Source organism: Colias philodice, chromosome 16 (genome assembly GCF_061535455.1).
Source record: "Colias philodice isolate Cphi_HAF_F1 chromosome 16, ilColPhil1 Martin Lab GWU primary, whole genome shotgun sequence".
NCBI classification, from domain to species: Eukaryota; Metazoa; Arthropoda; class Insecta; order Lepidoptera; family Pieridae; genus Colias; species Colias philodice.
The window spans coordinates 10,030,874-10,175,052 of NC_143101.1; the positions used below are offsets into that span (position 1 = coordinate 10,030,874).

Genomic DNA, 144,179 nt, shown 5'->3' on the forward strand with positions numbered 1-144,179 from the left:
AATCTGTGTGTTTAAATGACTAGTAAAAATAAAGGCTTATTTTCTAACTTCTTCTTTTCTTTTATAGATATATCATCAAACTACATCATATAAAGACTTGTGTGTTTCAGGTACTTATCCCAGTGGTTATTAAAATGAAACATTAGTGCATCGATGTGTCATTTATATAAAACTATGTTGAGTCTGCGGCGTCGCTCGTACGGTAGTTGGATAAAATGCTACTCGTTTAGAATCTATAAGAAGGTATATTAAACAGATAATTAATATAAAGCATATCTTTTGTCATTTCGAAATAAAGGATTCTACTATAATGTAACAACTGTGTTTATTTTCAAAATCGGTTTAGCAGTTTCTAACTTTATCCAGTTTAAATACACAAAATTCAATCTTCGTCTTTAATATAGACTAGTGCAGATTGAAATATAATTAAAATTAAACACATAAAGAAGTGCACTTTGGATTTATGAACTTTATAATTATTAATAATTATTAATTATAGTATTAATAAAGTATTAATAATAAATAATCTAGATCAGATCACAATAAGGCTCAATACTAGTCATTTGTTTACAATTGTATCATATTATGAAAACTGACTCATTCGCTTGTTCAAGGTATATAGGTATTGAGGTATTGAGTTAGGTCACAGATAACTAAATATGAACTACTTTAGGTGCACTATTTATATGAATTAGTAGATAGTACTGTAACTTTTACTTTTTCGGTAAAGGTATATATAGTGGTTAGGTCTAAGGATAATATATACTATAGCGGGCAAAAATGAAATGAATATGATATACTATATTATATATGGTGAATATTTTTTCATAAGAACCATCCTCGTACTACAAGTATTACATTAAAAAGAGAATTATCGAAATCGGTCCACCGTGATGATGCGTGATGCCGTGACCAAGGAAAACGGGTTTCATTTTTATATATAACTAGCAGTCCGCCCCGGCTTCGCCCGTGGTACATATTTACGTTTTCTCTACGTAAGAACCATCCTCGTACTTCAAGGAATATAATAAAAAAAGAATTAACGAAATCGGTTCAGCCGTTCTCAAGTTATGCGCTTACCAACACATTTTGGGATTCATTTTTAGGGTTCCGTAGCCAAAATGGCAAAAACGGAACCCTTATAGTTTCGTCATGTCCGTCTGTCCGTCTGTCCGTCTGTCCGTCTGTCACAGCCGATTTACTCGGAAACTATAAGTACTACAGTGATGAAATTTGATGGGAATATGTGTTGTATGAACCGCTACAAAAATATGACACTAAATAGTAAAAAAAAGAATTGGGGGTGGGGCCCCCCATACATGTAACTGAGGGATGAAATTTTTTTTTTCGATGTACATACCCGTGTGGGGTATCAATGGAAAGGTCTTTTAAAATGATATAAAGTTTTCTAAAAAACATTTTTCTTAAAGTGAACGGTTTTTGAGATATCAGCTCTCAAAGTCGTAAAAAGTATGTCCCCCCCCCTCTATTTTTATAACTACGGGGTATAAAATTCTAAAAAAAATAGAGGTGATGCATGCTAATTAACTCTTTCAACGATTTTTGGTTTGATCAAAGTATCTCTTATAGTTTTTGAGATAGGTTGATTTAACTGTAATTTATTATATTTGCTGCTACGGAACCCTTTGTGCGCGAGCCCGACTCGCACTTGGCCGGTTTTATTATATTATAGAAGATATATAGATGTCAATACGTTTTATTGTTTGTTGTAGTTCGGGCTTTAAATTTGTAATAAATAAAAAAAAAATACTCTATACGTTGTAGTAATAGGGCTAAAATTTTTATTGAGATTTAATTATATACCTACACTTTATGTGAAAGATCACTCAGTACCAAGTTTTATTTTCACTTTGTGTAAACTCAAACTCAAACATATTGTATTTATTCAATTCGACTTCGTCTAGAAGCATAAAACTTTGAATCGTCATAACACAAACACATTAAATACAGCAAGTAATTGGTACAATATATTTTTTATAAACACGACTCTTATCAAAAATAAAGACTTACGTGTGTCTAAATAAACAATTGAAATAACAAAAACAGAATGATGACGAAACAAATAAAACAAACAAAAAATAGAAAAATTCCATATCAGGCACTGCGACCTTGAAAAAAAAGAAAACCAAAACAATGTTTACAGACTGACAAACATATAAACATAATGTCACGTCCTAGACAATTTGAGGTCGTTTGGAAAATATAACGACCAGTGTGACGTCAGAATAAACGGCCCAATCAGCTGCGACCGCCGGTCAATGACATTCTCTCTGACGTCACAGATTAAAATTTATCTCTTTCATTATCAGCTGTAATCGGAGAAATTTTACTTTTTAGATTGTGCACTGTGCAGGAAAATTTACAAGTCATAATTATTGTTTGTCAATACGCAAACATATTTCATATCGAACGGAAATTTTATAATTTTTATATTATATCATTGGGTGAACAGTGAACACAGTATCTATAAACGAAAATAAAAAATAAAAATATTCACTAATATAATATTAGATACTTAAAACAACAGCATACAACATTTACAAATTGAAGATTACATGGGGTTCATTGGATTTTAAGTAAAAGAAGGCTCATATTGTAACAAATAATCTAAACCATTCTTTTTGTAATCATTCTTTTTAACTTTTGCTAAAAATGACGTTTCAGCAACCTAAAAAGTTTCGGCAACTATCTAAATAATAATTATGAAAAGAAAGTGAAAAGATGCACTGCATATTTATATTTTTAAGTAAGAATTTGATTGGGCGTTCTAAAATATTTCTTATACATAGAGTAGCTTTCCGCCCGCGGCTTCGCCCGCTTTGTCTAAAACTTATTTTATTTATTTATTTAATTCTTTATTGCACACACAAAAGAAATAGAGACACATAGAGAACAGATAAGAGGAAAGTATGTACAAACGGTGGCCTTATGGCGATCTCTCCCTGGCCACCGTAAATTTAATAAATTATATACCTACTAAAACCTTCCTTTTGAATCACTCTATCTATTAAAAAACCGCATCAAAATCCGTTGCGTAGTTTTAACGATTTAGGAATACAGGGACAGAGAAAGCGACTTTGTTTTATACTATGTACGTAGAGATGACTAAATAGTAAATAGTCCGATTGCGTCAAAATATAATGTTTAGTTTCCTTGATGATAAATTGCAATGTTAAGAGTTGTTGAAATCGAGTACTAATTGATAAGGTGATTATTATTTATCATTGCGAATGTATCTTGTAAGTAGCCCTGTCGGTATATTTAAGTACTACCCTATAGTGCAGTGGTTAAAGAGCAGGGAGAGGTAATAGGTTCGATGTTAGAGCAAACATTTAATGCGAATTATTAAAGTGAATGTTATGTTTTTTCAATATAAGTATCATGTAACCATATTAGTGTTTAGAAAATTATGTTATACTATCTGCGCTTCGCGGTTTCACCCGCGTGGCTCTGCTCCTGTTAGTCTTAGTGTAATGATATATCCGCCTTCCTCGATAAATGGGCTATCTAACACCGAAAGAATATTTCAAATCGGACCAGTAGTTCCCGAGATTAGCGCGTTTAAACAAACAAACTCTTCAGCTTTATAATATTAAGTATAGATTAATTGATGTGTAAAAGGAAATGAAATTTTGAATAAATTTTAAATGGAAAAAATGTAATTTAATATTTTAATTTTGATTTATTATTCAACTTTACTTCTTAATATTATATCTTGTACTTATGCAATCGATTTTATAAGAATACTAGCGGTCCGCCCCGGCTTCGCCCGTGGTACATGTTTACGTTTTCTCTACATAAGAACCATCCTCGTACTTCAAGGAATATAATAAAAAAAAAGAATTATCGAAATCGGTTCAGCCGTTCTCGAGTTATGCGCTTACCAACACATTTTGCGATTCATTTTTATATATAAGAATCATAATAAGATAATCCCTGTAATAATTTTCCTCAACTGAGAAACGAATTGATGTCAATATTCATTAACACTTACCATTGTTATTCTTTATAAGAGCATCAGGAAAATGTGAAGGAAATAAACTCGACCACCTTTAGTTTCATTTTTGGATCGTCATAATTCATAAAAATGGTTAACATTCGAAAAGCAGTCAAAATCACGTTTTGAATTCCATAAATAATAGATTTAAGGCTATTAAATCTACACAGCCTATAGCACTAAAGGACCACGTACATTGAAAAACGTTGAAAGTATTTTGGAATCTATCTATATTATCGGTCCAGTAGTTCCTGAGGTTAGGGCGTTCAGACAAACAAAAAAGCAAACTCTTCAGCTTTATATTATTTGTGCTACATACTAACAAATAAACGTTAAAATTTATTATTTTAATAACAGAACGAATGTACTTTTACCAACCACACTCAGGAATAATTTTACCTCTCTGCTCGTGAATTCATCAAAATCGATCCAGTACTTTCCCACCATATCTAATACATACAAAAAACACTATAATATAACAATTCAATTTAAAAATAAACCATATCGCCGACAGATTGTCTGGCACGGTCGATTAGTTGAAGTGTCTGATAGCGATAACAGTAAACGTGTCGTATTTAATATCAATATTTTATTATTTTCCTATTAAATATAGTTTTTTAGTTCCTCTTCTATATCATGTATGATCAGGGCTTCGAACCACAAAAGAAAAAAAAGGAACCCTTATAGTATCAATGTGCTGTCTGTCTGTCTGTCAAGACCATTTTTTTCATGAATGCATGGAGGTATGAAGCTGAAATTTATATCAAATACTCAAGTCCACTGTCCCTTGAAGCTGTGAAAAAGATAAACTTCGAAGCAATCGCAATCAAAAGATACAGATATATAGATATAGATAATGAGCTTAAATAAATAAATTAAATAATAATAATAATAAAGGCGTAGGGATGTGACGACCCCATCGCCCCCGGTTGGCATATCTACAATAGATATCCCAACCGTGCAGTCAGTCACCCCGCAGGGCACCTTGTGGCGAGGTGTCGGGGAGTAGCGACCCCGCGGGAACCGAGCGCTCCCGGGGGAGGTCCCTGACCTCACCTCTGGACTGTCCCAGTGGCAGTTCGGAGTGAACAATGACGAGGTTCAGGATCCCCCACCTCTGGCTTGCCTTTGTTGGCCGTCCAGAGTGGAGCCGCCAGAGCTATATGCTCGGGGGTGGAAGTGTCTAATGGCGTAATAGCGGGGAAACCCGCTCCGGGCCTGCGGGCCCGCGATGGTGAAACCGGTGCCGCACCTCTCTACACCCCTAGCCGTTCAGCTGATGTTGCCCCCTTGTTGCCATTCTCGGTAACTTTTTTGGGAGCCCATCGACCGAACTGGCGAGTCACCGTCTGCCATTATTTTCAATTTTTAATATTGAAAAGGCAGACGTCCATAGTCCCCATAGAACCAATATACCAGTCCATCTAACACCCCCTTCCATAACCCAGTTTTGTTCATTTCCATTTTTCTGCAATAGTCCTACATTGGCCGCGGAGTGCCCAGGGCTGTATCTCTATAGTGCAGTCATGGGCAGGCTGCGGCTGGTGTCCCACAACACATTAAATTCTCTAAAGGGCCTCTGCGTGTTGGACCTGTGTCCCCACGTAAGCCTCCCAAAGGACCGGGTATCTTCCTTCTGGTGGTACCCGTGTATTATGGAGAGAGACATAATAATAATAAAACGGCGTAGGGATGTGACGACCCCATCGCCCACGGTTGGAATATCTATTGTCTATGTGACAATAGATATTCCACCCGTGCAATCAGTCAACCCGCAGGACACCTTGTGGCGGGGTGTCGGGGAGTAGCGACCCCGCGGGAACCGAGTGCTCCCGGGGGAGGCCCCTGTCTTCATCTCCGGCCTGCCTTCACCGGCCGGTCGGAGTGAAGCCTGACGAGGACAGGACCCCCCACCTCTGGCTTGCCTTAACCGGCCGGCCAGAGTGGAGTCGCGAGAGCTTTTAGCTCGAAGGGTGGATGCGAAGCGTAAGTGGCGAGTGGGCACGTGATGCTGGACCCTCAGGGAGCGCGTGATCGTAGTTTAAAGTCCAGGGACGCCTCTCCACCCTTAGCTGCTCACAATATGTTGCCCCCTTGTCGCACTATTGCAGCGACTTATTTCGGGGGCCCATACAGTGAGAGGGCGAGTCACCACCTGCCAACAATTTTTTGCTATATCTTAGTAGAAAGGCAGGTGCCATAGTCTTCCATAGTCCTTAATTCCGGTCCATTAACATCCCATTCCATAGCCCAGTTTATTTTGTTTCCTTATCTTGCAATAGTCCTACATCGGCCGCGGACTGCCCAGGGCTGTATCTCTATAGTGCAGTCATGGGCAGGCTGCGGCTGGTGTCCCACAACACAGTAAAGTTCTCGAAAGGGCCTCTGCGTGTTGGATCCGTGTCCCCACGTAAGCCTTCCAAAGGACCGGGTACCTTCCTTATGATGGTACCCGAGTATTATGGAATTGAGATACATAATAATAATTAATAATTAGCATAAATTTTGAGCTTTAACTTTAAACATTTCTCCTTTACTAGCTGCTCCGCGCGGTTTCACCCCCGTGGCTCCACTCCTGTTGGTCGCAGAGTGATGATAACATTCCTCGATAAATGGGCTTTCTAACACCGAAAGAATTTTTCAAATCGGACCAATAGTAGTTCCCGAGATTAGCGCGTTCAAACAAACTCTTCAGCTTTATAATATTAGTATAGATGTTACTGACCAATAACCATTCTATCGTAATATGAGTACATAATAGAAAATAGAATAAAATTATATGGAATAGAGCGTGCCTTATATTTGCGTTTGTTTGTATGTCTGTACTCTGTATATGTATATCCTGTTCAATTGGTTCTGCCGCTTCTTCAAACCCTATTGAAGTTGTAGATAACGTCTCTAATAATAAGCACACAGATAATATAACACGGTTATGTATGTAGTTTAGATATCGTTGCTACGTTCCTCTCAAACCTAACCTAGATTTATTGCGCAGTGGTTAGCGAACGCCAGGTACAGGGTTCGATACCTGGGTAAATTTTAACACAGACGACACCTGACACAGGTTTTTGTAAACTTTCTAGGAGGACCCATCAATTTTCTGTCATTGAAAAATTGTCTGTATGAAATAAACATATTTTTCATTTTCATTTCCATGTTGTATGACAATTTGGTTTGATAAGTACTTACCCGCTTAAATTACCATTTTAATGATATTAATTTTTTATCAGGTGTAGGTAATGTTCGACTCCCGGTGCAGACTAAGTAAAAGCTGACCGAATATTTGCCCGTAAAGAAAATGTGAATTCATTCTTCTTACATCAAAGTATGTCACAGATAAGCAAAATAAATATTCACGAAAGAATACTAATCTCGATGAAACTTTTCATCAATATTTTATAGATTTCGTTACCATGGCAAAAAAGTGTGCAAGCTAGTCAATCGTTTTTAACAAGTAATTCACGTTTTTAACTTATGTTTTATACATACGACGTATTTTAAGATGTTAAATTTAAAGCCAATTCCTGATATTTACTGAAGATAAGAAATCAATGACATGAATAAATATTATTTAACACGATCATTTTTAAAATACTCAATGCCGGTAATCAAAATATTTAGTTTTATGTTTCAGTTTTCAATGACTTAGATGTAGTTTTGTTTTATTTACCAACTACAAAAGAAGTTATGTTTTTCGAGTGTAGGTAAATTTTTTTTGACTTATAATGTGTCGTTGTTAAAAATAATAATCATCAAAGTTGCCTAGATAAATTTGCAGACGGGTTTTATATTTTCATATTAATAATAGTTCACTTACAAAACATAGTTTACAACCTATTCTCGGACCTGTGAAATATAATTGTATTTTCTTATATTCTAAGGTTGCCTAAAAGAAAGCGTTCACTTGACACTATTATATATTCTGTGACTTGACAGTTAATAACACCTTAAAAGTAAGTACCTATTGTATGTGTGCATTTGTTTAATTAATAAAAAAAGTACTAAAAATGTCGTTATACCACGCGGCCATTTCACTCGAACATAATTTTCGCAATTTTTCGTTATTAAATTAAATTCTGAATTCTGGGCAAAATTTGATGGCGTCATCAAAAATGAGTAATGTGTCGACTAATATACGGAAAGGGCATATAAAATTAAGGCGATATATTTGAATAATAGTCAGTAAGGGACGGTACTCGAATCTTATTTGCGAGTTTGCTTAATTAAACGGCCTTTAGGTCATTGTAGCCAGGGCCGGATTTAAGGGACGCCGTTTGACGCCCTTGACTGTAAACATTTATTATGTTGTTGGTGAAATTAATTCCGGAAACAGTTATGTAATCTTGTGAGTGTAATGACGCTGTAGAGGGACGAAGCAATTATTTTTAACATTCAAATAAGTAGTATCTCGCTACCATTTAAAATACGAAAGTTTATGACGATTTATGTAGTTGGGCGATTATTACACTTTCTTATAAATAAGTGTTCAAGAAAAAAAACTTTACAAAATGTAGGTAGTCGGAATGTGTTTTCCAGAGATAGTTAAGATATTTATGTTTTAAATAGCGTATACAATAAAGAGCAAAGTCAAGAGAGCCTAATTAAATAATAATGCGTGTATTATTTGAGTACCTGTAAGATAGTTTAATTTGCTGTTCTGTTAATAAATAATAAATTAATTTTTATTTATTTATTACTGAGTCCGGCCCTGTAGCTAATGGGTCTCACAGACCCTAACAGAAAACTATGAAGGGTGAGTTTAACAATAATAGAGAAAGTTGAAATAGATAAACTCCAATGTAAATTACGAAATCAATGTCCCAACTCGTGTTTGTTAATTGAATTTACAGAATGTTTCTGCTAATGGCATGAAGTATAAAATATATATCAATACTAATATTATAAAGCTAAAGTTTGTTTGTTTGAACGCGCTAATCTCAGGAACTACTGGTCCGATTTGAATATTCTTTCGGTGTTAGATAACCCATATATCGAGGAAGGCCCATATATATCATCACACTAAGACCAACAGGAGCGGAGCACTGCGGATAAAACCGTGGGGCACAGCTAGTGTATTTAAATATACTGTATATATAGGTATTGAAATTTATTTTATTGCTGAAACGTGCAATAAAATTAGCTGGTCAGGGACGTGACTTCGATTCTTGTAATAGTCCAGTTGCATTTTTTATCTTATAAAAATATTCGTTACATTCTCAAATTATTTTTAAATCTTTCTACAAACATACCTAGATACCAATTTCCTTTCCTATAAAACATGCTCTAGTAGAACATAGTATCATTACACATTTTTCCCCAAAATCGAACCTAGATACCTTAAAAAACCAGCACTAACCACTACCCCATTGGTTTACATTACCATAGTAATGTGTTCCTCATTAGCGGATCATTTCCTTGATTACATGCAAAGAAATTACTCGTCGACATTTCGCACTTGACAATTATCTGTTATTAAGTATGTATATAACCTCGGCGCTACATTCCTGCTTCCTTGAGGCCTTCCGTCGAGTGTCTTCGTGGAGGTTGCTTCGAGGGCAAGCGTCGGTGGGCGCGGTCGAGTGGTGGATGGGTCGCCGTGACGTCACAGGAGCTGTTTATTTTGTAGATACGACTATCGGGAGCTATATTGTTTGTAATACAAGTATATTATGGGAATAAAAATGGTAGGACATTTCTTCTTTACAGGTAGGTAATTTCATTAAATAATAACTATTGAATAGGTATTGAATTATATCATAGCGCATAGTGATATTCTTGCATAGTGAATGGTTAATGATCCTGGGTTCGATTCCCAGAAGGAATTATTAATTTATTTACTTTACGTAATACTCATTAGGTAGGTTGTTATTATATTAGTATTCTCTCGTATTATATCGTTGTTTCAGTGTCACAATGCAGTTTTCTCGAATATTTCATTATATTCAGTAGATCGAGTTTTGACCACTAGTCATTCCTAGTTATGCTTATATTTCATAGACAATTACATTGTAGTTAATATTTTATGTAATAAATAACAATCATGGAGTGAAGTTTATTGTGGGAGTAAATCCGTTTTAAACACAGTATGATACTGTGCCATCAATTGCACAATGTTTTATTTAGATCTTTACTAGTTACAGCCCGTGACTGCACTCACAAATTCTTTCAGAAGTTCTGTATACATTGTTCAGTTTATCTATCAGATAAAATGGTATGTTCCTAATTATAGTAACATATCAGTAACTTTAGCAGCAAGTTGATAATGCTATCCGATAATTTGCATTCAAAATTGGTTCAGTAGGTACCTAGTTTTAAAGTGAGAGAACAATAAGCAAGTTCAAATTATGACAGTTCCTTCAATAAATTTCTTGAGAACATAAATTATTTCTATTGTACTTTATATCCATGTAGAAAATGATATTTTTGTTTTTATATAACATCAGAAATATATATATATATGTGCGTACACGCACTCGACCTAGTAATTCATAATTTGATCAATAGGTGGCGCATGTCTATGCATATTGTGTATGAAGTATATATCTAGTTTCATTTTATGTAAGAAACTCCTAAAATCATTTTCTTTAAAGTACTGCAGTAGTTTATCATCTGTATTGATTCATTAAGTTGTTTATTGCCAAGTGTATACCGGGAATCGAACCCAGGAACTGATTCTTTTATTTCAGGAGCATAGAGCATTTTCAGTTATATAAGATACAGGTAGTTATGTCAATGAATATGGATTATGGCTCCATTTATTTACAACTAGACTAGTAAGTAGTTCATCATCTGTATTGATTCATAGTATGCCGGGAATCGAACCCAGGGTCTAATGATTCTTTTACTTTAGGAGCATACAGGATTTTTAGTTGTATATGTTACAGGTACTTATGTCAATGAATATAGCTTCATTTGCTTACAACTTGTAATTTGTGAAATGAAAATTTAAACCACACCATTTTATGTAAGATATAAGACAAAAAAAATTGTTTTCTTTTCTTGTTGTTTGTCTAGTAAATAGTTTATTATCTGTATTGGTTCATTAAGTTTAATGCCAATAGTGAACCGGGAATCGAACCCAGGAATTAATGATTCTTTCACTTTAGGAGCACAGAGGATTTTAAGTTATATGTATAAGTATAGATCAATGAATATAGCTCCATTTGCTTACAACTTGTAACTTGTGAAATTTAAATTTAAGCCTCACCATTATATTTTTCATAAGAAAAAAAAAGAGTCTGTTGTCTTTATTATTAAAAAAGGGTACTAAAATAAAATGCCGGTTTAAAAACTGGATGATTTATTTTTACCATATAATAATATATATTCATTATTGAAACAAAGTACGATACAAAATGTACACGTTTGCCTTACTACTACAGTAATGTTACTTCATACTTAACATTTTAAAACTACGTACATTATATGCAATAATAGTATCTTAAAAATACAAGATAATAATTTATACACCGACAAGGAACCGCGATTCCTCAACTTATCCTTACAAGAACGAATGTCTGCTTGTTCAATGAAAATACCCACTCGGGCTTGAATCGGTTCAAAGCATCTACATCACATCACATTATATACATTTTAGAACCAATGTTATCGAAAACAGAGTTATTTGGTCTGCCGAAAGCCATAGTGCTACTTAATATAGAGATCCATCGGTAACGGTGTCTAACAGCATCAATTATTTTTGGTATCAATTGAAAAACAATCTAATAAAAATCAGGTATCAATCATGGAAAGGCCACCGTAAGTTGATCCGAAGCGACTGCTACAGAACGTCTAAATGAACACAAATATCTGCCCGAATACTTCTAGACTAGAAAACTTCACACGAGCGAGTCTAGTGTGGCCTCACAATAAGCTATTTACAATACAGAACTACAGAAATGACCGTCAAATCAAAACTTCAGTCCAATCATTAAAGCCATGCTTTTTAGCTTCGAAAATAGAAATTCGTTTGGCATTATGCGCTTTACAGTTTAAGCACACACTATTCCAAAAGGTATACGTATGCGGCTAACCAACTACCTTAAAGTTATGTGATAAAGTTTAATGGACCATTTTTTTATAAAATTTTCGTTAAATTAAAATTTATTTACAGTGGAAATGAATGGAATATGTCTAAAATTATAAGCTTTGTTGCTGTGTACTAAAACATACAAACGCTGAAAAGTTAGACGTGTGTATGCGTTTAGTACATTGGGTACAAATAGTTCCATACAAGGGGACACCTAGATACATCAGCAAATATGGAACGAAACACTATCACGCTTACAATGTTTATTTTTACTTTAATATTAATTATTATTATTGTTACACCTACGTTAGTTCCTTGACTTCATTGTGCGAATTTTGTTTTTTATATAATATCATTATCATTATTTATAATACCAATATTTATGACACAGCTACATCAACAAGATCCTTAATACGGTAATACGCAAACGCTACAGTTTGTTGTCTTATTCATTAATATTAATTGGTTAATATTGTTTACGAATTATAGTTATAGACACCAATTATAATTAAGTAAGTGCTAACAGAAAGCTGAAGTTCGTTGTGTCTCAAAGTGGAAAAGATTATAAACCTTATAGAAGACGCTTATCCATAAAATCAACAATACATACATATGATACAAGTAATATAATTGTTCAAATTTCACAAACAACATAACGAGAATAATTTCAACCTTTTTTTTCAGTTCTGTGAATAAATCACTAACATTTTTAAAACGAATTTAAAAGACCTATTAATATACATGATAATAGTACAAGCTTATATTTTTACAATGACCTTATATTTTGATTCTACACTCACGTTTATTTCGTGATTACATTGATACAAGAGGAAAACAAATCTTTCATTCTCTTATCGGTCGATTTATTATTTTGATTTCAGAAAGAAAATATTTATTGTTTTCAGCAAAGTAAAAACAATGTCTCGTTTAAGATTCATAATAAAATAAACCAATGAGAATGAGAGTTGCAGAAAAGTGAAAGAAGTTCTAAGAAAGAGTAAATGAAATATAGAGATAGCTTTTGAAGACCACAACAATTTCTTTCATAAAGATACTTTATTAATTACGAAACTACAACAAATACTACGTCCTCTATGATATTTTATTTCTTTGAGACGCATATATTTATAATCTAATATTTCTCACAGTGTCGCTTTATTTTGACTTTTTTCAATATAAACAATTTTAATACTTATTTACATTTATTACATTTACATATTTGAAAAGACAAAGGCTACTAAGATAAGAAGCCTATATTCAAGCAAAGAAAACACACGTGGGACAACTTACACCGACGACGGCGAACAACGTTTACAATCTAAATTTTTAAACGAAACATCAAACCCTGATAAGTCCAAATATTGAACCTCAACAAGCGCTACATACATTAAATTCGATGATGTTTTAAAAATACTCAGGGGTTCATTAATAATCTTCTCTCGAATCGAAATTACAATCACGCATTGCAAGAACTCGAAAGTGGTAATAAAGTTTAATCCATGTGCTGTAATTTAAACCAGAGAGAAGATTTTACACTAATTTGAGCGTTCTCGTCACTATAAGTTTATTGCTTTGAGTCGTTGAATCCAAATATGCAATGAAAGCAAAATTTAGCATGTAAGAAGCCATAAAAATAAACGACAGTGGTAAAGCTGAGGTGTATTCAGAACGTACTCGCACGAACATTCTCGTAAGTCTGTTCCAAACTTATACAGAAGTAAAATTTTATTGTCCAAGTTTCAAATACTCGTCAAATAAAGCATACAAAACGTGAATGTGAATATATTGAAATAGTGTGCAGTACATACTGAAAAATTGATCAGACGTTTAACATAAAATAGATACAACTGAATGTAGACATTGGTAGAACTCGTTATCGTAACGTTTAAAAGCAAACCATACAAAATGCAAACCTGGCAATTGAAAATCTAAGTGTTAATAATTTCACATCGATATAACAGCAACTACATCTACTCGCTTATAAAGATAAATTTGAGCATCACTAAAATATACATTTGAAATCGAAATTTTTCTTAGGCACGAATTTATTTTTTTATCTTTTATAAAGTATCGATTGTATATATAATATATCATATTGCCCTACAACACACAGTAGATAGTATAAATTACAGATTTGCAATACAAATAATGTATAGATAACACGTTTTATGCATCTTTAAAAATAATTGGATTTCGTAGACACTCACTAAGTACACGAAGTTTTTACAATATGTTTATAAGAATATAATAGTATAAGTAAAGCATTTTGTTTTTTATTAATAGAGCACAACGGATCCCTTATTTTATATGAGGGACACAGATTATCTACAAATATGGATTTCGTTATCTGAAGTAAAGTTTACACCGAGTTTACAAATATCTTAAAACGAGAGAGGCTAGTTTGTAAATAGTACGCAAATAACTGACATGATTTTCAATGAATTGACAGTTTATGAAAATACAAATAGTTTTGTTTAGCGCTTTGCTGTGGTAATCGAGTCGGGCTGGGTTGAAAATGTAGCTATGTTCGTAATTACAAGCCCGATTGCCACAGAGAAGCAAAATATCAAAAATATGTCTTGTTTTACCATTAGAGTTATGCCCAGTTCTAAAAATAAAAAAAGTTCGAGAAGCTAGCGCTGCTAAAACTAATCTATGCGATATCAGTCTCCACTATATATCCTTATAATTTAGAAATTCCGTAAAGTAAATCACAGAGTATGAAACAGCAAAATATTTGAGTGAAAACGAGCTATAGTTTTGTTCGTTTGACCATAACCGTCCCGCGATACAGTACGTTCCCTTCATTGATATGTATCTTTCTATAGACTTTGTGAAGCATGAAGACTAAAGAAATCAAGGAGAAAGTTGAAGTGTCCCTTAGCATCGATCCTGAGGTGCCGTCGTAACTTTACATTATACCTTACCATCGTACGTAGAAACCTTATCTTAAGCAACCTAACGTATATATAGCGAGACATACAGACTCGAACCTACGCTCCCCGTGCCGTGCGTCCAACGAAAGGTTTGGAAGGAGTCACGCGCGCAACGGTAAAAAAGATAACCGACAAAAGTGGTACGCGCGTGGCTCTTTGCAAAATGCGAACACGGCAAGGGCCCTTCCCAAAAATAGCTTACTCGAAATCCCGCACTCCGAAATTCTTACCAATGACATTCCGATCAGCTTCCGCCAGTAAATCATAATCCAACTATCATCTATGTGCATCAAAATATAAGTGAACTTACGTACGAACGCAAGAGAAGATGACTACAAACTAGTTTAATTTTCTATTACGAATTATACATGTTTAGTTAACGTAAATAAAAATTGTCTACAGGGTAAAAGTTATAAAATAAAGTAAGGGAGCGAGGGTTGCAAACTTACTATAAAGAAGCCAACTCGAGTAATGTACACTTATAGAATAAACGGACGCGACAACGCGGTGCGAGCGTGCGGCGATGCAAGCTCCGCGGCTTGCTAACCAGGCGACGGAGAGTAAGACGGATTATTTACTGAGATGCGTCTGAGACGTGCCGTTTGGAAATCACCCCGATAAATTTGAAAAATCAACGAAAGCAACGGTTTAAAAGAACCAACTCACAGCCTATATTAACCAGATCCGACCTCGCCTTTCCAGGACGCCGGCTTAACTTTCTAAACTAAACGATAAACCGAGAGAACCAAGGTGAATCGGCCACGTGGCCGATCGGCGAACTAAACACACTCGAAACCTTATTAAATAACTTTGTACATTGAATCCAAATGTCGACACGTCAATTGGATGTAGGCACTCTCTAGGCGGGGCGGCGAGCGGTCGCCGCGTCGTCGGCCCCCGTGTGGCGGCTCGAAAATGAGATCAGTGGTACCGGCCAGCGGCCGAGGCGACCCTACACCGCTCTAAGACGACGTGAGGTACGACGAGAACGCGGTCTCGTCCCAGGCGCTCGTCACGCCGATCTCGCTCAGCATGTCAGACACGTCCGGCGTGCAGGAGAACTCGAAGTGCGAGCCCGAGGAAGACGACGCCGTCTCGAAGGACTCCATGTCCGTGAGCACGTCCAGGTCGACCTCGCAGTCTGCAGGCAGGCGGAGGAGGTCCGTGATGGAGTACAGGTCCGTTAAGTCAGTTTGCTCGCGACGGGAATTGTCATCGTACAAGCAAGCTGATTCGGGAGAATCTGGCGAGCCAGCAGGAGATGCGGGCAGAGCTGGCGGTGCGGGCGTCTCTATGGGCATCATCGGGACGCTGGGAGGAGTGGGCCGCGATCGCCGTCTGGCCACGCCTCTGTTGTTATTCGTATCGGCACGTTGTTTGCGCTTCTGCTTAGTGACACCGCCGTTCCTCTGCGCCGGTTTCGCAGTCTTCTTGCGAGGCCTGTACTTGTAGTCAGGGTACTCTCGCATATGGAGCTGCCTGAGTCTCTCCGCCTCGTCGATGAAGGGTTGCCTCTCTTCATCGTTCAAAGTTTTCCAAACGCGGCCGAGATTTTTGGATATTTCCGCGTTGTGCATGTCCGGTGTTTGCTCGCATATTTTTCTGCGCTCAATCTGCGACCAGACCATGAATGCGTTCATCGGCCTCTTGATGTGGTTCGGATTGTTCTTTTTCGTCTGCGAACAAAGAAAGAAACTATTAATAACGTAAAAGGTTCCCTAAATTAATGGTCGAAGTGGAATCTATTAAGTCGATTTATGGTTGAAACAGAAAATCGGTGTTATCAGTTAAAATGTAGAGAACGTGATTATTATTTCAGGCATGTCCGATCTGGCGAGCGCTGGCAAAGAGCTGGCTACCGAATTAGTATGCATGACGTGGTACCATTAAGTTTGCGTCCTTACTATTAATGATATTGTTATCATAGGAATTATTACTATTATTACAAACAAGTCTAAACGTAATAAATTGTAATGGACCGCTGGAAAATTTTATATAACACACCAATCGAATGTGTAATTGGATAATTCGATTTCACGAATGGTGCATGTTACGCGTGACCCAATTTTATTTCTATTTCAAATTATCTGGTGCGTAAATGTAATGTGAAGTGCTCTTATTCGCTTCCGCGTCTCAATCGAATGTTATAAAACATTGAATCGAATCGCCTAACGAGGATATTTAAGGACGCAGGAAGTCATTATCAAATCGTATAGGAAGCGTTGAGTACGCTCCGATATGACGATATGAGGGATTATTGTTGATCATTTTTCTCTTACGCCAGGAACGCGTAATTTCAAAGCATATTTCGTGGCATGGAAAACTTTACGATATTATCTTCGCGGAGGAACAAAAACAACACCGCACTTTAAGAACATAAGCGAATATCTGTTTTATTATTCAAATCTTACTTTCGCTAAACTCGGCCTAGTCCCAGTGGAAACGACGAGGGGAAAAAATCTCACTCGACTTTATATTTTTTGCTCGTCTTATTTATATTCAGGACAAAAAAAGGGTTTGTCAGATGGCGACTAAATCAAGTTTGGTACGCCCACTGCGACTTTCAAGGTGAACTAAACTGTTTTTTGGAACCACTCTAACCTATATGTTCGGTTTTGTAGGATCACGATTTCTGTATTTGGTAAGGCGAACCGTCTACAGGTAACAATCCTGTTTCGTTAAACTTTAATTTAGAAGCAATTAATCACTCGCTTAATAAAATGTTAAATCAGTTTGAAATCTGTGAATAAAAATATTTAATTTAACGTTCTATATTCAAGCTTAAAGAAACGCTTTCAAAGAAAATAACTAGGATAAAATAAAAACAATTTTCATTCAAAGCTGAAAGTCATAAAAGGGGATAGCAAAGGGACAGCAGAATAAAAAGAACATAAAAAACTCAGGGCTTATAAAGGTTACAAATGAAGTTATATTTTGTAAAGCGATAAGAAACTATTTGCGAGTAAATTGACAATTTTCTACGACGGGAAAATTACTTGATTTCTAGCGGACATATAATTTGTGAGTGCTTTTAAATTTTTCAATGCTTCAAAGTTGTTTTCGTTTCTTTTATTTTTCTTTACATTTGCTGGTGATTACGGGTTGACTTTGTAATTTAGCTCGCATTTAGCGTTATTATACGATTATGCTGTTATAATAGGCTTTTATCAGGGTTTAATATTACGTTTGCATACACTAAACATAATTATTCGTAATTTTGATACAGGACTGTAATCTTTTCTTCACATTTATATTTATCCTTATGTAGATGACATTATGCATGCTGCAAAAAGATAATATAATTTTTTATTCTAGACGTCTTGTTATAATTTTATCTAGCAATCAATCTGGAACTTTATGAATGTGCAGTGAATGTTAAATAGCATGATCTAGGAAGCAAACGACTGTGTATAAAACTCGAAATACTTCACAATTGTTGATAATTTGAGCAGCGATAAAAATGTTGGTTGCTTAATCACCATGCCTTGAAGCGTACTACTTATAAACTATTTTTGACATTACAAGAAAAATATATGGGATTGGCATGAAATAGAGGTTAAGAGAAACGGTGCTAACCCAAGGCCTTCTAAAATGAACGGCTCAGGTACATTTACATAATTTTAAAATTATATATATTTTACAAGACCTTGTCACGGAGTAGGTTTTGCGTTATAATTGGGAGGTCGTTGTGCTCATTATCTCTTATCAGAGGGAAATTAGACGGAGGCGAGGCTCCAAATACTTGAGGTTAGTCTCGTATTAATCTAGGCTTTCCCTTTCAATGTCATTCGATAGTTAACAATTATATTAATCGTCTTGAGAATCTAAGTGTGTATTGGAGTTCTTTATTGATTTTACATTTATTAATTGTGGTATTCTAGTATTATTTATTTGTTTGCTACCTTAATATTCTTCTCAAAACCAAATATGTATATGTATTTAGCGTTTATGGCATTTATAGCCAATTTTATAAGATTTTAGGTACAATAGCAGTATCGTGACAATCCCATATTCTTCAAGGAAGTGGGAACTAGTTCCTACCATGGGTTTCAAGTTTAACTCAAGGAAAACCTAATATTCTGTTACGGAACCTAATCAAACGCCGATGGCGGTACAACCTTCTATTTTAGGCAACACATGCGCGCACGCACAAGGGCATAACACTTCCTGAACTCTAATGTATTGAAGGCTTTTTAGCTAGATTTGGTTGTATATTATCGATACCGAAAGCTGCATTTAGGAGGGTTCAAAGGGAAATACTTTTTGACATGAACTGACTTTTCGAATGTATTAATTTTAACTAATGATAATGATAATTTTAGCTATGATGAAATATTAGGAGATACATCTAATATTTTTATATTGATCAACATAATATCTTATTTTGAAAATTATACAATGCTGATAGCGAAGTGACTGCCTTTTAAAAAAATTGAAATTAATTGTGAAAGCTCTGTTATTGCTCTGTTACCTTATTAATTTATTATCATTATTTGAATAAATTAACAAATATATTTTCTTCCGATGTAATATGAATGATGATTTTTATTATCTCCTTACCGAAACATCCAATGCAAATCACGACAGATTTAAAAATTCAAAGCATATCCCATGACATTTAATTCAATTACCGAGAATTTCAAAACGCAACACAATAGTATAGATTACGGTTCAATATTAACCTTTTGCTTATTATAAGGCAATATAAAGCTTACGACGTAGGATTCAAGGTCCATTATAATATATGAGCACACGGTCGATTGCGAAATGAGTGTGAATACTCAATCTTCAGTAAATTAAGATTTAATTCACTTGTGTGCCAATTTATTCGAGCCACTGAGTTACTAGGTACTAACTGATCATGTCGCAACGATAAGATGCTGAGAGAATTATAGAAATTTGATACATTAATTGTATTATTGCATATGCATCTATACTAATATTATAAAGCTGAGGAGTTCGTTTATTTGTTTGAACGCGCTAATCTCAGGAACTACTGGTCCGATTTGAAAATTTCTTTCGGTGTTAGATAGCCCATTTATCGAGGACTATAGGCTATCATCATGCTAAGATCAACAGGAGCCGAGCTAGTACATACATAGATTAGTGCTTTGAGTGCCGATTGTTTATGATATGAAGATATAAGAAAGGTCTGTTTTATCGCTTCTGTTATTTTATTTACTAAACATGTAGTAGCTATTACAATATTCAAATATTCACTTCGTTCGAGCTTTAAATTAAGCATGAATAAAAATCAATAGAAAAAGACTTCTTAATTAAACTATAGAAGAAGGTAATCATTTTGTCTAATGATCTAAGACTCATCTAGACCTATATTCTGTTCATAACAGCAGCTCTCGAATTCGATTCCGTGGCAGGATTCGAACCCACGTCTTCTGCCTTACCCGCGCAGACCAGAAATTTTTCTATTCTATAAAATTTATAGCCATCAAAGGAGTTGACTCCCCATTGCCACACCCGTAAATAATTGCTGAGGCGACTCCATCGGTTTCCGTGTTTCGAGCACGTTTATTTTTCAATTCCGGCCGTTTCGCGACTCCGAGGCCGCGATAAGGTTTTTTAAAGATGATTTATAACAACTTCCTAAAACGCTTCGATACGTGTGTGTTTTGAGCTGTGTTCCAGACGTGCTAAAAATTGCTACAGTTTTAAAGTTTTGTAAAATTTTAAGTGGCCTATTGGCATAGTAAAATTTTATTTTTTTACTTTGAGTCTTATAGAACTACCTACTAAACTAATTTATGGGGTTACATATTTAAAGCCATGTTCGTATATTGATAGTCTAAATTAAATTACCTAAAGCATTAGGTACAGTATGGAATATTCTTTGTATTTTCAAATTCAATGTTAACATCAATTACTATAAAATAAATAAGTAACTGTCTAATATACTTAAACTACATATACCTACATTTCATTAAATAGTAACTTTTTCAAAATTAAATTATAATTAACAGAGAAGTACAATTCTAAATTAGGTAAAGGAATATTAAAAAAGGTCAAGTGGGAGTTGCATACATTCTACAAAATTAGCATAAAATATAGCCTAGATTTGCCTAGATCACAGCCGATGTGAAAATCCTTGAAAGTCCTTCCCAAGACACTTACTATCTAATGGCTGTTGCTTTAATATTATTTTATATATTGCGTTAAATATTAACTTGTTCCTAGAGTTTTTAACGGATTTAAAACCTGTCAAAAATATATTGAGTTTATATTAAGACGAATTTACCAATTATAACCTGAAAAATGGAATGTTAACAAATATATCTATTAGTTTTTTTTTAATAAAGTATTCATGCAAAAAATAATGTATAAAACACTTTAATTCGTAGGTAATCGAACCTGCGATATTTAATAACTCATAATCACTAAGCCATTTCGCTATTTTAACGAATTCGACCTTTAATTCTACTCATCAAAATTATTTACTCGATACTAAAAATTCCAAATTTAACAGCTCTTAATTAATAAAATTAATTATTTTAATGTCTGGCTTCATGAATTATTCTTTAATAAACATACGGAAGCTGTTCATATAATTTATATAATATAGATAATTATTAATTACATAAAATAACATAAAAATGTCCACTGTTATTATTTATTAATTTAATTGGGCTAGTCACTGATTTGTTAAACATGACATATGTAAATAAGCATAATATAAATAAATTTAATCGTTTTACTATTTCATAACGATATTTTTAGCGCCCATTTATATTCTTCATTGATTTCTTTCACCATCTAAATCATTATAACAGTAAATAATTATATTTCTCAACACAAATGTTCATAAAACTAATAATCACATTTACGACGCAGATAAAATACAATAACACCGGTCTAGTAATTTATGCGATGTCAAAACAACAATCTACGAATTAGCTTGAAAATACTTCCATTACATCTTCTAAGATTTCACGTCAGTATTATACATTCAGGAATTAAAGTTTTTAGATTAGATTAGCCTGTCTACTAGTGACAAAACTGCAAACAGTTGAAAATACATCACTACATAGTATAAAACAAAGTCGCTTTCTCTGTCCCTATGTATGCTTAAATCTTTAAAACTACGCAATGCATTTTGATGCGGTTTTTTTAATAGATAGAGTGGTTCTCGAGGAAGGTTTTACTATATAATTTATTAGATTTTAGACAAAGCGGGCGAAGCCGCACGCGGAAAGCTAGTAGTAAATAAATCGTATAATACAATATTTGAATTTTATCCTCACTTCCAGAAATAATATAATAAACCAGCCGTCGCCACGGGCGATAAACAGTCAATAATATTAATGTGAATTCTATAATTTCACACAAACAATCCGACTGAAATCCGAGTCAATATTGCAAGATGGCGACTAAATTTCATTCTTTATTTTCAACGGACCGATCAAATTGCTTCAGTAATAAGGTTGAACTTTAATAAAATCTCCGGTCAAGCGGAAACTGGATATTTTTCGAGGGTTCCGTACCCCATATCGAAAACCTTCTCCGTTGCTATGGGAAACGATGAACATTGCCCTATTTATATTTAAATAATAACACAAAAATAATAAACTGGTCAGTGAGATGTTTAGAAAATGGAATTGATAATAGGCAACAATATTCTGTTTGAAAAACCAAATATTTTAAAATGTTGCCGTTTAATAATAATTTGCCTTATAACTAAGTCTTCCTACTTGTACAAAGCTACACGTTACCACGTTAATCCCTTAAAAATTGACATCCACTCGAAATGAAGTCCTCTTTTTGATAATTTCAATAGCCATTGTCAATAAGTCTTGGAAAGGTCCCGAAAAGTTTCATTTGGACTATTGTCATTACCCACGAACAATGGTGCTCATCTGTACCCATACAATGGGTCTAATCGGGTCTTTGTGAAGGAATGGGGATTGTCAACATCTCCATTAATATTTTACTCATTCAAAAGAGGTATTACGCGTTTAACACTAAATTTAAATTGTCTTTGAGATAACGCTGGGTACGGTAGCTTTTGTTTTAGGTGTTTGTACAAATCATGATCGTAGCCTTGATATATATAGGACTAGCTGGTTTCTGCTCGCGATTTCACCCGCGTTTTTAAAAACAACTCGCATAGTTCTCCTTCCTGTGGGATTTCCGGGATAAAAAGTAGCCAATGTCTTATCCTGGGTCTTCAGCTGCCTACATACCAAATTTTATTGTAATCCGTTCAGTCGTATTTGCGTGAAGGAGTAAAAAACATTCATCCTCACAAACTTTCGCATTTATTATATGAATAGGATATAGGGCAGAAGTGACCATTTTAAAGGAAGACCAAGTTACGCTAACAATAAGGTTTATCGTACGTCGCCAGCCTTTGACCATGTCAGTTCAAACTTCGGGCTTTCCAAACTTATAAATCCTAGCCAAATACATTGGAAGACTGTTACATACATTTATTATTAACTACTTTCCGCTCGCGGCTTTGCACGCTTTGTCTAAAACCTAATAAATTATATACTTAAACCTTCCTCGAGAACCACTCTATCTATTAAAATAACCGCATCAAAATACGTTGAATAGTTTTAAAGATTTAAGCATACATAGGGATATAGAGACAGAGAAAACGACTTTGTTTTATAGTATGTAGTGATTGTCAAAGATTAATATTGCAAAAGTTAGAGGATAATAGACTAGGGCAACAAACAATTAGATTCTTAAAACTAACGTAATCTCTTTATAAATAAGTCAATAAATAATACAATGAGATTACGAAACAGACACACAGATGATAAATAAAATCTCATATAATTATAGATTGGAAACGCATTTCAATTCATATTTAATGACTTCCTCCTTTGCACGGGCGTGGTAGGTTTAGGTCACGATTTATATTTTACAAGCCTATATAATTATAATCCTTATGTTTGTTTAATAAATTAAAGACACTTATTAGGTTTAAGTTTTATAAGAAACTAACTCTTGCCCGCAGCTTCGCCTGCGTGGAAAAGATAAATTTTCATGGTACTTTCATCCCCTATTTTATCTCCTTGGGGGTAGAATTGATCGAAATCCTTTTTAAGCGGATGCCTACATCCTAACATCTACCTGCATGCCAAATTTCAGCCCGAACCGTTCAGTGGTTTGGGCTGTGCGTTGATAGATCACTATGTCAGTCAGTCACCTTTGAGTGATACATATTTAGATATTTTTATTATTTTTACTAATCATATATAATTAAGACGAAAAACTGTACGTCCGTTTGTAATTTTAAACAAAAAACCTGGATGGATTTTTATTAAATTTAGTGCATAAAATATTTAAACGAAATAATAATTCATTTTTTATGATACAGTAGTTTTTAGATTACCTTGAATATAACACTACATAAATTCCTAACTTTAACACTATCAATCATAATAATTAAAAACTACGTATAAATAACTAAAGATCACAATAAAAACATAAAAAAAGTACTAATTACATGCTAGATTAATATAATATTTGGTTTTTCTTTTATGTTTATAATCGGCAAATAGACTTGTTATCTAGATTCTAGACCATAAGATGCCTAATTAGTTTTTAAGTGTTAAAATCATAATTAGTAGCTGTAAACACCCTTTTTACGCTCTGTTGGTTAACAACGTTAATGCTGTAATTATATCATACTGGGCGTTCATTGTTCATAGAGCGAGTAAGGTTAAGCGGAGCTACGCGCTGCCGATTTTCGGATGGGATCAGGGGCATTTTGTTTAGCTTTTTTGAATCTAAGGTCTTGATGTATATTTGGATTTCTAATATTGACCACGCCTTATTCTAACGATTTAATGGCTGCATATAAATAATTTTATGCTGTAAAAAATATGTCTGTAAATACTGACTGAGCTGTCAAGTTATTTGATACTAGCTGTAACCCGAAGTTTTACCCGAAGTGCTACTGTTGGTCTTAGTATGATGATACATTATAAATGGGCCATCTTAAACTGAAAGAATTTTCAAATCGGACCAGTAGTTCCTGAGATTAGCGCGTTCAAACTAACTCTTCAGCTAAGTACTATGAAAGAATCTGTAATAGATTCATAGACCCATACCTAAAAAGGTAAAGTGTAAAAATTATTTACAAGCTTGAGAATCGAACCCACACCCCTCTAATAAAACACTAACCACTATACGGTACATAACTATACCTAACTAATGAGATTATCAAACGTAACCACAAACAAAATTGTACACACAAATCATTTCTATTACACCTCAAACCACACGCGAAAATCATTCTTATTACTTGGGTAATAGAGTACATTATTGCGTACATAATATTGATTGTACGAATTTGTGTGTGTACAATATATAGACGTATCAATTAAAACAGATTTTCAATTAATTTCGTAATATAAGTTAGGATTTTAGTTGTTTTAGCAGTAATGTATCACAAAACCTATCAAATATTTTTGCTAAAACATTGTCAATAGTGAACTAAAACCACATTATTTATTATATTGTAGAAAAATTACCGCCTTCTCCATTCTGAACAATATCAGTTACATTTTAAAAATAATAAAAATGTTATATAATATGCCCCGCGGTTTTACCCGCGATCCCAACCACAAACATTTTCTACTATTTTTAATCCAAATTTCAGCCAATTACTAATAACATCATTTTAATATGATTTTTAGTACCTACCAATTAGTATTAATTTAAAACATAATAAATTCAGATCACATAGCCAGTCTATATACAGGGTGTCATCTATAAGCCGTAGGCTCCGAATTCAATGGCTCTCGGTAACAGCTCAAGCCGTATCATGTTTTATTCAAACTGTATATTTGATATGTATTATAATATTATAGAGTTAAAATAATATTGTTTTTAGATAGCTATTAATATTAGTAGTTGTTTGTTTTGTATCTATACTAATATTATAAAGCTGAAGAGTTTGTTTGTTTGTTTGTTTGAACGCGCTAATCTCGGGAACTACTGGTCCGATTTGAAAAATTCTTTCGGTGTTAGATAGCCCATTTATCGAGGAAGGTTATAGGCTATATATCATCACGCTACGACCAACAGGGGTGGAGCCACGGGGGTGAAACCGCGCGGAGCAGCTAGTATATATATACATATATACTTTGACAATCATGTCTGGTAGAGATCGCTTTTTATGAAAAAGGCTGCTTTTTGGTGGATATAAGCAAGCATGCTATTTTGTATTATATTTTATAGTTTTTCTTTGTTTTTCAAACCTCTTTTATTTCTATAGGCATTAGGTAAATCTATCCACATCGAATATATCTATCTAAATATTAAGTAACAGCCAAAATCGTTCAGCAGTTTTGCACGAAAAGAAAACAATAAAAAAAATATTAAAAATAAAAAGGTTTTATCAAGGGTCACAGTTACTTGTACATGTCTATTCTACATGTTAAGAATGTAAATCGTTTTCTTATGTATATATATGTATGTTTTTATGCAAATGCTCTATATTGTTTGTTGATGTCGCTAACTCGTGGTTTGAATAAATAGTGACACGTGTTTTTAATATCGGGAAAGGCTAAATTAATTTATTATAACTAGGCTGAGTAATGCTTACTATAATATTAATTTAATATTATAAAGCTGAAGTTTGTTTGTTTGAACTCACTAATCTCAGGAACTACTGGTCCGATTTGAAAAATTCTGTCGGTGTTAGATAGCCCATTGATCGAGGACGGCTATAGGCTATCATCACGCTAAGACCAACAGGAGCAGAGCCACGCGGTCGAAACCGCGGAGCGCAACTAGTACTTTAATACAATTACTAGATTTTTAATTAATTGTATGTGTAATATAAATATTTAAATAATAAATGGCTTCATTATACAACACCATGTAAACTAAAAATCTTTGATTTTAAAAACTATATATTATGTATGTACTTACCAGTTTCATCTATCTTTACCCAAAAACTCATCAAAATCGGTTCATCAGTTCAAATGTGGAAATTTAACAGACAGAAACATGTTCGCATTCATAAAGTATGGATAATTTTAAAATTACGTAACTCGAAGTTAACTATATAAAGAGATCAGTAAGTCAAATATCTTTGTTACAAGGCCATCGCCTAGAGCACTTTTTTAATAATAGCATATATATTTTATAACTATCATTTTTATAATTTGGGTCGGTATCTTAAAATAGTGTACGGATAGCAAAAAAATATTATGAATTTTATATTTCATTAGGTATTTAAATTATTTTCTCTTCTTTCTTTATGCTTAGTAAATTAAGAAATATGTAATAAAAGTATTTCTTAAAGTTTTTAATAACATCAGAAAGATATGATTTCATATCCCTACGTATATTAAAAAAAAATTATACGACATTTTGAGTTCTATTTATTTCATTCATATATATGGGTGATTATACAAAAATGGGGTAACTTTTGAGGATATTTTGTTTACTACATTTTTTATATCAGATTGTTACAAATTAGGATGTATATGATAGCTAATCTAATGAATATATTGTTCCAAATCGGGCCAGCCACTTTTTTAAATAGATTGTGAGATATTTTAAATTTTCTGGAATTGGCTTCCAGGGGACTGACGAGGCTAACATGGTACTGATAAAAAACACAATATTGTAATATTCTTAAAGAAATTGAATGAAAATTACTACAAATATCTCAGTTTTAATAATGGCACATGTCTTTTAAGTATTATAATCACTAAGTTACGTTTAAAAAGGATAATTAATAATATGTGATACTGGGAAAAAACAATGTCTCAAGTTTCAAAACAGCCTTCTGACATTTAACGCTACGTGAATATTCTTACTCTCTTACTTAACTTTTACTACTTTGACTTAGTTTTACTTGATATTTCAAGTAATTCACAAACAAAAGAAACAAAAAAACGGCCAAGTGCGAGTTGGAGTCCTAACAAGCCTATTTTTTATTATGTTTGTAACTAAAAATTTACACTTTTAGCAATTTTTCCTTTATCTGTGTTATAAGACGTTGCTATTTACCAAGTAGAAGTAAACTATATAGCAGTTTATAGTAGACTGTATACACGGCAAGCATCCTGTGTGTTTTTTTATTCCCTAGCGAATATTGAATTTTGCGGAAATTTGCAGTATTAACGGATGTAGGTATCTTTTGATTGCGTTGCGTTATAAGTTTGATTTTTTTACAGCACCAAGGGTTCTTAATCTTGAGTATCCAATATAAATTTCAGATTGATACCTCCACGCGTTCCAAAAAAAACGTCTTAACAGACAAACGGACAAGGAAGTGATCCTATAAGAGTTCTGTTTTTTCCTTTTGAGGTTCGGAGCATTAAAAATCTACCAATATTTATGTTAAAAGTACTAATTATAGTAAAATTAAAAACCAAAGGCTCGAATGAAAGTCTCACCTGAGTTTTCATAAGAGCCCCTTGACATTTTTATAATGTTATTAAGTATATTAATTAACTTTCATGTTATTTTGAGGTAATTTTACTTCACAGTATTATACGTATACGTATTTATCTGATAAATATAAAAAGCTATGCCCTGAAAGCATCAAAATCAATAATTAAAATAAAATAAGATCTTTTTAATAAAATTATTAGTAGTTTGTTTCAATAGCTCTTTTCTTTGCTACACTTTCTTAAATGTTTCTTCCCTAGTCAAATTCAGTTTCTTTTAGCGTGGCGCATGATGTTTTAAACTGAAATATAAAATAGAAATGCTTATACCAATAGCAATCAAGATAAGAGTTCTTAAAAACGACAGAATCATCAGTACTATGGGGTCGCGTCAATCCTCTGGCACGATATCTGACAAAGGACTGATGCCAGCGGATTGATGAAAAGGGACTTAATATGAGGTTATAATCACAAATTATGTTTTTTTGCCTAATTCCTAATATCAACAAACTATATTTTTACAAATCATAGTTAACCATTTATAAATGAAAATAAAAATCGGATTAACAATAAAATAACGACTCACCACAGGACTGAAATGTTGACTGGCGCAGCAAGATTTTAGAGGACAAACACAACCCTAGCGCTGGTACAGTTATGACGGCCGTCAAAATATGCGGTGCACAAGTAACTTCATTACCAACATTATTATTTAGACAGGGATTTGACCTCGACTTGGTGATATTTAGCGAGAATTTCAAATTTAAAAAACACACAACGGACTGACTAGTGAAAACGATGACAAAGTTTAATTTTATTTTTTAAATAAAATTGAAAACATTGCGTTATGAAAGTTGAAGTATATAATACTATGTACATCAAAGATTGTAGTGAATTAGTAAGTTTTCTTAAATCGATGATAGTGTTTAAACGATAGTCACTTGATTGTTGGTTTTCGGAGTTGTGACATGCCAAAGTACTGACATTTGAAGTATTAATTTATTTTTTTTATTCATTTGTATTTTAAATAAAGAAGTGAAATTGAGTGACCAAATAAAGGACGCTTCATTGTTTTAAAATAGATTGTTATTTGAATAAAATATAATAAGACTTTGTTTAAATTGGCTGATGACATCGAGTTACCCCATTTTTGTATAATCACCCATATTTATATTTGCTTCACAATAAAATTTTGCTTAGGGTTAATACCAATAAGTACTTAACCGATATTCATTACTACATTTTGCGTTCCATTTATTTTATTCATATGTAACATATATTTATATTATTTCATGTTTAGGGTTAATACCAAGAACTACTGAACTGATTCATGGGTTTATTCAATTTAGTCTGTTTAAAAACATGTAACATATTATGTATCACATAACATCAATCAAATTGATCAATATATCCATTCGTCTCAATTTAACAATAAATTCGTTTTTTTGCTGACGGTACGTACCTATTTCGAATCACGTTCTAGTCGGTAATGATACTTGGTTTTTTGTTAAAAACCACAAATAATAGCTCGTTTTGTAGTTTGTGGAGGTGAAATGAAGGTCGAAAGTACATTTTTTGTTTTAAATTGATATACATATTACAACTGTAACGGTCATGTTTGTTATTAGCAATTGTTGTTATAAATTCGAAGTTTTTTTGTGTTCTTTTTTTGGTAAAGAAAAATCCCACAAAGCATTTGTTATAAACAAAATCACTGAGATTTTGTTCTTTTAATCAAGAGCCATGAAAATGTGTGCTTAAGATATTTAAAAAAAAGTTAAAATTCTAAGAAGCCGCCTTAATTATTTCTAAATAAGTTATACAGTTTAAATCATGATCGAGATGTTAATATGTTAAAATGTTAAATGTAAAAAAAATGTTGATGTTAAAATGTAACCTATAAATTGGTTGCATTAGCTTGTAATATGTTACTAAAAAGTTTTTACCTCGCTTATTTACATTTTCCACTATAACATTAAACCGGGAAAGTAAAACTATAATTATAATTCAGATAGATAAATAAATTAGTGCTTAGGTCTGGTTTGCACTAGGTCATGCAACTCGTTTGAAGGGGAGAGTGTGCAACAGCTTTTGATTGTAACATGCGGTGAAATCGCTGTGGGTAATACTATTTTAATAGAATTAGAAACATTTAAGTATATATGAAAAATTTTGTAAAAAAACAGAGATTTTTTTAACAATGAAAGGAGAAAAATTTATCTATGTATCATTTACTAGCTGTGCTACGCGGTTTTACCCGCATTGCTCCGCTCTATAGTTGGACTATAGCGCGTGATGATAAATAATAAAGCCTATTTTCAAATCGGTCACGCGGTTCCTGATATTAGGGCGTATAAGCAAACAAACATTTCTTTAAAACATTAGTAATCTAAAGATACTTAAAAAAACAATCAACTCAAAACAACTGTTTAATGTTTATACGTTTAAAACATGTACTATTATGTTATTAAGTTGAAACTTGTTACAAATTGGATACAGAAAGAAAGCAAGTTAACAGTGCTGCGATGGAAAATTTTAAACAAACAGACAAACTTTATCAACTCCAATATGTGCCATTGGAAACTCGTTAACTTAAAAGTAAAATGTTAGTCTTTTAAATTATTATTATATTGAATTTACTACTGTTTTATTAAAGTGAAACTTTTATTACACCGTCTCAAACTTTTTGGTCTGTGTAGCGCATGTCGCGTGTATCGCGGCTGCCGAGTAGGTATACCTACTCGGCAGCCGACCGTCACGCGACATGCGCTAAACAAAGCAGTGTTCGGAACCGTTCGAACAGTTTCACTTTTACCGTGGTTTCATAAAACCACACAAAATTTTATTATATTGAATTTACTACTGTTTTATTTATAGGTAAGTAGAGTTTTCTTGACGTTATTTTTATACCTATAAAAGTGACGAAAAGAAAAAAAAGACGTGTGGCACTCGGGGACTGCCGCTGTAAAGCTATTGCATGCTATGCCTTCAAGCCACACTTCCGTGCCCGTCGGAGTGGGGAGCGTGAGGTTTTTCGTTACGCAATTTCTGGATTCGGTCCCCGCGCTCAAGGCCCGCGATAGAAGCTATGCAATAGCTTAAAATATTTAGATAGGAACATATTTAATAATATAACACATGACTCATATTAAGATTAACGTTAATTTAAAAATATTCATATATAAAATACATTTTACGTTCAATTAAAATTGAATCTTGGACTTTTTAACCATTGCCAGCGCTTACCAAATACGTTAACTGCCTTGTAGATTTCGCTCGTAACTTTCTTACCACAAAAGTTCTACCGAAAACTGTCTACTGTTTTGATTTATTGAACATATTTAACCAAAAGTAGTAGGTATATTGTTGCGGTAGTTACCTGAAAATAAATAAAAGAATTATTAGTTAGTTTATTTTACATTCATATTGAAGTAAATACTTTTTTCTTATGATTATGAGTATTATGACAATACATTAATGACATTTATATCCATAACTAGTTATGCCCTGCGGTTTTACACGCATTACTCCACTCCTATTGGTCTTTGCTTGATGATTTTATATAGCCTATTGATGGAATTATTCAAGTCAGACCCGTAGTTCCTGAGATTCATTGAACCAAACAAACTCCAGCTTCATAAAATTAGTATAAATAAATTATTTTAAATTTAACTCAATTACATTAAACTAATTTATTATTTATAGAAAATCACACACGTTTCACCAAATAAACACCATACATGTCGGATGCAAAATATCATTACGGTAGAATATATGAATTTAGAAGATAAATCGACTTGTGGACCAGTTCGTGATTTCCTGTATTGTAATGTATGCGAGCGAGTAACGAAGGTTGTCATAGAGTATGTGAAACAGATGTGTTTTATATATAGTAGATTACTTCTTACCATTATTATATTTTTAAGATTTTTTGCAATATATTTTTAAGCTATTGCATAGCTTCTATCGCGGGCCTTAAGCGCGGGGACCGAATTCAGAAATTCCGTAACGAAAAAACCTCACGCTCCCCACTCCGACGGACACGGAGGTGTGGCTTGAAGGCATGGTATGCAATAGCTTTACCGCGGCAGTCCCCGAGTGCCACATGTCTTTTTTTTAGTCTGTGTTATTCAGGAATAATATGATTTTGTATATTTCTAGCTAAGGTATTGCTTTGAAAATGTAAAACAATTGTGAGGTCAGTAACAGTCTATTTCATTGGCGAAGAATTTTGAAAATTGTTGGTACTTTTTGAATATTATCCTATTTTGTTGAGCTTTATTGATATAAATATCAAAGCAAAAAAAGGTAAAATTTGACACATACACAAATACACACAAACACACACATGACATATGTACACAATATTTAATTACTATTCAACTAAATCTCTTTTCCAACCTTAAAACACTAAAGTCTACTCTTTTACCATAGACTAACATACAGACATGCAAACACATCTGTTTTATATTTACTTACAAATCACGTTCGCTTGATAAGCAGTTTTTATTCACAACACAATGCTTATTGAATCCAGTGTATGTATGACCTTAGTGTCGCGAAAGTTCAAGGTTTGCTGTTACGGTTTTGATAGGATTTTTACGGAAAAGATCATATACGGAAATGAATTGTAATAATTATATTCTGGATACGTTTTATTGTGGTAATTTTTATTGATAAAAGTTTTTAATTTAATATAAAAAGATTTATAATGTCTCTTTCTACTAAATTATTAGACGATTGGGGAATAGAGCCCCAATTTTAAAAACAAATAACAAGTAATTCCTTACTTCAAAACTAAAACAAAACACTATATTTCAAAGTTTCAAACATGCTAAAAGCACTTCACATAAAAATCTACTTCCAAACAAAACATTTCAAAAATGAACAATCCAGATTTGAATCTCAAAGCCATTCCCCGATGTATATATTTATTTTCAATTTTATGTACATATAAAAAGGTAATGCAGTCCGTCTGTCTTTTATGAGTGCGTCCACCGTCTCATACCGAGACATAGAGATTTTATTCGTGTCATAAAAGCTTAGTATATTTATTTTATTAAATTTGTTGGTATTTTGTTGTAAATTATTATGTATGGATTAGGAATTAAAATCAATACTTTATATATTATAATTTTCATACGATACTATAGAAAGTTATAGGAAATTTTCAAGTACAGAATAAGTTAATAATGAACGTTTCCAAACGAAATATCTATAACAAAATATAATATACTAAGCAAGCATGTTTAATTTTATTATAAGCTTTGTTTAAATAACTATCGTTTCAATTTTGTCTGTAAAATCACTCTAAAATCCCAAACGAAACCATTTCTATGTAACTCCAGAAGACAATCTACATTATCATTATGCTGAGACATTAAGATTCGTAACTTCAAACTCGCAAAAAGGAGTTTTCCTTTTGAAAACGAGCAGACATTTAACTTTAACGTTTTGAATTTTTAATTGTTCGTATTTACGTAATTTTCTTTTGAATAAAACATACTGTTAGTTTTATATCAAAGTTAAAATTGTTTTGTTACTTGTAAGTAGTTATTTGTTATTTAGTAAACTTAAATGAAGTTTTGTTTCTAAAAATACGTGAAACCAATCCCTTATTTTATAATTAACTAGCGGTCCGCCCCGGCTTCGCCCGTGGTACATATTTACGTTTTCGCTACATAAGAACCATCAATAAAAAAAGAATTATCGAAATCGGTTCAGCCGTTCTCGAGTTATGCGCTTACCAACACATTTTGCGATTCATTTTTATATATAAGATTATATAAGACTAGCGGTCCGCCTCTCAACTCCGGTTGTCTGGGAGAAATCGCTATTTAGCGATAAGACCGCCAATTGTTTTAATTTATAATTAGATTAAGTTCATATTTAAGTTATCTTAGAGCAATTAAGTATAAATAAATCTTATATATAAAAATGAATCGCAAAATGTGTTGGTAAGCGCATAACTCGAGAACGGCTGAACCGATTTCGATAATTCTTTTTTTATTATATTCCTTGAAGTACGAGGATGGTTCTTATCTAGAGAAAACGTAAACATGTACCACGGGCGAAGCCGGGGCGGACCGCTAGTCTTATATATAAAAATGAATCGCAAAATGTGTTGGTAAGCGCATAACTCGAGAACGGCTGAACCGATTTCGATAATTCTTTTTTTATTATATTCCTTGAAGTACGAGGATGGTTTTTATGTAGAGAAAACGTAAATATGTACCACGGGCGAAGCCGGGGCGGACCGCTAGTAATAAATAAAGCTATAAATAAGCCCAGATGAATGATTTCTCGAGTATATTTTGAGTACATAATTAAATCTCATTTAAAGTGCTAGGATATAAATAAGTTAAGTGCGTAGAATTTCCAATAGCAAGCAACTACGGGTCAACATACATGTATGTTATAAATGGCTTTCTGGTAAGACCCATTCAATACTTTGTTGATGGACTTAATGTTAATTTTAACGACTACAGCCTTAATTTTGTGACTTTGTATTTAACGGGTTTTTACGATAGCTTATTTTATAGGTACCTAGTGTGAAAGTTTAAAACTTTTTCATATTATTTGAATCAAGATATTTATAGGTATGAAATTTACACACTTCACTACATAGTATAACACAAAGCCCCTTTCTCTGTCCCTAAGTATGCTTAAATCTTTATAAGTACGCAACGGATTTTGATGTGGTTTTTTAATAGATAAGAGTGATTGAATAGGAAGGTTTTAGTATATAATTTATTAGGATTTAGACAAAGCGGGCGGAAAGCTAGTCATAAATAAAATAATCAAGATTCTAAGTTTAGGTACATTGGTACAATACAATCAAAACCCATGTATTTTAGAGTTTGATTAAGAACGAAACACTCGAAGACTCCATAAATCTAATAGATTTTACAAGAGCTTATGAATTCATTCCACCATAAGATGAAGAAAATTTACCCCAAAAGCATTAATATCTTACATCAAAGCAATTACAAATAAACCTAGTTACCAGACTCGTGTACGCATAACTCCGAAACACATTTAGCGAGTACAGGAGAATTGTAACTATGTTAGCCGGCAGGTGAATACGATTATGGCTTTGTATGACTAAATATTTGCGTACTAAGCCAATTTCTGGAACTTCTAGAGCCGTCTGCGAAAGTACGGGTGTTATTCGAGTGTATATTTCTTATTTTACCCAGAGAAATCAACTTCTTGATTGAAATGTCAAAAATTAATAATTTTTTGCACTTTTAACTAAATGTTTATGATCTCTATAGAAATACAATAAACAATTTCGTTATAATTATATTTTTACTTAAATACAAAGACGTGAAAATTCAATATTCAGTCGGGCATACCACTAAAAGAAACTAATTAAGGAAACGAACCCTAAATAAGATACTCTAGCGTAGGTACTTACTCCCAGAATTTGATAAAAGTATAAATAATAAGAAGCGCCAGAAAAGTCCAAACTTGAACCATGAAGACAGATTGGCTCTTTAAATAATCATGTAACTAAGCTCCTGATAACAAGGTTCCTAGTTTCGGCGTCTGTCTGAAAATTGGTTCATCAAACTCTGCGATTTCATAGCCAGCCACCGTCCGTATAAAATATTAAATTTTCCTTCGCTAAAAATTTTTGCAGCTCATCCTCGTTGAGGTTGAACGTCCGTAAATTCTCGATGAACGTCGCAGCGAAGTTTTTGCTCACAATTTTCCGACATGCAACCCCATTGAATGTCGAGTAGCTATATCAGAATCGTGGAATTTTCGACGTACAAATATCAAAACATAGACGCCGAAACATTTTTTGTATAACGTCGTCTATAGACGCGAATGCTTTGTAACCTTTTTAAATTTTCAAATTAAAGAGACTGAAAGAGATTAATTGAATTCAGACTCATTAAAATTATCAAAACATTTTTAAATGCTCTAAAATGTGCAAAATTACCTAGTGAAGCTGGAATAAAAGGTGTGTTTTCTGACAAAAACGTATTACATGGTACCAAAACATACACCCAATACAATGTTGACTCCGATTTCACACTGTTAATTATAAAATCAAGGCTTTAAAACTGCGATAGCGGTCAGGAAAAAAGGCAAGAATTAATTTGCATAAGGGATCACGCCACGAGCAGATTTAATCTTAATAATTAGGTACAGTACGTAAAGCATTTGATATACTGGTCTGTAATTTACTGTGTATGGTGAAATTGTTGAATATTTTTTTCACCGTCACAATGATTAATGAGAATTTGATGTGAATTACATTGTTGATAATTATAGTGTCATTATTTCTGTTACAGCATATTTTTTATCTGATAGACAATAGGAAGGAGCTATGATTAGAAATACATAGTACAAACAAGCGAAGATTAATTTTTGTCAGTGTTCTATAAAATCAAAATAACAACGTCTAAAAAGAAAACAAATAAAGTATTTTTTTACATTCAATATTGCTGAAGCAATTGAAGTAAATAATAAATTCAGTGATCTCAATTTTAGAATTGATAATTGTAATAATGTACCAGCTTCCTAATATTCATGTAACTATGTTAATTGGTGCAATCTACATGCAAACGCAAACACGTTAACAATTTCAAAGGCAAAACATTTTTCCTTGAACTTAGTACCACAGTATATTAATAAAACCAGTTGATAACGCGTAAAGATAATTCAACCATCTATCTTCATTTGCGAATACTCAAGGGGATTGATTAAAGTCCAAACGTATACGCAAGGGTATACTACGTATACTAATTACGTTACAGTCATCTCAAATGTACCAATTTGAAACTCCAAGTTACAGGGTTTCAATGGAAATTTATTAGTCCAACAACTATTTGTCAAAATTGTCCCCGAGGGTCGGGAATTGCAAATATCAGTGGAACTGCCAATTTGTTGACCCTCTACGGTAGAACTCTCGTACAGTTTTATTAACTCCATATTTAACGTATTTCCTCGTTAAGGCTTGACGAAACGGCAATTACTCATTATTTCGCAAAGGTTTATGGATCCCTTAAGTTTTCATAATTATAAAAGTGGCTCAAATATTTCGGGTAAGCCCGGTTTTGTAATTATTTCTAAGCTCGTATTTCAGGTCGAGAGCTTGCTCGACTGGCCTTGGGAATACCTTATAATTGACGTATAAAATAATCTATTAGTTTCTACAGGATGTGGTCTACCGGTGTGCTGAGTTTTATCGAAATCCGTTAAGATTTTACGTGATGGGCGAACAAATTAACAGACAGACAATCGGCAGACTTCTGTTTTATTACATTTAATTGTATAGTGCCCTAGCATATTGTCTTCCATTCAGCGTAGTCGTTAAAAAGGCTATAAAATGCAGTTGACATTCATTTTATAGACAAGAAAATAACTGTAAAGTAAATTTATTAGTTCTAGCAAACGATAAATAATAAAAAAAAAACATTTCGATGAAATCTTTATTTATCTACCTAATAATGCAAGCACTAGAAAGCAGTACGATAAAAAAGCTCCCAAATATACGACAAACTGTTGCCCAGTTTATTTTACAAATAGACATGTCTTGCCAAGTATTTCAGGCTGTTTCGCGGTCTAGCAAGTCGTATCGATAGTGACTTTAAAACTCACTACTAACTCAAGCACAACTTAATAATATATAGGGAAAACTTGTTTCAATGGAGTCGAGGAGCGCTCCGAGCCAACTCTTTTGTTTGCTTATTCCATTCCTTCTTTCTTTTTAAATACGACACTTTGCATGTCGCCTGCAATCGGGTCTTCAAATCGCCCGGGAATCGTTCGAGCAGATACTTATTGCCACCGAACATAGGATTGTTCTTTTAACTGTCCCGAGAGGATAACTCGACACTATCGTGTGATATAATAAGTCGCAAAGTCGCCCAAAAAGCAATAAGCGTAAACAAAACTCCGGCAAAGTTCGTTTGGAAAGAGGTTCACAATATTCAAAACAAGAGAGGGATGTTTAATGATATTCATGAATGTTAAAGCGGAGCGTTGTTGTGAAATGTCGCTTAGACTTGTAAGTTACAAAACAATGACACTAACTTAAGCCCGGGATGTAGAGCCGGTGCTATCTCCATTTGATAGCGTACATAAACAACAGACAGTCTTTATTACCACTCGGCAATTCCGTATTATAATTCAAAGTTTTGGAAACTCTCGATTCGGGAGCGAGATCCGAAGCACCTTAATACTTTGGCATTAAACAGAGCGTAATTCACTTAAATTCAAAGCAAATGAGACAAGTTTGTTCGCTTATCGCCTCTCTGGACCCGTCCGAAACTTTAAATAACTAACTGTTTAAGAAAGCCAAACAAATTACGGATTAACTTCCAGCAGACCCCGGGCGGCGGGGGTAGTCCAACGAAAATATCTTTTATAGTCCCGGCGGAGGAATAAAAGCATAAACGTGTTGTTTTAACGCAAAATGAAATGACGTCCAGCCGCGGAAAGAGAATAAATTAAAAGTACGGATTCGGTTTATTCTGCGCTGCCTTTTGCGAGTCCTTCTATGATATTACTTGAACGTATTTCGAAGAACCTCCGCCATGTAATGTGAATTTATTAAATCTCCGCTTGCAACAGTTTAATATCATTTACATATACTTGGCTCAGCTTTTTGTCTGTCCACTGCGCTCGGAGCCACGATAAATTCTTCCTAGCCAAAGGACTGACATGGCGATCTCCGATCATAAATCAAAATTTAGTCAGCGCTTGTACTAGCGAGGATATCGTCTCTTTACTCCGTTATCTTTTTAGTGGAATATATTCTGAATAATAATGCGTCGTTCTAATCAAACTTTGGATATTGTTGCCAATGTTAACAGACTGAACTATGAAGGTTTACAATCAATACTCAAGGTCGTCTGTTACTTTATTCTGATGGGATGAAATTTTTCACAAAATGATATTACATCAGAATTTATTTGTGAACATCCCTCAAATTTTTGGGTTTGTCTCGCCTCATATGTATCGTACATATGAGGCGAGACAAACACAAAAATTTCATAAAGGTAACATTAATAACATGTCTAGCCGCAATCGATCGCAATTTTATTTCTATGCAAAATCGTCTGCATAAATACGCTCGCCCGAACCCCATTAATAGATCCCGCAAACGGAATTTTATATCAGGGACTTATTGAAAATAAACGCGATAAAGCAACAAAGTTGTATTTATGAGAGCTCTGACAAAACGTACAGCTGGATACAATTTTCCATTTCAAAATGCTTTACTTGGGCCACTATAATTTAATATTACACGAGCGAGGAGCGTGGGGCTTTGCTTGTATTGTGAAAGTGAATAATTTGACTATAGAGATTTAGTTCGAGCATGCGGCGACTACGGATGCGTCTAAGCAATTTATTTGCGACTAACGAGTGATGGGAATGATGCATTAGCAGAATTTAATTTGTGCTAGAATTGAGTTTGATGTCGGCCATTATTCGTGGCTTCGTGGATAGAATGAGTCGTAATGCCTCGATTACGACGACCCGTTTCGCAATTGTTTTAAAAGGTATGAAACTATTACGGCTACAATTAATCGGTTGTTTTGGTGTGGATTGTTTACGTTTAAGCTTAACGTAAAAATAATAAAGATTTAATGAAATAGACGGAATTTGTTTTGAACAACAACTTAAGGGTTTTGGTCGTATTGAACCGAAGGACTATTAGAACGAAGTAAGGTAATAAAATTATGTGTTAGTTAATGCATGTAAATAACAAAATGCATAATGTAAATAGTTACCGGTGGACTAATTTAAATAGTTTATGCATTTGTTTTGTAATTATAATAGGTTTTTTATTATAAACGATGTTAATTAAGCTGCAGTTTAGAATTGATTATATAATTATTAGAACAAAAATATCTGACCTTTAATGTGTGTTTATTTTGTACCACATGTATGTTTGTTTCTTTATACATATAAGAAGTTATTATATGAAAAATATTCTAAATAAAACGTGTTTTAAATCGGTTATCTGTACATCTGCTGTAAAGCAAACAATCGCAACAAATAATGTTATCAAAACAGCTGATATGACGGTTTATTGATTCCCCCGAGTATCGATTGCTCATATGTAACGGTAATTTGAGTTTTAATACTAATGTATGACGTATATATATAGAAATAGTATATTAACATTATGTATGAGGTTATAGTAATAGTGATAAATTGGAATGTGGAAAGAGTCGAATTTTGAAAAAAGAGTAGTCAACTATTTTGCAGTTAGGTAAAATTTGAATGTATTATATAACTTACAAGTGCAATCGATTGGTTGACACTTTTAAATTAAAAAACTGTTTATAGGAAGATCGAAGAAGTATCTTTTTTTAAATAATAAATAACAATATCAGTCTTAATATATTTCGTATCGAAATCTAAACTATAAAACCCACCAAATACCAAACCAAGGTAAGTCGATTTCAAAGTAAATTGAACGCAATACCCTAAGTATTCGGGCCTAAAATGATTGTGCTTTGGATCATTTTTCAAAGTAACATGCACTTCGTGTAGTACGGTTTATTAAATTTTAACAAGATTGCTCCTAGAGCGTGTGTGGATGCGCTTTTTGATAACATGCGATAGCTTTGCCTTTGTCCAATTTGGGGATATTATTTTGGATAGTGCCTTTATATAAGTCTAGTGTATAGAAAGAGGGCTGTGTAAGTGAATGTTAGCAGATTCTTTAAATCAAATCAAATATGTTTACTTGCTCGTATATGGTAAGTTAATTGATTTGATTTTAGAGTAATATAAGTGTCGTTTGTGTGTGTTTGTGTGATTTTTTTATGTGTATTGTTTCCTATACTGATGTTTGACGTACTTTTTTATTAGCCACTTTTGATAATAATAATATATATATGTATTTTAATACATGTTTTGTTGTATACATTCTAAATAGAAATCCAGTTGCCCATAGTAACGAGTAAGTACAGGATTAGCATCGACGGGTCGTCAAACTAAAATCACCGTGAATTACCAACTTACGTAAAAAAGAGTAATTGATATTTAACTTTGACAATGACAATCAATTTATAGAATTCAATCGTAAATAAAAAGACAACAAAACTGTTATTTTGATATATAGGTATATTTTTCCTAGAATTGATTAGTTAACTTAGAAAGAGATAAACGTATTTATAAATAAGTAATAATATATTTAAAAAAAAACTTTCAAAGCACTCATATATCCCGTTAATGACCAACTTATCTTAAACTTAATAGCGGAAAAGCAATCAGAATGGAAAATATAAAGAAAAATGTTATTTTGTTTAATTTCAACATATTTTGTGCCCAATTTAAGAACATTGGCGTGTTTTTGGGAAAATATGCAAATTCCTTATCTTATTTAAATATATAATTATGAGGATGTGATTTTAATATAATTATGTAAATGTCCATATTATAAAGCTGAAGAGTTTGTTTGAACGCGATAAGCTCAGGAACTACTGGGCTAATTTGAAAAATTCTTTCGGTGTGAGATATCCCCTTTATCGAGAAAAGCTATAGGCTATATAGGTATCATCACGCTAAGACCAACAGGAGCGGAGCAATGCGGGTAAAACCGCGGAGCACAGCTAGTTTTTTATATAAGTCCTGTCTCTAGTGGGGTAGATACATTTATTATCTCTTTGAGTGATCGATTTTCTCTAGATAAGTAGGTCATCTGTTTCATTCCTATCACATCAGGATAGTTTTTCTCTACTGGGAATCGAATCTAGAACTACATGATAACGTATTAACGAGATTTATAAAAAGAGATTTCAACTCGTATTTCAATACTTATTTTTTAAGAGTACCTAAATTGTATTTGTTTATGTTTGTAACGAATAAATTAAAAAAACTTTTGGACCGAGTTTAATTCTTTACCGTTATATGTTTAAATTCTGAGGTTATTATTTATTGAAAATTAAGTTTTTAGGCACTTTCTATTACTAGGTACATAATGCCAAATGAAAGAGGGAACATAATTTGAACGCGTTAGCAACAAAAAATATTTCAAAAATATCTCATTGTATTCACTTACAGAATTAAATTCGGCATTGTTAAACCCCCGAATGGCAGTCATAACACCGCAGTAAAGCAGCACCATCTGGTCTGCATCCAATTTCACAAAACGAAATCAAAATAGTGCGCGTGTTCACACGCGCGAGGCGAAATTCGCGCGAATGTTCGCTTAGAATCTTTTTTGAGTATACATTTTTAGAGAATATTTATTTATTTCATACATAACAGACAATAAATTGTTCAGACCCATTGAATATATATCTACCTTAAAAAATGACATACAAAAAATATTAGAAAAAATTAGATTTCTGCCTTATCGGGGGGAAGCCTCACCACTCGGCCACCCGAAGCGGGATTCTTTCTTTAGGTTAGGTTTCATTGAACGTGATGTTCTGTTTACCCTGTCGGTAAAAATGATAAATAATGAATGCAATTTACGTCATAAAGTGCATAGACTAAACCTCCTTTATTAAAACCCAGTAGTACGTATAACGCTGAACATTCAAAACAACTCTCCTCTCAAACGTAAGTATCCAACGTTAGATTAAGTTGATTTAAACACACAATTATCTACACGCTCTTGAATACACACGTTATTTACCGGTTCAAAAACCTTCTATCAGCAGTTTACACAATCTTCCTTTAACAAAACGAATAAGGAAACGTGTTTATATAAAATCTGATCACGTTCACACAGCACGATCTCAGTTCGAGGCCAGGGCGAGTGTGAAGGTGCCATAACTGAAGGTATATGGAAAATATGAAATGGTCCGTATGAAAATTTTATGGCCTGTACATTCTTAATTATTAGTACACAATACGATCTTAAAGTACCTACTTGAACATTAATGTTGAAATAATACGCAGTCAAGTACTTTTCGATTTTGTTTTGTTTATGTATTATTATTGAACAAGTGTTTTTTAAAATAAATCTACTAAAATAAACCGTGAATATTGGCTGGAAAATTATTAAGCCTTACAACATTCAGAGAAGATATAGGTACGTTAACAGGTAACAAATACCTCATCAGCAAAATGAAAAAGCGACCGAAAATCTCATAATAATTGTAACCCATCAGTTTTGCATAAAATGACTCATGAAAATTCACTTGGAGTAAGCCCGGCTCAGTCGAGACAAGACGTTGTTACTGCCTGTCAAAATGTCCGCCTGGAGTTTTGGTCCGGGAGCCAGCAGCAGATTTTATGACCAAGTTCCTCTCAAGCGGTAATTAGTAAAATGCATCAAAGTATAGTATTATGAAGCCTCGTGAACGTCAGCTGGAGCTCGGTTGGGGGGAAGAGCGGTTGTAGCCTCCCGTATCAGCTGACGGTTTTTCCACCAAGATACAGCCAGCTGACATATATATTTATCCACAGTTACATATAAGCTATCATCAGGTAAATTTTTGTTTGAGAGGAAATAACGGAAAATAAATTTTTCTTTAAATTTAACTTTCATGTTCGAGACACCAGCTGACGTATAATACACCATGTTGTAACCAGCTGACTATTTTTTTTCGTTGAGATATTGGGTTAGCTACAATTTGACAAATTTTTAGCTGAGAGGAAATGAATGAATGAATGTATTTTTTTTTCCTATGTGCGTGGGAGGCTACAACCGCTCACCCCCCCAACCGAGCGCCAGCTGACGTTCACGAGGCTTTATAATACTATACTCTCATGCGTCTGACGAATTATCTCTTGAGAGGAAATAGTTAACCAAATTTGCACCTGGCTCCCTAACCATTGGAGTGAAATACTAGTTCGCTGTTTCTCTTGAGCACAATTTTTTTTATTAAATTGCCTTTCATAATGCTAATGTGGGAGATTAGTTTTGAACGAAATTGTTAGGTTAAGTAGTCTGTAACCTGACATAAGTTTAAGTTCTAGTGGGAATTGATTTAAGGGCTTGGTCTAGTAGTGCAAACAAATGCATCCTGTCATCCTATATGTAAATAATACAAATGTACTAAGGGAAAGTTGCTCCACTTAATTTTTAAAAATTAAATCATTCGTATGTTTAATTTAATATTCGTAATAAGTACCAAAAATGACAATTTGAAACAATTTTCGTGAAAATGACACCGGGTGATTTTTTTTTATCAGTACACAAAATTTGCGAATACTTTCTATTGATATCTTCAACTTCATGTTTATATAACTGATCAACTTTTACAAAGAAATTTGGACGAAATATAAAAAAATAATTTGGAAAATCCAAAAGTGCACGCCTCATAATTTTTTTTTAATAAATATTTATTAATTATTATTTTTGTTTATTTAATAACAATTAAACCACATCGAATCAGACCCTGAAAAATGAAAGGGTTCTATTCCTGAGCATACTCAAGCGTAAGAGAAAAAAAAAGACTCGATTAGTAAAGTATTTCGGTCGCTATCGTGTTAACAAGAAAAAGGATCCGCACATACAGACACACGGACGTCCAAGACAGAACTTTTTTAAACTGTTTTTTAACTAGTTTAAATAACAAAAATGACATCAAAAATATCATGAACGTTAAAAATAGTGTTTTTTCTTAATATGTGTGTGTATGTATTATCTTACAAGTGCAATGTATGATACATAAAGACATTTTAAGTTTGAAAAATCAGATGTTTTGCGCGAAGTGACAGTAGTACCCACCTCAACACTTCGCTTATGAGGCGTGCAATAAGCTTTCCATACAAAATGCATAACTCTATACATTTTTTTCGACCTAAGTTTCTTAGTGAAAGTTGTTCAGTTTAACTAATAAAACGGATAAACAAATTTTGTATATAATAAAAAAAATGTAATGTTTGTGTTAAAAAATTATAAAATAGAAAAATACGCAAATGAAAACAAAAGATATTTATTTCTGACTAGCTTCCGCCCGCGACTCCGTCCGCGCGGATGTCAGTCTTCGCGTCTTCTACAGATTTATTATATTATGTGTGTAATATATAGATTTATATTGATAAACCTAATAAATTTTTTGCTAGCATTCTGATGCTTTATCGGTTGCACTGGATTTATCTCTTTTTTTTCAATCGCTTGAATGATATAGGATAGGTCCTTGATGGGCATCGAATGCTGAAGTCTCGAATCAATCAATTCTGACAGTAGGCAATTTATGTAAAATCTTGATAATGGTCCATCATTTTATTTTGCCTAAACGTTACATACTTTTTTATATATTCTATTTTTAACGAATTATTCACTCCAGTCCAAACAGCAAATAAGCAGACTTCTGCTTCTGCAACGTTTAGTTGTCCCTGAATTTAGAAAAAATAGTCATGATTCTTATCTATGACAAAAGTGTTATTTTTTGCATTGTATTTCAAATATTAAATTTTTTTTTTAACCGCATCTTCCGCATTCATGTCTTTTGCCGGAATTAGACATTTAACTTCTACTAGTCCCATTTTCCCTTTTTGATATGGGAGTGTATAAAGTAAATTTTTTAGATATTTCTCGTTATACTTTTAAAAAGTTATTATTGTCATTTTGCTCATTAGGTAAAGTAATTTCGATATCAGTTTTAAGTTTTTTGATACCTGCAATAATAACGTCATAATCGCCTGCACATACTTATCGATTACACCCTGTATACAATCCACCATCCACATTCATAATGTTTTCCTGTCCTCCTCTCCTTTACGCTGTTCACCGATACATTTGAAATGAGTAAATCTGCTACCACTGAAGGATGTTTCATTGTGATCAGCAAATTTTCACCACTGTTGTCGATTATTTGTTTTTCATTTTTAATCAGCAATTGGGAATCATCAGTTTTGTTTTTTTGCAGATTGGTGATGTACCCTAACAATACGTCGAAAAGCATCAACGAATTATCGTTTTCGTCCTTTTTTTTTATTCTTCGCGTCTCTGTTACTTCTTTTTGTTTAGTTCTCAACACCCACTGAATTTTCTATGTTATTGTGATCTTCCATTACATCTGAGTTTTGATGATGTGATGATAATCCATTCGTTTTAATATTGGTACTTAGAGTTGGTAGACTAAACTAGAAATGGCAGACTAAATTTGTCAGCGCGTCTGTAAGATCAGAATATAAAACCAACATCATGTATTTAAGTTACAAAATTAATAATCAAACAACATGCCGCTACGTTGAAAATGACTAGAAGAAAAAATTAAAACACCTCGGATAAATTTTGGAGTAAACAAATCATTTTCCCCGTATGGGGATTTCCCCGGATGAACTTGGGAAGTTCAAGTTCTCAATACAAGTTTATATTATATTTCGTATTTCTCAAACGAAAAATAAACATTTTTGGAACTTCAAAAAAATTATATTATAAGAAAATTTATGAGCTTACTTTAGTTTTAAAGAAATATACATCCCTTTACTGACACCCCGTAAAATAAAGAAATTGTTGCCAATCACCTTTGCAATCTATTTGGTTTCATTAACTTTATGTTCGAAGATAATTTTTTTTCTAGTAGTTACACGCGTATTTTTTTCGTTTATTTTCCATATCGAAATCAAATGTTTAAAAATACGAATATTTGCACAAAACTAAGATAAAAATAATCAATTAACAAAAATATTAAATTTAATGAAGTAGAGCAACTTTCACTTCGGTATGAAGGAAAATCGAGCGTAGAGCACACGTCAGAACGCTCCGGCCCAAGGAGCGCGACTAAAGAAATTCGCTAGGATTTTTCCTAATTATTTTAAATATTTTTTTAATATTTAAAGAATTATCAAAATTCAAAAAGAAAATTTTTTAAAGGATTAATACTCATTGGTCTTCAACCAACTCGAATAAATTAATGGAAAAAATAACTTTTAGCAGTATTTATCAATAGATTTTGTAAGGCAAAAAATGGGAAATTTAATGAATTTATAACGTTCTAATTAAGAAAATCATAAGTTTTTCGGCAATTGTATTCAGCAGTTTTTAATAACGACTATATAAGGATAATAATGCGCTGATCAGATTGTGTAAATTGTAAGCGGTTGCAACGTAGTGAGTGCACAAACTTAGCTCGAAATGTCTTTGGGGGAAAGAGACTTATCTTGAAGGCCTGATTAAGGTAACATAAAGTAACTTTATAAATGTGAAAAAAATCACGCGCATTGCGTATATAACACTAATTGATAAACAAGAAAAAAAAATTCAGTTTATCATTTCATTAGCCGGGAAAAAATTGTCAAATAACTTGTTGAAAACGCAATTTTGCTAGACTGCAGCCTTAAGGATCTTACAATAGCAATGCTTTAGTTCTTATGATAGTACCGTGAAGTGTGATACTAGATGGTTTAATTAGAGAAAGAATAATCGAAATACGAACAGCATTTCCTGAGTTAACATAGTTTGTACAAAGACATTATTCATCATTGAAATCACGTAAAATTGTAATGTAAATTTATAGTTAGTAAAATTTAATTTCTATAAAAAAAAATATAGCATCTGTAAACAATATTATACCATTTACCAGACTGACCGGTTGGGTTGGTTGGCCACTGCCCTGTCTTCCAAGCCGTAGGTCGTGGATTCGATTCCCACCCGGGGCAAATATTTGTGTGATGAACATAGATGTTTGCTTGTCTGGGTGTTAATTATCTATATAAGTATTTATTTAAAATTATATATGTATGTTTATCAGCCTTTTGGTTTCCGTAACACAAGCGAAAGCTTCGTATGGGATCAGATCGTTCCGTGTGTGAAAATTGTCTTGAAATATTTATTTATTTTAAAAGTAACGTACTTAAATAGGTGATATGAATTCTACTTAAATTTTATCAATATTGTAAAGTAAAATAATATCCCATCAAAAACATCCTGTAAAAAACCCAAGTCTCGCAGCTCAGTCTTTCTACCGTCAAAAGTTGTGAGATCCATGTAATACCAAGTCGGTTAATCTATTTAGTGTCTACTTGAAGGACCTTCTGTCTTAAGTTATTACATAAGTTATTATCATGCCAATATTAAAAATATTTAACGTTTTAAACAAATAGATCGACTTGGACATCGCTTGATTTGATTATTAGTATGTATCACACTACACAGCACGACGGGCCAGCGACCAACAGGAACGAGAGTTTCAATCGCGTGAGGCGCGAGAGACTAAAGAATCTAATATAATATTGTAATATTCATTTTGTTTTCATGCGATGTCCAAGTCGATCTATTTGTTTAAAACGTTAAATATTTTTAATATTGGCATGATAATAACTTATGTAATAACTTAAGACAGAAGGTCCTTCAAGTAGACACTAAATAGATTAACCGACTTGGTATTACATGGATCTCACAACTTTTGACGGTAGAAAGACTGAGCTGCGAGACTTGGGTTTTTTACAGGATGTTTTTGATGGGATCTCATTTCTTTTTGTAGAGCCTTTCTTTTTGATACCACCACCAACCACCAACTGCATAAATAACTTTGTAATCCCATATATTTATATGGGATTACAAAGTTATTGATGCAGTTGGTGTATTTGGAAAACTGGACCGAAATTACAAAATATTTAAGTTTTCCCATGATTAAGACACTAAACTCTATATGTATTCCAAATATGAAGCTTCTAAGTCTGCTAGAAGTGCCTTGGACTTTTGATGATCGGTGAGTCAGTGAGTGACAAAATTTAGAAACTTTAACAAGTTGTCATTCTTAAACTACTGGTTCAAATTGACTGAAATTTTAAATATTCCGTGTTTATACAATGCCGGATTAGTTACTGAAGATTCAGGTTTCTTGCTTTATCCACAACCGAATTATAGGGGGTCGAAAAAGGCCCGAATTGCTTCGAGAAAAGGATGGTACGGCCGTGCCGCTTTTTTTTTGCTCGACTTGGCGGGGGCACTACCGTGCCCCCAGATCAAAATAACTCATTGTCAAAACACATATTTTTAGGCTTTTATGAATGGGGATAATAAATTAAAATGTCGTGACTGTTCGGTCACGAGCCGAGCGTTATTTTTGTCGATACAATAACGGTTAATATTGTATAGGGCTTGCAAGCTAGTGATTTACCACGACTTTGCTTGTAAAACTTAACAAAATAACTTAATGTAATGATGCCTATTTCTGGTTTTTAATAATCTTGTTCATATCGGTTCCATTCACTGGAGAAAATTTTATTTTACAAAAATATAAGACTACAAGGTCCTCTATAAGTGTGTGGATATTCATCAAAATCGGTACAGCCGTTTCGATGTGGAGTGTGTGAGCAGAATGTATTAAATTGCTTTGATTTAATCTGATTTTGAAAACAAAAAATAAAATATGTATCTACCATATTCACACCACCTGTTCGAAGTCGTATAAAAATGGAAATAAAACACGAACACAGAACTGTGCAAAAGTTAATAGTTTATGAACAATATTGCATTAACATTTCCAGAAAGTTCTCTTTTACATCGCCCGGACTTATTTATTTTCCAAACTCGAGAACACAAAAGGAAAAGTTATGAAAAAGCTGCGATGCTCAAAACTTGAGCTATTCATTCGATTTTAAGATTCTTGTAAAACCATAGAGCAAAGGCATCTGTTTATTGATAGATTTTTATATGTTGGTAATAAGTCTTTTGTTACGACTTCTCTTTAAGCCTTCACTTAAAATTACTATTTTGAAAAACTCGCATAGTTCCCGTTCGTGTGGGATTTCCGGGATAAAACCTATCTTATGTGTTAATCCACGTTACCCTCTATATGTGTGCTAAATTTCATTGCAATCTGTTCAGTAGTATTTGCGTGAAAGAGTAACAAACACACACCATACCTACACATCCATCCTCACAAACTTTCGCATTTATAATATTAGTTTAGTAGGATAGGATTGGCTTAAGGACATTTCACACCAAAAGTCAAAATAATCCGGATAAAAATGGCCGCTTCGACATTTTGAGTCCGGCTTAACTGTTGACCGGTCGATAACCGTGGTTAATCTACGGTTCAAAGACACAGTTTATCCGCCAAAATGCGCGACAGCTTTTGATAGAGTTAAGTTATTGATTTATTTATTTTATGAAGTACCTATATAATTTCTCTTATACTCACAACATAAAGCTGTCTCGAAAATAATTGTAAGTTCTATTTTAATTAATTTTTGAAAGTTTCGTACCTACGCATGTTTATTTCCTTTTTTTTCTGTACAAAAATAAAAACGAATGAATATTAATATTTAATTACCCGTGATGAAATTATTTACTTATCTTTAAATTTTACAGTTATTTTTTTTTTAATTTGATAGGATGTTTGTTTTTGAACAAATTTTTCAAAATTTCGTTCTTTATTCAAAATTCCGCTTCTATGATATTCTAATAAAAATTAGAATAATCAAATTATCCGAAGTATGAATAAGTAAATAAATTTTCAACTGAGTAAACTCTTTCTGTAGATATACATATTTGCGATAAGAGTAAAAAAAAATATTACGAAGAATGTCATAAAATTTAAATAATTTTCACAAAAATATTTAAAACGCCGAAGGAAAAATAAATTTAAATAAAATAAATAAGTATTATACGAATGTCTACTAATGTGTAGTTGGGTTGTTGACCCCGATGGCGTGCGATAGGATGCGCGTACGCATGCTTCGCGAATTGCAATAAATAACCGATTTTTTTAAATTTTTTTATTACTTTGTCTCAGTTAAATGCAAAAGAGATTATTATTATGTAATAAAAAATGAACCTCCTGAAATTGATTTTAATTATGTCGAAAATTTGTCGTTATGATTTTTCAGATTATTTACGGAATTAATTTGTAAGTCGTTTATCTCATAAATTTTTACCATTTCAAATATCTTATAATTTGAATGAAAATAAACCTCAAAAATTAACTCAGTATTTTGTTAATTTCCTCATTTGTCTTTGATGAGACATTATAGTAATTATTCTTTACCGTTTTCTTTGCGAAACCGTTATTTCAATAAAAACATTTGACAAAAAGATGGAACGGGTCACATTAGCTTTGTAATTTTGTAATAAATACTTTTTCAAACAGTTTTTGTCGTTTTATAAAATATGAGAAGATTGTGCCTGCGGCTCTCAAAACATAATATCTACATATTATGTATATTTTTTCATTTGTGAATTAATATCCTTATTGAGGAAATTCTCAATTCGACTGTATTTTTTTGGTGTTATTAGCTTAGAACTTTTGACTGGATGAAGCGATCTTTAATAATCTTCTCAAAAATTGTTGCGACAAATGTATTACACTTTTACTTTTACATCTTTTCCCTACTCTATATTCCTATGTGTATGGGAAAATTACCCTAATACATATTATCAACATTTTATCTCGAACCCCATACCTAATTGTAAAACCTCTAACCACTGAACCATATTCAACACCTAGAAACAAACATACGGAAGACAGGTTACAGATAAGGCCCAGGTCGACAGTTATCAAAAGTAGGTCGCACGTACAATAATATTTTAAATAATTATATAAACAATAATTTCTAGATTACTATTCAAGATTATTTGTCAATTTAAAACTAGTTATTAATCTGACAAACATCGGTAGCGTCTAACATCTTATAAATCTATAAGCTGTACAAATTTTAACCCAAATAGTTCAGCATTTTTGACGTTAAAGAGTAACATACACCCAATGATATTCAATTTCGAGTTTTTTTTTATTTTTTACTAAAGACCTTTTTTATGAAATTCTTACGGGACCCTGGACCACTATTTCTATACCAAATTTCATCCGTAACAGACAAATATGCTTTTAAAATATTATCTGTCTTAACTCTACATATTTTTGTAAATAAATTCCAATCTTTGTGTACATTAGTAAATTAAAACCATACAATAAAATACTAAATTGCAATTGTATTAATGAGCGAATACAAAAAACGAGTTAACGAACTCAGTTTTGGTTAATTGACGGTACATTGACATAGGATTATGAATGTATAGACGCGACCAAACATTTTTGATTAAAATAATTTATTTTGTATGAAACTACTGTGTAATTAAAGTGTGTTCATTTCAAATTGATTAAAACAACTTATTTAAATGAGTTTTTCGTTAATTGACTAAAATTTCTCATCTCATACATTTATAAGTAATTATTATCCCTTAATATAATATTTAATCGTATCTATGAATAACACAAACAATTCAACGCGCCAAATTTCTATGTGTATCCTTTAACAGCTTTTTTTTCACTACAAAACGCAAGCAAACCCGCATTATAAGTATTTCATATAAAATTACCGTAAACCAAGGTTGTGCCACCGAACATCGGCCGAGACAGATCCTTAGAGGTTACTTACCCGGTGATTAGCCTCCGTGCACCTTTACAGGTAAACGTAATGAGTTAAACTACGTTTTGATTAATCTGCGTTTAAGGTAACGGCCGTTTAACGTAATTTGACAACTGTTTATTGAGTATTTTATTTCATACATTATAATCATAATTGTCAAATGCTCAAAAAAGCGACACGATGTAATTTTTCTGTAATTTAATAGTAAAAACTCAACCCATCCAGTTTCCGGACTCTCATAGCGTCGCTTAACCCGATTAAAACATCGAACGTATAGCAACAAATTTGAATTCAGTTATGCTAATCTCAGTCCGAATATTATAAATTTAAAAACTAAAGTCAATAGACGTCCTCACTTAGTTCAAAGACCCCACGATGCTCTGAAATCAAATCAAATCAATTATTTGACCTCGACTACAAACTTCAGAAGGGTTTTATTTGGTTGTTTTTATAAGCAATTTAATGGACATGCGTTAATTTGTGTTTTTATCCACGTTTGAAAAAAAAAAGTGTGTGCGTGTAACCTTTACGCGCGATTGAAGTAAAACTTCTTTGTCGTTGACGACATATATCACTGAAATGATTAAATATTAACTTAAATAAATAAATATTATATTATAATTTAATTATATTTATTATTCATGTGCTTTACAAAGATTATTTAAATGTTATATTAATATTATTCATTCGAAACAGGTAATTGAATGTCATCATAATTTCTTACGTACGAAATTATAGGTTTGTGGTAACTATAATGTGAAACATAAATTTTACTCTCTAAATTTGCTACTTTTCTTGAAAATACAGCATCTATCGTTGTACCGAAACGCGTTGTTGAATGAAGTCGAGAAGTATTCATAGATAAATCAAATTTTTCTTCTAAAAAATCAATTAACGGCTGAGATTCCTGAGAGCGAAAATTAACATTAAAATCTCCAGTTAGAATCATCGGTAATTCATGATAATTACTATTTAAAAGTCGAGAACCTTCAATTGTGAAGTGAAGTAATTGCTGATGAATAAATTTTATGATATTTGTCAGGCTAGTATTTGTAGAAATATAAATAACAACGATAATCACAGGTTGGTCATTCGTATTAACACATCGAACCAAGGCGATGTCACCAATTTGTGAAACCTCATCTGAAATTTGTGATAATATAGTTGGTGAAATATTTTGAATTGGTGTTACATTGTTCAGTGTATCTGTAGATGAATGATATACAGCTACTCCACCAGCAGTTGAGTTGGGTCGTTTGTATTGGGTAACGCAAAAAAAATTTTCAATAAGAATTTGTTCGTCATTTTTCATCCAAGTTTCGGAAAATAACAGCAATGTGGACCTTTTTAATACTTTATCATTCAGATCAGAAACATGAGCACGTAAACTTTGGCAGTTGAAGGAAAATAGTGTAATGTTACTCTCATTTACAAGGTTATATAATTCTTCCTGTTGTGTTATTAGGCGAGAATTTGAAAGTCTTTACAATTCACACTGTAAATCAACTATTCCCCCTGGACGCTTTCTTCCATGATAAAATTTGTTGTCATCGGTGTTTGAGTCAATGAACAATCCATTTATATCAGTTACTCGTGATAATGCTACATATAACAGCTGCTGACTGTGACTTTTATTGTATTCATAAACGATTTGATCAAAAGTACCACCTTGAGACTTATGTATTGTAAGCGCACAAGCAGATACTAATGGAAAGTGATTTCTCTTTGCAAATATTGTCTTATTTCTATTCATTGGTACAGATGACGATCTTCGTAAAATTGGGACTGCTGTTCTACTAATGTTTAGAGTTTGAATATGATGGGCAGCTTTTTTCCTAATTTTCTCTCCTATCTTACCAGTAAACTCAAGCCATAAGCGTATGATGTTATCACTGTCATCACGTTCAATATACACTAACTTTCCAACACAACCGTTGGCTAAGCCATCAGATACATCAATATTGGTTGTAATAATGTAAAATTTGTTAAGAACTAATATGATTTAATAAGGCGATCCTCCTGTATCAATAACTGACATTTTATGAAATTGTTGGCGTACATATGCTTCTTGTTCAACTGAATGACAACCTATATACATATCTGTTGCTATGGATACTACTTTGTCTTCAGCAATATTTAAAATAGATTGATTATAATCCGCAACATGTTTATTTTTATTTTTAATTTACTTATTTTAAAAGTAATAAATAAACAAGTATATTTAGAGATTTTCAAAAAATTTTGCAATTTAAAATAATGTTTTTAAAACTGTTGAATTTTTCATTCACTTTGCTATTCACAATTGATCCGTTTGAAAATTTGAAAATAAATAATCCTAATTGATTATGATATTTGCCACTAGCTGGCGTATAAGTCAAGAAGCGTGTAGTATATGACATATACTTACAACCAATCAGAATTATTATTTTTAAATGGCGGAAACTACACAGACTTCAGTAAGCGTTACTTCCGTCAGAAAAAAAATCTGAGTTACTCCCTAGTCGCGCCTAAAGAAGTTTTACTTCAAAAAAAAAATAATAACAAATAGTTTATTGAACTGTCAAAGTGGCATATTTATGTATTTTTTAAAGATATTCAAGAATTTAAATTTAAAGCCTTAAAACTACGAATTTAATAAGTTAACGTCATATGATACTTTTAAATCAAATCTATGTAAATGAAATCAAATTTGATTTATTCCTTTAAAATTTAAATTTGATATGACGAAATGTAATAAGCTTGCAAAATTGTCCTATATATTATCTTCGTTCTGATAATGAGGTTGTTGACCTCGCTAAAGTATCAATAAATGAATAATTTTGTAGACGTTAGGTATTCATTGCTATTCTATTTTTAAACGGACTGTTTTAAATTTTTAAGCTATTGCATAGCTTCTATCGCGGGCCTTGAGCGCGGGGACCGAATCGAGAAATTCCGTAACGAAAAAACCTCACGCTCCCCACTCCGACGGGCTCGGAGGTATATAGCTTTACCGCGGCAGTCCCCGAGTGCCACACGTCTTTTTTTCTCAGTGTATTATTGCATTTATACAAGTAATTTTTTAGTCTGGATTGTACCTTTTTTGCTGATCATACTGTCCAGTGTGCTTTTCCGAATGTAACCTTATCTGTTGACCATACAGGTCGTGGTGTATTCTTTCAAATACACGTAAACTTTTTACCGTTAGGTACCTGTTTTGTTGACTGTACTGTTTTGCTTCATTTTCTTTGGGTCTTACCTGAGAAAAGAAAAGTTTTATTAATATATGTAATTTAAAAATATTATAAACAATATTAATAGATTTTAACTATGTTTAAAATACTACAATCGGCTGGTTATGTTTCTTTGAACAGCTGTTTTAAATTTATCTAGTACAATGATGTGAAAAAGTATTTAAAAACATTTTATTAATTCTAAAAAAAAACAGCTCCGCTTCCTATAATGATTAAAATAAATAGCGTGCTTAAGAAAAAAATCATTTATTTCAATACACAAATTATATATTTTATAATATTTGAAATTATTTTTATACGTAGTTTTATCAATCTACGTTTTATGATTTTAATGTTAAATTAAATTAAAATTGTTTATTTAATAATAATGGTTTAGTTACGGCGTGTTAGTTACGTGTAGTATTTTTCTATAACTTTGATATATAAAATAAAATTATTCATGGTAGAAAATCTACGTTGTTAAGTTAGGATAGGTTAGTATTTCATATAGTAATGTTTTGAAAAAGAAATAAATCTTTGATTTATAAAAATTAAGACATAGTATTGTTTTCTTTCGAGTCTGGACAAAATTGTAGACACTTTAAAAATGATTCTGAAATTTGAAAATTAATAGCATTAATATTCGTATACTGCCCGCTCTATGACAAGTTTGATTAAAACAATTTCTAAAGCATAGATAACATAGCATAAACGTTGGCATACACTATGACTAAATAAATGTAGTTATAGCACATGCAATATTCTAACTATATATACAAATTGTCAAATCAAAATAATTGATTCCAATACACGTATAAAATCGCGCGATATTCGCGTGGTTTCCGGCTTTTTATTCACTTATAAAAAAACGATGAACCCATACATGAATATATAAACGGAGTCCATTCACAAGTCCATATGGTTCTTGGCTATGAATAATGTAAACATATACATAGTATTTACATGTTTTTACATGAAAATATCTGGGCTTCGAGAGATGTGTAAGAATTTGGCCGGTCGTTCAACCGCGCGTCTTACGTCAAGAAGAATGATATCGTTTTGTGACGCGATCTGACGTTTAGAGTAAGAATGGAGAGGTTAGAGCTTCTGACTGCATAGTCCAGGATTCGAGTCTAGAACTAAATATACCACGTTATCAGTCACACCAGTCATCTTAACTACCTATTGGACTGATGATATATCAATATTGTATGAAAAGGGTCTTGAATTAAATATGACTAAATATTTTGGTAATTTCTGCCTTTTTTCAAGTGACTTATATGTACTACTAGCATACCGCCCGCGACTTTGCCCGCTTTGTCTAAAAGCTAATAAATTGTATACCAAAACCTTTGAATCACTCATCTATTAAAAAAACGGCATCAAAATCCGTTGGGTAGTTATAAAAAATTTAAGCATACAATGGCACATAGGGACATAGGGACAGAGAAAGCGACTTTGTTTTATACTATGTAGTGAAGACCACTCTATATACAGAAAAATAGTAAAACTATTTCGCATAATTATATGAATTTAAAATGTCCACCTTGCAAAATGTACACAAGGTATGTAATAGGTTTATTCATTATTGTATTGTACATAAGCAAATATGTTGGAGGCTGAATGGTCAGGCTTTAAAGGGATTATATATGAATAGAATTGTACACGTAAAATGGTTTATTTCATATTGAAAAAAAATAATACAGTTATCTGTCAAGAGAAATAAAACTTGTAAAATGCAAGATTCTACGAAATATTATTTATTTATTCAATTAAAACTCTTCAGTTTTTATTATTAAAATATAGTCTATATCCAGATAGTCCATTTTAATCCATTTACATTACAGAAATTGTAAATAAAAATTTAATTCCATTACAGAAATAGATCTCGTGTATTGTTCAGTTTTGTTTATGAGCGAAGCCGCGGGAAGTGATGAGTATTAGTATTTTATTTTAATTTTTCAGATTTCTATTTGTCAATACATAGAACAACCAACTATACCGTAGCTACTAGCTATCAAGTCTAGTCTATCTAGTCTACTACTATTATAAAGGCGAAAGTTTGTAAGTATGGATGTATGGATGTTTGTAACTCTTTCACGTAAAAACTACTGAACCGATTACAATGAAATTTAGCACATATATAGAAGGTAACTTGGATTAACACATGGGTAGGTTTTATCCCGGAAATCCCACGGGAACGGGAACTATGCGGGTTTTCCTTTGAAAACGCGGGCGGAAATCTAGTACTTTATAAATAACTGATTTTTTACTAATTCTAAACACATTAACAAACAATTTAACATTATAACATACATAATCATTTTCCTACATTCCATCAAAAAGAGCTGCACAAAAAACAATATCCAACAAAATCTTATCCAATGTTATGAACAAAGGAAAACCGACTAACCGTACCCATAACCGTACTATATTACCCCGAATATTACCAAAATATCCCTAAGCTACGGTGTTGCAAGTTAAATACGGTGTCGTTGAATAAAGTTACGTATATTGGGAGAAATTGTTTTTAGCGCGGCAACACTGAACATGTTTATGTTTTGTTTACTCGAGTTTTATGATGCAGTTGCGATTTGATTGAAAAAATACTGAAAAAATGCTTTTATGGGAGGAAACGTGTAATTTACGGAATAAATTGAAAAATAACAGTTGTCAAATGTTTTGGTAATTTCAAACGTGTATTGAATTATTTTAGAAAATAGAATTCTGTTTTTCAATTAGCATGCAAAAATATATTTCCTTATAAAGAGAATTTTTTTTAACCATTTATTTATGGGCTTTTAAATAAAGAGAGATTATAAAAACGAAATGGGATTGTAATTAACTTATTTTAAATACTTTACAGGAAAAACAGAAATGCAAATAAAATTATGTCAATTTGTTCACTTCACAGATTTGGATGTACATACATCTATATAATATATAAAACTCAAAGGTGACTGATATAGTGATCTATCAACGCACAGCCCAAACCACTTCGGACTGAAATTTGGCATGCAGGTAGATGTTAGGACGTAGGCATCCGCTAAGAAAGGATTTCCCGAAATTCTTGCGGGAACGGGGAAAAACGGGGATGCACGTACAAAGCCGTGGGCGGAAGCTAGTATTTTATAATGTAAGTACATATAAATAGAAAACAAATCTGGGATTTATCTATTTGATTATATTATTCATCCCGACGCGGATGACACCACTTTACAGCAAATGCAATTTATTTCACTTACTTACTTACTTACTTAAGTAAGTAAGTAAGTAAGTGAATAATAATAATAATTTATTTCACATAGGTACTTATTTAATAAACATATAAACAACACTTCAAACCGTACGCAAGGTATGTTTTATGAATACAAAACATACCCCCTTAATAAACCCCAGAATTAACCCCTAAAGCTGTAAGATGAAACAAAAAGAAATCGCTAAAATATGACAAAATTTCCTTCAATTTACGACGCTGCATAAAAGGTTCTTATGGGTGAACACGGCTTCCGTGTTTTAAATTACGCTTAATGTAGACTAGCTTTCCGCCGCGGATTCGCTCGCATGCACTTCTTATTAAGTATTACATGTGAAAGGAAAAAAAAGGTACATGGTTATTTATTCATGTTTTTGGGGTTTGGATGTCTTTGTGTTAAGTAAGCAGCTTTTTAGTGATATCTATACTAATATTATAAAGCTGGTGAGTTTTTTTGAACGCGCTAATCTCAGGAACCACGTGTCCGATTTGAAAAATTATTTCACTGTTAGATAGTCCATTTATCGAGGAAGGCTATAGGCTATATAACATCACGCTAAGACCAATAGGAGCGGAGCAATATGGGTAAAGCCGCGGGCACAGCTCGTATCTTATAAAAACAAAGAAATTATAATAAAATATAACTTTAAATTCTTTGTCTTCTATTGGCGTCGCGTCGATTTTTATAGGACTTTCTAATATTATTAAAACAGAGCAATTTATTACAAAAAAACGTTATATCTATAAAATAAAAAACAAAGCGATCTCGTTAGCATTTTCCTATAGTTAATAATTTAATAAAAAGCTATAAAATAAAGCTGTGTAACATGACCCATCCATTTATGGGCCTCGCACGTGGGCGCTGCACGCAATCATGCGCAACGCGATAATGTTAATCTAATCTTGACCTTAATGTGATGGTATTTGAACACATTTTGCTTTAACGATTTGGGATGGGCATTGGGTATTAAATATTAATTATGTCAATTATTTTTTATCTTATACATTTTTAGTAAGTTTTATCAAGTAGGTTAGTAGTTTGCGAACTAGTAGAAAGCTTTGAAATGTAAGCTTAAAAATTATAAATTTCAATAAAATATATAAATTTTAAACTAGGTATTATTTATAATGTTATTTCGAATTAACGAAGTTCCTTTAGACTGCAACAACACAACTTTAACATCTATCAACTTAATAAGATTTTACAAAAATCGATCCATCCATTTCCGAGTACTTGACTAACAAACACACATTGCCACTCAATTGGATTAAGGCCAGATCCTTTAGCGTAACGGATCGGAACAACTAACTATAAGTACATAAAATATAATTACCTACTAAGGTGTAAACGTGATAATTACTCCGGTGATTCACATAATAACATCTTTTTCACGAAACAACAATATTCCCGAGATCTTCATTATAAAAATCACGCAGAGGTAGAGGTTATATTGCATAAGCGGTAGCGGTTTTATATTTTTAGTTTTAATATTTTCATATTAAACCAGTTTCATGTTAAAACTTAAAACTAACTAAAAGTGTGTTACAATTCAAAAATGAAATTTCCGTATTCCAGTTTACATATGCTTAAGTATTTCTATAGGAACTATTTTTATTGAACGACAGTCCGATTTCATGCCAAAGTTTCTTATAAGCTTTTGTATTAATATTAAGTGATAATAAAAACAACTCAATCCAAAAATATTTCACGAGCACTTGAAAAAATCTTATAACTCTTATAAATTGTCTTTCCAGACATTAAGATACCGTACAATTTGTCAAAACAACTCAAAGCTCAAAATCGAGATAAAAACAATTAAAAGTCAACACGACACGTTTATTACACACGAAAATAGTTTGTCAAAATGTACATTTATAAGACGTGGAGATCGTAAAAATGAAAATAAGTTACTTAAAAAGTGACACATTAAAAACGCAATAAAAGTTTAAAATACATTAAATTTTTTGTACAATAAATCCGGGATAAATATTGTCGGCTTTTAAATTTCAACGTACTCGTTAATATAATACATAATGCGTTTTTACTTTGACTTTATACCGAGCTAGCACTCTTGACTCAAAGACGTTTCTCAGTTTCATTGCATTTTCAATATTCTTAAATCTGAAATATTTAAGTAGCGTAATATAAATTGCATTAAAATGATATAACCTCGTAAATTGAACCTGTGATTACGCGATTAATTACCAAGGCAACAAATTGTTTGAAACTAAATTTTTCTTAAATCTTTTACAAGTTCTCCGAAACGATACTTAAGGGGCTTAGAAGAGCTAAACGAGGCAAAACTCGAGTTTTATAATGCTTTAAAGTATATGATTAACTGTAGTAAAAAATCTCAGAAAAATATATGATATTCTTCAGGATATATACTAGTAAGATATCGTGCTGAAAACACAATACAACTTATTTCACTCGATAGAAAAAAATCACAAAGATACCTCTAAAAAAATCTTTTGATGCTTAAAAACCATACTAAACTACATGCAATCATTATGTTTTTACGGCAAATAATTCTACAAGCAACATACTAAAAGAATGTCGTTTTATTTTTTTAGTCCAATCAATAGATTTCGTGTAAATCGCAAATTCTTAATCCCAAACCAAAAACCTTCCAAAAACGTACGCATGTGTGCATTGTATAATTTGACAATTCATCAGTTCAATACTTGAACATTTTTCTGTAAACTCATAGAATTAAGTACAACAAAATTAACCAAATTTAAACTTAAACCGCTTCGCTTATCACGCGTTTCCATCTAAAAACCAAGGCTTAAATCTCATTTCGTAGAACCATTGTTGATAACCATCTTGCGTGTATACCTCAGCATTAAATTTGGGGGAAATTTTAACCAGCCAAATAAAAATGCAGGTCGCCATTACATTATAGTACTATAGCGGTGTTCATTTAATTCGTTCGTGTTATAATAATAGTGATAATTGCAGCGAATTTAGTCGTCACGTCAGGTGGTTATATTAAGATCACTGATACTATTACTTTGGGCTTTAATTATTACAATTAGCTGTTAATTTGGAAATGCAGTGAAAACTATCACGCTTGGGTTGTCTGACAGAGATCGCTCAAGGTGATAAGACGGCCTATGTTCATGTTTTTAGTATAGCTACATGGAGTAATTTGTAATTTTGGATGTACAATTATTTAACTATTCATTCTGATTATATTAATCAGAATTAGAATTTTATATTAAACTCAAACTCAAACATTTATTTATTCAATTAGACTTCTTTTAGAAGCACTTTCAAATCGTCATTACATATTTTAACATTTACCACCGATTCGGAAAGCAGTATCTATGGAGAAGAATCGGCAAAAAAAAACATATTATAGGTACTTACATAGTTTACTTTTCTACGATATTAAAAATAATGAATATTAGATTCACGGGCGTAATTATAAGATATTTTCACATTATAACTATTACAAACATTCCACAAAAATATTATAACGAGAAAAATAATAAGCATCAATTTAATTAGTTTCTCCACGATCTTAAATAATTGTTATTTTAAACAATCCTAATTGTAATAGGTATATTAAAACGGTATTTTTAAAGTTAATGAGCCCATTTTAGAATTTATTCTATCTTTTAAGATACATTATCTTCATTATCTATTTCCTTTTACCTTAAATACTCATATTTTAACAGTACTTTCGTATTATCTATACTTTAGTATTTATTTTTAGGGTTCGTCCCAGATAACAGACTAGGGTATGTGAAATCAGTGCTAATGAGATCAAGGTTTGATTCCTAGAAATAGTCTTACTTGCTAAAATCAAACAAATATTACTAACTAGTTGTGCCCCGCGGTTTTACCCACAATGTTCCGCTCCTGTTGGTGTTAGAGTAATGATATACATATTATAGCCTTTCTCGATAAATGGGCTATCTAACACCGAAATAATTTTTCGAATAGGACCAGTAGTTCTTGAGATTAGCGCAAACAAACAAACAAATTCTTCAGCTATATAATATTAAAGTAATAGTGAAACTTTGTGAGGATGGATGTAGGGATATCAATTATATTGACGCAAAACAGCTGATTGGATCTGTATTTTTTTTCGAGATAAGTATACCTATATTATATGGATTAGCACATAGCTTATTTTTAGCTGAGTACCACGCAAGTGAAGCCGCAGCCTACAGCTAGTTTTTAACATTTTATAAACCCTTCCCGGATGAAAATTCATTAACTAATTTTAGTGGGTAACCTCGAATTTTTTAGACCTTGTTATATTATACATTATTGTTAATATATGCGTAGATATCATTCTATGAATACTACTACTATTGCAAAAGTACGTAAAATAAGTCATAAAGATATTTAAAAAAACAATGCTTAATTACAGTAGGTATATTTTTGTATTACGCTGCAAAAAGTTTATATATTTGTGTTACGACCTTAAACTATATTATATTAATATTAATTATATATAAAATTCTCGTGTCACAATGTTAGTCTGCACACTCCTCCGAAACGGGTGGACCGATTCTCATGAAATTTTCTGTGCATATCGGGTAAGTCTGAGAATCGGCCAACATCTATTTTTCATATGTACCACGGGCGAAGCCGGGGCGGACCGCTAGTTAATTATATATTAATGTATAAAACCTACATTTTATTATAATCTTTTCTTAATTGGTGTATTTAAATATTAATGGTCATTAACAGAAAAAAAGCAATCTCAGCATAAAGGTATGTGCTATTACAATATTTTCTTCCCTGAACGAAAAAATAAACATTATCTAATAGTTTTTTTTTTTTATATTTAAAGTTATATATAAGTTTTTTCTTCATACTGTATACTTCAAAATACTTGTTTAATGGTAACTACTAGGATTTCTTGACTTTGTATATGGATTTGAGAGTTCTGTTATATTAACTCATAATATATACAAATTGTATTTATTTACTTACATATTTTAATGATTCTTGTGTTTGTTTGTACAGTTTATTTGAGAAAACGAATACACATAAAGCCGGGGCGATCAACTAGTATTCATATAAAATAAATAACCTCGAGTTTAGCAAGAGGTATCATTACGTGCTTAGCCGATGTTACGTTATCAAGATTTGACCTTGTTTTTATATTTGAAATTAATTATCCGGATGCATATGGATTGAAATTCAATTTTACGTTCAATTTCTAATTATTTTAAAGAATTATGATATTTTAAGAAAGAATATATGAATTTCTACAATTTTAACATGGATAAATGGAGCTATGATCTTTATAAAATTGAAATTATAGGTATTTTTATAAAAACCTAAATAATATTGCCTCTAGATTATCCTAAATGCATATGCTAAAGAATAATTAGGATACATATATCTTCATAAAAATCAATTCCCAACATTAGCTATAAATAAACAAACATACATACTAACTTCCTCAATACTATGACCATATATTACTTCCCGTAGAAACCAAGAACGTATTAAATTAAAAAAAACAGGTCCTAAATTGGTCATTTCTATAAAGTGATATAGAGTGGCGCCAACGCTTACAAATCAATAAAAAAAACTGGTTTTTCATTTACATTTATTTTTATAGGACGTATGAGATTTGCATCTCCATGGCTTTATTTGTTAAATTTAACAAAAATGTACTCTATTTCAAGGCAATAGAGTTTTATTGAACATTATAGTTTGAATGCGTTGATTTAGGATACGAAAATATAGAGGCTGAACCTATGGATTTATCGATTTGAACTATTCTAAGATAGTTTATAAAAAATCGTATAATAAATATATAAATATCGATAGTAAAACAAAATTGATATCTAGTATAAACTATATATTTTATGTATCTAAAAATATATTTAAGTACCTAGTACCTACCTACTTACTTTAAAATATGCATCATAGAAAAATATCGTATTAAAAATATCTATAACTAGCTGTGCTCCGCGGTTTTACCCGCAGTGCTCAGCTCCTGTTGGTCTTAGCAAGATGATAGGCTATACCTTCCTCGATAAATGGGCTATCTAACACCGAAATAATTTTTCAAATCGGACCAGTAGTTCCCGAGATTAGCGCGTTCAAACAAACAAACTCTTCAGCTTTATAATATTAAGTATAGATTTAATAATTAGTAACTACATAACACATTAAATCTCATCACTAATTTAAATCTATAAACTTTAGTATACAATTTAAAAAGTCTATAATCAGGTAAACTGATAAGTATCAATACTAATAATCATTTAATTAACTGCGGTTTAAGCCTACATGGCTCATTAGTACCTAATGCGCGTCAGGTTACAGATAGACTAGTGTATTCATGCGGTTGCGTCCGTGTTAGATTACTTAATGGTAGAATATGATATCGTATACGATACGATAAAGGTATACCTTTCTATATGAGTTTATTTATATTAATATTATAAAAAGATTGTAAGTTTGTATGATTGTAGGTAATGTTCGGAAGGACTGATCCGATCATGATAATTATTTTAGAAACAGAAAGCTCCTAAACTACTAAGCAGATTTTGTTGAAATCTTGTAGGTTAGGTAGATTAAAACCTGTTATAATATTGGTAAGCCGTGAACAACAAAACATCAAGCTATTATGTCAATTAAACTATTATTTTGTTTTTAAGATACATTTTATTTGCACATTTAAATAGAAAGGTGAAACCTATTTCTAGGAATTTTCAATAGCCCATAAAATAACTGTTATTTTGCTTTTGAACAATACAATAATAATATTATTATTATCAAATATAATATTGCCCACATCGAGGGAATATAATATTGTTGTCGCAAAATCCAAGATTTATTAATCAATCTAATCATTCATGACTAAGCCGTTCCTGGGTTTAGATAACTTGGCCAGTCGTTTTCGAAACCCACCCACGTAATTTCTATTTTCGACTTTATTTTCATAGAAATACACATCAAATTCGTGTGATACGATTTATTGGCCCTTTATCATTTCTGAGGTCATAGGTTTATGGTATATCTATTAATATTATAAAAGTGACAGATTGTATTTCACTCTGTTATGCAAATGCTGAATTGATTGGGATGGTAATTTTGCGTATTGATAGCTTATAAATTGCATTGCCACATAACCCATATTATTAGACACCTATCATGATTTTATTGAGGTAAAGGATAATTTTTTTTTCATATTTTTCGCGCATTTTTTTTTGTATTATGTAGTTTTGATACAAAATAATCTGATGAAAATAAATATACACAAATTTACCAAAAATTGACCAACAAATGAATCGATCCCACGTCCTTAATCAATTGCGGCACCTAGCAGCGTCGCGAAGGCTATATTTCATCATGGGTTCACCTTGGTGGTTGCGATATCCCACGTGCAAATATTAGATATTCTAGATCAATATTGTAATTTACTTGTGTCTATAGAATTAATAAATTTTTAAAATAATATTAAAAAATGACAAAACTTCTAAATCTCTCGAGAATCGGTTTTGATAACGGGTTATTGACTCGAGAATATTTACATCACCTAAAAGCGTATTTCCTTGTAAAAAATATCCCTTAGCTACCTAAAAATTAACTACTTTTTATCTTCATTCGGCTGATTAAGAATTTATATTCTTCTCTATTAAGACGTCTAAAAATAATTACAACAACTCCAGATCAATTCAAAGATCACATTCAAAAACTACATCAAAATCTAACTCAAATAAACGATAAAACCTCACCCTCTTACTGAACTCCCATTTCCTTGAAACTTAATAAAAATTGCTCCCAAATGACTGCATAAAAGTTAAACATTCGATACAAAAAGATCTTGAAAGCAATTTATCAAGAAACTCCTCTTAAATTTGTATCTGATTTAGGTATGATGGATTCGTGATTAATTAATGAACGATTTAATGGTATTTAATTTGCGTTAGGTTAAATGTGAAGACACCATTTGTATTTTAGCAAATGGTTAGATTTTAGGTTCCCATAAATGTGCTTTTTCTGTGAATCTTATGTGCTTTATGGCCTCGGATAAAATCACACTGTAGTTTGTGTTGTCGTTTAGTAGTTTTGCTGTGATAAACAAACATGAGAACAACACTTTGTATATATGAAATAACTTACTAATATTACTACTTTTTCTACTTGTTCAACTAATACTGAGTATACGATAGAAAATATTAAGTATTACAAAGACTTAAAAATAAAACCGAAGTCTTATTTTAGTGTTTCAAGCTTTAATGTCTATTAAAAAGTTTCAACCATTCTCCAATTTTTAGGAAAAGGTTTTCATCTGCATTTTTATAGATCTCTCTGGATTATATCTTTAGTCGGTGAAGGGATTTTACGGCGAATTTTTAAATAAGATCTACTTTATAGGCTCTTAAAGCTCCTTCAGATTTTTACATTTCGATTAATGTTTGCGAATTTATATACGTATTTACTATTTAATAAGCTTTCTACTGAAACGTTCTAATGATCTTCATCTTCTGTATAAATAATATTATCAATGTCTGTTTAAACATCATTATCAATTTCTGTATAAACATCATTAATAAATTCTATATCAATTACATTTTAATTTCTGTCAACAATTACAACATCGTCCACATCAAACGCTTGTTCAATAAAATGTCCAATCAATAAGAATATTCCCCAGGGCACTTCCCCCGATCAAAATATACCCCAGTTTAGCAAAGCTCATTTAGCAAGTTACTTTCCCCATTATCAAATTATGTTTAAATATTTGCACAATATAAAATAAAAACCTTCCCAAGAATCGCAAGTCCCCTCTTGTCAATTACTTTGATTAATGAATCTTGGAATATTGAATCGTTTTCAGTTAAAATATAACTTTCGAGTGGTAGCAGTTGCTAACTTTTAATAAAGTGTTCAAAAATAATACGCCAACTTCGCTTTGAGGCCCACTTTAATTGTAACAAAACGTCCTTTATTTATTTTTTCGCTTGAGTCAACACAAATAAATGTACTACTATTTATGTCGAGTAAATTCCACATGTATTTTATATTTCATAGAGAATACAATTTAACAAGAGAAATTGTATCATTGAATTTTCAAACCATTTGTTAGAAATATGTTTAAAGGAATGCTTTCGAAATATCAATGTTATAACTGTTTCATTGAAGACAGAAGAAAATTTATTTCTATAAAAGTATAAGTTTTTGATTTGACCTAAATGCTGGAATTAAAGTTACCTTACTTTGTAAAGAAAGTCAAACATACCATCTTGAACAAGGCCTAAAACGATAGTAAATAGATACTCGAATTTCTACGAATGAAAAGGTCTAATAGATATAGAATTGTTTGAAAAGTGAAGAACAATACAATAGGCTGTCCCTGGTGTTTCGGACGAGTAAATTAAACATTTTCAAAGCCACGGGCGCTGCTAAATTAAATTACAAATTCAAAATTGATTCCGGAATCCCGCCGTGAGCTATTTCGATGGGCTATACTCGAATAACTTATCTGACAACTGCAGATGACTGACTCAAGACAATGCCGACTTCGATGCTGTTCCGTTTTATAAAACTCGTAAATTTGTACCAGCCACGACGTCGTATTTCATGTACACTTCCTGGGTACTCGCATTTAATTAACGGAACTGCCAAACGATTCGAACGAGACAATAACAATTAACGATTTAACGAACGAAAGCGGAATCCTTCCGACCACAAGGGGCAATTATCTCATAATATCTGTTCGCTGCCAGAAAAATAGTCACTTCCCAAAGACAACTGTTTTTCCAAGTTGGCAACATCTAGACGTTTTATAGCGACACTTTACCGCAATCAAGAGGATCATTAGCTTGTAGGTGCCTGCCAAATATCTTCGCTTCCCTCTCAATGTTTCTCACCCTTTTACGAAAAAAAATACTGTTAATGCACACCTTTTTGGAGAAATCCCTAATGTACAATGCCAACTTTTGCACTTCTTGCTTCACAGAATTTTCCTGTTTCACCGTTCTTAAATCGTTATATAAGTAGGGTAAATCGTGAGGATTGAACGCTACATTGATCTTTTCGTAAAACAATTACGTAAACATAAAATGGGACATCACAACGATCAAACACCGGGCCGAGGAAGTCTCGGACAGGCGGGCGACGGCAGAAAAAAAAACAAAACATCAATTTTAATGAGTCGAAAACCGAGAATTTTCTCTTCCATTTAGAGCGCAATATTTTTTCTACAACATTTAATCAGAGTAAGAAGTGAAATGGTAATTTGTATGGACCGCTCGATGTAAATTTTATGCAAGAATTCGTTCGCTACTCCCTCGCCCTAAAAAGGGGATGATTTTTGCAGCGGACAGAAAATTTTGCTTAGCCAAGTGAAATTTTAACTGCCTCGACAGGCACAGCTCTGGCACTGCGAATACTAAATGCTAACTCACTTCCCGCTGCTTCATTATACTACATAATAATTTAGAGAAAAAAAGGGGCTTCGAAGGATTCGTTGTATTATCATTTTTCTATGCTATGGCATTGAATTAAACACAGCGATATCTTGTATTATATTTTGTTGGTTTGTTCTGTTCAAATAGGTAGCTTTATTCATTACAATGACGCAGCAATTTTTGTGGCAATTCATTAGACGTGTCAACGAACGAATGGCGATAAAAGGCATTGATAGTATTACATTTTTTGACAGTTATCCCTTGGGCATTCATATATCTTCACATTAGTTGTTATAAAATTCACACTATTATAAAACTGTGTTTTTTACCCTTTCATTTATACGTAATTGTATAGCAGCTTTATCCAGTAGTAATGTAAACAAATAGGCTAAACATTAATAGCAATATTCATCAAAATCTCATTCAATTTAATGAAGCTTTGATATTAGCGCAGTAATGGAGTCTTTTGAAGAAGTTAGCGACTTTCCGTTTGTTACAATTTGTCAAGTGATGGAAGTTCAATGGATATGACAGTGTTTTTGTCGCAAACAAAAAGGTTCGTTTCATTCCCCTAATGTCATTATCGCAGTATCAATTGAAAAAGCCACTTCCGTTTCCTTAATATCAAGTTCAGTATCAATTTTGTTTCCAAATTCAATTTGTAACTGAATGTTATGCTCATTACTCATAATGTATGGGAGGGATATTACCATTTTACGTTATATCGTGGGTTCGATGTTTACGTATAAAACAATGTCATTTGAAAATCTGTACGTAAATGTCGTGGTCATATCGTAGATTTGATCATTTCATGATATGAGTGGCCATTTCACGAAATGGTCGCATATCGTGAAATGGCCAATTTAGTTTGGCCACATCATGATGTGGATTGGGCAGATCAATGATAAGAAATCGTTTCACGATATGGCCAATTAACGCACGGTTTTTTCATGAAATGATCAAAATTATTTGATCATATCGTAAAATAGTTACATTAATCGTTGGTAGAGGCGCTGCAAGCTCTGTGTTTATGTGATAAGATGGCGGCTGCTGGCGAAAATTAAATTATTTGCAGTTAAAAACTTCATTATTCGTTTAATAACAATATTATGAAGAAAGTCATAGCAAAGAATTTACGACGAAGAGGTACGAGTACTATGGAAAATGTGGATATCTTATATGTATTTAAGAAAAAATGCGACTTAAATAAAATAATTTAAGAAACTACTACTATATTATTATAATTGTTTGTTTTTTAAAAAGCGATCCGCTTCTGGCACTCGCCGGCCGCTGCCGCGGCACGCTCGCTTTGCTCGCTCGGCTCGTGCGTTGTTTATCAAAGTATAACCTAACCTAACCTAACTGTTTTCTATTGCAAAAACGATTCGCTTCTGGCATTCGCCGGCCGCTGCCGCGGCACTAAGAGCGTATGCGCACTATGCGGGTAGCCGCATTGCGGGTAGCCGTCCGGCTGACCGCAAGCACAATTATGTACGTAATATTCATTTCTATGCGCACTGCGATGCGGCTACCGCAGACCACACAACTTTAATGACATTAAACAAGTTTTTAGAATATAGTTATTCTGAATTTTTTTTTTATATTTTATGGACTCTTTTATATTTTATACGATCTGGCCAAATGTGGATGACCAAATCGTGAAACGTTGACGATTTAACGATCTGATCAAACTATGTTGGCCATTTCACGATATGCGACCATTTCGTGAAATGGCCACTCATATCATGAAATGATCAAATCTACGATATGACCACGACATAAATACAAAAAGCATGCCTCTTTTATAGCGTTGAAAAATATAACTTACTGTACACATTTTCAAGTCCACAAATAAAATTAAACGTAACAAATGAAATATTGCCTCCCGCAGCACGTCTGCGTGAACCACGAATAAGAACCTGAGGATTAACGATTTTATATTTAAATAAATCCCCAACCCTTTGAGGCTCGTAAAACCTTTTCAATCTTATTGGGCTTTTGCCTTGACGCTTTACTGGAACAAAATTCACAATTTCACTTAAATTACTAGACGAATTAGCTATGAGGTTGAGGTATTTAATTTTTCCTTTGACTTCTACAATTATAAACGTTTTTGTGCGCTGTATTTAACGGAATAGTAGATTTGAGCTTTTGAAATCTTTGTTAATCATAAACAGAATAATAAGTTTCATTAAATGTTAACAATTCGTAACTAAAAGTTGAAAGCTATCCATTTAATGTATTAGATTTAATAATTTAGAAACAAAATCTAAAATATCAGCACAAAACGACAAAATTTACAAGGCAAATGTCCGTCAAAGTATTTTGAAAGCAGGTCAACCGTAAGTAATTCTTAATCGTCTAAAATACTATCCTTGGATCATATTGTATCAAGTAAAGTAAAATCATAGTATAAAGAGAACAGTAAGTTATCTTCAAACAAAGCTACATTGTGCCGTTTGAACGTACGCAAGCTTTACGCACGCACACAACGCCGCTCGGTTCCTTCTCATGGACCGTTCTCGTGAGGGCCGCGCCTTTGCTGCTGTTTGTTTATACAATTATTTAAAACTAGCTGTGCCCCGCGGTGTTACCCGCATTGCTCCGCTCCTGTTGGTCTTAGCGTGATGATATATTATAGCCTATAGCCTTCCTCGCCAAATGGGCTATCTAACACCGAAATAATTTAACAAACCGGACCAGTAGTTCCTGAGATTAGCGCATTCAAACAAACAAATTATTCAGCTTTTTAATATTAGTATAGATATCAATGTGACAAGTGCGTCTCGCGAGTTTAGGTACCGTGCGCACTTAAACGGAGGAGTCGGCTTACTTCTCTCTTTATACTATGGTAAAATGTAGTCCCGAATTGCCTCGGCTGCGTATGACAAGTCTTTATTTGTATTTGAGACACGCTCCGTTGTTTACGCTGTTATTATTTTCTAATATTATTTTGTTGCTGTGTTGAATCGTAATTTGTTACCTCCGGATTATACTGACAACATTAAGTATACGTTTGTGCTTTTAGCCATGTTTGAATATTGATTCTTTAGTAATGTATATTTTATACATAGAAATATTCAGGTTACTACTTTCAACAGAATGGATATTTATTGACTGTGTTATTTTGTTCAGTTAGGTATCATAGCTGTGGACCACAGTTTTTACTGTTCTGTGCTGTTGACCAAGGTATAAAGAATAAATAAATAAATAAAATAAATGAATTTGTTTTAACCAGATAAAGCGATAACAAATCATATTATATTGAAAAAGTCAATGCCTAAAATAAGCTTACTGCCTTATCAATCGAAAAGTGCTGTCAATAAAAGTACATAATGTAAAACCCATTCATTAAACCCCAGAAAGCTTCTTATTATTATCAACTAGATTTCCGCCCGCAGCTTCGCCCGCGTTTTCAAAGAAAAACTCTAGTTCCCGTTCCCGTGGGATTTCCGGGATAAAACCTATCCTAAGTGTTCATCCAAGGTACCCTCTATATGTGTGCTAAATTTCACTGTAATCTGTTCAGTATTTGCGTGAAAGAGTAACAAACACACATCCACACTAACTTTCGCATTTATAATATTAGTAGGATATTAACCAACTTAACCAATATTAGTCTAATAAATAGTTACAATCAATTATATCAAAACAGTCCTAAATTCTAAAAGTGCTAAAACCAACTCAGGGTCGAATTAACGCTACAAGGAAGTTATTCAAATATAGTAATTCTCAGAATTATCTCACAATCTAGTGTTATACCTCCTAATAGAGACAAACGATGCAATTAAAATTAAGGTAGATGAAGCACAAACAAACATTAATGAGGATGTTACTACTTAAACGTGTTAATATCTGAAACGCCTAGATTAACAACTTGGGTTATATTGAGATTATTTATAACTAGCTTCCGCCCGGGGCTTCGTTTGCGTGGTGTTTTGATAAAAGGTAGCCTATGTTATTTCTCAGGGTCTAAAGTCTGTGCCAAATTTCATCAAAATCGGTTGAGAGGTTTAAGCGGGAAAGCGTAACAGACAGACAGACAGAGTTACTTTCGTATTTTTAATAGTAGGTAGTACTAGGAAGTACCTAGTTATGTATAATAAGATGTACAACTGACGAGTCATAGAGAAAAAGGATTAAAATAGTTTTTTTTATTAGTTATACTTTGACGAGAGTACATACATAGACATCGGACGTTATTAGGAAGCTGGTTGATTGAAGATGGTTAAAATGAGAACTGACGATACATAGAGAAGAAAGTTTATATTTAATAATGATAGTATAAGCATAGAAATTGACTTTTTAATAGGAATTTGAGTGGTTGGTTTTGATATGGCGTGGGTTAAGATTAGATAATTATATATCGTATGCTATAAGTTGACTTTTATATAAGTGTTTTTTGGCTTACCATCGTTGAACTGGGTGTTTTAAACGATAATTACCTGAAAAATACGAATTAATCATTAGTTAAAATAAATATATCTACAGCATTTTTCTAACATACTCAAGTAAGTATAAACATTTAGCTTTTTTAATGTAAATGATACTGAATTAAAATTTACAACAAACGATCTGAAAACAATACCCACTTACACTTACAGATTCAGCAATTGATTAACACGATAAAAAATCGTATTGACAATTAAAAAGCTTGTCGATCGCATAAATAATGCTTCGAGCATAGTTTTTCAATACGTTAGTCTCATTCGCTCAATAAAGGTTCCGTAATTTATTAACGAATCGTAGCTGTTGCTTGAATGGTTTTACAGCCCCCGACACGATAATAATGTCGGACGATATTTTATTGTTTTATTTTTATGACACAGATTATTATATAATATGAATATTTCAATATACTACTTCTATTTGATATTGAATTTAATAATAATAGAAATTTTAATAATTGTAATGTCACAGGAAGTTAAATACTTTTTCGAGTATAATTATTTAGTGGTTACCGTTGTATGCATGTCATTCGGTATTGATTGAAGTATCCTCAGGATAAAAGAATATATAAGATGCATTCCTTCTACTTTCTCTTCCAAACAGTCTATACTGTGTGTATGTACTGTCACTTCCTTCACATTTAACGACAAATCGTATCGGAAACATTAAAACACCTCAAGTCTCGTCTCTTAATTACCGACTAAATCAGTCTGGTTTATTGTAAAAACTGTCGTCTGTCTGCGACCGTAAATTAAGTTTATTCTCGAGAAATAAAAGATTTTACAGATGTATCGTATTAGAATGTGCATCAGTTTTGCATCCATCTATAATACTGACAGACAGACATTCTTAATCTCATTCAGACGGCGAAATAAATTGAATTGAAACAATACAAGTTGTATATATAGAAGACTTTAAAGACAGACTTTAAAAGGATGACGTTTAAGATCATTTAACCCCCAGAGATAGATTTAACTTAACCTGAGTTATTCAATTTAATCTAATAAAGCACCCAATTGAATTGAAAATAACATTAAAACGTATAGAACTACCAATTTAAATGACTTCAATGCTTAATTGCTACAAACAAACAAACCAACAGTTGTATGAAGAACAGATAAACGAATAACGATTGAACTAGAAAAGATCACGAGGTGACCTAAGTCAGAATCGTGACCTGAGATCATGCAGCCAAAACCGTGGAACAAGGCAATGTGATTGTAACAGAAATTGGTGGTGGATTGTATATTCACCTATTTGAAGACACCTCAGGCGATTTTGATACAAAGTTGACAAAACTTAAGAAAATTTCTAAACTAGTTGATAATCTTGAAGTTCACGTTTTCAGAGTATCAGTAAGTTCTTGATTATTGGATTTTTTAGGCGCAACTGCATGATTATTGATTATTATCACCAAAATATCACGAACAAACGAAAACGTATAGAATATAGATAGACCAGTAAAAAATAACATTGAAACACCAAATGAAATGCAAGTCTACTTATTTATTCAACGTATTGAGCAAATCCCGAAGCAGCGCCGATAAAATCTCCATATCTATTTACGCAATATAAAAATACAGACGATTCTAAATAAATGTCCTTAAACGTTGGCTAAGTTATGCTCGAGCACGTACAAACGGACAAAATAAAATGGAGCCCGAAATTCTCCTTTGAAGAGGTTTATACAACAAATCTTTTAATCTTCTTATACAATTTTATCAAGATTGGCCGGATGAGCATTTCGCTTTAGGTAGCTGGATACAGTTAATATGTTTCGATGTCCGGTGTTTAATTGCTATCCGCGTTAAGATTATTGTTTGATAAATGTAGTTTTATAGCTTTTTGTGTTGCTAACGGTTTATTTATTTGTTTTTATTTCGTTTTTTGCGAAAAATAACATGTTCTAGACTTGAGCTGTTGTCGCAAATAATAACTACTTCAAAGGAAATCGCTGTCAATACAATACAATTTAGTCGTAGCTTTCACGATATTTGATTTGAGCTACATTATTTTCTAGTACGACAATATTTTCAAACAAAAAAACAAATAAGAAATTGTATCCGAAACTCAGTCTGGTAAAGTCAGAATACGTCAAAGCTGATCCTCAAAGTCCTCCGTATTCCTCGCATCAATCAAAAGAGACGCGTTAGACAATACTAAACTCCATAAAAAATATTATTGATGAAGACAGGTAGACTCATATCAGATAGAACAGGACGTTTTGATGTATTATTCTATTAGATACATATCGCCTCATGTGCCACGGAGCCTGACTCTGATAATCGTGATGTATATTTTATCGTTCGCAAAGGAAACGTTTAGGAATAAATGGTTAACAATCTTGGCGTTAAATTTTATCTTTGTGTTTTGATAAGTGAATTATGCAACTCGGAGCATGTGTTAACTATAGTAAATATTGTCTAGCCGATTGTAATTATGTAAACAGACACCGTGAAATGATATTAACTATTAAGGAATGCGCGCATCGTCAGTGGAATAGAACCCTGGTAACCACAAACGTCCTCAGTTTTTTCACGCTTTTGGCTTCGAAAATATAATCGTACAGTCACATATTCATTTCTCGAATTCGAAGAGCCAGTTTTTGTTGTAACGCGACACTCGAGCAGCCTGTGTCGACCGAGTTTTTTTCGTGTTGTCGTGGGCCCCCATATTGTGGTACAATAAAACGCAGCCTTATCTTCACTATGTTTTCGTTTAAAAACCATTTTCGATGCTACTTTTTTTTATTTGCTTCCTCACTTTACATGGCCCTCATCGTTGTTTCAAAGCAATCTGGCCTTTAAATCTGTTATGGCAGAACGAACATCGTTGATATTTCTCTCGAATGGGGGATAGTTCTTTTATCTACTTTTTGTTCACGGTATCTGTCTACGGCTATAAAACCGGGAAAAATTAGCGGAGCAATTATTTTGTATCTAGAAGTAATTATTATTGAGTTTCTCCGAAACGATGAAGATTTACTTCACATTGTTCAGTATTAATTAGTCATAGAGGGAAAAACAGATTTTGTGTAAAGTTCGTTCAAACAGCAATTTGTTTGCGCAGATGATCAAATACAACTGTTTCGAGTTTCTTAAAACAGATGTTTCCTTCATTATTCAGTTGCAAAAAATGTGGACAAGTGGAGTCAGGTGGTATGATTTGCAACCTACAATTTAGTCCCCTTTGAGCGAAGCATTATTTGACCATACCGTCCCTTTACCTGACGTTTTTGTACTTTAATTACCACTTCCGACCAATTTTACACTTAAAGCTTTAAATCTCGTTTTTATGAAATGCAATTTAATAGAATAAGTTTTTTTTTTATTTACTAGTATCATCATTATTCATTTGCTTTTGCTTTGAATGATGATATATCTGGTAAATTAAAAAAAACCTTCTTGAAATTTACTGAAACTTGATAAACTTAATTAACATCACTCATTACTTCACATGTCATTAACCAGTTAGCTTAAGTAAATAACTCGAACTTTCCCCCATCATTACTGTAATTTAAATATCCCATTTCAAAACAGCAACATAATGTTTAAGTTCATTGTTGAAAACAACGCAGCTATTAAATTGTCCCTTATCATTTCACCGACATTTTATCACGATAATTCTTAAAGCGGCTTTAGTTTGAAACTTGTTTAATTTGATGTCGACATTAAGTGGGGGCTTTGAGAAAATATTGTTTGGACAAACATTTGTGCAGTCTTACTGCCTTGCGCGCTTATCTCAGTGTAAATACCCCTTCGTGGTGTAACTGACTAGCGAGAATTATTTCGCCGGCTTGTAAAAGAGAAATGTTGATCTGGATTTAAAATTAATCCCCGAACATCTTTTTAAACAGAACTACCGTCTTGCAAAACCGAGCTCCACTTGGAACAGAAATAAAATGCAAAAAAACTTTCAGCGTTCTGGCAGCTACGTCAATAAGCGCACGCCAGATTTCTAACTGATGTTAATACTTGAAAACGTTGTATTTTCGAACAAATCGACAATTGCGATTAATCAGAGCATCCTTGGCAGCAGATACATACAGAATTGGCCATTGTTAGAAAAGATAAATAATGTAAACGAGTTACTTAAAGAAATATTGGTAAAGACAGTAACGAAATAAGATACGAGCTAACAGAAAATAAATCTTCCAAGATACATATCTAATATTTAATGATTGTCAAGAGAAATAAAACGTTACATTTATCATAATCCTATAAATAAATATGGTCTTAGTTTATCAGGCTGGTAAATAGCAGGAGAAAACGAGTTTCGAAACTATAAGCAAGTTCGCAAACACGACGGACGGGAATGAACAATTGCGATGACAAATTCACTATTTAATTGAACAATGTGTAAGCTATTTTAACGATCAAGATATTTTTTTATATCTCGAGTATGAAAAACTATAGGTCGCTTTGCAATGGAAAATATGATGCTATATCAGGGTTTTTTTCTGGTTACGTCGACGTTAAGTGACGTTCATTTTTCGTTTGTTTTTAGAAAATACCGCTGGAATTTTTAATGGAGACTAAGAATTCTTACAACGCTTGTAAGGTCGGAGAATGTTAATTGAGTCACTTAAATTTTTGATCATTACATAAACTATTTTTTGGAAATAACACGAAAATATTTACTTTTTTGAAATTTGGAATATGGGACTAAAATTTTTTATTCTCTTTGTGACAGTAAATACATCTATGTATGGTATTATATTCAGTAAGGTACCTCAAGATATTGTTTGATAAGATTGTCCTGCTACAACGTCTAAAATTACCTACCACATAGAAATTGCAGCAAGCTTCAAATCCAACATTACAAGAACCACCCGAAAACGACCTGTCATAATATTATGCTTCAGCAAAAACGAATCCAAACGCGTTACTAATTCGTTAAAGCCTTATTAAAGCAGATGAATTCAGAACAATAGCAGATATCTACATGTAAACTATGTTTGTAAATCTTATGAATTATGTAGATACAACTGCTTGACTATGGATCCTCTCGATTTTATCTATGACGCTTTTGAGATCTTATATGGAGTGATTTGACATTAATTGGAAGACTAACTATACGTAAGGTATTGATGAGTATTGACCACATGAATGTTGGTATGTTTTATTTTTACAAGGTTTAATCTTTTTCTACAATCTTTTCTATTTCATTAAAGATCAGATAGTTAGAGAATACTATGATGTTGTATGAACTAGTTGAAGACGATTGATGACCAACTCAAAAGATATTTTTTCATTCAAACTATAAGTTTTTAAAAACACTATGTATTTGGAGAACTTAGAACTATTAGGCATTATTATTATTCTCTTATCTAATGCGTAGAGAAGAAATGTTAAAACGTCGGTTTATTATTATTTAAACGTTTTGATAGTTTCCAGAGCAAATATAAACTGTATGTACAAATAAAGAAAAATTGGTTGGTTTTTCTTTCTGAACGCTCTTAAAATAAATTATCTTAATCCAAATAAACATAAATGGAACCCCAAAATGGGCAAGCTTAAGAAATAAATACGCATTAACTGATAAGGAAATGGAAAAAAAATATATTTGCGAATCATTACTTACTCATCTGACCTTTTTTAAAGTGTAAATAAATCGGTACTGCATTACCGTATATTTAACGATATTTTCAGATGGACTTGCAAAAAACCGGTTCCGTTACAAACTAAATGTTATTTTAAGTGTTTATTTTTAAACTTCCTTCGATGATCCGTACGTACGGTTAAATGTCATCAGTAAATTGATTTTTTTTTAAGCTTTGTCTTGATATTTAAATCGGTTTTTTACACTTTAATAATAATCTGTGTAACTTTTTAAATACCAACATGAAACCATTTTTTATTATTTCGATACATTTCAGTAGATCGGATAAGATTGATTGTAATAATGCTTGACATCTAAATATTTATGTATTAGTAACTAGCTGCTCCGCGCGGTTTCACCCCTGTGGCTCCACTCCTGTAGGTCATAGCGTGATGATACATCTTATATATAAAATTCTCGTGTCACAATGTTAGTCTGCATACTCCTCCGAAACGGGTGGACCGATTCTCATGAAATTTTCTGTGCATATCGGGTAAGTCTGAGAATCGGCCAACATCTATTTTTCATATGTACCACGGGCGAAGCCGGGGCGGGCCGCTAGTATATGTATATAATATAAAGCCTATAAATGAGCTATCTGACACCGAAAGATTTTTTCAAATCGGGCCAGTAGTTCCCGTGATTAGCGCGTTCAAACAAACAAACTCTTAATTTTTATAATATTAATAATTATAAAGTTAACGGGAATCCGCAGGATGCAGGCCACTGGTGATCAGCCTTTCTAGAAGTTTTTGAGGGAGGCCTATGTCCAGCAGTGGACGTCCAATGGCTTATTCTTCTCGTAAATATATTTGAAGAGTGTTCCAATAATATAGCTATGCTACATAATAAACAATTATATTATTGTTTCCTATCACAATACAGATAAGTCCAATGTATTCCATCGCGATACGTGCAGTGGAAAGCGTGCCTAATTTAGTTTCATAGAAACCACTATAATAATATAATATTGGCATTTGGCTATATGCAACTTATTTACGCATCCAATATCTATACCTATTGTTTATATTCAACTATTTACTATGTAACGAGCGTGTAAGACGTAAAATTACTGTTGCGCAATTCGTAAACACTGATAACTAGAGCCACGTGCAATCTAAAAGCGTAGTTCATTGCAATCGATATACATTGCTGCGTTTGTTTTGAATGTACATATTTTGATAGTACGTAGCGCGCAATGGATGTTAACATTTCTGTGCACGCATACACGTGTGAGTACCAAAAATATTTACGTATTATTAAAAAGCGTAGTACATTGCAATCGATCGTACATTGCTGTTTTTGTTTTGGATAGAAATCCTGCAATAGTACATAACGCGCAATGTATCGTAGCATTGCGATATGAACGTACACGTGTAGTACCAAAAATATTTACGTATAACTCGTGGCAGTGGCGTATTTAATTGACAATACATGAGTGACATTGAATTAAAAGCTATCCCATTATCCCACGTATATGGGATAGCAATATATTACTATGTGGGATATATCCCATCAGAACATATCCGTTGTTTTTGAAAGTATTTGATCTTAAACCGATAAAAAATAAAACTGAACTAGTGTATTATTTATTCATTTGTGTATTGTATCGATAATATAAAAATTAAGTTCGTCATTGATTTATAATAACTAATTTTATAGACTACAGGCCCATGTTGAAAAAGTTATGGTTCATTTGACAGCTTACAAGTGACGGCATAGTGCTGAATCTTATTATTTTATGCTCTTATAGCGTTCTAGATAGGTCACCTGGTGGTTCAAATGACCCATAACTTTTTCAACATGGGCCTGTAGTCTATTATATTAAGAACGTACAATAAGAATTAATATTTTACATAAGATAAAACTTCGAATCACCATTTAATAAATATAATTTTGATCTATTGCGAATTCAAAATAACACGAAAAAATAACCAAATAATATTAACTGGAAATAGATCCTCATTTAATAAAATAGGACACGTTATTTGATAATGTTACATCGACCACGAAATTAAATATTTGCTCTGATAACGTCGCTCTAATTAAATAATCGGTGCCAAATAATAATTAATTATATTTATTATAATTTAAATAATATTTCGTATACATAACATAACCTATAAGTTATAAGAGTAGTAGGTATAGAAATTGGCAACTCAGTAGTAATATGTTGAAAATTCAGTGTGTGTTTACTTTGATGTGATAAAACTACTGAACCATTTTGGATGTAATTTGATAAGTTGCTTCGCTCTTATTGGGCTTGCGTGATGATATAAGGCTATAAGCCTTTCTCTTTTTTTTTTTTTGTGTGGTGTCTCTCAATGTTAGCCAGAAGGGCTTCTACATTTTAACGCGGACGCGGGGGTGAACTGAAGGTTCACCCTGGTAGCGACATGCACAAGGGCGTCCCCCCTTGACGGGGACCACGAACCTCGGCTTGAGCTGTCGCTTGAGTGGAGGAGGCCAGAAGGGCCCTAATCGGACGGGAAGCCTTTCTCGATAAATGGGCTATCTAACAGTGAAATAATTTGTCATATCGAACCCGTGGTTCCTGAGATTAGCGCGTTCAAACAAACTCTTCAGCTTAATATTAGTATAGATATAATTAAAATATATATATATATTAACTAGAGGTCCGCCCCGGCTTCGCCCGTGGTACATATTTCGCAATAAAAGGTAGCCTATGTCCTTTCTCGGGTATCAAAATATCTCCATACCAAATTTCATGCAAATTGGTTCAGTAGTTTAGGCGTGATTGAGTAACAGACAGACAGACAGAGTTACTTTCGCATTTATAATATTAGTATGGACGTATAATAATATATGAAAGGGCGTGTGGTCCACTATCGTTAAGTACTTTTATCATAAGTGGTCCTTGGAGGGGGCAAAGGCCCGGTGTTGTGTTGAGATAAATAATTGCTTCTCCTTGATTGGGACATTTTTATTGAGGGAAACGAGTTTTTTATTGTGTTTGTTGTTATATTAACACGTAATTGTGTGATAAAGATAAGAATAGGTTAGTTTGAACTTTGAATGTAAATCTCGAAAAAAATAATTTGGAAAATCCAAAAGTGCACGCCTCATAATTTTTTTTTAATAAATATTTATTAATTATTATTTTTGTTTATTTAATAACAATTAAACCACATCGAATCAGACCCTGAAAAATGAAAGGGTTCTATTCCTGAGCATACTCAAGCGTAAGGGAAAAAAAAAGACTCGATTAGTAAAGTATTTCGGTCGCTATCGTGTTAACAAGAAAAAGGATCCGCACATACAGACACACGGACGTCCAAGACAGAACTTTTTTAAACTGTTTTTTAACTAGTTTAAATAACAAAAATGACATCAAAAATATAATGAACGTTAAAAATAGTGTTTTTTCTTAATATGTGTGTGTATGTATTATCTTACAAGTGCAATGTATGATACATAAAGACATTTTAAGTTTGAAAAATCAGATGTTTTGCGCGAAGTGACAGTAGTACCCACCTCAACGCTTCGCTTATGAGGCGTGCAATAGTAGTGTACAGAATCCGATGAAGCTTTTTATTTAAAGTAAACTTCAATTCTTGGTGTATTACAGAGTTGTACTATTTTTATAGTACAAATAAACAAATATGATTTTGTGCATTTTTAAAAAAAATTGTCAGTATATTTCGTATTTGACAAAATAATTTATCACTAAGTACCTATACTTTTTTTATACAAAATTTACCAAATTTGTCCCTAATTGCTTGGTACCTACTAAATTCAACAAAACCTATATTATATTAATTATCAGTGAGACCATTATATTGACATAACTATATAATACACAATGATATCTACACATGCACTATCTACAAACGATATGAAATAATTTAATATTATATTAATAATAGTTACAACTAGCTGACCCGGCAAATGGTCTGCTGATACACTATAAGCTAGCGGTAAACAATATACTAGATTTATTCTTAGACCTATTAGATTGCAAAAGTTTCATAAAAATCGATCAAGCAGTTTCGGAGTATGATTTCATACGTCACGAATTTAATGTTTAATACTTTTTTATTTTAATTATTCTGTGCCTAAAACATTAAACATATATTAATAAATTTTGACAAAATGAACCTTATTCTTATACCACAACCAAAATAAATCATCTAAAAGAATACTTCCAATATTCAAGTACAAATTTAATTTTTTTAATCTATCTATACTATAGGTACTAATATTATAAAGCTGAAGAGTTTGTTTGAACTTTGAACACGCTAATCTCAAGAACTAATGGTCCGATTTGGAAAAATACTTTCGGTGTTGGATAGACCATTCATCGAGAAAGGCTCTAGGCTATATATCATCACGCAGACCAACAGAAGCGGAGCCACGCGCTATTTTAGGTAGTCAAGAGCGCAGCTAGTCAATTATATATTTTAGTACTAAATCGCTCGCCTAGCTCATGTATATAACCTAGGCCTTAACGACACACGTGCATTAATATCGCACGTGTAGTGATGTAACAGATAGTAATGTTTATGTAACTAGCTTTATACTGTGGCATTGCTCGGTTTTTTGTTTGAAATTAATGGTTGAGGAATTAAAAAGGATTATCAACATCGGTTCAGCTGTTTTTGCGTGAGAGCCTTTAGAAAGGTTCGTTAGAAGTTAGTATGAATTTAATAGTAGAATAGTATTTGTAATATTATGATATTGGTATAAGTATTCTAAAGATAAACGAATTTTACAAGTGTACTAATGTCTCAACTATTACGTAACTATATTTCTATGTACGTACAATGAAGAATATTCATTTCATAATATCTATTAAATTAAGTATTAAAAATATATTAATTCTTATTCCTTATCAAATGTATTTTCATAACTTTTAAATCAGAATCAAACTCACATTTAACTTTGTCATATTTTCAGACGCGTAGTTAAAACGGTCAGCAAACAACATTAAAATTATCAGTTATTAATTGCCAAAAAGTAACTCTTTATCGAGAATTCTCTTTAAAGTATGATGGTATTTATTTAAAAATATTAATCGTTATACGTTAAATTGCTGACCGTACCTGCAGAATATGTACAGAATGCAACGTAAAATACATTTAATTAACAACACTTTATATTAATAGAAATAATGTTAACGACTCTGTTTACAATTTAGTTAATGACGCCATTAATTTACATAAAAAATATCGACTTTCATTGCTGACCGTACCAACACATGTACAACGTAAAAATATATTTAAATAACAATATGTATTAATAGAAATAATGTTAACGACTCTGTTTACAATTTACTTGGCGTTACACGGACAGACGGTAAGACGCCAATAATTTATGACATACGTAATACATTACTATTTACTATTCACTATACAAAAACGAATAAAATTTTTACGTGTGTCATTCACTCTTTGCTATTTGCGTTTTATGAAGTTACATCAAAATTTGTTTAGCAATCGCGCCGTTGAATTTAACATACAGACAACAATTTTTAATTCAAGTGAAATAAATTAAGCATCCAGACAGAACGGCAAGTAATTATAAGTTTTTCTATACGTTTTTTCATAATATTACTAACAGAAACTTACTCGCGTTATGTAAAGCTAAGCTATAATTAATCTGTGTCTGTGCTAAATTTACAATTACTACATACGCGTTCGATCAGCTATTTTTTTATGAAACATACAAACATCCATACTCACTTTCCTTCTAATAATATGAAATAGGAAGTAAGCTAACCAAAATATGCATCCAGGTCGTAGGTTCGATTCCCACCCGGGGCAAATATTTGCGTGATAAACATAAATGTTTGCTCTGTGTCTGGGTGTTAATTATCTATTTATTTAAAATTATATATGTATGTTTATCAGCCTGGTTTCCATAACACAAGCGAAAGCTCAGTATGGGATCAGATCGTGCCGTGTGTGAAAATTGTCCTGAAATATTTATTATTTACTAGCGGTCCGCCCCGGCTTCGCCCGTGGTACATGTTTACGTTTTCTCTACATAAGAACCATCCTCGTACTTCAAGGAATATAATAAAAAAAGAATTATCGAAATCGGTTCAGCCGTTCTCAAGTTATGCGCTTACCAACACATTTTGGGATTCATTTTTATATTATACTAGCGGTCCGCCCCGGCTTCGCCCGTGGTACATATTTACGTTTTCTCTACATAAGAACCATCCTCGTACTTCAAGGAAAATAATAAAAAAAGAATTATCGAAATCGGTTCAGCCGTTCTCGAGTTATGCGCTTACCAACACATTTTGCGAATCATTTTTATATATAAGACTAGCAGTCCGCCCCGGCTTCGCCCGTGGTACATATTTACGTTTTCTCTACATAAAAACCATCCTCGTACTTCAAGGAATATAATAAAAAAAGAATTATCGAAATCGGTCCACCCGTTCTCGAGTTATGTGCTTACCAACACATTTTGCGATTCATTTTTATATATAAGATTATAGATTAATTTATATATTTATTTATAAAATATAAAGGAACTACACTGTAGTTTAAAACAAAAGCCACAAAGTAAATAGTTCAATTCATAATTACGTTGTGACCCAGTGGCCTAAATAACCGCATATTATAGTATTTTTCATAAATTTGCATTCAATACGTATTAATTTTATTTCGAGAATGTATCATGACTCATATCCACATATTCTGTGACAGTGAAGTGACATAGTTATAACTGGACCTCATTTTGACCCACGGTCCTGGGTTCAATGCTTTATTGGTAATAAACATAAAAATACAATGTACATATGGGTAAGTCGATTAAATATTAAAGTAATAAGATGTATCTTTTCAAGTGAAGAAGCTGAATGTCTTACTCTGCGTTTGGATTTGAAAATTTTAAAGGTATGAGTTAAGAGATCAGAAAAAAGCAGATTAATACATTTTTAAGAAGACTTGCCTAAGTACCTATGCATATAGGTACTTGATTGAATTTGTTGTGATAACGAATTTAACTTGTGACTTGTGAATGTAATAGTACACATTATTACATAGTACATAGGCATTATGTTATCCACCCACAATCCACATTATATAAATCTATGATATATCTATTAGCTATCTAGTCATTTCACCTACGAAGATGTATTTATCTATAAGATTTACCTAAATATATTATATCAACTCCAATTGCACATCGTGATCCACCAAAATCAATCCAACATAGTATCCAAGATAAAGTCTACCTATACATAGTTAACTACAGTTTATCGTAACATTTGCGTAGCATACACGTGCAACTATTTCTAGACTTTAGTGATCAAACCGAAGTCTAGATTCGATTTAGCACTTAATCTGTTTAGATTGGTTACGATCCTGGTTCGTAAGTGAATTTTGGACAATTGGATAAACATGGTATCTTTGATACGACGCTCTTTGAAGAGTGTTTTCACTGGGAATCGAATTTGAGACTATTTGAGCAAGACTATACAATAATGATTAGAGATACGTCTTGCAGATAAAAGTTGTTACTTATATACCATTTTTTTAAGATTTATGCAGCTATTTTAGTAATTTAATCAATCGTGATAAGATATATTTTTCATACCTACTACATGAGAAATTTTTAAATAGAACAAATTCGATCACGTAGCGGGATTCAAACCTGCGTCTTTCGCCTTACCTTATACTTGGGCACAGATTTTCAAAAGTTATAGTTTTTCATTTTATTGCATAAAAATCACTGACGATTGCGAAGTTCCCTTTATAGTTTTAGTATATTTTCCCCATACCATCAGACCATTTCAACCATCAAAACCTAATTATGCCCACGTACTGAAAAGAAACACCAGTAATCGGATAAATACATAGAAACCAACGCTGCAATACGCAGAAGCAGCTGATATAATTATGTAATGACATCATAGCATGAGAACAAAAAATGTACCGTAATTTTCCTATGGCCGATTCGCTAGCCACTATGTTTGAAATAACGGCTCTGATGGGAACTGTGCGACTTAACCGACTTGGAAAATTAAGTGTGTGATTTAATTTTTGCTACTTATGGTCGTGTGGGCTCAAAGCATGCATGTTCTAACTTCTAAACAAATTGACTAGTTGTCATAGCAACAAATTGATATTAAAAATTGTATATATTGGATGCCTATGTATCTTCTGTGTATGTTTGAACTACTTTATAAACATTATTATATTCGTTACTAGCTTCCGCCCGCGACTCCGTCCGCGCGGAAAAATTAAGAAAAATTAAGATTTATTTTTTTTCTACGTATTTTTCCGGGATAAAAAGTATCCTATTTTATGCTCAGGATAATAAGGTATAATTATACCAAGTTTCACTGAAATCGAACCGTTAGTTTTCACGTGATGTCTTCACATACAGACAGACAGACAGACAGACAGACAGACAGACAGACAAAAATTTTTTTAATCACATATTTGGGTTTGGTATCGATCCAGTAACACCCCCTGCTATTTATTTTTTCAATATTTTCAATGTACAGAATTGACCCTTCTACAGATTTATTATACATAATATGTATATAGATTACGAAATAAAGGTTTACAAACATCGTCATTCCAATTGTAAGAAAACATTAAGCAATTAATTTTATTTTTCTATTAAATAGCCATCGACTTCTTATATTTTCAGCTTTAGCTAAGTAGCCATCTGATTTAACTTAAAGCACAATAAGAAAACAATTCAAAACCGCATCATAAACCGCCAAGCAAGCTTACAATAATATCAATTCATATTAAACACAAAACAGCATTACCAACACATTTGATCCTCGTAAAAGCACGGTCAGACCATTACCTCGATTTACCCGTTACTGTCACGAACCGAGACACACATAAACGTATAATTATAAACACATTACCTTAAGAGCATTGCACAGAGCCTTCCGTTTGATATCATATAAGAAACGACTCCTTATAATCTCGAGTTTAGGTAATGACAAGCCAATTTATTGAGTAAAATTTACTCTAGATATAAGTATTAATATATAGTCATTTTGATAATTGAGTAGGTAGGTTTATGGTAGTTCATCGTAGAGAATTTCAAAAGAATGTAGGTATCTATAGAGAATACGGGGCTTCATTAATCGCATTAGAAAAAGGGAATATGATCCATTCATTGATTTACATGATACCGTTTTTATCGCTTTGATTAGACTATTCAATGGACTAGAAAACGGCTCTAATTAAACTTTGAACGAGTTACTCGACTCCGAATACTCAGGGCTGTCTTTGTTTTCGAGTTAATTTCAACTTTGGATCAAAGGTATCGGAGCGCTCGACTTAAGGGCCATTCTTTTCGGGGTCGTCAGAAGTTTTCTTATCCTCTAGATCCGGTAGGAAATGAGGCGCATTACCGAGTCGATACAAACGTAATCTGAGCCACTATTTATTCACCCTTTTGAAGTGACCTGCCAGAATCAGGCGTCACAATCAACACTGATTAGACTTCCACGGGTCCGGGAAACGGCGCCGTAAAACGCTCGCAGTTGATATTCAAAGCGGATACCGGAGTCGAAAAGTTAGTAACCGCTTGGGATAATCTCGATTCCACTTGAATATTTTGATGCGGAATGACGTACATACGTCTAGCATACGAACCTCTGCCAGATGCAGCCAATCAATAAGTTTAGAAACGGACGCAGATGCGATCCGTTGGAAGCGATCCTGTACTTTGTTACGAATTGAACTTTTTATGGCCTACCAACAAAGTGGTCGAGTTTTCAACGCTGTAAATGTAAAATTTATAGCTCACATGCGCTTAATAAAAAGTTGGTGCTCGCTCGTTACGGCCCTCGATGGAGTGAGCACTTTACGTTCGTTTAAGCGATCGTAATGCCGATGAATTTCATTACAGATCACTTCAAATGTATTATAGATGAGAAACTATCCGATATTTTATGCCGTAACTATCTCGAAGAACATCTTTATAGCGTCAGCTTTTATAACGAAAGTCTTTATATTTTATTTTATCTACTTTCAATCAAGCTGGAGATGTTATTTATACTTGAATACTTTCCGCTGAAATTGTTGAAAGTGTTTCAGTTTGTTCGTTGTACCGCATTATTTATTCATTGATTAATTTACGCTCCACGTTAGAGGTTATTTCGTTTACTAGCAATTTACCCCGGCGTCGTTCGTTTTATTTTTGTTATAACCACATTTCTAATAACAACACTTTTTATATTATCTCGTCTAGTGTTCTCAGCGTATCTAATGAAAATGCTATTTACCTAAAATTAACACAAGATTCTGCAAAGCAAGCTAGTTTTTTATTTACCTATACAATAATAGAAGTACATTAATATCCACCACTATTTGTAAGATCTATTAAACCGCTTATTCTTCATAGAATACTTATCGTGATCATTATTACTGTTTATTCTCCTTTGCATCGCATAACTATTTCCTCTGTGATTCTATTTGTCAGGGAAATGGTTCGAACTATAACAAACAATAACGTACCTTTTGTCATCAATATTAGAGTCTATTATACTCTGAGTATTGTCAACAGTGCCTTAAATATTTGTCATGCAGACGATTATCATAAAATCAAACAAAATATAACCACAAACTTAACACGGTTAAATTTCTTTAGAGCGGAACGGTGTCCATAGAGTGTAGCCGAGTATGGACATAGAGAAGACTAGATAGTATTACAATAAAAATATTTAATTGAATAACTGATTTATAAAGCATTTGTGTATAGGAAATGAGAGGATATGTTTGTCAATTTGTTTAAGAAGTATTAATCACCCATCTTTGTTAGTAACTTAACTTCATTATTTATATTTCGAAATAGGCTTTCAATAAGCCTATGATAAATCGATAACGTTGCATTTTAATTTTATCGAAATCGGCTCAACAAATCAACTTTTCCATAACCTAGCAATTTGTATTCATAAAGTTACCATTAGTCTACCAGAATCTAGATCTATAGAACAAGTTGTTTGTGAATCCAAACATCCTAGGTCCTACGGGAGGGTAGCAAATATTAGTCTGACTACGCTTCACCTATTCGAGACTAGTTGTTTCCGACGGCTTTGTCTTCATCGGTTGAAAGAATTCCATAAATTCAAGTTAAAAATTCAGAATCTGAACCTAGTCCAGGTTACTAAATTTGATAATAATATAGTCTAAACAGTATGTTTTCTTCTTATAATGATTTTGATTTTGGCCAAGAGGTAAAATAACAAACATCTATTTAATGGTGTATTACCAACTTATTTACGGCGATTGCTCCGATACGAAGGCATAAATAAAATTGGATACCGGAAAACTATACTCAATCACGATTTACCGGAATCAACAAAACTAGAAGAAAACCGATGAAGGGGACACGAACCGATATCAATTCCAGGTATTTGCAAGTTCGCCGAAAAACGCGGGAAAACTTCGAATGTGTACGCCATATTTCGGCGGCCATCTTCATAAATCGTCTACATTTACATGTCGCCGAACGCGTCATTCATTATACTTTTTTTAAACGACGGCCATATATTTTACGGTATTAAAATTTACTACGAGTCTCAAGTTTCGTGAAAATTTAGTAAACTGACACGAAATACATTTAATAGGGTATTTTAAGCGTGGATGTTTGCGAAATGAGGAACGTTTTGATTACGCTAGCGGATAAATAGCTTTTTGACATTTTAAGTAGGAACGTTTTTCGGCGAATTTCAGCTATTTAAAAGTTAAACACATGTAGATAAATGTTTATTTGTATGAAAACGAATGCATTCTAATTTAAGCGTTATTAAATACACTAAGGTTATAGAGAGGTACTTTTTGTAAATTTCGTAATTTTGCTCACTTAGCAACAGTTCAAATAGGAAAATGTATATTGAAATTTTAATTACGTCTGCCAAGTCGCAGATTCCAATTTTGCGAAATATTACCGCTCTGTCAAACGTAATAACGTTTTATCAAAACAAGATTTTACTCACGGTTTTGCTCACATTTTAATGAGAAAAAAAATCAATATCATTACGACCTATTTCGAAATCTCTAAAACCTTGACTTATCTACTATAATAACTAAACATGAAAGCAAACAGCACTTGCATTTGACGTTATCAAAAAACACACAAAAAAAGCAACGCTTACGAAAATGATATTTTAACGGTGTTAAGCCCCTTTAACTTATGGGACAGTAATGCGTTGTTGACGTTCATTTTAAAATGATAAATTAATAAGTCCGAAAATGATGCGCAAGATTCTTATCGGCTTACCGGACCGGTCTGGCCTTATTTTTTATGCTGCATCCACACAATCATAAACTTGCTGGAGCCCGCGGATGCACTCGTGTACTGTATACACGCGTTAAAAATAAAGTATGTATTGATAGAGATATTCGATTAGCTATTTTTGCGTGAGTAACAAACATTAATGCATCCTGACAAACTCATATTAATAATATTAGAAGATATATAGATATTGTATATAATAATATGAACTATTAATAATGTATTAATACGTACATCAAAACAATATTTGAAAATAGATAAATAGATAGTCTGTTAATAAAACTATTTTAATACTAGACGATAATGAATTTAAATAAAATAATTATATAAAATAGCAGTTAATACATGATAACCCTTCACTGGATACAGGCATTAAAAAGAAGATAAGCGTATTATTTGGATTACAAACTACTTAATAAATTGCATGCATGCATTTATAGATAATATTGCATTTTCAACTGTATCGATGTGTCTTAGTGAAGCCTTTTCTTGATAATTTCAAGGCAATGAAGATTATGAATTTATTGATCATATTAATAAATTAAACCGAATCTTACATACACTATTATATTCTTAAACTAAGCTAGACTCCTACAATGAAAGCTAGACAACTGATAAACATAATTCAATAAATTATTTTGTTAGTAAATACATTGTTAAATAACCAACCAATATATTTTTCAATTTCTCTATCTCAATAGTTTACATTCGATAAACGTATCCAAACTTCTAAATTAAAATGTATACAAGACACAACACTGTATACCATGAGCCAAAAATTGGCATGACTCCAAATCGTCATGCACAAAGCATGATATCGTGTCACCGCATCACATGTCAAATTGATTAAGGTGACTCTTAAAGATATAATCCTTTTTATTACAAGACCATTTTAATATTAAGGATCGATGACGAATTTTATGCAAATAATTGCTTGATTTAATTAAGACCTTTATTTGATTGGCTGATAATTAATAATGAAAGAACGACGCTGTAGGTTTTATTTTATTTTAAATGATGACAATATATTATTTTTTATTTAGTTTAGATTCAGGTTGATTAGTGTGGTCATATTAAAAATATAAAGATTTTTAGTTGTAAGTAATTTTCATTTCGTTTGGGAGAATTAAATTCGCTTGAAACAGCTCTGTTTATATTGATAATACTTTCGCATCTTGTTTATTGGAGTTTGATGTATACTTACAATACGAGTTGTTACTAGCAAGTAAATTGAACGTACCTGGAAACAAAACATATCATTAGTAACTATTATCATATAATGTTTAGCGTTTAAGCGATATCAAAATTTAAAATATGTAGGTACCTAATTCCTAAAAATATGCTTTAATATTAAAAATACATAACAGGATTTTAATTGTATGAGTAGATACTATATTATTAATTTATTCCATTTTTTTAATTAAATTAAATATGTTCAAATTTAATATTTATAATCCCACAATGACGTTCGAAAGGACATCCCAATTCAGTTTTTATGTTCATTTAACAAGTTGAGAATATCATACTAATAATGACAGACATTTATGGTCCTACACCATCCATATCCATAGAACTTAGTGGGGTTATGGGGCATGATATAATGAATAACTAAAATTAATAAATAGTACGTCTTGTATAGTTAGGGCAATTCTTATCCGAGTAGAAAACAGACGAAACCTAGTTTATTAAAACTCTTCGCATCAAATTTTATGTTTTGCTTATAAATAAAAAAATACTCTGATTTATCTTACTTTGCCAAAAAGTTTCCATAATTTGTAGTTCGTTCTTAAATTCACGACCATTAAAAAGTCTTGGCTCGTAAAAATATCAAACAAAATTTGTTCGCCCTGTTGTTTGTATAAAAATCAATTACGTCTAGACACAGTTGAACTATCAAAACATTTTAACCTAACGTTAAGATATTATTTTGGGCGTTAATCCACTATTTTCTTAATAAACTGTGAATTTAGAAGAAACACGGTTACTTTTTCAGCCTTCGCGATAAAAAGTAATTTGTTAAGTAATTTGTTAATTACCCGACTACGGCAAAGCAAAAGGAGGGTTATGATTTTGACAGGCTATGTATGTATGTATGTATGTATATATGTATGTATGTATGTATGTATGTATGTTCATCTGTTCCCTCGTAACTTCTAAACTACTTATCAGAATTCGACAAATGACATATCATTAGAAGCGTCTTAATTGTCCGCTGGTTATAGGCTATATGGGGTTTCACAAAATCTAATGTGGCGCCCTCTAGCGGACAAAACATACAGAGTAAAAAAATAAAGTTAAGATAAATATGCCGTGTTTGGTATCATTTGAAAGCTTTTTACTTGCACATTTTGAATATATATATATTACTAGCATTTGCTTGTGACTTTACCTGTATTCATGGGCTGATTGCATATAATTCACATCTTTTCGTTCATAGCTTCTTTATTAGTTCATCAATTTAACTTTTGTTTTATACTTTTTCAGCGTCGTTTTTTGTCGTAGTTGGGTTTTAGTTGTTTTACTTTTTATCTTGTTTGTTAAGTCAGGGTTATAAATGTTCATTCAATTTACCATAACATTTTGATAAACTTGACTATAGCTTTTATCTTTAATCAATATCTACTGTAAACTTGCAAATAAATTACTTTTCTGTAAACATAATAAAAACTTATCGTATTCAAAGTCGAAATACCTTTGAAATATTGACTATAACATCGCGGCCGCTTTATTAAAATCAGCTGTTAACCTAACCAGATGTTCGACTTTGTAAAAAAGCGTAAAAGGGAATTTCGAAGGCAAGGGGAAATTCAAGACGGGTGATTAATTTCACTGACATCCAAGGGATTCGCAGTTCTCTAAGTCACGCTACGGGCGACGTAAATCATCCAAAACCTCTTGGGGCGCAACAAAATAACGAAACAAATTACGCGGTTCCCTAACTAGATAAAACAACAGACGAAGATAACTCTTACGCTAAAACTAATAAGAATTACGAGGCAACCACCAGCGTATTTCTAAGTGAAATATGGACGGAACCCGTCTTACTGCAAACGAATCGTGGCTGGCTGCAACGTGTTTAAATTTTAACTTAAGCGTGTTAACTCCCAGGACGGCAGCCCGCAAAGAATTCTGTATTGACTTTACTGTATACCTGACGAAAATGTTTCACGGTCCTAACATACCACGTCTGCACGCAAAATATTCTCGATTTCACATATAATGCTATCGATTCCAAAGACCCAATTTATTCGGTTATGAATCACGAATCTAGAGCTCGATTGCCGTTTTTTGAATCGGGAAGTTCGAAGCCTCTCGCCAGCCGAACTTCGCTAAACGCAAGTTTTTTTCCAATTGAATAAGAAGCTAATTGTATAAAAGAATCTGTCCACAAGTTAAATGGCTAACGCGATTACCGGAGCGAGTGAATATCAGAGGAAAAGTTCCCGGTCCGAAACTTTCGAGATTTCACTCGAGGCTCCAGAAGGTTCGTTATGTTCAGTTAAAAAAATAATTTCAGTTAGCAACAGCGAAACTTTTACAAACTCCCATCGAGAATAAAGAAAATATGATAATTTGTACGGCCAAATGTGATTCCATCGCTCAAAGCAATATGTAGTTAAACATAATAATAGGGTAACATGAAATACACGAGATTAGATCGATAGAACATAGAAACAGGTCTGCCTTAGATCGCAACCGGTTCCAACTGAACGAAATTAAAGTTCTAAAGGTCATTGCCGATACGGCAACAACTAAAAAGGTGAATTTATCCAGCCTAAATTGGATTCTGTTACGTTTTCTTAGAGGTCAAGATTGAGAAACACAAAAGGAAATCTCGATACACAAAAAAGGACTGTAACAACGATCTGAAATATTATGTTTGTTTCAATAATTTATCAAAGACGTATGCGAATAATTGTGGGATAAAAATGTATTTAAAAATAAAAGAGGCTAGAAATATGCTGTCGACACAGCAGGAAAAATGTTAGCCTCAGCAAGTCATATAAGCAAATTAATTACGCCGTAAAGCAAGGTAAAGCAAGACAGCTGATAAGGAAGGGAGTAATAAAGTTAAATAACTCGAAGCTCAGAGGTTCTAGTTTTAAGAAATTTCTTTTTAGAAAGTTAAGACGTCCTGCAATTTGAGAGCGTCGTAAAGTTTATGGTTTTCAATGTTCCGTGGTGCAGAATTAAACGAAAATGGACAATTACCAATGATTGTTCGTCTTCGCTAATTATCAAGTCAAAAGAGCCTTCAATTAAACAATTTTCAAATACTGCTATCTTAATTAACTCAATAAAGCGCCTTTTTCAAGCATTCCCCCGGAAAATAAGGACTCAGTAAAAGCGAAATAGTAGCAATTATGGCACATAATAAAATTAGTATTCAAATTTGCACATTAAAAAATAATAAAACGAGCGTTATCAGAGGCAATTTTTCTGACCTGACAGATTTTATTAGCTATACGTAACCTTTTAAATTTTATAGAATGTCGACATTTATTTTGAAAAGTTCAAAGTAACTTTAATAACACTATTAAAGACGTTTGACTTTTTGTACCGATATCATAATGCGAAAATAATTCGTCCGAGACATTTATAAAACTATGAAAATAATCTACAGTCATTAACATACGAGTTTTACTGCCTATAGAAAAACAAGACGGTAACAACCGCACCAAATACGGCGCATTACGGAAAAAATATTGTAAAACTGTCCATTGAACGCGAAATTAGCAATAAATTCAATTACAAATACGGAATAAACACAATAAGAAGGTCAGCAAGAAACAAGTCGCAAGAAACAAATCTCAAATCAACAAACGAAAGTATTGTTAGCCGTAACCCGACGAAAAAACACCAATAATGTGAGTTTTATGCTTCCACGACCTTCCATTACTTTCCAATCAAACTTATACAATAAACATGCCCCTGTACAAACACCTAATCAACTCGTACGAGGGTTAGGCTACTTTTCCTAAAGGCAAATATAAGTACAGATAATTACGTACCTCCGACCAGAATATATATTTCACAAGAAATATCAGCGCCAATAAAATCGAAATGGAGTGAGCTTGGAAAGGAGTAAACACGACGTATTAAGTTTTAGCTCGCTCGAGCGTCTGATGCCCTCATTCCGTTTATTACCTCCCAACAATCATAGCTGTAAAGAAATTACAATCCCAAACATTTACAATCCCGCAGTCAATTTGTGATTTATCGGAACTATCCAGAATTCGCAATTACAATGTTGCCTTTTTAGTCCATGTGAGCTGCAGTTCAAATAAAAGAGATCTAATAGAGCACAGAGCGACATTAATGAAGCTCAATCCCGATTCAATTTGGACGTCCAAAGTTAATTGGTTCGCTAAACTGAAGATAATCAGACACGGGACATTAATAAGCGAAACCATGTTGCTACTGAATCGACATTCAGTAGAGAGTTTCTAATTTATTTACTGATTAGATCTTGCTTCATTTCCGTCTATACAAATGGGATCGTTAAAGGGTTATAGTCGCTTCTAATGAATAGTTGTAAAGAAATCGATGAAATTAATGTTTTTCGTTAGAGCTAACTGTTGTGCAATATTAGTCATTAAAAGCTTGAAACGTCTGATTAGACTCATAGTCGTGGAAAAGTGCCACGGACAGTGGGATTTCCTGTCATTTAAAAGTGATTCACCCTAATGACAACTGGTTACGCTGAAACAATTTTCACATATTAATGCACGAGACGAGGAAAGCAAAAGCGTCGAATCGGTAATCTTATCCTGTTGTTTCCCCTTCCTATAATGCAGATTTATAGCAGTTTGCGAAAACAACGTAAATAGGTTGAATGAACGAATTTCAACTTAATTTGCTAAAATCCGGCGTGTTTACAATCAACCGGCGAACTCGAGCTTATGCGGAATTGAAAGATATATGGTTGAGTTTTGGTGTTTCGTGGGGAAGTTGCTCGTTGCGATTTTCAGTCGGCGTCGACGTGGCCGCCGAGGATTTATTGCTATTCGCTGGACTTTCTGTTTTCACATGTCACCGGCTGAGTTTCGCAACTTGATATTGTGGCTTTAAAATTCCCATGTTAAATTTCACCAACGTTAATATAACATTAGACAACCCGATCCGATATTCCGTCTCACGCGGAACTTGTGCGATATAAATTGAATCCGTTGAAATGTCAGCAAACGTTCGCATTAAATTAAGATTTTAATATCAAACAAACATCCAGGTAATATGTCTATACACGAAGGTAATTCTTGTGCAACAATCGCCGTTCTCCACTATAATGGCACCATTAAAACGCCACCCACAAGTGTAGAGCAAATTGCATACGCCGACATGGGCACGTATTTTACAATCAAACGTTGATTTCCAACGCTGCCAACGGCGCATTAGGGTACATAAATTTACTTACTTAAGCGATAAACTTGAGGAAAGGATTCACACAAAATTGATTTTGAAAGCGTCCAGCCTTAAACGTTTAATTTATTGTCTTACCGTGCCGGCGCCTCATTCAAATTTCAATTTAAGTCATGAAAATATCTCGTTACTTTCCACGACGAAAATTTCTTAATCCATAAATTTAATACCTCCACTTCTTCTACAGTTCGCGATAATATAGTATTTTATTCGGAATTATGGCCGTATCTTTGAACACACAAATGGATCGTTGGAAAGTCAAGTACGATGTTATCGCCAGGTTTTAGATGCAATCGAAAAACTTAATGCAAAGCTAATGAGAATTCCCTAAATACCGAGACCTGGAGTTTCGTGAGTGGAAGTTGTAATCGACATTATAGCAGACTAGCACGAAGAAAAAGCCAACTTTGGTCGTGCCTTTTATTTGCAGGAAGTGTTAAAAGTAAATTAAAAGCGGTCGTGGATAGTTTTTCAGATCCTTAATCTAACAATTGGTGAATGCTACGGTCGCAACTCGTAAACGTTGCCGTGCGGCTCAACCTTGAAAATAGATCTGGTTGCTATACCTGCCTTCGATACATGTCGAGTAAAAAACAGTACAAAAAACACGATAGAGGTTCGCTCCTCGTCGGACGGATTACCTACAGTCCGAATCTCCACGCTTTTATGTTTTATTGCCAATAAAAAATAACTATTCCGTTTTTACCTCGTGTAATCTATGACCTTAAAAATTTCTCAATCGATGATAAGCGTAATAGAATACAATTAAATTTTTGCATACAATATCATCTCGTGACTATTGAAATCGTTATAATTACAAGCGCTATTGTAATTTATCACATAACAATGTTACAATCCTAATTAATCGTTTCCTTATATTATTACAGGCACGATTTGCGCTTGTAAAATTTTAATACGCTATTGTAAGTGAGCTGGTTAGCGGAGGTCAAAGGCCCCGAGCACAAATTATTTTACGTAGTGACAGTGTAATGACTAACAGCGTCGACCTGGCATTTCGGAGACCTGCTGAGACTCTGCGCGTCGTGATCGGCATAATCTAGCGCTTAGCTAAAATCAATAGGGCCCAACGAGCGAATGATACTAGAATGATTTCAATGTTTTGTTCGATTGCGATGCGAATGACCCGAGATGAACGTTTCCTAGTACTGAACGAGTATTTTGAATGTGGACGTGAAAGGCCACGCACACACGCGAGGGGAACTAAAAATATTACGAGTTGACATTGAAATGTTAATGCACTCTGGGGTTCGCTGGCGCATTTTACGTATTTCACTCGATCTGTGCAATAAACTGAGACTCAATAATTTCATTTTATCAATTGTTACGACGGCTATAACTTTGTACTTCGGCGTCGAATGAGCGGGATGCGATAACGTGGAAAAATCGACAATTTCATACGAATTGGTATTTCTTAGTGAATCTTATACCTTCTAGATACATGACCTTATACAGGACGAGTTACAGGCCTTGAATAGCGATGTTTATTTATACTTTTTATTATTTATGTATTAATTTTATACCAATATGAGCGTTATAGCTCTGAGTGGCGTGACTAAGCGTTTTAAAAAAATAAAATTCATATTTTAGTTGAATTAAAAATGTATATTTCAACTTAACGTGGTCGAAGATTACGTGCCTTCTATCACATATTATTATGTTGCAATGACTAATAAAAATGTAAACTTATCTATCTGTATAATACAGAATATTAAACTAAATGTGTACCGAATCAATCAATGTAATATTTCTAACTCGTGAGGATGCATTTATTAACTTTTAGTATACTTTTAAAAATTAAAATATTAAAACATAACATTCATTTTAAATCAAGGAAGTGTTTTAATTCAAAAACTAAGTGAATATTGAAGTAATAATATTTAAGTTTTATTATATAAAATATAAAAATTTTATTAGGATATTTATTAATTAGAGTAAATATATATTTAATTTATTCGCTTAGCGTAAGTACGGTATTTTATGTTGATTTTATGAGTCCTTTTTGTTGTTTAAAAGATTATTTGAATATAAAATTGTTTTTATCATAAATACACGCAATGGTAACGCCAAAAATTTCTTAAACAGCAATTAGTTATGAAAATTTGTTAGCAATGTTAGCTCACGCAAAATTAAAATTTATTCTGTCGTGTTTCAAAATTTTTTAATCTTAAATCTAGACTCTAGGCTGTAATAAAATATAAATACACCGATTGTATTTATTAAATTACTTTTCTGACAAGCAATAAATTTACTTTAATAAAACGTAATTTACACGGGCGAAGCCGGGGCGGACCGCTAGTTTAATATAAAGATAGGTACATAGGTAAGTACATAGAATTCTGAAATCAATATTTATGGTATTCTCTATAGTCTCTACGGTTTATTAGATAAATATATTTTTCAAGTCCCTCTATAAGTAAATAAAATTAATAAAAATAATTGTTACTGCGTAATTATTTATTGAAAGTTTATCAGTTAATTTTAGAACTGTTGATATTTTTATTGGCTAGCGTGATATAAGATTTTTATTTCAGGATCTAGGTAAGTAGGTATCTACGTAATTTACAATCAAAATATGTATATGGTTATGTTATGATATTGTTGTCAAAATTTCAATATTACATAGCGCAATAGGTACCTATAGGTATGTAGTTATAGGCTTTTTCCAAAGGTTTTTTTAATAAGTACAATATATCTACCTACCTACCTATAGTATTTTTTTCTATTATAAAAAAAAGATGTGTGAATTGAATGCTTATAAATTTTAACATTTTTCCAGCATATTATCTACCAATTTTATTGATGTAGGTAGGTATTTAAATGTATCCTTAATTCGAATTTGATTTCATTTGAACTAATTTTAATTTATTTATTTTATTTCCGTCTCAGGTACCTAACTACTATCAATTTTAAAATAAATTTTAAATGTTAAAGTATTTATTTTATAATTTATATAAATAGCTGTTAGGTACAAGTTTTTTACAATTTAGTTTAAAAAAATTGATGCACTTTGCCTGCATTAAAAGTCAAAATTAAAATAAACATAGCTATAAAATTTTCAAATTTGTTCCTTGCGAAATATTAACGTAGCTAGGTATAAAATTTTCAGATTTGTTCCTTGCGAAATACCTATTTAAATATTTTTTTTTTAATTTATACCTACCTACCTATCATAGATTGTCATTTGTCACTCGTATTTTCCTTATTCAGTTTTGTATCATATAGGACCTAGCTGTAACTTCGTCTGTGTAACATATTTTCTATGAAGATCGTAAAAAAGTTAATTCCGAAGATACCTATTTTGTTTGTTTATTATTCTACCGAAGTGTAGGAAATGATTTTATGAGATATGCGATAACAAATTTGCATTTTCTGTTTTATCAAAAACAGTTTACGCGTTTTTATCTATATCCTGAACAACAAACACTACGCACTTTATTTTCACAACATGTTTACAGTTTTATTTAACAAATATATAAATTTCCACTTTAGTCATCATTATATTACGCATTTTAATTTTATTTAATCGAATAGGTATTATACATATACATAAGCTATATAAATAATTTACTGTTATTTTTTTTTTAATAATACATACATAATAACAAATGTAGTTTGAACGCGGAACAATTTTTGTTGTTAATTATTGCAAAATTTTTAGTGAAGTTTGTAAACAAATCATTTGAACGTAACTCATAAATTAATTAGATGTATGCAAATAAAATATTATAATTTTGCAAGTTTAATTATGTTTACAAAAACTCGAACTAAAAAGTTATAATATTTTAATTTTCCACTTCCGTCATTTAGGAAAAATTTTTAATATGGCCACACGATATTTTTATTCACTTTAAATTATTAATAATCACTTTATTTTCACACACTATTTTTAAACACTTAATACAATATAAAAAAAAATTCGTTTTATTTTACGTTTGACAGTTCTTATTTCGAACGAAACGGACCGTTAATTTTCAACCGTTTTCTAGCACCTAAGTTCCAAATTCAAAATGAATCCTAGGGGCTCACCTGAGTGGCATCAGTGTATGGTGTCGACGAATTTTTGTCGACTAGTTGTGAACCAAAAACAGGAACACCATTGGACGTAGGCGTTAAGGACCTCACATCCGAAATTTGTTGCGGAACCATTTTGTGAATCCAAAAAAAAATCCCCCAAAAATAAAAACAACACAACACAGTTCACCTATTGCACTTAACACTAATAAAAATTTGTTTGTGTCTATAAAAAAAACTTTCGCGAAACTTTTAAAGTCCAAAAAGTAGCCTCTGCTTGGGGAGCCTCTCGGCAGTGCATTCGCCGTCGACCTCCCAATATCTGGACACTATTCTTAATTTTCGATCGAGAACTAATAATCTGCCGCTTTCTTCTGTTCCGGCGATTAGTCCAAAAGTCATAATTTCAGTGTGCCGCGTACGTTTATTTATCAAGCGGCGTAAGTCGCATAACGTTTGGCGGCTACGTGCGCACTCCGCGGTGACAGAGATCTTACTAACTACTCGGCAACATGCAGAGTGGTGTCAATATACACGCTCAGCTGTTCGCCGCCCCCCGTCCCCCGCGGCCCGCCGCCCCGCGCCGCGCACGCGCCCCGCCCCGCGCTCCTCACTCGCGCTCGACCCGTCGAGCCAAACGTACATATTTACAGTCCAGAGAGCATCGACACGTTAATGCACGATAAAAATTAGTTTTATAGTTTATTTCCGATTCGTATGCATTGAATTTATGACACGAACGTGAACGTGTTTTGTTGATGTATGAGATCGTTTTGTATGTGAAAAAACAAATATTATAATGTATTAACTTAGAGATGTAATTACGAAATAACAAAATTATATTATATTATTGGGTACTAAAAAACATATGAATTGTTTCACAAATATTATACTTTAGTCCATTACCATAATCCATCATGAAGATAAACTATAAAACGTAATTGAATTATTACGTGTAAATTAGAAACTATTGTAATATGAACAATTGAAGCCATTAGTCACATTGACATCTTCCTTCAGATAATAATAATATACCTAACTTGTTTAGTAATCAATTAAAGATGTCCTCAGTTGATTACAAATATACATTTATAATTAAAAACAATCCCCAATGAAAAAGTAAAGTGAAATTTCTAGCTACATTTTTTACTAATCACTTTACTAGTCCCTTGACTAAAAGCTCATCAATATTGATTCATCTGTTTGGGAGCTTTGATCTCGTTGACACACAGCTACAGATACAGGTAAAGATGCGTATATTGTATAGATAACAATTAACAATATAGTCTAGGTAGTTTAGATATTGAATATATAGAATGTAAGGTATCGATTAGGGTGTTTTATGAGATACTAGCCGCTCCGCGCGGTTTCACCCCCGTGGCTCTTCTCCTGTTGGTCGTAGCGTGATGGTATTTAGCCTATAGCCTTCCTCGATAAATGAGCTATCTAACACCGAAAGAATTTTTCAAATCGGACAAGTAGTTCCCGAGATTAGCGCGTTCAAACAAACAAACAAACAAACTCTTCAGCTTTATAATATTAGTAATTAGTATAGATTACAGATGTACCTATTTCCTAAGACATGATTTTAAGGGTTAAATCTATTTAAAGATCAAAATACATAAAGACATTTTAAGTTTGAAAAATCAGATGTTTTGCGCGAAGTGACAGTAGTACCCACCTCAACGCTTCGCTTATGAGGCGTGCAATAAGTATAGAAAATTACAATGTTTTAACTTTTAAATTAACATCAACTTACATAAGTAGAATTTAATATATCAAATACATCTGTAGTACAAACTAATAAAATTGAAGTTGGTAGACCTTATACAGAAATAATGTTTAAAATCAGTCAAGTTCAATATAAAATACTTAAAATAAACGCAAAACCTAATCAGATTCAGCCTAGCAACTTGCACATGTCAACGGAAATATAGGGATTAGTATAAGTTTATGCATATCTAGAAATTATCATGGTCTGTACTTGCATTATAGGGGTACCTACCTTGGCTTAGAGTAAGAGCTAGACATAAGAAAATGGGTTAGAGTTATTTTGCTTCTGTTTTACTTAAAAATTACGTAATAACTCAGGCCCCGGAACCACAGACATAATAGAAAATCTATTGTGTCGTGGACCGATCGGGCCACTTGGGGCTCAATGGGTTAAGCGGTTTTAATTATATAGTTTAATTTATAAAGCTATCAATTAGTAACATTTAATTTCAATTAATGACGTTTTAGTTTTTTGTTCCTGTGTTAGCGGATAGTTTAATCTATACTAATATTATAAAGAGGAAAAGTTTGTATGTATGTAAGTATGTATGTATGTATGGTTTTCACGCATAAACTACTGAACCGATTTTGATGAAATTTGGCACAGATAATCTTTAGACCCTGAGAAAGAACATAGGCTACCTTTTATTGCGAAATATGTACCACGGGCGAAGCCGGGGCGGACCGCTAGTAATTAATAAATATTAAAATAGAACACAGTTGGTGAATCAATGATATTTGCGTATATTTTCATATTGTTATACATGATATATTATTTTCTTCAAACTATTGGATACTTTGGATTACATTATGAATAGGTAATGAATAATCTCATTTGTGTTATATTGTGTTCATTTCAATTATTCGCACAGCATTACCTACAATTTTTTATTCAAAAAATACATCATAAATTAAAATAACAATCATTTCACCAGCTCTTAAGCTATAAGTAATAGAAATATCCCAGTTCCACCCGTATATTATAAACAATATTCATACAAATGTCTATCAGGTGTCCACGGTACATATATTTTTATTTTTAACGTATTCAGCTCATGTTAATAAAATAAGTAGGTTCTAATACTTAAATAAGGCCTATTTCTATACATTTCATACTCTATCTCACACGTTAGAAGTAATTATCTAAAGCCAGTTCGTTTTGTAAAAAACAAAAAATATAAGTACCTAAAACCTATTACATACTAGCTCTGTCCCGCGGTTTCGTCAAGTATTTATTATATGTTCCAATAATATAGGTATTATAATATCGTCGCGTATTTGAAGTTAAACTCCTCTGTAACGGCTGAACCGATTGTCATGGAATTTTGTGAACATCTATTTTGAAACATTTATTTTTTATAAGTGATAAGAGTAAGGCAGAACAACGTTTGCCCAGACAGCAGCTAGTAACTCTATATAGAGTTATTCTGGTACATAAGCTACATCGTTGCCAAGTATTATCAAATTCCGTTCAGTAGTTTTCTCGTGAAAGAGAAACATAAATCCTTTCTTTCGCATTTATAATTTTAGTAGGATTTTATATATCGCATCATATTTGAGCAACTCAACTTTTTAAATTTAAATAAATAACTTTAAAATACGAGTAATTATTGAACAAAAATGTATCGAAGAGTTTCCCAATATACAACATAACATACATACAAAAGCACATCAATTTTATGAACGCAAAATATTTGGAATTCTGTTAAAGGCTCGACTCGGTAATTATGGAATTTTATTCCACGCGAAAGATTTATTTTCGGCACCGAAATTCTTTACGGAAAATATTTCATATTCAATCGGCTACCTGTTTATGTATATATGTATTTATATGTTAATATACTAGCAAATGGCTCCGGGCTTACTTGGGTAGTCTAGACTTTATAATAAAAGGGAATACTAAACTTCTGATACTTCGTTACCACAGATTCCTAAAAATATGTAGTTCAAAATGTAATTAATTCAATTCAATTAATTCAACTTATCTTTAAGCTATAAGCAGGTGAATAAGATACTAGCCTCATGCCCCGGTTTTATCCGGGTAAAAAATAGTCTCTCGGTAAAGACATATAGGTAGCTTTCTGAAAATTAAAAATTGGTAAGAGTATATAGTTTTTGAGTTTGTATATTTTGTAACAATATAAATCTTTCCTCTTTATTAATTACTAGATTTCCGCCCGCGGCTTCGCCCGCGTTTTCAAAGGAAAACCCGCATAGTTCCCGTTCCCGTGGGATTTCCGGGATAAAACCTATCCTATGTGTTAATCCAAGTTACCCTCTATATGTGTGCTAAATTTCATTGTAATCGGTTCAGTAGTTTTTACGTGAAAGAGTAACAAACATCCATACATCCATACATCCATACATCCATACATCCATACATCAATACATACAAACTTTCGCCTTTATAATAGTATTAAGATTAAGATAATTTTAGCATATATTAGGTAGTGTACATATAGTTATACCTACAATTAATTATTTCTGAAGCTTGGTACAAATTAATAATTATAAGGCATATAATCATTTAAAATCGATTACAAATACTATAACAATAAAACACATAGGAAATATTGAATCATCAACAAAATGCTGACACAGTATAGTCAGCCATGCATCATATTATGTGTCATTGATCAATAGATATAAATCAGTAGAATTTAATAATATCTTAATTATTTAAAAGATGAGATGGGATGCTAAAAGAAGCAGTCTCATTATAAATAGGTACCCACCTTCATTTTCTGATATTCAATATTTTCAATTTAGTGTATCCTTGTTTCATGTCCAAATAGAGTAACAGATTAAAGATATATAAATTAAACAGAACATTTATAATCGAATGAGATATAAATTAAACAGATTGGTTGTCGTTTAATAAAATAAGTTCTCGTAAAGGTTAACATAGATGGACTGAGCTTTCAAAGCTTCATATTTTAATTAGATCACAATATTTTAATTTACTAATCTAAATCACAATTTACTTAATTTCGAACAGATTCTTTTATTCATCCTCGTTCATCATTAATAAACGAAGTAAGAAAATCTTTAGGTATTCATTTTTTAGAGAAACATAATTATTATTGTCCCACAATACAATACATTTTTGTTTATTATATAAAAAGCCTCTACATATTGTTACCAATATTTCGTGTTTACCATCTCATCCTTAGCATATTTAGGGCCGATTTTTCAATGCTTGGATAAAACTTATCCGTCCAATAAAGTATTACGCAATAATATTAAAATGTCACGTAAACTGTCAAATACGGGCAATTAGAATACGTTTTTAAAATAGTAGTTTTATACATTATTCGACGAATAAGTTTTATCCAAGCATTGAAAAATCGGCCCTTAGGGAAATAAAATGAAAAGCAAAGCAATACAAAAGCAATAGTTCACAAAATTCGCTGACTCTACATTGACTCCTTCACCCAATGATTCAGACACAGATATTCGATACCATTATAAACATATGACTAAAACATTAGTTACCTACCTCAACGTGATCTAATTATTTTGATGTTATTGTTATTTATGGTATGATATGTAATTGAAGGACAAAGACAAACAGTGTGTATTAACTGATCGTAAATCACGATTTTTCTGTATTTTGACGATTGAATAGCGCTTCAAAAGTCAAAACGTAGTCTAGTTGAATAAATAATTTTATATTTATAAAATTATAAGATAAAACATTAAACATTTAGCAGTTATACAGGGTTACTTGTAAAACACCAGCAACCTCGCAGGACAAGATAGCTAACATCATAAGTAACAACATAAGTATCATAAGTAACCTAAATATGTAACGATAATACAAAAAAAAAGCAAAAAGCTTTCCTCTTTAAAACATTAGTAGATCTACATACCTACTTAAAAGAAATTGTATAGATTGTTTTTGGTAACATAGTAGGTACATATTTTGAGTTATCGTCTCGGTACCATTTTTTACCCGACCAGTGCAAAAGGAGTCGGTGACACTGTATCGTAAACAGCTGATTTTAGGTTGAGAACCATGAGCCAGCTTTTAAATATGACTTTTGAGGCTAAAATTTGGTAATTTCATAATTCAGAACCTAACGCAGTGAACGGTGAACGTATGAAAATGAAGCGTTCTAAAATACACCTTTTAGTTATAATAATATTAAACTTATCTTTTATGAAATGTATTTCAATCTCATATAAACTTAAATTATAAGTATCATGCTTACAAGCCTCAGAAAACAACCTCACAAGAGTCATATGATTATAACAATATGTATCGCGTTAAAAACATGCGCAAGAGACCCGGCCAAGATCAACTTTTAAGTTTTAACTCACCCAACAGCAAACAACCTAATAATACTAACAAAATTCAAGATACAATGCGTTGTTACTACCACTGATCGTTAACACAATTAGTATTGAAAAAGCAATGTACGTTAAACAATTTTTTACCATCGAAGGTTAGTTTTGAAGTTTGTATATTGGTAAAGGTCTAGTGAACAATATTAGATAGGTCATCTAGTGGTCCCGCTACGCTGTCTCTTTCACTCTATGTTGTTTGTATATCTGTCCCTTTTACGCTATAACCGGTCGAGTTCATAGTGTAACAGAGTTAAAGGCAAGTAATTGTAATCTGATTTTCTTTTAAGATCCTACTAATATTATAAATGCGAAAGTTTGTGAGGATGGATGTTTGTTACTCTTTCACGCAATGCTACTGAACCGATTACAATGAAATTGGTATGTAAGTAGCTGAAGACCTAGAATAAGACATAGGCTATCCCAGATATCCCACAGGAACGGGAACTATTCGGGATTTTCTTTGAAAACGCGGGCGAAGCCTCGGGCGGAAACTTAGAGCAGAGTTAGTTTAATGCTCTAAGGGCGGAAATATAGTACTGTATGTTTGATTGAAGGTTCAGTGGATGTTGCAAGGGTCATGGATTCAACACTGGATGATGTAAAGTTGGAAATTAATAGAATCAAATATTAATCTAGCTGCCATGAGGTACGAGGAAGATGTAATTCTATATTTTAGGTATCTTTTTACTATCTATTGTAAGTAATCACTTTTATTATAAGTTTTAGTTTTGCGTATTATATGTGCTAATCAATTAAGGTTATATACTTAATTTTTTTATGAACTTTAGTATTAATAACTATCGTACATATTACTATGTAATTTCAATCCAGTTTATATCCTCAAACTCTATATATATCTACTAGCGGTCTGCCCCGGCTTCGCCCGTGGTACCTACATGCTTAAACTATCCTAGCTCTCAAGTTGGATCGAACTGCACATGGTGTGCGAATTTGATTATAATCGGTTAAGTGGTTTAGGAGTCCATTGAGGACAAACATTGTGACACGAGATTTATATATATTAAGATAATCTACTTTATTAGCACTTATATGGAAACAAGAAACGAAAACTTTATCTAAATCCTGTCTAACGTTTTTGATAACAATCCACAATGACTTTTATATTAGGTACTGGCTTTCCGATCATTGGTAGACTTGGGAAGAAGAGACGGACAGACAAAGATATTTTATTTATTATAATAGTAGTTAGAATACTACTTAGGATACTACACAAGTACCTGTTGGCTGATTTAAACCTATAATAATGTAAATGCCTATCTCAGATAATATTTAATTATTAGATACTTCTCAAATTACCTAATTGATTATAGCATAATGAAAAATAATATGGTTTACTAGCTGCGCTTCTCGGTTTCACCCGCGTGGCTCCGCTCCTCTTGGTCTTAGCGTAATGATAATATATTATTATAGCCTATAGCCTTCCTCGATAAAAGGGCTATCTAACACCGAAAGAATTTTTCAAATCGGACCAGTAGCTCCTGAGATTAGCGCGTTCAAACAAACAAACTCTTCAACTTTACAATATTAGCACAGACTAATAATAATATACTACGATATTAGTATAGATTAATGTTCGTTTCTACAAAAACTAATTTTTTTTATTTAATTTTAAAATATAAAGAAGAAAACGTCAAGATTCTTACGAAATCTCGCTCACTTAGTAAAATTAAGTGAGTCGAGATTTGATCTTACAGTTTTAATGGGCTTAAAAAAGCACGCGTCGCCGCGGGGCAGATCTAGCAATTATAAAGACATGTAATGTCGTGATCAACTAAATTATGATATTAAATGATAAGGCTGAGTACACATGGTAAATGGCATAATTAAATTTTTCATTGTAAATAGACTCCTCTTTGTTGGATTTACTGCTTCTATTTTTTTTATCGTGGGGTTTTATCTTATTTTCCCCTGTTTGTATATTTGACAAATGTGTCAAAGAATTGGTTTTCAATTTTAAAGATTTATTGATGTTAAAGTAATTGCGATATTATTTTATTAGTTTATTATAAACAAGTATTAACTTCAATTGTGGATTTGCAAAAAAGCTTCACAAGGTAAATTTTTCGCAAAGTTTCGTTTTAAATGTTTAATTAAAAGCCATGTAAACCAAGCCTTATTATTTTATCTAAAATCTATACTTTGATATTTCTATAAAAGGTCAACAAACAATGCACGGTAATAATATATTTATTCCAAAAACAATACCCATCTTAATGTACTTTTTATGATTAAGTTCAAGTTAAGCAATAGACCACACAAGACGAGCAACTTATGTAACTTATGTATGTTAAGTTTAACGGTAAAAGTTTAACGTTTCGTACTTGAATCGACTTATTTTAATAAATCTGATCTTTAGGCATTTTAATACTTTTTAAGTTGGATACTTTTTGCGCTGGTTGTCTGGAAGATATCGCTAAAGTGATAAGCCTATTAATTGTAAAGTTTAATAAACTTTTGTATTTAAACTATTCAAGTAAAATTCAGTGTTTTATAAAGAATAACTAATTCTAATTATTTTAAGCACTGAGTCACCAGATCATCGAATTAATCCAAAAAGTTGGATTTTCATAAAATGTTTTAAGTCAATTAAAAATGACTCAAAAGATTAGAAATTATTATAATAATATATTCTTAAACCATTTTTTGTAAAATAGGTATGTAAGTACTTAGTAGGTACTTATAATTATTACAAGCTCAAAGGAAATGGAAAAGGAAAACCCGTACAGCTCTCATTCACTTAGGATTAACAATATAAAACCTATCATGTGTAATTTATCCGGTCCGAAACTATCTCTGTATCAAATTTCATCCAAATCGGTTCAGTTGTTTAGACGTGAAGAAGAGACAAAGAAAGTTACTTTCGCATTTATAACAGGTATTTATCTATTAAGATGATGATGACATGGAAGTGTAATATATTAATAGGTGAAATCGCAGGAAGAAACAAGTTAAAACACAATCATAACCAAAATTCCGATTGCTCCAGAAACCCATTTAATATCTTAATTAAATATTATCCAGCCAATTTATGTTATCTCTATACAATGGTCCGACTAAACTGAGGTCACGCTGATAATAATATTTATTTTATAGATTTTGTTAATTAATAAAAATAAAAAAATCGAAGTGTCTAGTCGTCCGCTAAACGGATGAATAAAATAAATTAGTCGTCCGATTACCGGATGAATAAAATAATTTAATCGTCCGATTACCGGATGAATAAAATAATTTAATCGTCCGATTATTCGGATTAATAGATAACCTTTTAACACTAAAGCTAGTTGGGTTGGACTAAAGCAAAGGGGGCGCAGGACTTAGAAAATTTTTGATGGAGTTGGTGTCATTATAACACCTATTTATTATTATTTTATCGTAAAGATTACGCTAGTATAAGCATGTTTTATAGGAACAACTTTTCTCTAAAATAAAAAATGGCCGAGATATTCGCCCTTAATTCGTTAGGTTAGGTTTAGGTTAGGTTAGCCTTTAGGTTAGGTTAGGTTAGGTTTCTTAAAAAAAAACTACACAGAAATAGGAGCCCCGCGAAGCGGGGCTCCGTCGACGCGCAAAAAAAATCAAGTTTAGGTTAGGTTAGGTTAGGTTAGGTTTCTTAAAAAAAAAACTACACAGAAATAGGAGCCCCGCGAAGCGGGGCTCCGTCGACGCGCAAAAAAAAATCAAGTTTAGGTTAGGTTAGGTTAGGTTAGGTTTCTTAAAAAAAAAACTACACAGAAATAGGAGCCCCGCGAAGCGGGGATCCGTCGACGCGCAAAAAAAAATCAAGTTTAGGTTAGGTTAGGTTTCTTAAAAAAAAAACTACACAGAAATAGGAGCCCCGCGAAGCGGGGCTCCGTCGACGCGCAAAAAAAAATCAAGTTTAGGTTAGGTTAGGTTTCTTAAAAAAAAAACTACACAGAAATAGGAGCCCCGCGAAGCGGGGCTCCGTCGACGCGCAAAAAAAAATCAAGTTTAGGTTAGGTTAGCCGTTAGGTTAGGTTAGGTTAGGTTTCTTAAAAAAAAAACTACACAGAAATAGGAGCCCCGCAAAGCGGGGCTCCGTCGACGCGCAAAAAAAAAAATCAAATACCAACGTGTGCCCTCCTCCCCCCTCCTCCCTCCCTCCACAAAAAACCTATAATACGTGCGGCAGTTCTCTAAAGAAACCCCGATAACCTAACTATATAGATAAATAGATGTTATCGGACGATTAAATTATTTTATTCATCCGGTAATCGGACGACTAATTTATTTTATTCATCCGTTTAGCGGACGACTAGCTTTGTCCTAAAAAAATATTAACAGACTGCATACCTATTTTGGAATATTAAAAATGCGAAAGTGTTCTTATTAAGTCAAAACTTTGCTGATATTTATCGCTAATAAAAATGATATTTTATGTTTTATTTAATACTAGCAATGCCCTGCGGTTTCACACGCATAGATAGCGATATCGTGACAGTGAAAAGTCTACTATAGGTCGGACTATTATAGGTTTCATTTTAAATCACATGAAAATAATATTTACCCCGTCCCGCACTACGGCCTGCTCCTTGTATTGAACAGTATACCTACTATTTTCTGTAGATTGACACTTTTGAAAATTCGTTTTATCTTTTGAATGGAATATCCAATTCTTTTCATTTAAAAAGTATTTTGCTGGTATTGAAACAGTCTATAACAAAACATCATTTAATGGGATAAGGATTAATATATGTGTATGGATAACATGGTTTGATTACAGTGTCGGCACTTCTATTTACTTTGAAAACGTAAAAAAGTTGTTGTAGTAACATAACTACTGAAGATGGACATATGGTATCGCGGACTTTCTTATAGATATTGATCCATTCTCTAATACCGTAGAACATTTTTTTGTTCTATCTTCAATAGATTCCACAGCGCACGCGATGACAGAAGTTTTATTGAGGATTTTTTTACACCTTGGGTTACATTATTGCATTTTTGGTAAGGATCTCTAATTTTTTTGAAAATGCAATATAGCCTATGTTGCTTAGTGAAGATGCAGCCTTCTAATGGTGAAAGAATTTTTCAAATCGGGCAGTAGTTCCCGAGATTAGCGCGTCCAAACAAACAAACAAACAAACTCTTCAGCTTTATAATATTAGTATAGATTTTTCTTTCTTTCATGTTCTAGTTTCAGATCACAAAAATAAAAATTTAACGCTTCTCCAAAGAAGATTTATCATTACATAGAGCCTTATCTCTTTGCAATATTTAATCTACATCTAGTAGAATAATAATAATCAGATAACGAATATAATGAGAGCCATCAAAGCGCTGAAGAAGCTTTAAGTCAGCCTTTGTAAATCTAATCACGTCTGCTAAAGGAAATTCAACCTTATTCTCTTGTAAGTCAATTTAATTTTCTTCACCATTAAAATCTAGATCTGCAAGAGCGTGTGAAATTATTGTTTGCTTTATGTTTTAGATTCATTATTGTCGGTTCATTAATTGAATTAGACGCTTCTTAATTTTTAAATCCATCAGTAGTTTTACTTATATCATGAGTGATAGAAAGGTGACCTTCTTTTAGAATGATTTTTAGGTCAATTTTTTCTTAATTTTTAGTTCTATTTGAAGTTCTAATTATTATTAGAGTAGTGTTTAATATGTGGAAATGTGTAATGTTGCCATAAAAAATGACAATACCTAAGCTTGTGGAATGCAAACTTGCGTACTTTAAATTTAAGGCATCGTATGTTGTGATGAGCTATGTGAGCTATTCTTTATTGCACTAATGAAGCTCTAGTAGTAATATCTTCTTATATATAAAAATGAATCGCAAAATGTGTTGGTAAGCGCATAACTCGAGAACGGCTGAACCGATTTCGATAATTCTTTTTTTATTATATTCCTTGAAGTACGAGGATGGTTCTTATGTAGATAAAACGTAAATATGTGCCACGGGCGAAGCCGGGGTGGACCGCTAGTGTGTAATAAAAATAATGTGGTCTGGCCTATTAATCCGGTCAATCTAAATATTCCGTGATACATTAATTCCTAACAAGCTGAAAATCAATAAAGTTGTTCAAAATACAATCATAAATAAAATTTAGAAATTACCAATCATTGCAATGCATGGAAAAAAAATTATTCAAGGTCAAAGGTACAAAAAAAAATGTTTTTCGCGATTTTGACCGGATATTGGTAGTTACAAGTAGATGCAAGGAATCTTTGAAACTACAACATTTATTTATTCAATTAGACTTCTTCTAGAAGCACTTTGGAATCGTCACAACATTTTTAACATTTACCACCGATTCTACCTAGAACTCCCGTGAACCCTCTATCAGCAAACAATACCTCAAGCACCAGAAGCTACTTCTTACCCGAATCGTAACTCGTAAGACACCTTCCACACTTGTAGCTAAAAGAAAAGGCACAGATCCAATATAATCCAATAAATGATCTTGACAACGCTTCACGAAATCGCGAAATTAATCCTAATTTGACACTTGATTGAATGTACGTTTGAAACTTATATCCCCGCGGACTCAAATCGAATGAATTGATATAAAAGCTGTCAGAAATTCACAGCAATCTTTTCTGTATTTTAAAAACGTTTTCTGCGTTTTGTTACATTTTTTCTGAAGAGTGGATTTTTTTCTGGAATACTGAATTGTCTTATATTATGTGTAAGCTACACATAATATAAGACCATTGTTGTACTGTGTAATTAGTCTGATAATAAGGAAAAATGCGAATAAAATGTTGTTTCTACCTTCCATTTGGGGCAGGTTGGCTTCTTGCTTCGAAATTGTGATGTCATTGGTTAGAAAATATGAAAAAAAAAAAAACATCAATGGACACCGGTCTATAGATAAGTGGTATAGATATTATGTTAAATGCATAGTAGAACTCAGTACATTGTAGTACTCATTACTTCCATGGTCGAATGTGATCGATACTTGTTTAAGGGGGCGCATAAAGCAAAATAACCAATCTTCTATTAGATGATACGTGTAATATGCAAGACCAAATCTAAAAAATAAAATATATATCAAACTAGATGATATGTTCAACGATTCTATTTAATCAAAAACATACTGCTTTCCGAATCGGTGGTAAATGTTAAAAATATGTACCTAATGACGTTTCAAAAGTGCTTCTAGAAGAAGTCTAATTGAATAAATAAATGTTTGAGTTTGAGTTTGAGTTTGAGTAAAATATTAAAATTTACTCGATAAAAAAAAATCACCAAGTTAGCTCTAATTTTCACACTTTTACGTTTTCTACTTGACATGGTAATACTTATTATGATTTTTTTTTTCATAAACAATTATATTAAAACATTTGCAAGATATTTGTCAGAGCATTTTGTTTAATTACTTTTAGTTTTGGTTTTATCTGCGATAAACCACTTTTATCGTGACAAAATCAAACGTTTATCTCGAGAAAAAAAGAGCGCCAAAAGTGGTTTATCGCAGATAAAACCAAAACTAAAAGTAATTACACAAAATGCTCTGACAAATATCTTGCAAATGTTTTAATATAATTGTTTATGAAAAAAAAATCATAATAAGTATTACCATGTCAAGTAGAAAACGTAAAAGTGTGAAAATTAGAGCTAACTTGGTGATTTTTTTTTATCGAGTAAATTTTAATATTTTATGTTTTTGATTAAACAGAATCGTTGAACATATCATCTAGTTTGATATATATTTTATTTTTTAGATTTGGTCTTGCATATTACACGTATCATCTAATAGAAGATTGGTTATTTTGCTTTATGCGCCCCCTTAAGCTTAAGTGGCATAGGTTACTATGAAAAAAATACACAATGGCTGCTGTAGGAAATTTAATGACAGATAAAATGACTATAAAAGTATTAAGGCAGTGTATATTTAACTAAAATTAGTTAAAGGTTTTATCTAAATCAATTTTTTAAAAAGGAAGATTGTTTTTTTGTTATGATTGAGCTCCAAAACTACCTGAACGGTATTGAACATTAGATTTTTACTAAAAGATAGAGTAACATCTAGTGAGAAATACTGTGCAATATTATCCACCACTACAGTATTTCTATTAATTAAACTGAGTCTATTAGAAGTCATTTATACAAGAAATAAGTCATGTGGGTCCGGAATTAACTAATGTTTCATTAGACGAAGAAAACAATATCGGTAAGTTAGACCAGTGTGAGTGCGAACTTTGATAACAAATTTGATATTTTACTTATTTGTTTACGAACGAGCAAATTATATACAAATTTGACAGATGTAGTCAAAATCTATCTTTTTAGGTCCTTTAAATACCTTTTATGTTGGTTAAATAATAATTCAGATTTCAAGGTTTTTTATAATGCTGCTTTTTGGGTGTTGTTTTTAAATATTTCATTCGGTTACAATTCGTTTAATGTAAAGTTAAAATCAATACACTTTACGTAACTTTGAGTACAGATCACAGAAAATATAAAAATCACAAGTAAACTAGAAAAAACTACTAAAAAAAATTTTTTTTTCTTATAAACCGAACTCGAAAGGCTCTGATGTTTCGCCGCCAGACGGTGCACCTTTTCGACTAATATCCGCAGATATCCTAATTAAGGAACAAGACATAGGCGGTATATTGCGACCTTTCAATAATGAACGTAGGGGATCTTTGGCTTGAGGCACGAGCTTTAGCGGTTTTTTCATAAATTAAAAAAAAATCCCTCAATTAGTCATGACAATCTGCTAAAAAAGCACAGAGATATGATCATGAAGTACAAACATTTAAAAAAATACCCTACGAATACGACTCTCGCCGTTTTTAGGAGCTTTTATAAGAGTGTAACTTTTATCTTGAATATAGTTTCAAATCTCAGTAATAACATTTTATATCCATTCATTACTTTACCGTATTATTAAATAAATATATAATTAAATAAATCAATAGATATTATTTTAAAAGATAGAAGTCAAACTTTTTATAAAAACTTTCAGAGCTTGTGCATTAGACCATAAGAAGGCAGACGAAAGAAAATATTTGGAAATTAAAACGGGAGTATCCTTGTAATTGTGGACACAGTATGGCTCCCTGCTAACTTAATTATAATAAACTACCCTTCGCCCCGGCACCGCGTGGACTGAAGCAGGATATAAACAGAAAAAAAAATAGAACTTAGGAGAAATGTAGAGTTTTGTTGGATGAATTTAAAAAGAATGTGTGTGCCGAGCACACGTGTCAGAAGTGAAACTTCTTTGGCAATTTTCAAAGATACCAAAATCGTCGCCTTACTCCATGACGCGACCTTGAAATTTACTCTAAATTGAAAAAGAAAAATTGAGCATGTAACTCAAAAATATATTTCTGAATTCTGATGTTGAAAGAATTTATGAAATTAATCCAATAGTTTAAATACATATATGTTTAATGTTTATTCTTTACACACTTTTAGTTTATTTGCTTTACTTACTTTTATACCTACTCGTGTAAAACCACGCGGAAAACTTGTACAATGGAATAAGGAAATCGGAAATTTTTGTCATTAAAATTAGATTGGAGCAAGAAAGTTCTACAGGAAAAGAAACACAGCGATAAATAATTAACTTTGGCCGAAAGCAAATAAGTGAGCCTATGGACAGGGATGCCATTTACATAATAAATTAAGAAAAAACAATTTAATATGTATTAGCGGAGTTTATAAATCGTTTGATGTTTCTGAGTAAAAAGATGTCGAGATAAAAATATTTTTAAAAAAAGTATACTATATTGTTCAAAGAATTGTTGTTTCTTTGAGATATGTACCTATTTAGTTTTAATCTAAGTCTCCACAATGTTATGTACTTTAAAGCTATGATTTTAAGTTTTCTATGTATATAATCTTAATATATATAAATCTCGTGTCACAATGTTTGTCCTCAATGGACTCCTAAACCACTTAACCGATTGCAATAAAATTCGCTCACCATGTGCAGTTCGATCCAACTTGAGAGATAGGATAGTTTAAACATGTAGGTACCACGGGCGAAGCCGGGGCGGACCACTAGTATACATTATATAAAGCTACAACCTTAATTATGTATTAACTTGTTATTTGTAGTGCTATACGTGGCTATAACTACTATGAATTAAAATACTTAAATTATTTTCTTCAAATATTAGATACTATTAATTATAAGTGGTAAAAAAAATATTATTCAAGGTGGCAACCCTAGCACTTAGTAAAAATCTACTAATCCGGTACAACGCCGTTTGTTTTATGCGCGAATTGAATTCTTGAGGCGAACTTATCTCGTAAATAACCACTGGAACACGGTAGGGGATTTATGAACACCTCTATTTACGGAAAGTAGCAGCCCTGAATTCTATTTATCTTTAATTTTGATATCTTTTCGTGGGAATCTTTTCTGGTTTGAACTAGAAAGCTAGATATTTGTGTTGAAGGAAACCTGACCATATATTATGAACTAAAAGAAACAATATGTAATAGCGAACTTTTTCGTATATGTTTTTTTATAACATTGTAATTTCTTGTGTAATAAATCGCGTTAAATGTGCGTTAAATATTCGTAAATATGTAATGATGATGTCTTTAAATAATACTCATAGAACATTTAGCATAATATTATTTAAAACTTTTCAAAAAACTTTTAAATTATGTAAAAACTTTTAAAAACTTTCGACATTTCATAGTTTCAGACACTCTACGTTTTGACAGGAAGTTTCTATAAGAAAAAAATCGTACATGCGTAAACAGCCTATACATCCATAGCCTATATTTTGCTCTCTGCCAAATTTATTTATCATCAGCATCCACGGAACTATTTTGCGAGTCAAACGCACCCAACATTTTTCCATACGATTTAATTTCTTGGAAAATATGCTGCGTGATCTAACTCAGCAGAATGTTAATTTGAATCATCGGCCCGTACGAGCACGGCGTAAGGGCGTGGAGTAAGGCTGGGTGCGGACGAGCGACTTTTTTGCAATTTTAATAATGTAATTGTAGATCACGCATTATAATCAATGTACAGTTTTGACTTTCCTTCGATTTTATTATATGTATAGAGATATGAGTGCACTTAGTGCACCTATTTCTCCTTATCTGGGAATTGGACGTTATTAAGGCACATTTTGGTATCAATGTAAAGTCATATAACACCGTAATCAGCTTGCGACTATGTGTTAGCTTTTAAGCTGTCTGAACCGGATAAATAATATAGGATTTATCACGTTTGAAGCTTGTTCAGGTTAAAGATGAATTACATACATATTATGAGTGAATTCTCAATTTACTTTACCTTATTTATAATATAGGATAGTTATTTACTATATAGTATACATAATATATTATTATAAAAAAACTTCGTCGATTTTATAATTTATATTATAACGATACTGTAAAGTGTAAACTTATTTAACTTAAAAAATAAGGCAATAGGAGAATAACTTATAATAATTAGGTAAGCTACTTGAATATAATTAAACCCAGTCGCACGTGTACCACCAGCCTTAGATAATACGTTATTTTGATAACAAAATCAGATCGTTACTAACTAAAGATTCGTCCGCAGACAGGCATCCTCGGAATCCATTGATAACAATTACTAGAAAATCGTTATCTCAACTGTTTTATATGCAAATAGCATTGTAAATGATCAAATATTTGTTTATTGTACTCATGAACCTCTTCGTGTTGTAGATGCGTTTTGACTTCGGTGTTTTCGAAAGTGACTAGTTTTACTTAACATAATATGGGAGTTAGCTCTACTGGCCGAATTACAGTCACGGTGGCCTATTGTTTAGTTTACTGCACATAAAATAAATTACTCTTAAACTCGAAACTTTTCCATTCATTGTCATTTTAACAAGTGCTTCCATATCATTCTGTTTTAAATACGAGTTTATTTCTGTACATTTAGGAAATCTATTACTTATGGCATCCTCAAAAAACGTATCCGGAAACATAACAAAAATCCTAATTCATATAATAACACGTAACACAGTGTAGATTACATGAAATGACTATAAATGGTAACGCATTCCACACACCATATGCAATCACACAAAAATTTGTGACATAATTATTATTTTTGTAGTTATAAACAAAGATTTTCTCTGTTTAATTTTACTGACTGTTATCTTCTCAATTATACTTTTATACAAATACTGTTTGTTATGCCAAAATAGCAGTTCTTAATTGTATAGACTTTAAAATAATCTTATAAAGATCACGAATTAAAATGTTTTTCGGTCTTTTTGTTCATCCGAGCTAATCGCGGGCACGTCTGAACCGATTTTAATGGGACTTTCACGGGAAGATAGAAGCGAGAGCTTTTTATAATGGCATTCCTACGTGATTTACATAGGATAAACTGCGTCTCATTAAATTTCATAAACAAATCCACAGGCACAGCTAGTTTGAATAAAACCCACTTCATCTGAAATAACATGAAAATTATTTCAACCAGTTATATCCACGAGACGCCTCAGTTATTCCAAATAAACAAACATACAAACATTTGTTTGTTTATAATCTATTTAAGTGTGTATCCATTAAATTAATTCCTTAAATACACAAACCAAAAAGCCCAAAATGTGGGTATATACATTTAGATATCGATATACGCGCCTCACTATTATATAGCAGTTTGAATTGTATCGACGGTAGAATTTTTATGATTCCCGAGATAGCTAGTGATGGGATGGGTTGTCGATAAAAGCATAAATAAAATATTAAGATAGAACCACTTTTAAAGTTGTTTGAAGACAATGAAAGATCTATAATACTAGGGATGAACAGTGATAGGCCAAGTTATCGATAAAACGTTGCCATACAAGATATGAGTAAAAAAATATTCCTTAACCCTAATTCTCACATTCAAATATAAATGAAATCAATTTATTTACCTACTACTTAATTAAATACATACTACGACACATATCTGTTTACATAACTTGCAAAACAGTTTTTCTCATTTCGTATATGTCAGTTGCTAATTAAACCGCAATAAATAATAAAAAACAACACGTTTTTACACCGGAAATAATCTTCTTTATGATTTATTATATTAATATAAAATATTTTCCCATGGCCCGTTAAAATGTACGTTTATAAATAAATTGATTCTCTTTACTGAAACCGGTCATATTACGCATGTGCGAATTTAATGGTTATGCTAATTGGAACTAAATTTGCGATACTGCCTCGATTTTAACCAAAACAGGTTAAATCTACAATTTAATTATACGTTATCTGGTGTATGGATTTATTATGTGTCCCATTTGTTAAAGGATTGGGAGATTACAGAGGTTTAGTGGTTAGAAGCACGGATTTTTTACTTACTAAAATGTGAGATTTGATAATAATCAATCCTTTTTTTGTTTATTGACGTGACAACGTCTTATAATTCGATAGAGCCGGCTGCACGCACGAAAAATCATGACTCATGCGGCGTTACCTCGCTCTGAGGCGTTCCATGTAAGGCTTGAAGTGCAAGCGAGAGCGCGGAACGAGCGACAAAGAAGCACTATCGGACGTTGTCACGTTCAACTATCGTCAGTAAACCGACTTTACAGACAACCAATTTTTTTATAAACGTAAAGGTTTGTGAAGATGAACGTGTTTGGTTTGCATTTTGGTACAAATATATTATAGTTATGAAATTACAAGAATCCCCGGACTCCAGGAACTATCCTTACAGAATTTTCAACCTAATTTCATAAATAAATAGTACCTATATTTTATTATTAAACTTACTTACAAACTGTAATATAACAATTTGTCAAGTTCAACTATGTACAGCTTATACAACCAACAAAAATATAATCGAACTATAAACATTTCACCACAACTAAAATTTAATGAAATAAATATCGACACGCTCACATCACTAGCCGCAAGAAATGAGGTGAACTCTTCAAATATTGACACAAGACTCGGGAGACGCAGAAATGTTACCAAACACAGAGGTGTCTGTTTGTCTAGCAATAGAAATCGCAATAATGTGCTACCAGCATGTGACACCGTGTAACAATTAGGGATATCTCATGTCGATGTTTGCACAGCACTATGTTGGTTTTGTAATTATATCGACTATTAATTATTATACCACGTTACGTTATTTGAGGTTTCCTTACTACGATCGGATGTTGTTTACAGCAAAATACGGGATTTTTTTGTTTTTTCTTAATTAAAATAAAAAGTAGAGTTACACAGATACATGTCATTTTGATAGCAAACAAACATTAAAATGGAATTTCAGTCACTACCATTAATTAAAAACAAAGTCCGCCGTGTCTACTGTCTATTCGAAATACACTCAAAAACTATTACACCGATTTCATTCTGTTTTCACCAATAGATAGCATATTTCTGCAGAAAGGTTTTGGCATATAATTTCTAAACATTTATATAGCGTGAGCGAAGCCGTAGGATAGCTAGTGTTTGTATAAGTAAGAAAGTATTTTAAAAATAGGAAAAAACATATTTTTTTGTGACATCATGAAAAAACATACTACATAATACCTAGAAATCTAAATAACACTCTTATTTAGATTTATATGACCTAGTAGCTAAAGTCTAAATACGAATTACGTATACGAATTATATTCAAAGAGATAAAAATAGTATTTATAATATTTTAACAACAATACAGCCTTAATGATCACTTAATGGGCATCTTTCCGTTTGTCAATTTGAGAAAGCTCCAAAGAATTCGGCTATTCGCTGTTCATTTTAAATCACGGTTAAGGATTCTTATAAACTGAATAAAGAAATATATTTCAAATGTGATTTTACAATATAATTTAAGAATTTTGAAAATTCTTTCATCGTATCTTCTTTGGTTTTACGCAAGTAACGTTTAGAAATACAAATAAAACACTTTATTTATTTTGTGATTGATAAGTAGGTTTTAATCGTCGTCATGCGCGCTCTACTTAACTGAAAAAAAAAAAAAAACGTGAAGTCCCATGTCCCCTAGTGGGGTAAGGGGCAGATACATCTGTTTCACTGATCGATTTTCTTTAGGGACAAGTAGGTGATCAGCCTTCTGTGTCCTACCAGACCAAGACATTTCTTTTTCTTCGTGTTAAATGATGTAATGACTAATGAATAAATCTTGTATTATTTAAATCCGTTAAAAAGTCTTTTATTTCTAAATTCTGTCATCTATAATTAAATTTAAATACCTGATTTCACTCAAATTATCATTAAAAATACATTTTTTAAAGAAAACATCCCCCATCAGTGAACACAAGGCCTTACAAATTGTACATCAAAACGGTTTGTTTTATTCATAGAGAAAATTTCTTGGGCCAAATAATTACCATTTGTAGAGAGAATTAGTAATGAAGGCTTTACAGGAGTGATTTCAAGCGTTTGATGTTGGAATATTTCGTACTTTTCGTATAGAAATTTGATTTTAAAATGGAATATTCTTTGAGGGGGATTGATTTTCAAATCGTATTTGGTCTGGAATGTTTTTGAAGAGTCACTGTTTTTTGAACGGCAGTTAATATTATAGGAATATATCAAAAGTTACGTTAAGTTCGTTTGGGAAAAAAACTATGAGTACCACTTACGTCTTCGACTGTTTAGTCTAATGCAATGTTTCTTTTTCCAAAATAAACGCCTCTTGCTATTTTTTGTAAAATCTGCCAAATTAACTCGACTAGGATGAATTATAGGTACTTACTGTTTTTTTTTGTGTGTGTCTCCACGTTTCGAGTGACGATTTAATTATAAACTTTACATAGTAATTACGTGTATTATTACCAAAGTAAGATAAATTATGAGCGTTCAAAAAATATTCTTATTTATAAAAAGAGGCTCTATATTTCAACAAATACAAAATTTAATATCTTTATTTTTAACAATAAAATTAAATTTTAATTTAAAATAAAATGGCGTTCACTACCTAATGCATTACCGTTATCGTAATACATGATAAATAAATAAATAAATAATAAATAAATAAATAAATATTATAGGACATTATTACACAAATCGACCTAGTCCCACAGTAAGCTCAATTAAGGCTTGTGTTGTGGGTACTAGGCGACGATAAATATAATATTTAATAAATACATACATATATAGATAATAACACCTAGACCCAAGAACAAATAATTGAGTTCATCACACAAATATTTGCCCTGACCGGGGATCGAACCCGGGACCGTCGGCTCAGTAGGCAGTTACTTGCCACTGCGCCAACCGCGTCGTCAAATGCGCGCCGCGCGTAAATGATAATAATGTAATTATTCGTCTTTTATTCTAACCCAGATCGAATCTTGTTTCCGCTTAGGGCCATGTCATCGACCGACTTTAGGGACCAGCTATGCACGAACCAGCCAAGCGTGTGCCGGACTGGATAATTGGATATATTATTTAATTTAAACAAGTGATAACTGCGTTAAAAACAACCGACTTCAAACTTGCACTTGCAACATTTACAAATACAGACAAAAATGCTCATAAAATAAAAACTACTGCGCCTATCCGAATAAAATTTTTATGGGACCAATTCGACACCATCCCGCATCGAACAAAAAAAGAATCACGTAAATCGGTTCAGAAACCTCGGAGTAATCGGTGTACAATGTACATACATAAAAAAAACATACCGGCCGAATTGATAACCTCCTCCTTTTTTTTGAAGTCGGTTAAAAAGTATAAATTTATCAGTCCTATAATATTTATTTATTCCATTACATTAGATTATTTACCTACTTGTTAACTTTCTACTGTCCATAACATATGTATATAACCAAGAAGCGCAACTCAGGGTCCCAAGACACAAGTATTTCACTTAGTTTGGGACCCACTGTCGTACATTAATTGTAAATCATATAATGGACAAATAAATTTATTTCATTTCATTTCATTTCATTTCATTTTTTCATTTCATTTCATTTCATTAAAAGACATATCAAGCTTAAAATTTGCTCACAACACGTCTTTGTCAAAATGAAAAGACTGAAAAATAAAACACGATTAAAAGACTCTCGTCAATGTCAAACCAATTAAATATTATAAAATACATTGTCACAAAAAATGGATGACATAATCAGGGTAGCTATTAGATAAATCGTCTATCATAATTCTTTTCTACAACCATCCTACTAGTATTATAAATGCGAAAGTTTGTGAGGATGTGTGTGTGTGTGTGTTTGTTACTCTTTCACGCAAATACTACTAAACCGATTACAATGAAATTTAGCACACATATAGAGGGTAACTTGGTTAACACATAGGGTAAGTTTTATCTCGGAAATGCCACGGGAACGGGAACTATGCGGGTTTTTCTTTGAAAACGCGGGCGAAGCCGCGGGCGGAAAGCTACAAAAGCTTGTGAAGATGTATGTTTGTTCTTTTATACAAAAAATCCAGATCTGCACGAAACTGAGTACAAAGCTAGATTATTATCTGTATTACCACACTCTACATTTCGATAAAGAGTGTTTTTTCATATCTGATACGCGAGAAACTATAGTCAGCCTCACATAAACTTGACTGCTTTTTTTGTATACAGGGTGTAATCGTTAAGTGTGCACAAGCGATTATTCCGTAACTATTGCAGATATCAAAAAACTTTAAACTGATATCGAAAGTACTTAACCTAATGAGTAAAATGGCCATAATAAATTTTTAAAAATAAAACGAGAAATAACCAAAAATGTTACATCAAACGCTCCCATACAATTTATTTCCCATACATTTTGTATTCATAGTAGATTTTCGAAGTGACGTCCTCATTGTGCAATACAATGAGGAGCTCTATTTACAGTTTCTAAATGAACTTCCCTCCAAATTTGCGAAGTAATTAAAGCAGAAAACCAAAAAAACAAAAAAAAAGCTAAAATCTTTCATATTAAATGTATAGGTTGATCCAAAAGTAATGATAATAGGGTATTTTCTGTGCACATAAAAATATAAAATAAATGTTTTATGCTTGCTCATGTAATCACTAAGTTATCACAAAAAAATTATATCTACAGGCCACGTTTCCAAGTATTAACATTAATTTTAATGTGAACAGTGCGAGCCAGAATGTTTCCCGACGAAAAGAAGAAACAACGATTCGACATTTAGAGGGTGAATTTCTAAATTTTTAATGAGATCAGGATAATTTTTTGTCACGATTTGTGACCATGGGCGTTACCTGGGTTCACCATGTTTATGCTGAAACCAAGAAACAATCAATGGCCTGGATGCGAGCTTCCAAAGTGACGGTGAAGATTTTCAAAGTGAAAATTAGTGGGATAGATTAAAGCCGTAGTTTTTTGGGACGCTGAAGAAATGTGGAATATTTTAAGAAGGTAGCCACTACTACACAGGGCTCTTACTACACAGACCAAATTAAAAGATTGCGGGTAGGTTAGTAAGAAAAAGAGACATGGCAAACTTCGGTCTTGAATGTTGGTTCACCAAGACAACGCACCAGATCACAAAGCGTCAGTTGCGATGGCTGCCAATCAAAAATCGGCATTGAAAATGCTTGAACACCCACCCTGTTTGTAAGATCTAGCTCCTAGTTAATTCTATCTCTTACCTCGGCACAAGAAACACCGTCGATACAAGAAATTTTAAGACGACAGCGAAGTGATGGCCGATTTTGAGGGGTTTTTGTAGATGAAGTCAAAGTTTTTTTTTTTATAAGTTAAAAAAAAAAATCGAAGTATATTATCTAGTTAGAAGACTATCTAGAGAAATGCATAATTATTTTAACTGTAATGACCTTGTTTAATATTGATTATCATTACTTTTGGATCAACCCATGTACATGGGATATTCATATCTCATACTAAATGTATTGGAGGGTTTAAAGTTAATTTTTTAGATATTTCTCGTATTATTTTTAAAAATTTATTATGGCCATTTTACTCATTAGGTTAAGTACTTTCGATATCAGTTTAAAGTTTTTTGATATCTGTAATAGTTACGGAATAATCGCCTGTGCACACTTAACGATTACACCCTGTATATTTTACTAGCTGTGCTCCGCGATTTCACCCGCATTGCTCCGCTCCTGTTGGTCTTAGGGTGATGATATATAGCCTTTAACCTTCCTCGATAAATGGGCTATCTAAAACCGAAATAATTTTTCAAATCGGACCAGTAGTTCCCGAGATTAGCGCGTTCAAACAAACAAACTCTTCAGCTTTATAATATTAGTATAGATATTATGTTTTAAATTTTAATAGTGAATAAAATCTACTCTGTAATAAAAGTGACTCTATTTTTGATACCACGCAAGTGAAGCCACAGTTCTTCATACAAAATCTTGACAGTTAACCCGAAAATGATCGCGTGGCCGTTATCATTAGGGCCTCACCGGCCTATCTTAATTGTAAATATAACGTGTTAACCCGGGCGCGTACAGCGTGAAGTATATAATTTAGTTTGATTGTTTGTGGGTACAGTTTCACCCATTTTGTAAGGCATTTACATATTTTAGTCGACTTCCTGGGTGCAGTGGTTACTAGTTACGTTAGTTAGGAATGGTTTATTTCCCGAGTTCGGCTTTATAAGTTTTTATAAATCATAGTAGGGACTTTTTAAAAATCTAGACGAAGTTATAGGCTTGAAACTTTAAATACTGTTTTGTATATTTAAAGTAATTAACAATTATAATAGACGCTTGTCTCAAAAATTGAAGTAGTAATAGTACTGTTTCATGTTACAAATCGGAAACATAACAATAAATTTACCTAGGACGATGTTTGTCGCCCTCTTATAGCAACAAACATTAACAGTGGTATTATAAAATCGTAAACATATAATTAAGGGCCGATTTTACAATGCTTGGATAAAACTTATTCGTCGAATAATGTATAAAACTACCATTTTAAAAACGTATTCTAATTGCCCGTATTTGACAGTTTACGTGACATTTTAATACTATCGTGTAATACTTTATTGGACGGATAAGTTTTATCCAAGCATTGAAAAATCGGCCCTAAAGGGAATAGGTAGTTATTCTAATTTAAAATGTATTTTAAAGTAATTGTGTGCCAATATCAGCTAAACTTTTGAAAACATTCACAACCAAAACCAAAAATCATCACATTACGATTAATATATTCATAACAAATTAATAACATTTTTTTATAAGTCGGTTAAACATAAAACTATTAGCCTACGAGTGTTGACGTTGACGAATGGTGTTTCCTTGTGAATAATTAAATAATTCTTATCCAGATTTTAATGAAGGCCTGTATAAAAAATTAACCTTGTAGTGGAGTGGTTAGCATGATAATATAAAAACGAGGTACTTGGTTCGATGCTTGAAAAAAATTCGTAGGAAAAATCAATCAATTAAAAAGTCGATAAATAATATTATTGCCCCATGTATTAAGCTGATAAAATATTGTTATAAACTTTTTCAAAATTTGTTCAGTAGTTTCGTGGTAGGGTTACTAACAACACATTTATTGATTAAGTTATTAATAGCAAGGTATCTAACCACAATTGGAATCAAACTCAAATTTAACTTATTAAACTTGAATAGTCTTTTTACCTTTTAGATAAACCTAAGTTTAGGTTTCACTAAAAGGTTAGGTTAGATAACCTAGGTTAGACATTTTTCGTAATTTTAAACGTATGAAATTAATACTTGTCAAATAAAAAGCCGTAAAACAGGCGTGAATGTTTTATAAATAATTAGATAGAGTAGAATATATTAATGTAATTAATATTAATGAATGCATAGTTATACCAAATGTACAAATTAGGGGTTCTCACATTAAATACGTTTTGTATACACGATATAATGAGATGTTTGGACATATTTCTTCCGTGTAATGTTTTTAGAAATGTTAATATTTTGTAATACTTAATAGGAACATACTCGTAGAAACGGAAATAAAATTTGTTTTAAAGCAACAGTGCAGCGATATTTAAGTTGAAATGAGCTGTTATTAAAATGTAGGTATTTGAGGATTTAATGATTTCATTGATCAAGTAATTTTCCGGTTAATGTACCTTTTATATAATTTAAAATTTTTATTGAAATGTGCCCCTTTAAAGTGCTTGAAACAGTAGAAAAGAATCAATAGCTACTCTTATCCAGATTCCGTATTTTTGTTTGATTTTATTTTTCAATACCTCTTTTTTATATGAATATTGAATTATCTATTGAATCGCACTTAAAAATATAATAATTTGCGGTTTTTATATTAACTTTAATACCATCGCTATAAAGTTAAAAATATCCCTGTTTACAATAATTTGTATTTGAAAACTTGTGTTTATCACCAGTGCTCGGAAAACCAAGCAGAAAATATTAATGAAACAACAGCGTTAAAAAGCCATTACGGTGAAATTAATTACTTAAAAAATATATTAGAGTACACTCGGTATTTAGAGGTAATTTCGGAATACTTGCAAGCGATTTTCATTCTAAACCCTTTACTGCTGGGGTGTAAAATCGCTTGAATATTTTTAACCTATTGTTGATATTATCACCTGTTTTCAAAAGTTGGCCATTTGCATGAATTAATTTTAGGGTCCCAATTGTTTTTGATGATATGGGAATTTTATCAGATGCACGCTCGAGTTGTTGCTTTCCTGGGTTCGATTCTCGGTTGTTTACAAATTAAATAAATTCTAGTAACTTATTATTATTACAATATAATAAAGTAAAGCTGTTTGTTTATAAAAGTTTGTATGAATGTAAATTATAAAGGCAAATTAATATACATATTGTAATATTGTAGACTAGCTGTGCCCCGCGGTTTCACCCGCGTGGCTCCGCTCCTGTTGGTATTTTGCGTGATGATATATAAATAGACTATAGCCTTCCTCGATAAATGGGCTATCTAACACCGAAAGAATTTTTCAAATCGGACCTGTTCCTGAGATTAGCGCCTTTAAACAAACAAACTAAAAAAATAACAGCATTTTAATATTAGTATAGATTTATGTACAGAAAAGGTTGACAGACAATTATGTAATAAGGCAGTTCAATTTTATGTGTAAAATGCTGTCACGAAGCTTTTTCTGAAAATATTAATAATATAATTGGCCATTCAGTTGCATATTTTACCATCACTTAACAAAATTAAAATATACAATAAGAGTAAATTGCATTATTATAAAAATAATATCATACTACGAGTTTTATATCATGCTAAATACATATTTTTGAACTACATAATATTTAGTAAGTAATTTAATCTTTAGAAAAACAATGGCGCACCCAAAAACTAGGGTCTGTATGACCAATCATATCTCAAAAAGGGTTAGAATAGTCTAGGGACACATCCCTAGAGTCGTTTTCCGAAGGGATGGAGTGGTCAAGGTTATATTTTTGGGAATACCGAAAACTAATGAGTCAGTTATTGATTTTTTTTTAGTATGCAGGGGTTTAAACTTAAAATACCTACTTATTATATTGTCGTGACAGTTTTAAATGAGAAGTGAATATTGAATGATATTTTTTTTCGTAATTATAATTGATAGTTTCCTTTTAATTTAAGAAATAATATATTCTGCATTTTACTGTTCATTTCAGGCAAGATGAAATCTCATCAAAGATTAATAAAAAATACGAAAGTGTAATTAGGAATAAACAAAAACTCAATAAGTTCTTCAAAATCGATGCAGTCTTTTAAGAGGGACTAAGACACACTTATAATCCGCATACAATGACCAATGCATTTTCGGTATTAAATCCTAAAAACAACGATTCTTTTTGATTAAAATTTTATTTTCCATTCAACTGTGTCACTGCACTTCTATTACTTGTTGCTACAATGGATATCATAGTCCAATATTGATAACAAAGCTCCTATTTTAAAATAATAGATTTCCATTACGAAATACAGTTCTGCTTTTCATGTATACAAAAATAAACCTTAAATTAAGGGATTAGAATGCATTTTACCTTCCCCTACATTTTAATAGACCATAAAAGAAGTGACTTTCAAATAAAGTAGGTTAATAGTGTTTTTAACGCCGAAACTTTAGCCTTACAGTTTGTTTAAAACGGACACCTTTTGGCCAAAGATTATGTGGATTATAGATGTTTTTGTTTTAATGGTAAATCTTGAAGATTAAGCTGTTAAAACACCACGGTTTAGGTATGGTAATTTAAATTTAATTGTGTAATATGATTTGTATTGCCTTTTGGTTTTTGTACCTAAATGCTCTGCGATTTTGTGCTCTACGAATTATTAATTTCTTTAGGACCTAAAAGATCCACCTCCAAATATACTTTATAAGATTAAACTAAAGCTATTAATATTTAAGAAGTTAAAACATCTTTTCTTTCTTTCTTTCTTTGACAAAATACACCACTATAAAATCCTACTCAATCTACATAGCCCATAGCCCGTATTAGTTATAAATTCATTTTCTTAAATTACATTTAACGAAAGAAAACGATTGACACATCTACAAAATAAATAATCTTTGCCCATTTGTGAGGCCATTCAAACTATCAGCTTATCACACAGAAGCTCAGGCCTCAGAGCTTTTGACAAATCGGTGATTAGTTTCAGCTTCGACGATGATTTGTTAATTGCTGATAACGCACCTCTTTTCTTTATTGTAACGGATTTTCAATTTATATGACGTTTAAAAGTTGGTTTATTTACGAAATATAATCTAGAGGCTTCACTTGTTCAAGAGTTTTATTCATGTTAGCTTATGCTCTATATTTTCTTCGCCTTCAGACTTCGCCCGCTTTGTCTAGAACCTAATAAATTATATACTAAAACCTTCCTCTTGAATTACTCTATCTATTAAAAAACGCATCAAAATCTGTTGCGTAGTTTTAAAGATTTAAGTAGGGATGTAACGATACCGATACCGATACCGATATATCGGCCGATATATCGGCAAGCCGATATATCGGTATCGCCGATAATAAATCAACCGATACCGATATTTTTTTATTAAATTCTTTCTTTTCTTTTATGTTTTTGCATTGTATTCATTCATATTGTTTTATTTCTGTTTCTGTAATAGTGTTAAGGAAGAGCGGAACCTCCTGACACAAGCATTTTATTTGGTTACTAGGAGTGTTCCAATCACAAATTTGTTTATGTAAAGGAAAGAAATAAATGATTTTGAATTTTTTTAATTTTTAGCGTGATAACGTTTTTAAAATCGTTTTAGTCGGGTGACATGTTCATAAACTTGTGTCACACCAAAACCTCACGAGCGCGATCGCAGGTATAACAAGAGAGAGACGGACCGATCTCCCGTTTCATCTCGAGCGCTGCCACTGCATTATGTTATCACATAAACATCTCGATCGTAAACCTACTTTACAAACAACCAATTTTTTTGATATCAAATAATTCAAAAACCCGCGCCCAATGAACGATGCGGGAGGCCGCCCGCGCGTGCGCACTTTGTTTTCTGAAAAACCAATAGTAAACTTTTATTAGGTACTGATTGTATGTGTATTACTTAAAGTTTAACTGACTTCGTAAAATAATAATACTAAAATAAATGGTTTTGTTGTTTTTTGATTTGGCATTTTTATTTAAAAGAATACGATTAACAGTTGTCTCTGTTAAATGTTGGTAACTTTTTATGCATAATTCACTATTTATTTTTCTACCAAGCCATCGATATCGGTATCGGTATCGGTATCGCCGATACATTACTACAAATATCGGTATCGGTATCGTATCGGCAAAATCATGTATCGTTACATCCCTAGATTTAAGCATATGTACATAGGGACATGGGGACACAGAAAGCGACTTTGTTTTATACCATGTACCTAGTAATTTTATTTGTATATCATGAATTGCGTTTGGCACTTAAATATACAAGATTTACACTTGATTTCGCCAACATGCAATATGCGGCAATTTAAAGTTAATATCCTTAAATGTCCACCCCCTATTTTACCCTTAAAATTTTGGTTTTTATAAAAAAAAAACTAGCATTAAATACATGTCATTTCTCATGACTCAAGCTATCTCTGTACCAAATTTCAATTTTGTTTAAGATTCAGTGGTAGAGGTTTGTAAATTAAAAGTTATGTTAACAATATTGTAATAATATAAAAAAAATTCTATCACCGTTTATTATTGCACTTTATACCGTATGCTTAAGAATAGTTAATAGTTACTACGTAATCAATCAATACATTATTGTAGCAAGTAACTAGAAACTATACGAATAAGTCAATGACCGTCAAAATACTTGACCCTGTAAAAATACTAATACTCCCATTGACACTATACGTAACCCACTCACGATAGACCAACGACATCGTCACGACACCTTAAACATACTTATACCTTACAATTTCTAAAAGAACTTTTACAAAACGATATCGTCACGACACACGTAAACATTCTCTAATATCGTACATATTCTTATGCAAGGTCTACAAACTTTTACTGTGCTTTTACAAAACGATATCTTCACGATATCGGATCCGACATCGTCACGACAAATGTAAAACACATCGATACAAAACAAATACAGTTGAGAACAAGTAACAAAGCAATGGACAAGTTGCTGGGAGTTACGCGGAGTTGCTCACAGTTGCTCGGAGTTGTTCAGATCGCCACCTCGTCCGTGCGGAATTATAAAACTTTAAAGAAATTCACAACTTTGTAGGTGACTGCGTAGTTCCTTTGATGCACTGGGACTATGGCTGATCGGTTTTTATTAATGCTTTGTGATTTATATTGTGACAGACAAAACGAGATTTATTATGCATGTTAATAAGATAAAACAAGTAAGCTTTTAGTTACATTAAGTTACATTGTAATATTACATATATTGGTAGTGGTAAGGTGAAATAAATAAATAAATAATCATTATAAAATCCTAATAAGTCTGATATTAACTAAACTTTATGAACTTAAGCTTCAAGATTGTTGAACATAAATGAAACACAGACATTGTTTTCAAGTATCAACACCATAATGAAGTATTAAGTATCTATCAATAATTTTTTACAGGCAATGTTGTTGTCCACCGCTTCCCTATTCTCAAAAAAATTATACAATAAAACTTTTAATTTGAAGAGATAACAAACTTAACTTTGATAACTTTCAAAGTAACTTTAATGTACAACTAGCTGTTCCCCGCGGTATCACCCGCATTGCTCCGCTCCTGTTGGTCTTAGCGTGATGATATATAATAGCCTATAGCCTTCCTCGATAAATGGGCAATCTAACACCGAAAGAATTTTTCAAATCGGACCAGTAGTTCCCGAGATAAGCGCGTTCAAACAAACAAACAAACTCTTCAGCTTTATAATATTAGTATAGATTAAAAAAATTGCATAGGTACACATACAATATTCGATGCAGGGTCGAAACCCTAATCCATGGTACAGTTTCCCGGCTAATCAGCATAGGAAGTGGACCGGTTTCGAACCTACTGAACTCGGGACCGGTTTGCGAATACGGCTTGCAGTATAGGATTGTATCCACTGGACTGGAAGCGATGGAAAGCTAGTTAAAGATATAGAAAGTTGGTTTGATGTGAAAGAGATTAGAGATTTTTTTAATAATGTCGAGTTTCATAAGATGGTCAGGCTTTTGACAACTCTGACTGCACTTTGCCACTGTTTTGACCTGCTGAATTATTTAGATTACATAAGACAGAGAAAAACATTGTCGATTCGCTTACTGAGCTGAATAAGACATAACTAGGGCTCCTAACACAGCTTTTGGATGTATTATTTTAAGCTAAAAAGCTTTTGCTTATTTAAAAGCTTTTATGTCAATCAAATAATTAAAATTGATATACTTAGTGCTTTTTTGTATTTAGTTGTAAGCTTTGTTGTTTTATAAAAATAGTTAAAAAAAATCTTATCTTTCAGTGGTCTTCTTGCTGTTTAGATACACGCATTTGGTCACTAAGGTTCTGAATACGGGAAATCATTTGCAACCGCGTATCATTATTATTTATAAATGCATTGTAGTTTTATACGTATTATTTTTTGTGATAAATTGGTATTATAAATACATATAGAACAATATTATCTACTCTGATACATTTTATTTAGTTACTGGTCCTTATATATATGGGGAAAATGCCTAATAGCTGTTATTTATAATGTGTTTTTTTACGATGAAGTAAGGATTGAACCCAAGACCTCTTTTGATTCTATAAGATCAAAGATCTCATAAGCTAGGACGCTTCTGGCAATTTATAAAATGGTTCTAAATATCATAAATGTTACACAAAGTATGCGTGTTTACATAATACATTACATGTACATTTGCAATTTGTAAAATCAATAAAAAATCATAATGTTAGTTATCAGTAGGTACCTTAGATAGGTACAAGATAGATGTATAACACAAATATTGTATTACTAGCTTTCCGCCTGCGGCCTCGCCCGCGTTTTCAAAGAAAACCCCGCATAGTTCCCGTTCCCGTGGGATTTCCAGGATAAAACCTAGCCTATGTTGCTCAGTGAAGATGCAGCTTTCTAATGGTGAAAGAATTTTTGAAATCGGTCCAGTAGTTTATGCGTGAAAACTGAAAACCATACATACATACATAATTACAATCCTTTCTTCTTTATAATATTAGTATAGATAGAATAGATAAAGGAGCTTGCTTTTCATTGTATGACATCATAATGAAAAAGCTCTTTCTTTTTCCACAGTCGGTAAACAATAACCAATGATAAACGGATAGCCGGAAGCAATATGGCCGCGAATATATTGTAGCTACCAATTTCCGGCTAGCTGTCAGTGTGACAGATTATTTGCTGACTGTACGTTAATTTTTTATTTGTCTGTCCGTACCATATGATTAGGCATGCTTGTTTCGAACATCAAAATGGTTTATATATGAAAATCTTATTCAAATAAATAAAAATAAAAATAAATAAATATTTCAGGACAATTTTCACACACGGCACAATCTGATCCCATACTAAGCTTTCGCTTGTGTTATGGAAACCAGATGGCTGATAAACATATGTCGGCGAAAGGTGTAGAATGTGGATCTATTTTCAAGCTGTGGGCGTTGCGTTGGGTAATCGAGCAAAGAAACACCTCTAACTCAAACATTTCTTTATTTACCACCGATTCGGAATGCAGTATCTACAGAGAAGAACCGGCAAGAAACTCCATAGTTGCTCTTTTAAATCATGTCAGTTTTACAATACAGTCATTTCTAATACAATCACTTGGTATTACAATTATGACCACTAATAAAATAAATATCACAAATAAGTTATAGTAAGCTACTACGTAATAGATGTGCACTCGGCAACGGTCGGCGAACGAATGACCCGAGTCGTGCGCGCGCGCTGCTTTTTATCGGTTCGCCGTTCGTTATTTTTTAAAGCTTCGACGGTGGCGCCGTCACGGCCATTCTGACATACGCTCGTCCTCGAGCGACTTCTGAACACCTGGGAACAAGACAATTAAAACAATGTGCTGGTCCGGCAAGCCCTTCAGCAACCGTGCTAGTCCGGAAATCTCTCCAGATTTCCCTCTAGCGTGCCAGTCCGGAAATCTCTCCAGATTTCCCTCTAGCGTGCCAGTCCGGAAATCTCTTTAGCTTACTGCGCTAGACCAGATTTCCCTATAGCGTGCTAGACCGGATCTGCAATCCCTATAGCCGAGTTATTGGACCGGACTCCCTTCAATAACTCGCTCTCTCTTTTTTTTGCACCATTCTTTTTGCTCTCCTTTTTTTTGCATCATTCTTTTTGCATCATTTTTTTGCATCATTCTTTTTGCATCATTCTTTTTGCATCATTCTTTTTGCATCATTCTTTTTGCATCATTCTTTTTGCATTATTTTTTTTGCATAATATTTTTTTTTTGCATAAATTTTTTTTGCATAATTTTTTTTTTAAGGATTATTTTTTTTCCTTCTTTTCTTTTTTTTTACACAACAATATTAAATCCAAACTCACGACTCTCTCCACTCACTCCACTCCTCGGCCATACTGACAATCGTACGTCCTCGTACGTCCCTTCTTGTTTTACAGCACTACGGTATTTCATCCCGGGATTAGACAACTATACCGCTCGGCCATACTGACCTTACAGAACACCAACAACATCCACATAACATAGACACGACGCTCGCTCACCACAAATGAAGGCTCAACTACCGTGGACTGCAACCCAGATAGCACGCACAATTCCTGCAATGAAATCATTACCGTTACAATAATCCACGTTACAAACTTTTACTTTACACAAGTTATCTCCGATACAGTCTTTTTTTTTTTTTTTTTTTTTTTTTGTGTGGTGTCTCTCAATGTTAGCCAGAAGGGCTTCTACATTTTAACGCGGACGCGGGGGTGAACTGAAGGTTCACCCTGGTAGCGACATGCACAAGGGCGTCCCCCCTTGACGGGGACCACGAACCTCGGCTTGAGCTGTCGCTTGAGTGGAGGAGGCCAGAAGGGCCCTAATCGGACGGGCCGATACAGTCATACTTGCGTCCTCGTACGCCATAATATCTCACACTACATTACTACGATAATTCATTTTTTTTTATTTTTTTTGTCAAAATAACATCCATCCTGCCTCAGCCTACACTGCCCCGATCCTACTGACCGGTCAGAACACACATGTTTTATCCTGGACCTCATGCCAGATAGCATATCACTTTCTTCTAATAAACGACATTACCGTAGTAATATTGGAATATTACGTAAATGTGTGTTGTGTGGACACAACACACATTTACTTCGTACAGCGTACGAGTAAACAGATGTCAGTATGCTACTGGTCAACTATGAAAACTGAAAACAGAGTGTTGCCGCAGCAAATCAGTAAAACGGTACGCGACCGTATCCTCAACGTTTGTGCTGCGTCATCCTGGCATCGCGTCATCGAGCCGTACCATTGGCCGCTGATGATGCTACGTTGCTCCATATGCTACGCAACCGCTGCGCCGTACTGTTAACTGCCTCGCTTCTAAACGCTGTGTCGTAAAACGCTCTCTGTAATTTAGCTAATTAAAATCAATCTGACATTACCTGTCGTTAATTATGATCATTGACTATAGCGCAAAAATTACAATATCTAAAAAGTTTAAAACGAATAATTCGTAACTTAACCGCAAAAAAACACAAAATTTCGACTAACTCAAAAAGTGGCAAAAGCTTGTTCTCAAATGTGGTTAAAATTCCTTAACGGTATGTTAACTTTTGAAAACTCAACTTAAAACAATTGATAAGTGTAGGCTTAAACTCATCTGTGAATCTCATATCGAACGGTAAAAGGGCTGAGCTAAACTTTAGTTTCAACGTAAATAAGAATGTACTGCTCAACAACTACTGTACAACTACCTAATTGATGTATTCAGTTGATGTCAAACTGCAGCTAGTCACAAAAACTATTATCAAGGAATTACATTAAATGCACACAATGTAAATCGATTATACTATCGAATACTCCACGTTTAGGATTTGCGTTCTTATATTTTGAAGCTACCTACAAAATAACCTTCAGAAAACCTGGATGGATTTTTTTCTTTTCTCTATTCAATTAAACAGACATTATATTCTGACGACAGTATGTAAACTGTAAATGCGCGATTAACCTTGAGATTATTTTCGGTTATTATCTTTTTTTTTTTTAAAGCAATCAAATTACATACTAAAACCGAATCTAGACCCGTACCTACTCCAATCATAACGTTTATCTTACGCCAGATGTTTATTTGAACACACGATAATTATCTGTGACATTGTATTATGAACTGCCTAAATAGGGACTTAATAAATTTTCTAAGTAAAAATTCAAAACGAAATGCCTCGATTTATCTTTCATTCGATCAAACTAATTCTGCCACATTTCATAAAACTGCATATTGTAAAAACTGTATACTGTGAATTGTTCACGACTTAATATTTTTTTTCTTTATTTTTTTTATAAAGAAATGACCTCAAATATCACCCTAAATAAAACCTACGAAAAGTTTATTAAACCTCTAAGCACTAGTTAACGCATTGCTTTTCGTTTTTTTTTTAATCGAATAACAATAAGGCTGTCTTTGTGTAGCAATTAATTGCTATTTGTCTAAATAAAAACTAACGCAGGTAGTTCAAGAAATGAATGCGGGTAGTCAAGAAACTAACGCGGGTAGTTAAGAAACTAATTTAAAAGTAATTCGCATACTGTTTTTTGTTCCGATACACGGACAAGTGAATGTTTATTGTTTACGTTCGATTGAAGTATCTGGATGCAGTGTACAAATTATTGCGCTTTCTTTCTTTAGTGTTAGCTCACAAACTAACCAACACTAAAGCAAGTCGTTACTTAATTCATCTTGAAGTCAGTGCTTACGCCGCGAAGTGTTTTTTTTTTAAATAACGTGAATTACCTACTCAAGTAAACGTGTCCCTGAATAAGTGAAATACAAGTCACACGACCTAGGTACTGATAATAATTTATCACTGCGTAACTAAGATGGGCTAAATGTAATGGAATAAGATTTAACTAACTACAAAACCGTAAAGCAATATCGCACGACCTAATAATAACATCACTGCGCGAATAAGTCGAGTTAAATGCAATAAGATTTAACTATACACTGGTCTTGTAGGTTACAACTTTTAACAAAATCTGTACGGCCTGTAAATCAGCGCTGTTTTTATGCAGCATTTAGCTGAGGCTGTGACGATTTTCCTCAATTAATTTTAAGATAAATTTTGTTTTTGGCAATAATTTTTTTTTTTCTTTCAAATAAGTTAAGGTTTTTACTTTCTTTATCTAATTGCACACTCAAAGTGAAATGTTATCTACTGACCGATTTCTTACAAGAGAACATCAGAAACATAGTAATAAAAATAGTACGACTGACCAGATTCACCAGCACTTAGCCTCATACATGTGCCGAGTGGCAGCTGCCAACGCGTCGTTTCGTTACACCATAACCCTCCTCTGCCATGAACCACACGGCTTGTAGGCGCACCGCCCGCGCCACTGCTACTGCGATAACGCTGCGATGCCAGACTTGTGAAGTCATGATGAAGCGCTGCTCTCGATGATACGGGGTCCGACGCGGTGGTGCGAGCGGCAGTGGCATCCGCGCAGCGCGAGGCGAAGTTGCCACCCTGCCCGCACATAACGAGCTCTCCCTTTGTCACCGGCTGCTCAGTGACACGTATGCTCGTAGATCTGTAGGATGCCTCTTCCCGTTGAAACTGGATCGAAGTGCCACGTGGTTGCGGCATTTTGTCTTTTAATCAGCGCACGCATTAATTATATCCAGGTTATCGCCACATGCTTTCTCATTTGCTCGATTTGATCCCAATTCTGATGTCGGCGAAAGGTGTAGAATGTGGATCTATTTTCAAGCTGTGGGCGTTGCGTTGGGTAATCGAGCAAAGAAACACCTCTAACTCAAACATTTCTTTATTTACCACCGATTCGGAATGCAGTATCTACAGAGAAGAACCGGCAAGAAACTCCATAGTTGCTCTTTTAAATCATGTCAGTTTTACAATACAGTCATTTCTAATACAATCACTTGGTATTACAATTATGACCACTAATAAAATAAATATCACAAATAAGTTATAGTAAGCTACTACGTAATAGATGTGCACTCGGCAACGGTCGGCGAACGAATGACCCGAGTCGTGCGCGCGCGCTGCTTTTTATCGGTTCGCCGTTCGTTATTTTTTAAAGCTTCGACGGTGGCGCCGTCACATACATATATAATTTTTAAATAAATACTTATATAGATAATTAACACCCAGACACAGAGCAAACATCTTTGTTCATCACACAAATATTTGCCCCGGGTGGGAATCGAACCCACGACCTCTATATAGATAAAGATTCTATATTCTATCTATGACTTACTCGTGGTATAATCATAGTTAAATATTTGGTTCTATCTTTGAGTATATTGGTCCATGCTTTTATGAATCAAAATCTATCGATTTAGACGAAATTTTTGTGTATTTACCTTCTAATAAGCATGCTACTATTTTTTCAAATAATAACTACTTAGGGCTGATTTTTCAATCGTTGGTTAAAACTTATTCATTGAATAACGTATTAAACTACCATTTCAAAAATGTATTCTAATTGTCCGTATATGACAGTTTACAGGTGACATTTTAAAATGTTCGTGTTATACTTTATTGGTCGGATAAGTTTTAACCAAGGATTGAAAAAAACGGCCCTTAATCGTATAAAAGAAATTGATAGTTTAAATAGGAACATGTAGAGACTTAACAACATTTATGCAGGAAATCTTATCTAACACTCATTCTTAGTAATTTAAGAACATTTAGATAAAAAAAAATCAACTACCAAACGCTAGAAACAACAATAAATAGCTATAAAAACTACATCTACATCGAATAGGTACAAGCAAAAGCAAAAAACAATACGGCTTCTTACCCAACGGTGTAGGGTAAAACAAAACTACAAGATCACAAAACAAATACTTGATCCTTGCTACCAATTTAAAAACTCTTTTTGCATATAGTTTAACCCTTAACTCTTTAAATATAAGGGTCATTTTTGCTTAACACAGCGGAGTTTAAGTTAGTTGTTGAAAAAGGCCTGGAGACTTATTTCTGTTTTAAAGTTAGGGTATTCGGTTCGATTTCCGGCTATGGCTTTGAATAAAATGCCTTATTATATGTTTTGACAGATACTATCAATATTGAGTTTGAATGTATGATTCATATAACTCACATAAATGAGAAAGTTCATTGTCTGTCTGTTAGTTAAGAAACAGCTGATCGGATCTGTATAGAGTTTAGTACGAAGGTAGATTATAGTCTATGCAGACTGTATAAAAACTTACCTGCCTACTAATACTAGACTGGTTAGTTCTTGTATAACGCGAGCGAATGTGATTAATCTTGTAATCTATAAAAAGAATAAGTAAACAAACAAAAAAATATTTCTTTTTTTTTGCAAACAATCCATCCAATTAGAACATCCCATTTAGAACGTTATACAGTATTATTTTACAGAAAAAATAAACCAAAACATTGCAAGTCAATTCAACATTTATCCGACTTTTTCAATTTCTATGTAAGCTTAAGATTAAAAGTTCAACCTCCAGCTTAACTCAAAGCTCGGTCAAAGCTTGAACTAGAGTGTCGCGGCTTCGTGGCCACTGCCATGTGCTAATAAAAACCGGTCCTGGTCCCTTTATAGCCCACGATCTGTCGTGTCGTTGCGTCGTATCGTAATGTAGAAAAATATCGTTGTCTAAAATTATGGGAGTAAAAGCAGAGGAACAACGTATAACTAATAATTATTGATGATAGGCTCTACAGAATACATATAATTATTCTTATGTTACGTACTTCTGTTTATTTCATTTGTGCTTAACTTTTTCACATTTTACATGGTATAGTGATATTTTTATCGTGACTTAATATTACGCCTTTCTTCATAATATTATCATGTAATGTAAAAACCTCCTAAATCATGCCAGTAGCAATACTTACATTTTTAATTTCACTGAAAGTGAAAATGTAGAAATGTCCTTTACGATGCAATGTATTAAAATATTCTAAAGTTACAAAAATATTAATAAGGGAAGGACACGTTCAAGTTCATCTAAATATTGAATTAAATATAAATAATTTGCGTTTTAACAAATAATCGCAAGAAAATATAAAATATAACTTAAATATATCACAGTGAAAGTTTACGATGAAAGAAAAATCGTGTCGTCACCATTAAAAGGGTGTAAAATTCAATTTGCCCGATCACAGCCGAGTTACGACACATTTCTATGCTCCATACTTCGCTTTAGTTTATAATAAACTAGTTTGTACGCGCGGCTTTGCCCTGTCTGCTGCAATGATGCAGTTTTGTTAATAGTTAGAACCTTTGCAATAACTTGGATCCTTGGTACAGTGCTTCGTAAGATATTTATATATAGATAATTTTCAACCAACTTCAAAAAGCAGGTTCTCAAATCGACTGTATTTTGTGTTTGTTACTACAGATCTATAAACTGGGTGAACAGATTTAAAAATAAATAGTTATTTTAAAAAGTTTTCCTTTGTACATGTAGGTACCAATTATTAAAACGCAATAGGTAATTAGTGCGTAGTTTTGATGATAATTTTTAATAAAGATATTTTTTTGTTTTATAAATTATCTAACAAATCTAGAGCGGAAGGAGCATAATAAATGTTAAAATTATGATAAAATAATCTTGTTTAAATACTACATACTACTTAATATAATATTCAAGGACAATTTCATTAAAATAAAATAAATGCATAGTAGTAGGTACGTCACTTAGTTTAAAAATAGATTAGTCTTAAGAAAATATACTAACTAAAAATACTATTATACACAATATTAAAACTTGGTGTGGTACCTACAATAAATTTGTAATTATCTACAAATACTATGAACAGAAAATCATTTATTCACTACGAAGGTATGAAACACAAAATTGAATCGGGATTCGAACCCATGTCTTTTGCCTATACTACTACCGGGCAAAATGTTGTATTCTTGAAAAAAAATCTCATTAAAAAGCATTTGAATGCTATAAAACTAAACATCAAATTCAAAATCAAGACTGAATAGCTAGATATTTTTTTAGGCCCGATTTTTCAATCCTTGGTTAAAACTTATCCGTCCAATAAAGTACATATTACACGATAATATAAAAATTTCACCATTAAACTGTCAAATCCGGACAATTAAAATGCATTTTTGAAATGTTAGTTTAATACGTTATCCGAAGAATAAGTTTTAACCAACGATTGAAAAATCAGGCCTTAATATAACAAAAAAACATAACCGCTAAGTAAACAAAGGTACATAGCAAAATTTTATCGGTAAAACTTATTACACAGAATAATCAACATTCAAAATACATAAACTAAACTACCAACATTTAAAATAAATAATATCCAGTGAATCATCAAAATACTCGATACAAATTCAAT

The 144,179-nt window shown here is 32.5% G+C and overlaps 1 protein-coding gene and 1 long non-coding RNA gene across 2 annotated transcripts; both read right to left on the reverse strand.

Moving 5' to 3' along the window:
* Positions 1-11,301: 11,301 nt before the first annotated feature.
* LOC149481938 (uncharacterized) lies at positions 11,302-102,728 on the reverse strand. The gene is made up of 2 exons (XM_089705187.1): positions 102,241-102,728; positions 11,302-16,659 (listed from the first exon to the last, which is right to left on the reverse strand). Exons 1-2 carry the CDS (start codon positions 102,358-102,360, stop codon positions 15,946-15,948), a joined length of 834 nt encoding a protein of 277 aa, XP_089561313.1. The 5' UTR covers positions 102,361-102,728; the 3' UTR covers positions 11,302-15,945.
* A 33,589-nt stretch (positions 102,729-136,317) lies between these two features.
* Positions 136,318-137,490, reverse strand: LOC149481939 (uncharacterized). Its single transcript, XR_016316861.1, has 2 exons — positions 137,316-137,490; positions 136,318-136,673 (listed from the first exon to the last, which is right to left on the reverse strand). It is a non-coding gene; the product is annotated as an uncharacterized LOC149481939 (long non-coding RNA).
* Positions 137,491-144,179: the final 6,689 nt, after the last annotated feature.

What these genes read in the sequence shown, in the direction of transcription:
- LOC149481938 (XM_089705187.1), bottom strand. Translation starts at nt 102,360, where the DNA reads ATGGTTCCGCAACAAATTTCGGATGTGAGGTCCTTAACGCCTACGTCC. An exon ending in CATACACTGATGCCACTCAG is followed by an intron (nt 16,660 to 102,240) that starts GTGAGCCCCTAG and finishes CTTTGTTCGCAG; the next exon opens with ACGAAAAAGAACAATCCGAA.